The 121,896-nt window shown below is 32.7% G+C and overlaps 4 protein-coding genes and 1 long non-coding RNA gene across 7 annotated transcripts; 4 read left to right on the top strand and 1 right to left on the bottom strand.

Moving 5' to 3' along the window:
* Positions 1-3,692: 3,692 nt before the first annotated feature.
* LOC127716728 (ribonucleoside-diphosphate reductase large subunit-like) lies at positions 3,693-42,848 on the top strand. Of its 2 annotated transcripts, none has more exons than XM_052222975.1 (18): positions 3,693-3,815; positions 8,043-8,131; positions 16,337-16,514; positions 17,933-18,033; positions 24,243-24,342; positions 25,440-25,516; positions 26,464-26,549; positions 27,322-27,463; positions 28,789-28,872; positions 30,115-30,356; positions 31,009-31,210; positions 32,701-32,850; positions 33,990-34,211; positions 34,808-34,884; positions 35,405-35,540; positions 37,240-37,335; positions 40,572-40,760; positions 41,696-42,848. In XM_052222975.1, the coding sequence occupies exons 2-18, from the start codon at positions 8,063-8,065 to the stop codon at positions 41,906-41,908; spliced, it is 2,364 nt and encodes a 787-aa protein (XP_052078935.1). In that variant the 5' UTR covers positions 3,693-3,815; positions 8,043-8,062; the 3' UTR covers positions 41,909-42,848. The 2 variants fall into 2 exon arrangements, with proteins under 2 accessions (XP_052078935.1, XP_052078934.1); XM_052222974.1 differs by lacking the exon at positions 3,693-3,815 and adding an exon at positions 6,074-6,222.
* On the top strand, positions 19,504-21,133 carry LOC127716729 (uncharacterized). Its single transcript, XR_007989101.1, has 2 exons — positions 19,504-19,677; positions 20,648-21,133. It is a non-coding gene; the product is annotated as an uncharacterized LOC127716729 (long non-coding RNA).
* Positions 42,849-46,742: 3,894 nt separating the features above from the next.
* Positions 46,743-61,972, bottom strand: LOC127714297 (actin, clone 302-like). The gene is made up of 8 exons (XM_052220358.1): positions 61,852-61,972; positions 59,094-59,235; positions 57,922-58,149; positions 56,568-56,710; positions 55,575-55,681; positions 54,129-54,317; positions 51,646-51,765; positions 46,743-46,963 (listed from the first exon to the last, which is right to left on the bottom strand). The coding sequence occupies exons 2-8, from the start codon at positions 59,232-59,234 to the stop codon at positions 46,758-46,760; spliced, it is 1,134 nt and encodes a 377-aa protein (XP_052076318.1). The 5' UTR covers position 59,235; positions 61,852-61,972; the 3' UTR covers positions 46,743-46,757.
* Positions 61,973-78,504: 16,532 nt separating this feature from the next.
* LOC127714617 (actin-3-like) lies at positions 78,505-95,068 on the top strand. 2 transcript variants are annotated; one of them, XM_052220688.1, is made up of 7 exons: positions 78,505-78,566; positions 80,868-81,046; positions 85,734-86,106; positions 87,070-87,177; positions 87,671-87,844; positions 88,937-89,056; positions 94,633-95,068. In XM_052220688.1, exons 2-7 carry the CDS (start codon positions 80,912-80,914, stop codon positions 94,833-94,835), a joined length of 1,113 nt encoding a protein of 370 aa, XP_052076648.1. In that variant the 5' UTR covers positions 78,505-78,566; positions 80,868-80,911; the 3' UTR covers positions 94,836-95,068. The 2 variants fall into 2 exon arrangements, with proteins under 2 accessions (XP_052076648.1, XP_052076647.1); XM_052220687.1 differs by having other exon boundaries at positions 78,511-78,591.
* An 8,411-nt stretch (positions 95,069-103,479) lies between these two features.
* Positions 103,480-116,091, top strand: LOC127714616 (uncharacterized). Its single transcript, XM_052220686.1, has 8 exons — positions 103,480-103,584; positions 106,191-106,332; positions 107,108-107,335; positions 107,892-108,030; positions 109,384-109,491; positions 111,611-111,799; positions 114,739-114,858; positions 115,882-116,091. Exons 2-8 carry the CDS (start codon positions 106,192-106,194, stop codon positions 116,085-116,087), a joined length of 1,131 nt encoding a protein of 376 aa, XP_052076646.1. The 5' UTR covers positions 103,480-103,584; position 106,191; the 3' UTR covers positions 116,088-116,091.
* Positions 116,092-121,896: the final 5,805 nt, after the last annotated feature.

Here is a 121,896-nt window from a genome sequence, read left to right as displayed (position 1 = left end):
TTATGAATTAATGACAAGCTGTCATATCGTTTGATGGGCTCTAAATTATACAGGTTGAAAAAACTCTCAATGGTTCACATATATCTTTTTCGTCAAAATTTAACTCTCTCTCTCTCTCTCTCTCTCTCTCTCTCTCTCTCTCTCTCTCTCTCTCTCTCTCTCTCTCTCTCTCTCTCTGAATGAAGACCTAATTGTTTCCAAAATATCAAAAAGATCATACTAAAATAGTTTTCGATGTTTTAACATTAAAACAGCTTATTATAATATCAATTAAATGTAAAACAAAATCAATATATTACAGGTCTTGTAAATTTGTGTTGCTAAGTCCTTAATTCAGGTGCATGTTTCTATCACATAAATCATTTCTCAGTATTTCGCTTGATTTTTATCTCTGTTAAAATGATGAATTAACAGAGACACATATATCCATTCTATAATGGAGAACTGTATTTATTATCTCGATCAAATGAAATCTGAACGCAAATGATAAGGAATATCGTATGAAATTGTTCATAAGAAACTCATATTGTATTTCGTTCCATGTGCATATACGATTACAAAGTAACACAAACGATATATAGGGAACACGTCATGTGTTCTATACTTTTAACAACTTCAAGGGAAAAGCAGGCGATACAAATACAAAACGTTTTATACGATAAAAATTCAGAAAATACGGAAATTTATTAGGTGCACCGCATTCGATAATTGATTGATTGATTGCGAATTGATTGAAAATAATTTGTTCATGTTATTGATAGTAAAAGGAAGATATTCTAAAAATACCTAGAGAAAAAAGACTATGCCCATTCTGTAATACATTGGAGGATGAAGCTCATTTTATTTTATACTGTAAAAAAATCTAAACTAAGCGATAACTTTTAAGGAAATGTAGTTAAACATATGCCAGATTTTATGTCCTGACAAGAAAATGAGAAAATTAAATAACTTCTTTGCCCACCAACCTCAAAAGAAGTAGAAGGCTTAGGGTCCTTTTTTAAACAGGCATTAGAACTGAGGACAGGGGACTATTGATTTATTTATATAATGATAATTTTCGCCGAGTGGAGCGAGGCAAAAAATGTTTTGAGGTAAAACTATCGAAATATTCGTTATTAAGCTGAGGAAAACCCATGTTTTGCAAATTTTAGGGGGGGCGCACACCCGCCACGCCCTAGCCTGAATCCGCCCCTGCTTGTCTCATTGACAATCATACTACATCTCCTTATTCTTATATTGATGGAGACATCTATAAATACATACTTGAATTTGTCAACTTTTACTGTATAGGTTATTTGTCTCATCTACGTGATTCTTGTTTTTTTCTTTCTCTAATTAAATAATTTAATTTTGGATGTAACGCGTCTTCTGATTGGCTGACGTTGTTTTGTTTATCAGCTCATAGACATAATTCTGTCATGTGACCTTGACGTCATCAACGTTTTTTCATGGTTTACTCTGGTTTAAACATGTTAAAATGAAATTTAGAATTAAATTATAAGAAATTACTGTAATATTTTTTCTGTCTATTCGAAATAACATAAAAAATGTGGTGCACACTTTTAAATAACCCGCTACGCTTGATGTTATTTCTTCATAGACAGAAAAAATATTACAATCATTCCTTAAATAAAAGACGATGTACTCATGTATACTAGTCAACAAAAAATAACGATACACAAGTTTGAACTCCAATTTATCATACAATATAATAAATAGGAAAACATGTTTAATTATCCAATAAATAACATTCATTTGCCTTTGCAAATGAATATGATTAAAAGAATCTGACCAAATTGGAAAGTGAGAAAATACCGTGTTATTGAGCACAAGGGTCAAATTTATTTTGCAGAAAATGATGACAAAAGTCGGCATTTAATTTCGAAGATGAGAATTAAGTATTCAAATATCTGCAAAGGCATTCAAAATTTTAAGCAGACCATGTTTAAGTTTAATGTTTTAAGTTCTAATATCGACTTTTGAATTTTTGGGTGAAAATACGATTTTTGAAATGACAGAAATTGCAAAAACAAAAAAAAAATCGCGTATTTGCCTTAAATCAATGGTTTTGATAAGAAAATTACACTCTGTAAATATTAGACCAATTGGGCAATTATTTACCTTGGTACAGTGTATCCAATTTCATTATATATGGAACATATATTGCCTTGTATCGTTTCTTTTGTCGACTAGTATATATATATATTTGGTGTACTAATTTTTGCACCTTTTGTTTGCGGTATACCATCTTTTTCGCAAGTTTATTGTTTTCTGTTTGGTATTAGATTAATAGTTATGATCCATTTTGTTACATCTGGTGATCCGTTTATTTGGCAATCGCCAATGGCAGTCAGCAGCGTTTAAGAACATCCGTTGTTCGGACCTGCTAGTCAAAATATACTTTTTCACTTTTTTGGTCTTTTGGAAAATGTTGTTTGTGCTTTATTTAGACCCCTATATATATATATATATATATATATATATATATATATATATATATATATATATATATATATATATAAATAGCTATTCAAAACTTGAATGAACATTTTTGGTTGCTATACAACAAGAGAAAATGATGTAATCATTGAAATACTTTTAGTTATCTGTTTTAACATTTCTCCATGTATAAACAAAACACTGGGCGTGTATATACACCAATAGGACAGCAAACCAACGACGTAATAGAATACAGAGATTGATACAGTGTCTATACCATTTAAACAGTTCTTTTTTATTGTTTCGAATCTGAAAAAAAAAACAAAATTCATGTGTTACTCGTCCAAGGCCTAGACTGTACGTATGCTATGCCACCATAGACCTAGGACATAGTATATTGATAGTATACTTAGTATTATTAGTATAATAGTCCCAGCATAGACCAATACCTTCATCATTTATTTCATAAAGGTGCGCATTTAACAAAGATTACAAGAGAGGTTTGTGACTTTTGACGCAGGTACGTTATATTCACGTGTTATTTGGGTACACCCCTCGTCCATCCCCACATTTATAACTTGTTAAGAAGGAAACGACGAAGATATGAACTAATATTTTGGTCTTTTAAATTAACAATTTTGTCATGTTGGGGATTTTTCTAGCTGAGCTACACCGTAAGGGTTTTTTATGTTTTGCTCATCGTTGAAGGTCCTGCGGCGACATAAAGTTGCTTACATTCATGTGGATAGTACAAGGTTAAAAGGAAGTAATTAAAGATGACTGGCGCCACCTAGATTTCACACCCAAGATAATAGGCAGAAGTAAATTTATTTTCTGCTGCCCTGGTAATTAGAAATAAAAATTGAAATAGTGAGAAATGAGTGTTGGCCATTGGTGTAGAAATAGCGAGAAATTTGGAGGCAACTCTCTGTGACGAGCAAAATTTTCTGTGCCAAATTAAGCAAGGGGTGTTCTTGATTTATACTATTTCGAAAATTCCGGAACTGTTGAGTACCCTTAAAAAATGCCATTTTTCTATCAAAAAAGCTGCGGTACCATATGTGTTTTGCAGTTTGATTTACACCCATGCAAAGGTGTTGATAATTCAGAATTTGACATTGTTATCAACGGATCTTTTATAGTGAAAACGCAGGACCCAAAAAGGCTACCATTGTCGCCTATGTAAATAATTACTTCATTGTAACCACAAACATACCACATTTCCTTCTTGGCGATCAACAATATTAAGAAAGAAACGTAAACCAGACTACATCGATCTATATGTAAATATTTATAACGTTTGAGCCAAAACGGATACACCGTATCAGACAGAAAATGTAAGCCAAGGAAATATATATAAGTATATCAGGAAGTATGTAAGTATAATTTATATGTGTGACACTTTTTAACACATTATATATTGTTAAATATGGCTGATTTAAAGATTACCGGTTTAAGTACAGGGACGTCCGTTCGGGATGGGGAATATGAAATATAATTATTCGATTAAAGAGAATGTCACTCATTGACAGCAAATTAACAAAAAGTTTTCATCAACAATTGGAAGTGTTCGTAAATAAACTGATGCAGAATAACATTTACTGAGCCAGTTCTCAGATACAGACAGATCTCATGATTGACCTCGAGCTCCAATATTGCTTTAGCGTTTCAAAACCTTTACTAACTTTTTTATTGTATATTTGGTTTTTGTTCTGTTTTGCCAATGACGTTACAGGATGAGATAAAGATTATCGTGTTTGAAAACATGTAAACCGGGCCTTTCTGCCTTGAAGTTCAATGTAAACCAAAATGCTTCATTATGAAACTTCCACTTAGTGTATATAAGAAAAAAGGAGATTAGGTATATAAGATTTGCAATTAACGAGCTATTGCGCACTGTAGTTGGAAATCTTGAATTATTGATTCAGCTCAACAAAGCATACATAGGAAGATGTGATATAATTGCTAATGAGACAAATCTCCCCCAGAGCCCAAATGACATATAGAAGTTAACAACTATAGGTCACCGTACGGCCTTCAACAATAAGCAAAACCCATACCGCATAGTCAGCTATAAAAGGCTCCGAAATGACAAATGTAAAACAATTCAAACGAGAAAACTAACGGCGTGATTTATGTATAAACAATGAACGAAATACAAATACATAAAATACATCTAAAATTGAAAAAGGGTTATATGCTCAATTCGATAGTGACACATTTGCTTTATCCATTTCTTTTTGTAATTCGTTTTTTTTTATTCTTTTAAGAATAACACCTTTTCTATTAATAGGTTTATCACCTAGATTACCCTTTAAATCAATCTATAGGTTCCATTATATGACTTTTGACTACAAGTATAGCGGGAGGGTTGAGATCTCACAAAACAGGTTTAACTCCGTCGCATTTTTGCGTCTGTCCCAAGTCAGGAACATCTAGTCTTTGTTATTCTTCTTTTTTTAAATTTTTGTTCATTTTTATGATTAGTGTGGTGTCCATTTCGCTGAACTAGTATACATTATTGTTTAAGGAACAACTGAAGCCCGACTCCGGGTGCGGGAATTTCTCGCTGTGTTGAAGACCCATTGGTGGCCTTGGTCTGTCTTCTGCTCATTTGTCGGGTTGTTGTTTCTCTTTGACACATTCACCTTTTCCATTCTCTATTCTATGTGACCTTGCTCCTTACCTGTGGTTAAATCTTTAATATATAGATTCATATTAATATATTGTATGTGTACTAATATAGATATAGATAGATTGATCATATATCAAAACAGGTGTTTTATGTTATTTTTGTTGTTGCTTAAACTAATTAGAAGACAGGTAACATAAACTTCTGTTTCCATGGTAACATCCTAACTGTCATTTGTTATTTTTCTCCTTTTAATCCCTGGTATTAATCAAATCATAGTCAACGAAAGATATTATACGGTATATATATGGAAAAGGCAGATACATCACTTTTCGGGCGTAACGTGACTCCGATTTAGACATAGACAATAGTTTTTATATTTGGTTTATATTCCATACATCTATAAAAGTGGAATTTTCAGAAATAATATTTTGCCTCAAGCAGTCAATTTGGTTCAATTTTTTGTCAAAGTAAGCTAAAAAGCATATAGCTGATGTATCATTGGGTTGCAAATAAAAAAAATGAATCTGTTTTCACGCAACTTCCAATTTAGATGGGCCACGCATGTGCTCAGCATCAGGACCACCACTTTTCGAGAAGACTGTTTTTGTTATGATTTGTTACATAGTATATAGATATGTTTATTTGTGATGCGCTTTTTATATAGTTTTATCTTATGTTGTACTGTGACACCACTGTCCCGTTGAAGGGGGAAGGGGTGAGATGTTGAACGCTCACAATAATGTTTTTTCAGAAGAAATAATATAATGATGACCAGCTGAGATTTTCTCCAAGGACCACCAGGGAAAAATATTTTAAGAACTATGATAAGAAGTTGCTATTATGGTTTGCATAATTCCTATCAGAACTTAGAATTACATTACTAATAGTAATGGAATTCTGACTGTTTCTACTGAATATCGTCTTCGTTGTACACTATACTCTTGAATCGTATTCGGTTTGTAGTAAGATTACTAGAGGGCGTTTTTGTCAACAGGAAGTTTTAATCAAACGCGGGAAGTTTAATTTGGCGCCAGATCATACAGTGAAAGAAGACAAAGAAACTTCCAACTAAAAAACTACAAATTCTTGAATTTAATTTGATTTACCTGAAAATTAGATAGACACAAAAATGTTTGTCAACAAAAGAGGTAAGAATGGATAGCAACATTAAACGATTTAAAAATATTACATTAAAAAAGTTGAAGAAAACAGCACAAAAAAACTGGACGTATCGTCTTAAGGTTCATCATAACAAATGGACAAATATGGCCGTATTTTCACCTCAAAAACTACTCTGTGTACAGACTTACCTGTGCAGTTTGGAAAGTTTTAAGGCCTGGCATCCACTAGATATATAAAAGTTAAATCTATTTTGCATAACAGAAAGATAAAATCTTTTTTTGAATATGATGGGCATTTTTTTTCCTTCCTGCAGAAGGTGTAAAAATAAACTAACACCTGAATTGCATTTGATACTGTCCACTCAGTTACTACCTTTAACTCACCTATAGATGTGTAGATATCTATTGTCCATGCCAATCAAGGACAATCAATACAATACAAATCAGTTGTTACCTGAGATGGAGCATCTCAAAGTTATATCCCAACTTAGTTTATTTTTACACCTTCAGCAGGAACGGAAAAGAATGCCCATCATAATCCAAAAAAGATTTTATATTTCTGATACGCAAAATAAATTTAACTTTTATACATCTAGTGGATGCCAGGCCTTAAAACTTTCCAAACTGCACAGGTAAGCCTGTACACAGAGTAGTTTTTGAGGTGAAAATACGGCCATATTTGTCCATTTGTTATGATGAACCTTAATTTTAATTTTTATGAAATAAGATTATGACAGTATCACTGATCAACGATGTTGATAGAGTCAGGTGATAACTGATGAGCTTTTCAAAGTTATTTTGTTTGACTGCTATACTTATCTAAAAGCTACATTTTGTAATCCCAAATAACGTAATTTGGATCATGGGACAGGACAAAGTTGGATTATAGGTAGTAGGGACCAGCAAATAAATGCTTACAATAAATTAAATCATAGGTATAATTTGGGGACCGGACAAATTATTTTTATGTCCTCCCCCTTTTTCTAAAAATCCTTATTTTTGAAATTTCTTTTTATTTTTACAGAAATTTTTTTTGTGTTTTTCTGTGTTGCACTTGCTAACATATATATATATTTTTACTAAGATTAACATTTATTCACGATCTTCTTAAACTTGACGTTTTTGCAAAATGTTGTCATTATTGAAACTCGGAAAAATGTACACTAGGGTCATCAAAGACATTATACAAATTATGACATTTAAAGATGGGCTGTAAAATAAACAGACATGTTACAAATTTAATTATTGAAATTTAAATTCCACAAAATGGGATCTTCAAAACTTATTTTTCAGAAATTTAAAAAAAAATTCTAGGATTGGGTGGTTTAAACTAGGGTCGGTCAGGTAACTGGAACCATACACATTTTTATTTGACCTAAGTAACAATTATTAGACGCAACAGTCTTAAGTCTTGCAACTTGCATGTACCTTTTTTTCTTGAAATGTTGCATATAATGATCTAAACAAATGTACTTTCAGATACATGTACCTTCCCTCTATTTAAAAAAAATGACATTTTGCTTTGTGAATTTATAACCCACTTGGGTAACTGGATCCCTTAAAGAACACACTTGTTTTGAGCTCCCATGGACAGAAGTTGGCACTTATGCAGCATCATAGGGAGTCCATACTGGCATTGATTCAAATAGTGCACATGCTGCAACAACAGTATGTCAGCACCTTCCATGTTGAATGTATAGGTAGTTAATATATGTATCTTTATTTCCCCCAATAATGAAGAGCATTAGTTAGAAATTAATAATTAAAATTAGGTAAACCTTTGGTAAGTAACTGAGTGAAGAAGTTGGCAAAAGTAAAGTTTTACAAATATTTATGCATTATTTCAGATGGGCGACAAGAGAAGGTTATGTTTGACAAGATCACTTCAAGAATACAAAAGCTTTGCTATGGACTGCATTCTGATTTTGTAGACCCTGTAAGTACTTTTTTCCAGTGTTCCAGAAAACCAGCTTTCATGTCTATCCTAACCAACAAAAAAATCAGACGGGTTCGTCAATATTGATTGTAGTGGTGGTTCTGATGTCTAACTAAAAGTTTGTGGTGGTTTTATTCTATTTTTTAATTTTAAGGCTTTCTGGTATTAAGTGTAGCTCCTGATACAATGTATATCAATATTCAGTAATTACCTGGCCTGCCAAAGGTAAGTGTTTTTCATTGGGACAACCAGTTTTGTAGTGAAGGACCAGGTTAAAGTAAGATTTCAAGAACTTTGCCACATTGTATACAAGAAACAGTATTAATACCTTGATACATTGATTGTTAACAGAGCAGAATTGTACTTTTAAGCAATTCAATCATAAGTAGCCATTTTAAACCATGCAATTTTTAAAGGCAGTGCTTTAATGCCTTTCTAGTTGATGTGTTAATCTTTCTTTCCGCGATATCCAACTTATCTACGTGGGGGTCATTAGGCTCCAAGTAGATCCGGAAAATGTTGATTCTCTCCTCTTCTTATTGTGATATAAAATGTTTTTTGTTTCATTTCATTTACATTGGGAAATAGAGAAACGATCATTGTGTTTTGTTAGTTTTAAAAACTTTTGATATATTTGTATTTTACATTATAAGCAGTCAACCGATTGACAAACTAGAATTATTTGAATTCCGTGTGTAAAGAGGTCGGGTTAATTTCGAGTGTTATCTGCAATCTAGATGTTTATAAATCATTTCAGTCGTTGATATAATAATTAAAGGTCGACTGAACATGAATTATATTATACAATTTAAGGCGCATTTCTGTTGATGCACGTGAACCCATCTAACGTTATTGATTGTTATTTCGCAGTTATATAAAGTAGCAAATTGTCGTTCCTGAATAGGTGGCGCTGTGGTAGCCGATCCTGTTCTTAAACTTCCGGTTTCTGCACTGTGCAACTATACAGTTGCATTTTTAATTAACGATGCCAAGTACTTGTTGTTGTGTACCTGGATGTCATTTAAGAGGAGGACATGCATTTCCAAATGACTTAAAAAGAAGGAAAAGTTGGATCAACGCCATGGCCCATACGCAGATTGGACGAGAACAAGATGAAATCGTGGAGTCCATCTCAATCAGCTGTTGTTTGTAAGGCACATTTTACTGAAAAAGACTACGTGCAGGAAACTATTCATGGTAAAACTCTATTTTCTTTTTAAAATATATAGTTATATATGTAATCGCCATGCGAATAAACCAAAGTCTGTTTACAACCGCAATTATCGTTTTAGAATAAAAGGGGGTGGTTAATTCTCAAGACGTCATAATTTTTTTGATTACGATTCAATGTGATCTGTTTGAGATTTTTTGGTGCTTGCTACAATTATAATGAGGTATATCATACTGAGAATTATTTTAGCAGTAATTATGCTTATGTAGTAATGACAGGAATGCATAAGCTATGCCTCATAGACTTTCCTGAAAAATATCAATGACAATGTTAACAGGAACAAAACAATGACATGCTCTCATCTATATTATAGTTATTAAGGTACAAACAATGTATGTTTGTTGCATACGTCTCTCATTGTTTGTCCTTTGGATTTACATAAAATACATTTTGATGTTCATTGAATCAGGCTAACATAGTTTTATCCAGATTGTAATGAATAAATCTAGTTAATATTTTGCCAGGTAGTACAAAGTATGCATTGCTAATGGAAGTTCATTTAATTATCAAAAAACTAATGTTTTATAACCTTTTTCAGAGCGCAAACCCTCCATACAGAGACTTGAGTCTACTGCCATTCCCAGCCTATTTTCCTGGATCAAGCAAGAGACTGAATCGTCCGCAAAAAGAAAAATCAGGGCAGTTACCTGGGAAAACAAAAGAACTAAACTTGATGAATATTGTAGTAGAAATCTAGAGGAAAGTTTTGATTGTAAAGTTGGTTTTCCTGAAGAAATCATTCATACTGCAGCCAGGATTTATGACTGTCCACCACCAACTGCCGAGCTAATGTTGAGCTTCACAGATGGAATTACGCAAACACCATCAATGCCTATATTTTCAACAGAGAATTTTGAAATGAAGACATGTGACACAGCCATGCATTTTTATACCAGTTTAGAGTTGTATACTAAATTTTTATTTGCTTTGACCACACTTGGTCCAGCAGCACATTGTTTGAGATACATATATTTTCAAATTGATAGGGTGTCTTTGACTTTGATGAAATTGAGGCATTATACAACCAACTTTGAACTGTCTAGATCAGAGTTCGCGAAAACTTATTTTGACCCGTCGGTCATGGGACCGACAAAGCATGATTATTTGTCAGTCCTACAAAATTTTAGCCAGTCCTACAAAACCTGTCAATTTTATCCTGAAATAAAATTAATAACATATTTTATCGAAAAATAACTTTATTAATATTAGTTTTATTCTTCGCACCCACAGGCAAGTTAACAATGAAGGACCAGTTCAGGTCTTCTGATTGTTCTTATTCAAAGTCATCTTCACTATCCATTTCATCATCTGAATCACTTTCTCGGCTGTTACAGTATTTGTTTGCTCCATTGTAGGGTTCAATCGCCGATTGTTTGCCAGGGATGGCTCTATGAACAAATTTAGTAGGCCACGTGTAGATCGCCGCTTTGGTTTGTTTATAATAAATCCGTAAACCAGTACCGGAAATTGGCAGCAGGTACATCTGATAACCGATGTAAACACTTATTGGAAACAGTTGCGGTACATCTAATAACCGATGTAAAAAAGTGCCGAAATATGCACTACAACGGCCGTTTTTACATCGGTCATCGGGACCGGCACTAGCCTTCAAAATACTGGTCCGAGCCTCATTTTGACCGACAGGACCGACCATTTTCGCGAACTCTGTCTAGATTCTAGATTGAAACTAGTGTTAAGAATATTGTGTAAACATGGATTTTTTTTTATGTCTAAACAGTGGCGTGAGGCTAACACTTGGCCATTTAGTGGTTTAGTCAGGTATTTTTTGCCATCCAACTTCAAATTAAAGTTTCCTACAACTTGGATTATTATTGACAGCACAGAATATCCCATGATAAAACATAAAGCTCCTAGAGCTCAGGCAACCTTTTCATCATATAAAAACAGAAACACTGAAAATACTTGTATGTTCGACACCTGGTGGTTTAGTCAACTACAAAAATGTATGTCTCTAATGCATATGTTGGTTGTACCAGTGACTGTGAAATAGTTGAAAGATGTAGAATACATGTGTAGTTCAATTATGTGATCCAGGTGATAGTGTGATGGCAGACAAAGGTTTAAATGTGCAAGATTTGTTTGCTCACTTTTTTCAAAAAAAGACACAGAATTAGTTCCAAAACTCTTATACGGGATAGAAAAGTCTCCAATTAACACATGCACATAGAGCTAATTATTGGACTTGGCAAAACATACAAAATTCTAATAAATCCTATGAATGGAACTGAAACAAAACTTTCATCTGAAATAACATTTAGTTGTTTTATGTTGTGTAATTTTAGGACTTGTATTGTGCCAGAGGATGCATAAATAAAAGTGATGCAATGAAGTTTGTTCTGATATATATATATATAAATATTATTTACAATTACATGCACATGTAAATTGTAATGCATAAAAAAATAAGGAGATGTGGTATGATATTCAGTGAGTTTATCGAACCAAAGTGCATAAGAAATGGGTTAAGCAGTTATAGGTGTTACTGTCACCGTACAATCTCCAACAATTAGAAAAACTTGTACCGTGTAAAAAATTTCAGAGATCTTACAACTAAGTTTGACTTTGGTGAATTGTTTATATCTGTTGATGTAAATATAAAAAAGAAGATGTGGTATGATTGCCAATGAGACAACTCTCCACAAGAGACCAAATGACACAGAAATTAACAGCTATAGGTCACAGTACGTCCTTCAACAATGAGCAAAGCACATAATGCACAGTGAGCTATAAAAGGCCCCAAAATGACAATGTAAAACAATTCAAACAAGAAAACTAACGGCCTAATTTATGTACAAAAAATGAACGAATAACAAATATGCAACACATAAACAAACGACAACCACTGAATTACAGGCTCCTGACTTGGGACAGGCACATGTACATACAGAATGTAGCGGGGTTAAACATGTTAGCGGGATCCCAACCCACCCCCTAACCTGGGACAGTGGTGTAACAGTACAATATAAGAACGAACTATAAAAATCAGTTGAAAGAGGCTTAACTCATCAGATGGATAAATACAAATACAAGTGGACGTGGCCGGGTAGTTGTACATCCAAACAACTAAAAGACACTAAGTACAGATCTGAAAGTACTCGCATTTACTGACAGCTAGTTCAAAGCCACTAACAACTGATAAAAAAATCTTGCATCTAAGACTAAATTATCAAACCTAAGCTCCCTTTAGAATTTTATAAATTTTAGATTTTACATTTCTGAGTTGTGGGGTTTTATTCATTAAAAAAGGGGGGATTTTCCAGTTTTTGGACAATAACTCAAAAATGCTTTAAGCAGTTCGCATGAAACTTTGGTGAATTATTTATAGCTATTGATGTAATCTCCCTATTGATTTTCATAAATTTCAAATATGACATTGAGAAGAAATTGAACTTTATTTGTTTATAGTCTGGCAACAGATTTATTAAGTATTGCGCAACAGCACAGTGTATTGCACAACAGCAAGAAATCTTTAATTGAATATAAATTCAATTCATATAACCGATTTCAAGTTCTTTGACTACATTTATTCAGAAACTATAGTATGTCAAATATTTAATTACAATCCAAATTCAGACCTGTATCAAGCTTGAATATTGTGTCCATTTTTGCCCCAACTGTTCAGGGTTGGACCTCTGCAGGTGTATCCAGCAGCGCTCAGTGAATCAGTTTATTTCTTAATTAAGAACTCCTTTTTGTCGAGCCTGCGACAAAAGTCGCAGAAAGCTCGACATAGGGATAGTGATCCGGTGGCGGCGTTAGCTAACTTCTTAAAAGCTTTATATTTTAGAAGGTGGAAGGTCTGGATGCTTCATGCTTTGTATATGGATGCCTCATGTTACGAAGTTTCCGTCAGTCACATGTCCAATGTCCTTGACCTCATTTTCATGGTTCAGTGACTACTTGAAAAAAAAGTTAAAGTTTTTTGTAATGTTAAATTCTCTCTTATTATAAGTAATAGGATAACTATATTTGGTATGTGCGTACCTTGCAAGGTCCTCATGCCCGTCAGACAGTCTTCACTTGACCTCGACCTCATTTCATGGATCAGTGAACAAGTTTAAGTTTTGGTGGTCAAGTCCATATCTCAGATACTATAAGCAATAGGTCTAGTATATTCGGTGTATGGAAGGACTGTCCATCTGGCAGGTGTTATCTGACCTTGACCTCATTTTCATGGTTCAGTGGTTAAAGTTAAGTTTTTGTGTTTTGGTCTGTTTTTCTTATACTGTATGCAATAGGTCTACTATATTTGGTGTATGGAATGATTGTAAGGTGTACATGTCTAGCTGGCAGGTGTCATCTGACCTTGACCTCATTTTCATGGTTCAGTGGTCAAAGTTAAGTTTTTGAGTTTTGGTCTTTTTTTCTAATACTATATGCAATAGTTCAACTATATTTGGTGTATGGAAATATTTTATGATCTATTTGTCAGTCACGCAGGTTTTTTTTTTACCTTGACCTCATTTTCAAGGTTCATTGCTCAGTTTTAAGTTTTTGTGTTTTGGTCTGTTTTTCTTAAACTATAAGCAATAGGTCAACTATATTTGTTGTATGGAAGAATTGTTAGCTGTACATGCCTGCCTAGCATGGTTCATCTGACCTTGACCTCATTTTCTTGGTTCATTGGTCAATGTTTAGTTTACCTGTTTAATGTTAAGTTTATGTGACAGTTGTAATAAAGCTTTATATTTAGGACTATCAACATAATATCAATGATTAGCAAAGAAGGCGAGACATTTCAGCGTGTGCACTCTTGTTTCATTCATAAATTACTTTATACTTGGAAATATAATTTTGCTTGGAGTTATAGTTTCTAAAAAAAGTATTGTCATTGAAAGAGTTGACATGTTGCAATGTACATTTATTCTACATAGTTTTATGGTACCAAATCAAAAGTTTATATAAAAGAAAGAAGTCAAAGTTTTCCCATCATAGTTTAGTTACATACATTTTTTTTGTACCTGAGGTCGTTGAATATAGATCATTATATAAATGAGGAGATGTGTCATGATTGCCAATGAAAGAACTATCACCCATACATTGTACTTACCAGTAACAAACCACATTTGCAAAGTCGAATAAAATACAATTGATAACATTTACTTATTACTAAAAAGAAAATGCCAAACTATTTTTAACAGTATTTGACTATATATGAACATAGATAAAAAAGGTACAAACTGGACATAATGCACTAGTTCATAAACAAATGAGAACAATCGCCTTCATATAGTGCTCAGAATATGACATTCATAAAACTTGTTCAATATCATTAGAGAACTCTAAATCTTAAATACTGAAAGCCACCTCTGATAAGTACAATGTACTATGCAAGATAATGATATAACTGGACTAAAAATACACACAACCTGTAATTAACTGCCTTTACAGCGCTTTCACACTTTGATTCTATTTCTATTGTGTGATTTAGTTGTACAGCATATGGTCATGAGGGGCAAAGGAGGGGGTTTGTGTGCAGACTTAAAACTGGTTTAACTCGACCACATTTTGAGTAGGTACCAAGTCTGGCAATCTGGACCATTTGTTTTTTTTATTGCTCAGTGATCTGGAAGGATTTTTTCTCTATGGGCCCAGGGCCCCCCAAAAATAAATTCAATGAGCCATTTTTAGAATTAATGGGCAATGTTGTCAAATGAGTGGGCCATTCATTTACAATAAAAAAAAAAATAAAAAAAGTGTATATTTCACTGTACTTACAAGTATGATTCTAATTAATATCATGGATATTGTTCCTGTGATTTTGTAATTTCAGTTTCAATGAATATACAATAACTTCTTCCAAACCGTGCAATATTTACGATAACCTTTATTTACAATGTTAAAACTTGTACTGTTCCCTTGTTCATGTTCATGTTTTTTTTTACATTAAATTTGGGTCTTCGTCGATACCATACTTATTCCAGACGTTCCGTATTAGAGGACGTTTCTGACATTTCCTCTGCACTTGTATTATTATTACTTCATCACGATGACAAGAGTAACAGTAGAGATCAACGTTAATTGATAAGACACAACAACAATTTGCTGAAGGCATGTTTACAAAATGTCAAAACGAGCCAAAGACCAAAAAAATTGACAAGGACAGTTAAGCCTCTTTTATGGAGACAAATACTATGCTATTCATAAAAAGGCTTTTGGATTTTTCAATCGAAATAATAGTAGCTTACTTAAAAGATTATAATTAGGTACTAGCCAATTTTCACAAATTTGAAGTTGTTTATAAAAAAAATTATATCATGAATGATGGTTAATTACGTTTTTTGGGTTATCAGTCATACTGCATGTTGCTATTATTACCATAGGAAAACACCCGAGACGTCCCAAAAATATATAGGTGCTCCTATCATTGGAGTAAACACTACACAGTTGTGTACTCACACATGGCGGCACGAAATACGATCGGAAATCCATTTGACGATATCTCAACGTTTCAAAACGAAGTGAAAAATATCATGCGCCACGCGGGCGCTTACATTTGTCACTCTATGCGCCATTTCTGGTCGATAAGCGCAAGGCGCACTTCCTTCCCGATCACTGTTGCTGTTTTCTTTTTTTATTTCTTCTTGCTGAGATATGAATAAAAAGAAATGTGGGGCAAATATCATTGAAACAACATCCCATCAACAAAAATAACCAAGCAACACCCTACAGCTTGACAGGAAGAGGTAGTTTTCAACAGAAGACCGCTGGTTGTCTATACAAAATATATGGCAAGCTCAAATAGTTCTGGTGTAAAAAGTGGTGAACAAATTAAACAGAAACAAACATAGAGACTACGAAAAATCTGCCCAGTAATTGTCTGACAAGTGTTGTATGATGTCCATGAAGGAAAACTGACTTACAAAATGTATTATTAAAGGTACATTTTGATTTTCAGATATTTAAAGTACAAATAGTTTTGTAGAGTATATTTTCTTATGTTTCATTTTTAGGCTGCAATTACGTTGAAGGTCATAAATGGATTATATCCAGGTGTCACCACTGTGGAACTGGACAATTTGGCTGCTGAAACAGCTGCTACCATGACAACCAAACATCCAGATTATGCCCAACTGGCTGCCAGAATTGCTATTTCAAACTTACACAAGGAAACAAAGAAAGTCTTTAGTGGTATGTAAAAAAAACAAGTTCTGTGATATACAGGGCAAAAATAAATGTAATTTGCAGTAGATTTCTGATTGACCTTTCAAACCAGACCATAGTTTCACAAAATATCGTACAATTTATGTCCAGAAATATTTCATATAGTTTGTGAAAGGTTATTTCTTGTTGTAATGGCCAATATTTCGTGAATGGTAGGCCAGATCTGTATTTTTTAACTTCATGACAAAATAACAAAGCCAAATGTTGTGTTTATCAGACTACACGAAATTCGTCGGACAAATCCGGTGAATAATGGATCGGTCTGGTAAAATTTTGTTGAATTCCGGTCCGAATGTCCGGTGTTGTTTTTTTCATGGATTTTTCTAAAAACCCTACATTTTTCCCAATTTTGGGAGTAAAATACCCAAACGATCTCGAAATTCATTTTCATCTTTATTATTCATGACAACGATGTTTATTTTGTTCAACCGCTAGCTTTATGCCGAAAATCGCCAACAAGTAATGTGTAAATCCGAGTAAAAACATATCTGACTGACAAAAACAACAATGGCTGCCATCAACCGGAAATGTAGACAATACCGGATCAGATTCCGGGAACGGATAAGGCCAATTCCGGGTTTTGCCGATCAAATACAATAAATAAAAAAATAAAAAATCCAAGCAGGTTCACAAAATACAGCTATGAAATATAAACACTAGAATTGAAAACCAAAAGATATAAAAAAAAAAAAGAAAGAAGATACAGGAAATATTTTATACAGAAACTCTAAATTATTTTTAGTTCACAAATAATTTTCATGTCAAAATCCAATAAAATGTGACATTACTTTTCTTTATCACTGAAATGCATTTAAGCAATTGTGCACAACTTTCATCGAAATATACACTCTTGTCACATGACTTTGTTTTTGTGCATTTTGGAGAGGAGTAGGGCACAACAAGTCATAAGTTTGTTGTATTTTGTCGGATAATATACAATTATATGTAAAAAAATTGGTCTGGTAAAATTTCATTCGGTCTGGTAAAGCTGGGTTGTTTACCAGACCGAATGTCCTGTAAAAATAAAATTCATTCGTGTAGTCTGGTTTATTTATTTTCTGTGCATTATACTTAAATTATAGGGTTGAAAAAATAACATAATGTACGAATATATGTCATAAAAAACTAAACATTTAGAAGGATAAACTTTAATGTTGATTTTATTCAATATTTAACACAAATATGATGCTTCATATCAAAAAGATTATCATTACAAAAAAATCTTCTTAAAAACTTTCTTGAATTCATCACCATATGTATTTTACATTAACATGGAAAAAAAATTTAGGAGAGGATTTCTCTAAAAAGTAATCACCACCCATCAAATCATGATACATATCAATAGGGTAAAAAATGTACATTTCTACAAATATTTACATTTTCAGAGGTCAGTGATGATTTATATAAATGGATAAATCCAAAAACGGGAAAGCATTCGCCAATGATCTCCAAAGAAACCCATGAGATCATCATGAAAAATGCTGATGTGAGTATTGATAGGATGTGTGAGTGACGGAAAAGGGGGGGGAGGGCATTTATTTCTGTATTCTTTAAAATTTTTAGGCCCTTTTTCTTTTATCTATAAAAATAATGCCTATTCTGTAAAATGCTCGTGGAAATGATTATGCTATTGAATTTTCATATAATTTGGCGATTTCTTTATTCTGTGCATCTTTCATTTCTGTAATCTAAAGTAAATTTATGCATGCGAGATCAATTTCTAAACTAAAATGCATAGCAAGACAGCAATTATATGTTTTTTTTTTATCCACAATGGGTATCCGATTGTGTTGCCAGATCAAATTAAAAATCACATTTTACAACATTTCTAATCTTAGTGCGATGTTTAAGCTCACATAATACATTTTAATCTGCTTTCTATCTTATTTCCAATTTGTTTAATCTGAAATTGTCCATCAGGATTTATTTACGGTAAATTCAGAAATTATTGCGAGGTTTTTATTACAGTAGACTCCACCTAATCGGATATCGGCTTAACGAATATATCGGCTATTGTAATATTATTTCAAAACACCAAACCCTTCCCTGTATGTTTAATGTTAATTTTATCGTGTAATCGAATATCGGATATAAGAATATATCCGCAAATCGGATAAGAATATTCAGGTTATTTTATTAAAAACCATGCACAATCGGATATTTTCAATGTTTTTCTGACAGGAAATGGGCCCAGAAGTTACGAATTTACAATCATGCAGACAAGAAGATTTCGTTTTTTAAATAAAAGAAACTATTTCTTAATAAATTGTTGTCTTTAGTCATTGTCTTCCTTTTTCATGTGAATTAGATGCCCTTTAACTTCAAATGGTTTGAATTTATTTCTAAAATATACAAGACTCAGTTGACAAGAGCAGTACGTTACTGTTTGGAGAATTTTGATTAAACTCTAAATGCTCACAGAATCAGAAATATAATCTAAACTGAATGTACCTCCTTCTGAATAATTTATTGCAATATAAATATAAATCCATTTTGACAAGAGAAATCTGACTTTTGTCAGAAATAATTTTTTCACATGTGCAACAGTAACCACATGTCATGGACGCCATTTTGCTTGTTTACAAATTTGTGAGGAAGCCTCTAGAACTATGACCTAAACATAAAAAGTCTTCAGAAAATGTAAACTTTATGCAATAATATTTTATCAATCATGATTATTTTCATAAATTTAAATTTGATTATTTAAAGAAATAAAAATTATAACAAATACAGTTTTAGTTTGGAGATTCTACAGACATGCTTTGATCTATATATAGCCAAATTAGTTTACCTGTGTGATAATGTAAATACTAAATAATGGATATTAATTTGTTTACAGAACAAATAAAGACAAACTATGGATGGTAGATAATAATTCACATAAATATTTCAGGACATTTGATTTATTTTAATAAATAAAGGATTTAAAAACTGCAAACAAATTTAATCATTACATAAATCAGAGACATATATACACAGAGATTGGCAACTGTAACAGTGGTCAGCGAAATCCAATTAAAAACACGCATCACACGAGACTTTAACGAGATCGCCATTTTGCATCTGATCATGACAAGTTCACCACCGCTTCGATTTTTATTTTACATCAAGCTTTTCAAAACAGCATAATGTAAGTATATATTTCAATTTCTTAAATTATTTACCTTGTTTTATTCAGTTTGTAGTAATTGTTAGTTAAAATATTGTGACGATTAACGTTTTATTGTGGTCAATAATAAGGGGAAAGCTTGGCCGACATGGACGTTATGAAAATTTTTTACACGGACGTATTTTTTATTAAAACCTTTTCATTCGAAAAGGAATAAAACCATTTATGAGATGAATCACTTTTCCCAAGACATACTGGTTTTGTGTAAATATGTTGAATTTTTCATTAAATCACCCACTTTGATGCAATTTACAATTAAAATTCAGTATACTCGCTGTCGGCCACGTTCAATTTTTAAAATATAAAGACAGGCCCCTGTCCATGTCTACAGTCAATAAACTTTTCCATCTTTAGAGAATAATTATTCCCAGCACATGAATTACTTTCTTATGACATACTGGATTTGTGTATAACAGTTGTTTTTTACATATTTTCACCAGCTTTGATGCAATTTACATTTAAAAATGACCATTCAAGCTGTCGGCCATTTTCATTCTCTTCAATAAAAAGACAGGCCCCTGTCCATGTCTACAGTCAATAAACTTTTCCATCTTTAGAGAATAATTATTCCCAGCACATGAATTACTTTCTTATGACATACTGGATTTGTGTATAACAGTTGTTTTTTCCATATTTTCACCAGCTTTGATGCAATTTACAATTAAAAATGACCATTCAAGCTGTCGGCCATTTTCATTCTCTTCAATATAAAGACAGGCACCTGTCCATGGCTACAGTTTATAAAATTGTCCATCTTTAAAGAACAAATGTACCCATCACCATTGATCACAGGAATTACTTTCCCAAGACATACCGGTTTTATGTATATAAATTGTTTTTTTTTCATTATTTCCACCACTTTGATGACATTTACAAGTTTATATACATGTATATTTACATTCAGTATCTGACAGCATTTTTTTTTTAACAGGATCCTGCATGTTATAAAAGAACAAAGATGTTGATCAAATTTACCTAACAGTGCATCATACAAGAGATGTAATATCATACATGTGCTGAATGTAGGACTCCCTAGCCTTTCTGATTGAAAAAAAGATTCCCTGGCAGACAGGAACAACTATTAGTGATGACTTTTTTCAAATGATACTGCACAGTCATGTAGTGGACTGATTACATGTACTACTATCAATGTGATACTAAAAAATGGTTTTGTAAGAGATAAAATGACATGTGCTTATCCTGACTGTGAAAACACCACATTATTGTAGTTCAAATATCATAGTTCATATGCCAAACTTGATGTACATGTGTATGCGATTTTTGTGCAAGTGATGGTGACATCATTGAACTAAGAATAAATAGAAGACTCCGCATTCAATCTATTGAATTTGAAACAGAAGTGGCAGTTGTGCAGAGACTATACGGATAAAAATGCAAATAAATATCTTGTGTTCAACTTCATTTGTCTTCTTTACGTTTACAAAGTATACATGTACATAATTTTTACATACATGTATAACAATATGATGATGTAGTATGATTGCCAATGAGACAATGATTTACATGTATGACTATCATTGGAAGGCCACTCTATAATATCTTTGTATATCATGAGAATGGAAATGCTACCTTTGTAGCATAAAGGTAGCATAATGTAAAAAAAGGGAAAATGTTCATTTATTCAACAACACTCCTGTGAATATATAACTTGACAGTACTAAAAGCAAAATATTTCGTTTCACAAATTCCTTCCTCTCCTCGGAAAATAACATATTTAATTGTTTACATGAAATGACAAAATGTGTAGAATAAGAAGCAAGAAATGTTCACTCTACTTGTACACTACTAGTGGCTCATATTAGTCATCATCTATGTTTGTTTCAGTCCTTTAGCAATGGTGCTTGTTTATCTGTTGTGTTGTGTTGTTTCAGTTTTACATGTCCTCATTCTGTGATCACTGTTTCACCTCGCCTATTTTGAAAAATGTTAATGCAAATATTTTCTGCAATAAATTGAAAAGGCACAGCTGCTATGACTATTCAGAAATGTGAGGTATATGTCAATGAGACAACAACCCAACGACAAAAATATTCTTTGCACATCTATGAATGTTTAAGAATTCTTGTGGAGGTCAAAAGCACATAATGTGTACTTATATATTGGTGACCTGGTACATGTATGTACCTATTGATGCATTCCGTCCTAAACATAAATTGTGTGAAGAGACCAAGCAGTTTATATGCTTATAAAAAAACTGATATTAAAATGAATTCCTGTATAACAAATTCCGGGAATGAGACACTATTTTATTTAAACCAGATGAGATATTAGTGGTAAAGGTTTAAACAGAAGCAGGAGATGTCAAGGGGCAATACAAAAAGTACAAGGTCATGAAACACAGATAAAAAAATGACTAATGAAAAGAAAATAACAGCCCACATAGCACTGCACCGAAACATAAACCCACAAAAGATCAGATAAAACTTGTCTTCAATTTTAAATCTTTCTAATTTCAAACTCGAGTTTCACTACCCGATAGGAAAGAGTAAAGATAAGGATGTTGCAGTACTTCTGTGGTCTATGAAACAGAACATTAAAATTCTACAGTTCAGCAGAGCATTTTACTGTACTTATGATACACGTTGTTTTTAATCAGGGTCTGTGATATTAAGTCTATAAAAAACTACAAATAATGACAGATTCATATTCAATATTTCATGACAGCAAAAATAGTGATTTCGACAACACTGTACATAATGTACGTTCATTTAGGAAATTCATGCAAAGGTTCCACAAATAATGTAATTGTAGGTCAATCAAAAATTAATCATTTAAATCCGTTTTCCACGAGACAAAATTCTACTGGCTACATATTTTTTTTATATAAAAAAGTTGCTTTCTGATTTCTTTTTTTGACATGTTAAATGACTATTTTTGTTCCTGATTGAATACTACAGTAGAATGTAGGACAAAAAGTCACGGACAAAAAGTCACGGACGAAAAGTCACAATTCAGTTTTGAGATTATTTTTCTCTGAACAAGAAAACACTAATTTTAAAAATAATTTTTTGATTTTTTATTGAACTATAATATATGAAGCAACTTTGTAATTAAAATTTATTCAATAAATATCAATGATGATCAAATAATTGTTATGATAACAAAATGTCAAAGTGGTTTGGCACTTAAATGGCTTCATGGTGCCAAGAAATATATTATTTGCATGATTAAAATTTAATAATTTTTCATTTATCAAGGCTTATGAACAATTTCCTGAACTTAAAAATGAATAAATGTAAAAAAAGATATTATTTGAAGATCTTTCTCTTATATATTCAAACAATTGTCAATAAATTATTTGTGACTTTTTGTCCTATCCAATTTGTGACTTTATGTCCTGTGACTTTTTGTACTGTGACTTTCTGTCCGTTTACCCTATTCATAGTATAGCCCAGTGTTTCTGTTAAAATAAAGTTCTGGTCATGGTTAAAATAATGTCAGAATTTGTTTAGTTGTAAAAACAATTACCAAGTAATAATCCACATAGAACTTCACCTCCGGCAAAATTCAGGTGATCGGAGGCCAATAAATTGCGTAATCGCACACCTGTGAATCCACAGTCACAACTCTAAGGAAATAATGACCGGAAAATCGGACACACATAATTTCACTGTGTAATTTAGAAGCAAACTTTAGCAAAGAAATGTTTCTTGTAATATCATGATCATTACCAGATTTTACTTTTTAAATTAAAAGAAATGCCGAAAAAAAGAAAAAAATATTTTCTCAATCAAATACATAAAAAAAAATACAACTATTTCAAGTAGTTTTTTAGAAAAAGAATTTATTTGATCTGAAATAAGTTTTCCTATTACTTTTCTTGATTAGCTATCGAGGTTATTCATCCCTGACTTGTCTACATGTTGTAGAATAATTATCGACGAGAATCTCATTCCGGGCCGCGTTTTTTAACGGGATTTCACGGAGTTTGCCAATCTCTGTGTATATATGTCTCTGCATAAATCAGCTGATGATTTTTTACACAAACATCGTTGTGATGTAATTGACAAAAATCACTTCATCAATCCTCCAGCCCTTTTGAATATTTAGCAATTGTCAGGGTTAGTAACATCTCAGGATTAGATCTACTCATTATTGTAGATTATTCAATGAATATACATTCATCGTCTAATTGAATATATCGGGTAATCTGATATTTTTAGATGACATTTTGGGTATCCGATTTGCCGGAGTCTACTGTAAATTGTAATGCCACTTGGTGAGATTCACAATAATAAGAACTTGCATTCTGATATCAGATACATTTATCTGTATGCCATGTTTCCTTGAATCTCAATAATTAATCTCACATATTTGTCCACTCTTCCAAAATTGCAATAATAAATGCATGCAATAATTTATGAATTTACAGTTTTATAGATAGTAAATTGGCTTCCAGTTTGGCCATTTTTATTTTCAATGAGAAAAAACAATGTTAAATGCACAAAATATTATAAAAAAAAAGTTACTACACCTCTTTTTATATTTTTTTCTTAACTTTACAGAAGCTGAATTCAGCAATGATTTATGACAGAGATTTCAGCTACAACTATTTTGGGTTCAAGACGCTGGAAAGGTCATATCTGTTGAAAATTGACAACAAAGGTAAGACATTCCAAAGTTCATACTTGTTGAAACAGAAAAGTGCCATTTTGTTTGGCAACATACTTGATAAAAAAAGAAAACTCTATTTTTCACTGACATATATATTGGTCATTCAGGTCAGATGAATAGACGTATTTTCACCTCTCAATGAAATTTATTAATGGTTTTTGTCTTGCCTTGACAGAGTTAAAAAAGTGAGACTTGGGTATGCTTTTTCTGATGTAGACAGTGTCGGTGGTGGCATTAACAATGTATTAGTTTGTGATTAGGTCTGTTTATGGGGATCCATTAATGGTAGGTCAATGATATTTTGTATGCAGTTGTATTAGCATTTGCACATCTCATTTCCATTGAGATTATTTGGCGCCGCCCCCTCAATCATGGTCTTTTGACTTTAAATGCTTTGCATAGTTTACATGTTAGAAAGTTTGTGATCCAATCAATTCAAGAGGAACCATCAATGTTAAGTTAATGATATTTGGTATGCAGTTGCATTAACATTTGCAAGTCTCTTTTCCATGGAGATTATATGGACCCATCCACTCATTATGGTTCATTGACTTTGAAGTTTTTACATTGTTTACAAGTTAAAGTTTTTGTTTTGGTTAGTGTTAAGGGCACCACTTATGATAAAAAGTAAAATAACAAAAATACAGAACTCCAAGGAAAATTCAAAACGGAAAGTCCTTTATCAAATGGCAATGGTCAACAGTATTTGGTATGTAGTTTTATAAACAATGGCATTTCTCATTTTCGTGGAGGTTATTTGTTCCTGCACATTAAGCCATGGTTCATTGACTTTGAATGTTTTGCATTATACTACCAAAATTACAAAAAGGCAAGACATATCTCTGTGTAACAGTTTATGATTATTTTAGATAAGTATTAAAATAGATAATGAACCCATATGACCAATAAATGTTATTTTCTACATAGCAAAAACTCTGAATGAAACTTTGTAAACAAAAAACAATTTGAATTAACATTTACAACAAATGTACCATGTTGCAGTCTTGAAAAAAAAATTTCATGAAAAATTGTTTAGTAATATAATTATACATGTCTAGACTCAAAATGACTTGTGTTATTTTTTATAGTTGCTGAACGTCCCCAACACATGTTGATGAGAGTTGCTGTAGGAATACACGAAAATGATATAGAGGCTGCTATTGAGGTAGAAATACAGAATTTGATTAAGTACATTGTCCCATCTGACTAAGATACAGATCCTGTATCCAAGATTTGCTTACAAGGGTCTGATAAAGCTCCTTTTTACTTTGTTTGAAAGACCTTTTTGGATCATCTTGTTTTGTCGCATTATTGAATACTATCATAAATTTGAAGGCTGAAATTTCATTTGCCTTGGATCCTGGCTCACTGCTTGACAGTAGAGCCAGGTGGAATAACACATGTATTCATTTATTTGATGTTAGAATGATGCATCATTGGATAGCATCATAAATTGACACATAGCAAGAAATATTTATATTGCCATGAATTTATTGAAAATCATTTTTAAATTGATACAAAATACAAATTCCAGAAAACTATAGCAACAATAATCCTTAACATTATTAAGTAACATCGTGAATCACTAGTTAATGATCTGTTCGCTATATTTGTTTATATAAAAGGCATATGCACAATAATTCAGTCCTAGTCAGCGCTGATAAGTGGTCACGTGGATTGTATTACGCCTGGCCATACCAACGCAAAGAGGAGGTTTGGCCAGGATGCCAGACTAAAATGCCAGTGTTGTGAGATCCTTGTAAGCAAAGCTTGAACACAGGACCTGTGTTTTAATCAGATTGGTACATAGTATGAAAAACTACGAGGTATGGTATGGTTACTATTGGGTGTCAACTTTAAAACATCCAGACCTCAGTGGGAAATATCACACTTAAGAAAACTGCAGAATATGCAAGTTGTACTTGTTGCTGGACTAGAGCTGCAATTTAAGGGATGATTGTTTTAGCATTGACAGTATCTGATGGTCAAAAATATAATATGCATCAGCATACAATATACAACTTTCAAGTAATCAAATTTATTAGATTTACAATTGGATTTGGAAGCAAGCATGTTTGCTTATATTGATTCGATTGTTTTGTTTTCCTTCAGACATACAATTTGTTGTCAGAAAAATGGTTCACACATGCCTCACCAACATTGTTCAATGCAGGAACATGTCGACCCCAGTTGTCAAGGTAAATATTAAATTTTGTGATTAGAGAAAAAAGTAGAGAAAATTCAAAACTTGTTCATTATGGAAGAGATAGTCGCATGTAATTTTATTATTGTTACTGAAACGATTTTTAAGTAGGCAACAAAAACTTACGGCCAAATATACAACAATTATGCTTTTGGTAGCAAACTCTTGAACCTTGTCATTTTATGGCTTGGTAGAAATTAACATCTTTACTCAAGAATGCATTAAAACTGTATTTTCCTTGGGCTATTCCATTTAAATGGTTATGAGATGTTTGGAATTGATTTTTGAAGTTTGTTTTTTTTCCTGCAGTCTCACATCCATTTTAGTGGTATAGATCTTACTAACACATTTATTTTTGTGGATTTAGTTATAATTGTATTTTTGTGGTGTTGACTATTTCTGCATTCTTGTTTATAGTAAAATTAAATTTCACTTAAATTGGTGGTTCTATATCCAGGATATCAATGATAATAAGTTCTCCACAATTGAAATAAGAATCCACAGTAACAAACTTTAGATGACCACTTGTCAATGTATATATTTGCTCCGTCTATAATTGTAGGGAGATAGGTTTCTGGTCTGTGTGTCAATTATATAAATTGAATGCAAAATAACTATAATCCATCTATGCAATAATCCTATAGACACAGATCCTTGATTTCATTTGAAACCAAACATTTTGACTTTAAAATGACCTCATAATTCAAATTAGATGTTAAATGATTGAAATTAACTGGATTCTTGTAATGTATTGTGTTGTGTTTCAGCTGTTTCTTGTTGACCATGCATTCTGACAGTATCGAGGGCATCTACGACACGTTAAAACAATGTGCCCTAATATCAAAGTCAGCTGGTGGGATTGGTTTGAATGTACACAATATTCGAGCTACAGGAAGCTACATTGCTGGGGTAAGGTTATATTTGGAATAGTCCATGTTTCATGTGCAGAAAAACAGTTTCTTTTATAAACTATATGAAATAAAAGATGTCATGGTATATTGCTTATTTGAGGTATGGGCTTTTTTAGGAAAAAAGTTTATGGAAAGGTTAGACACTACAGGATATTTTTATGCCCTGGTCGTAGGCAATGGGGGCATTAATTGTTATCCTTGACTGTCTGTCCATCGATCCCATTATCGTTTCCACGCTCTAACTTAAGTTTTCCTCGTCCAAGTTTTATGAAACTCATACACTATGCTAAGAACCAAAACTAGCAGGCAGAGTTTAAATTTTGGCAGTGAGTCAAGTACCGTTCTAGAGTTGTGCCCCTTTTTAACTTTATATAATTGCAAAGCTTGAGCCGGGGCATTCGTGTCCTCAAACACATTCTTTTTTTATTTGTGTGGGTAATGTGGTTGAAAGCAATAATATTGTTACATATGGAAATAAAAATTATGAGTGGTGGTGTATACAAACAAGAGTTGCCCAGTTACTAATTTTTTCCTTGTATTAAGTTACTAGTGTGAGAAAATACATTGTACACCTTAATCTGTTGTTTAAAATTTATTATACCCCCACTTTAAAAAAGTGGGGGTATACTGTTTTACCTCTGTCTGTCCATCCGTCCTTCCATCCATCCATCAGTCCATCCTTCTGTCCCATGAATATTTTTCGTCGCATCTCTCTCAGGAACTACATTACAAGGATTTCTGAAATTTAGTTTCAGGGTTTATATACATGATATAAGTCAGCTATACCCTGTGATGCGTTTTCAGATTCATCACTCAACATCTTCCTGTTTACCGAACACTTGTATCATTTTACACGTGATAGCCAAGTTGAAAATTTTTGTCACATTTTCTCAGGAACTACAATACAAGGATTTCTGAAATTTGGTTTCAAAGTTTATATGAGTCAGCTATACCGTGTGATGTGTTTTCAGATTCATCACTCAACAACTTCCTGTTTACCTTATACTTTTAGCGGGGCTGGGGTATCATTAGTGAGCAGTAGCTCACAGATTCACTTGTTACTTCTTTATTGAGTAAAAGTTAGTTTCGTTTAACACCCTGCATTTGGAGGCAACTAAAATACGAAATATGCTGTGGATTTCTCAGATCAACAACAGAAAAAATTATCTGGAATGAAATGATTTAGGTTCTATAAGAACTTGCCAAATGAAAATTAACATGTAAAAAAGGGATCAGAGTACACATATTTGAAGATATTTTTTTTAACTATATGAATCAAGTTATTTCATATGTAAATATAACTTTGTTTCTTTTATATTATAGACAAATGGTATTTCAAACGGACTGTTACCGATGTTGAGAGTTTACAACAATACAGCCAGATATGTTGACCAAGGTGGCAATAAGGTAGTAAAATACCGTGGCCTCACTTTTCTTCTATAGTTTTAAGAATTCTTGTCAAGGGCTATTCCATTAAAATGTATGTGGGAGGGTGGGTGGGGACTTTCAAAATATCCCTACAACCAAGAGCCATTTTTTAGATAATTTTGCATAATGGTAATAAACACATACTGAAAAAAGACCCATGACCTTCCTACCCTCCCACATACATTTTAATGGAATAGCCCTAAAAATGAAAGATTGGTATTATCTTGCACAATATTAATTATTACTTGCAAAGCATACCGAATTACTTATTCTCACAACTTTCAGATTAGTAATACATGTATATGTTTATTTACCTATTGGGAAATATTTGCAAAGAACTAGCTTCATAGAAGAATATTGGGTCTGGATTTGATGTGCCAAAGATGTAAAAGATCTCTAGCATTCACGTTGAAAACGTTTTATAAAAAAAACAAGACAAAAATAAAAAAGAAATGAAAATATAAGTGTGATTATGATTATGTTTGCTTATCCTCAGTGGCAAATATTTGATGCATATTAAGGATGAGAGCAAATTTACAATAAATGGAATAGATGTGGGTGTTTATGCTATATTAGATATTAACCTCAACAGAAAAAAAAACCAAACAACCTCTAGAAGACCTTGCAAAAAACAAAAATGAAAATTTAAGAACCTTCCTTTTTTAAAAAAAATAACTTCTGTGTCAATCAAAATTACATACAGGTGAGACATATCTCTGTATCAACATTTTATTGTACATTGTTCCAACAATCACATAAAATAATGCATTAAGGATGTTCGCTCCTCTTGTTTTTAAAATTATGCCAGATATTCGGAATTCTCTGGTTTTATCCATGTAGTGCCATTAAAAAATTTTGCCCACTAACGCTTACTTTTCTGTCCATAATTTTATTACATATAGTTTAAAATGTCAGCTTTAGAAATCTTATAAAATCCTTGTTAATTTTTCATCGTTTTTGAAAGAAAAAAGATGCCAATGTTAAAGGTATGAAAAATCTAGAGAGAATTATTTCCCGCCAAATTTTCAGTGTCTTATATCTCAAAAACAAGCACATGGACCCTTAATTTTTTCTGCTTTTTTAGTTTATTTATATATATGTACTATCAATTTATAACAGTCTTGTAAAAAGCTTGTTATTTTGAAACAGAGGAGCGAACATCCTTAAAACATTTCTGAATTTACAGTATATGATTGGTATGAACTTTTTGTCTTAATTCAGAGACCAGGTGCCTTTGCTATGTACCTTGAACCATGGCATGCAGATATATTTGATTTCTTGGACTGTAAGAAGAACACGGGAAAGGAAGAGCAAAGGGCAAGAGACTTGTTTTATGCCATGTGGATACCAGATTTGTTTATGAAGCGAGTGGAATCCAATGGGGATTGGACCCTGATGTGTCCTCATGAATGTAGGGGATTGGCTGACTGCTGGGGAGAAGAATTTGAAAAGTTATATGAAGGGTAAATAGGCCTATTGAGTTGAAAAAAAAATGGGAAGAAATGCAAAACAGGGCAGGGAAAACATATTTCATCTAGGCACCCAACCTGCCACAATATGTAAGATTGACATGAGTACTATGGACATTTACAGCTAAAACTTGAAGGCCCAGCCCATAAATTAGTAGCATTGGCTACAGGCAAGCACAAATTTGTATATCAGTATTAAGTGTTATCATAGTAGCCTCTTTGCAGCCTCTTTGTGTATTTAAATGTAGGTCCAAATTATGAATATTTCTCAAGTATTCTATTCTTTAACTTTAAGAAATTATATTAACAAACACCCGTGTGCATGCAGACTGATCATGGTTTATTTGTCAATGTCAAGTTTTGGTGGCTACTAATAGCAATAGGTCCACTTAATTGTTTGAAGGTGTACATGTCTGTCTGGCAGGGATCATCTGACCTTGACCAATTTTCATTGATAATTTTCAGTTGATGTGACCTGTTCAATCATAAGAAAAGCAAGGGAGTCATTTCAGCATTTGCTCTCTTGTTCTTTTGAAAAACAATTTGCTTAGAATTTCCATACTTGCATCAATTTATTTTGGGGTTGACATTGCTACTTTTATAATCAAAAGGACATGATCTTATCCAATGTTAATGTTTTTTACAGGTATGAAAAGGAAGGACGTGGCCGTAAAACCATCAAAGCCCAACAGTTGTGGTATGCCATCATAGAATCTCAAACAGAAACTGGTACCCCATACATGTTATACAAGGATCACTGTAATAGAAAGTCAAATCAACAAAATCTAGGAACCATTAAATGTAGTAACTTGTGTACAGAAATTGTGGAATACAGCAGTCCTGATGAGGTTAATATTTAAAAATATTTGGAATCCTCGTGGTTTGTTCGCACTTGAAACTTGTGGGGGGACGACTGGGAGAGGAAGAACCATTAAATGTAGTAAATTGTATTCAGAAATTGTGGAATACAGCAGTCCTGATGAGGTTATTATTTAATTTTTGAAATTACCAGTTGTTCTGACCTGAAATTTGAGTGGTTGGGTTATTAGGGGAGGTATGTTAGATGTAGCTCCAGGGATAAAGTACACTTTAACAGTGTGAAATCTCCGCTCGCCAACTCGCCAAATGCGAGTAAGAATTTTTGCATCTGGTATAATGTTTTTGACCCGTTTGTCAGTCCGTCCGTCCGTCAGTCCTGTTCTTGTCATCGCAACTCCTCTGAAACCACGCAACAGAATTTCATGAAACTTTATAGATATTAAGGACATACTATGTAGATGTGCATAACGACAGGAAATTATGATTTAATTTTTTTTCTAGGAGTTGTGCCCCTTTGCACTTATTGGCCTCAATATGCTACTGCAAGTGTTTGTCATCGCAATTCCTCTGAAACTACACAACAGAATTTCATGAAACTTTGTTGATAATAAGGACATACTATGTAGATGTGCATATCGACAGGAAATTATGTTTAAATTTTTTTTCTAGGAGCTACGCCCCTTTGCACTTATTGGCCTCGATATACTACTGCAACAGTTGGTCATCGCAACTCCTCTGAAACTACACCACAGAATTTCATGAAACTTTGTAGATAATAAGGACATGCTATGTAGACGTTCATATCAACAGGAAATGATGGTTCAATTTTTTTTCCTAGGAGTTATGCCCCTTTGAACTTAATGGCCTCAATATGCTACAGTCCATCAGTCCTGTTCTTGTCATTGCAACTCATCTGAAACTACACAACAGAATTTCATGAAACTTTGTAGATAATAAGGACATACTATGTAGACGTGCATATCGACAGGAAATTATGGGGGTATACTGTTTTACTTCTGTCTGTCCATCCATCCGTCCGTCCCATGAATATTTTCGTCGCATCTTTCTCGGGAACTACATTACAAGGATTTCTGAAATTTTGTTTCAGGGTTTATATAAGTCAGCTTTAACATGTGATGCATTTTCATATTCATCACTCAACAACTTCCTGTTTACCGAACACTTGCATCATTTTACACATGACATCCAAGTTGAAAATTTTCGTCACACTTTTCTCAGGAACTACAATACAAGGATTTCTGAAATTTGGTTTCAGGGTTTATATAAGTCAGCTTTACTGTGTGATGCGTTTTCAGATTCATCACTCAACAACTTCCTGTTTACCGTCAAGTATTTGGGCGGGGGTATCATCAGTGAGCAGTATCTTGCAGTTTCGCTTGTTGTTTTCTACTTAATCAAACAATCAGTGCTTTCATAAAAGCTATCAGAATAACTCTTTAACATATATTCAATATTAAAGCAAAACTAGATTATAATTTGAATTCATTTCCTTTTTCAGGTTGCAGTGTGTAATTTAGCATCCATAGCATTGAATATGTATGTAAAACCAGATAAAACTTTTGACTTTGAGAAACTTAAGATGGTGACAAAAGTCATAGTACGGAATCTAAATAAGATTATTGAAGTCAACTATTACCCTGTTCCTGAGGTAAGACAGCAATAGATAGTTAAGTACTTTGACCAAAATAAAAATGTTACAGCACAGTGACGAGTGTGTAGGTAAAGGTTCATCTTTGGTAAGCTTGCTTGCTAGCTGAACGATGAAATCATTATTAGTTAAGGTACTACCTTCCTTTGGGCGGAGTCAATTATTATAGTTAAGCAAAGAACCAATCAAAAGTAAGGACTGCATAAACATTGTGAAACCAGTACAGAAATATGTTTTTCAATCTACATTTAAAATATAGTCAACTACAAGCATGTCGTAGGTGTGTTTGATTTGTCAAATTCATTTTGATCAAAACAATACAGTAGCATAGTGAGAGGAACATCTCAAATATTTGACCCGACTAGATTTATTTTTACACCTTCTGTAGCACTCCCCTAAAAAAATACACATCAAATTCAAAGATTATGCTATTCTTATTATAAATATACATGAATATAAATATTGAAAGGATATGAAAAGTTTTTTTATCAAATTGATTAAATCATAATGTTCTATAGAATTACACATGTAAACAATCTAGTTATATAAATAAACAGGTAATTGATCGAAATGAAATTGACAAATCAAACACACCTACAACATGAAAACATACTTTTGAACTAACTTGTAAAACTGGTTTCACAATATTTGTATACTGTTCCTACTTTTGATTGGTTCCCTGCTTAACTATTGACTTCACCAAAAGAAGGTTGTACCTTAGCTAATAATGATTTCATGGTTGAGCTAGCAAGCAAGCTAACCAAAGATACTACCCATACCTACACACTCAAGCCAATGTGCTGTAAGTGTTTCCCTACCTTTTTATGTGTAAAAATGAGAACCTAATTTTAATGACATTTATGGTAGTGAATTGTCAAAAATTGCAGGCCTCCCCATAGATTGAAGGTAAATAAAGATGGTCAAATTGCCAAATAAATCCAATCTACGTATACAATTTTTCTTTAACATATATACTCAATGTTTTGCTTTGGAAAAGAACTGATGCAAGATTTCAACTTGATTTTTTCTTAAAAAAAAAAATGCACAAACAGCACATTACTTTCTTCAGTTTACAACTTTGTTCGCAATTTCCTAGTTGTAATTTTCTCAGTAGTATGTATCGTATTTATAAATTTTAGGCCAAAAGGTCCAACTTCAGACACAGACCTATTGGTATTGGAGTCCAGGGACTAGCAGATGCTTTCATCTTGATGAGGTTCCCGTTTGAAAGTGAAGAGGCCCAGAAACTGAACAGGGAAATCTTCGACACAATCTACTATGCAGCTTTGGACGCCAGTTGTGATTTAGCTAAGAAGTTAGGCACATATGAAACATATAAAGGCTCACCTGTCAGCAAAGGGGTATGTACAATGGAGTAGTGTTATCTGGTTTTACCAACAGCAAATTAATTCCCAATTTGATGAGAATATGGCTTACTTGTTCATGTATATATAGAAAATACTGTAAATTTAGAAATTGATCATGTGTGCATTTATTATTGTCAATCTTGACCTCTGCATACTCAGCATCAACTGAAAAGTGAACAAAAAGCCAATAATTAAAATTCATTGTTTAAGATGATAATCAGATACCTTCCGCTCCTATTAGTTTAGAAGTGTTCACTTTGCTTTGCCTCTGAGCAATTTAATTCTGTTCAACCTGATATGAAATTATTTAAAGAATATTGAACTGTTTGCAAGTAGACTGAACAGTTTTTGATTGACTGCAATTAAAATATCTGAACAGCATTTCTTGATTGTCGTCTGCAAGTGAAATTTCTTAACACTCCTGAATTTACTGCAAGGAAATTATCTGTCCAACAACTTCAAATCTTGTCAAGACCTTTTTAAAATTTTATGACATTTTAGATGCATGTAACTTAAAAGATAAAATGTGATTTGGAGTATTGTGTATTACAGTGAAACTTGTGTAGTATTTCCCCCTTTTTTTATTTTAGATTATGCAACATGATATGTGGAATGTTAAAGACACTGGAATAAATGACTGGGATGCATTAAGAAAGAAGATAGCAAAGTAAATTTGTTTCTATTTAAGCTATATTAAGAGGGGGGAGATTGTGCTTTGAGGGTTTCTGACCAAACCAAAATTTTAGCTCTATCAAAATTTTTCACAATTTTCCTTCTGACAGCATATCAGTTCTTCCTACATATCAAAATACACAACAGGACTGGTTAAAAATTATTTTATTCATTAACAGACTACAAATTGCAAACTACCAGTAAAACAATATGTATAATATTAGAACTATAATAGGTAAATAGAAACAAGAAGATGTAGTATATGTGCCAATGAGACAACTCTCAATCCAAGTCACAGTGCGTAAAAAGTAAACAATTATAGGTCAAAGTATGGCCTTCAACATGGAGCCTTGGCTCACACCAAACAGCAAGCTATAAAGGGCCCAAAATGACCCATAAAGCACAGATATTTTTGGATCGATGACATTAAATACTTCAGACAATGTGCACTTGTTTGATTTATTTTCAGATCAGTTTGAATATTAGTCCAATACTATTTGATTTTCTTTTCCTAGACATGGAATAAGGAACAGTTTATTGTTAGCTCCAATGCCTACAGCTTCTACAGCACAAATCCTGGGTAACAATGAGTCTATAGAAGCTTACACCAGTAACATCTACAGCAGAAGGGTATTGTCAGGAGAATTCCAGGTACGTTGTAAAAAGTATATGATTCAGTCCTTATAGAATTAAACGTCAACTAACTACTGTGATTTCATCTACTTTCGTGGGTTCCTATTATCACGGATTGGGGAATGATTGTATTTTTGTGGTTTTGCCAAAGTCTGCATACAATCCTATGGAAAATTTGTTGAACTATAAAACATGTGGTTCCATGTTATCCACAAAAACCATAAAAATTGGTATCCCAGAAATATAAAAATGAATCCACAATATTTCAAGGAGGTGAACAGCGGTAGTGTAAACATTGAGTGATATTTGTGTACATTCATTATTCAGGTTTTTGAAAAATGAACAAAAATGCAAGATTGATAATTGCGATTTCAGCAAATGGTGCATACAAATAATGGTAAAAATTTGAAATGCAAGGATTTTTTGCAAAACTTTTTCCATTGCAATTTGCATATTAATAAAATAGAAATATTGCAACTTTGGTATACAGTATTTTCCAACTGGCCTTATGTCATTAGATGTGTTTTAGGTTGTGCCAGACTACACGAATGAATTTTATTTTTACAGGACGAATGAATTTTATTTTTACAGGACATTCGGTTTGGTAAACAATCTATCTTTACCAGACCGAATGAAATTTTACCAGACCAATTTTTTTTACAATCTAATTGTATATTATCCAACAAAATACAACAAACTTGTGACTTGTTGTGCCATACTCCTCTCCAAAATGCACAAAAACAAAATCATGCGACAAGAGTGTATATCTTGATGACAGTTGTGCACAATTGCTTGAATGCATTTCAGTGTTAAAGAAAAGTAATGTCACATTTTATTGGATTTTGACATGAAAATTATTTGTGAACTAAAAATAATTTAGAGTTTCTGTATAAAATATTTCCTGTTTCTTTTTCATATATCTTTTGGTTTTCAATTCTAGTGTTTATATTTCATAGCTGTATTTTGTGACCTGCTTGGATTTTTATTTATTTATTTATTGTATTTGATCGGCAAAGGGAATTAGTCTTATCCATTCCAGGAATCTGATCCAAGTATTGTCTACATTTCCGGTTGATGGCAGCCATTGTTGTTTATGTCAGTCAGATATGTTTTTACTTTGATTTACACATTACTTGTTGGCAATTTTCGGCATAAAGCTAGTGGTTGAACAAAATAAACACCGCTGTCATGAATAATAAAGATGAAAATGAATTTTGAGATGGTTTGGGAATTTTGCTGGGAAAAATGTAGGTTTTTTGTCATTGGGAATAATGCTAGAAAAATCCATGAAAAAAAAACAACACCGGACGTTCGGACCGGAATTCAACAAAATTTTACCAGACCGATCCATTATTCACCAGATTTGTCAGACGGTCCGACGAATTTCGTGTAGTCTATTGTGCTTTTATTGCTTTTAGAAAAGCTCTTGTACAGATATAAAATTTAGCAAATAATGTATCTTGGAGTTCGGCATTTTTTGTTATTTTACTTTTTAACCTATTTGAAAAAAATAAAAAAATAAATCAAGCTTTCTGTAAAAGAATTATTTCTTCAGCTTGTAACTTTAAAGTAGAAAACTTTGTTCCTGTTAAAAATCACATTGACTCATTCCTTTCCATCTTAAATTTTACATTTTTTAAATGAGGTACATGGTGAATCAGGAAAATTAAGGGTATATCCATAATTGTTGATTTTATAGAAAGGTTTTAATTTTTAGATTGTGAATCACCATTTGTTGAAAGATCTGACAGAATTGGGATTGTGGAATGAAGATATGAAGAACAAGATTATTGCTCATGGTGGATCAATTCAAGTAAGTGACTTATAGTCGAAACAAAAATAAAAAAAATACTGATTCCTTAGAGCTATTCCATCAAAATGTTTATGGGAGGGTAGGAAGGGACATTCAAAATATCCCCACAAACAAGAACTTTTTTTTTAGATAATTTTTCATAATGGTAATAGACGCATGACGCATACTGAAAAAAGATCCATGACCCACATTCAATAATTAAACTCCCCTTCCTACCCTCCCACATACATTTTGAATATGCAAAGCGGCCAACCATTGATTGTTATTTTTTTGCCAGTCCTCGTGCATATAGTATTTAGTATTTGTCCGAGTCTAATATTTGATTGTAAGCTAGCACCTTTAAAATATGACTTGGCATACCGTAGAAAGGCTTGTATAGTTCGCACTGGTACATAGTCCGCACCCCCTTCTCCCTACGAAATTTTAGGTAAAAAAACTTTTTGTAACTGTTAGAAAAGGTCTAATGAAACTCCGGTAATTTCAAATCGTGTGCGGTCGTTTGCGGTATTTTCTTGGAAAAACCTGTTTTCCATCATCAAACAGAAGCTGAAACTGCTTGTAAATGATTCTAGAACGCTTCATGATTGTTAAAATAAGTTTAATTCACTTAAATGACAATTTAGAAACTTGTGTATGTTTAAACAGGAAGTTTAAAAAGCACGTGTAAAAGAAGAAATTAACCGGTGAGAGTCGAAATCCGTACATAACAGATATCACTATAATACGACTTTGAAAGTAAAACAGTTCCATCCTTTTGTAAAACAGTCTTTAATATATCAATCACATTAATGTTTGAAGGGTCTTAAGTTAATACAAACCATATTAGTCAGTATGAAACACCAAAACGGAAGGAACAATAACCGATTACATTTTGTAGTTTACAAATTCTAAGCTGGTTTACGGTTGTCTTTTTCACTATGTTTGTATCGTTTCAATCAAGCAGATACCAGTTTATTTCAACCAATGCATTGAAAAGAAACGAGAAATTTGTAATGAAAGGTTTAGTTTTTGTCGAGCCTGCGACTTTTGTCGCAGAAAGCTCGACATAGGGATAGCGATCCGGCGGCGGCAGCGGCTACGGCGGCGGCGGCGTTAGCTAACTTCTTAAAAGCTTTATATTTTAGAGGATGGAAGACCTGGATGCTTCATACTTTGTATATGGATGCCTCATGTTACGAAGTTTCCGTCAGTCACATGTCCAATGTCCTTGACCTCATTTTCATGGTTCAGTGACTACTTGAAAAAAAAGTTCAGATTTTTTGTAATGTTAAATTCTCTCTTATTATAAGTAATAGGATAACTATATTTGGTATGTGCGTACCTTGCAAGGTCCTCATGCCCGTCAGACAGTTTTCACTTGACCTCGACCTCATTTCATGGATCAGTGAACAAGGTTAAGTTTTCGTGGTCAAGTCCATATCTCAGATACTATAAGCAATAGGTCTAGTATATTCGGTGTATGGAAGGACTGTAAGGTGTACATGTCCAACTGGCAGGTGTCATCTGACCTTGACCTCATTTTCATGGTTCAGTGGTTATAGTTAAGTTTTTGTGTTTTGGTCTGTTTTTCTTATACTGTATGCAATAGGTCTACTATATTTGGTGTATGGAATGATTGTAAGGTGTACATGTCTAGCTGGCAGGTGTCATCTGACCTTGACCTCATTTTCATGGTTCAGTGGTCAAAGTTAAGTTTTTGAGTTTTGGTCTTTTTTTCTAATACTGCATGCAATAGGTCAGCTATATTTGGTGTATGGAATGATTGTAAGGTGTACATGTCTAGCTGGCAGGTGTCATCTTACCTTGACCTCATTTTCATGGTTCAGTGGTCAAAGTTAAGTTTTTGAGTTTTGGTCTTTTTTTCTAATACTATATGCAATAGTTCAACTATATTTGGTGTATGGAAATATTTTATGATCTATATGTCAGTCACGCAGGTTTTATTTGACCTTGACCTCATTTTCAAGGTTCATTGCTCAGTGTTAAGTTTTTGTGTTTTCGTCTGTTTTTCTTAAACTATAAGCAATAGGTCAACTATATTTGTTGTATGGAAGAATTGTTAGCTGTACATGCCTGCCTAGCATGGTTCATCTGACCTTGACCTCATTTTCATGGTTCATTGGTCAATGTTTAGTTTACTTGGTTAATGTTAAGTTTATGTGACAGTTGTAATAAAGCTTTATATTTAGGACTATCAACATAATATCAATGATTAGTAAAGAAGGCGAGACATTTCAGCGTGTGCACTCTTGTTATATTTATCAGTATTAATTTGATATTGAATAGAAATAACTTATTAATATGGATGAGTTAAAATTATTAGTTTGAAAAATGATAAGAGCGCCCTCTACAACATAAATAACAAAGATGGCGGAATGTAAACAAACCACCTCGCCCGCGAAATTGAAATTTTTCTCTTATTTCTTGCTTATTGTACTCTATAGTCCGCACCCTGTCTGGAAGGTCCAATTTTGGAGAATAAAACCGCGGACTATACAAGCCTTTCTACGGTATTGATTAAGTACAAAACAGGACATATTCTCATGATAAAGCATGTCATTGTTCATAGAACGGGTTTCATATCTGTTGATAGATGTATAGTGAATTAATAATCACACCATCATTGTTTGACATACTAGAATGAACAGTTGAGAAGTTATTTATACACAATATTTCTAGCTATAAAATGACCCAAACTTGAGAAAAGATGTAAATAAATTTTAAAAATGCCATCAAAGAACTGTTACCAGAAATAATGTCCAAGGGACATAAGTAATGTTTATATGCCCCCAAAATGTGTGTTTTAACTGTCTCTTACAAATCTAAATTTTTTTCAGTGATAAAAGGTCAAATTACATTTTCAACAGCCTGAGCCAAGGCTCAGTGTTGAAGACCGTACTGTGGCCTATAATGGTTTACTTTTATAAATTTTTACTTGGATACTTTTGAGTATTGTGTTCAACAAGTAAAACATATCCAACTGAAACAAAAATAACTAATGATCAGAAATTTAAGTTCATGTAATATGGGTCTCCATTCCTGAACTGGAGAAGGCTTTTTCAGAGCTTGCCAATCGAATAAAAACGGGAGGGTAAAACACATTTTTGCACCAAATAAAAGCTATTTTTTGTTTTTTCAAGAGCATAGTAACTTCTTGGTGTATTAATTGCTTTAATTAAGTCATTTCTGTTCATATTATAAATTTCATTCTCTAATTTAAAATATTGAAATTATAGAATGTTGATGAAATCCCAGAAAAATTGAAGAAGCTGTACAAAACTGTATGGGAAATATCACAGAAGACGGTCATCAAAATGTCTGCCGACAGAGGTGCTTTTATTGACCAGAGCCAATCTCTCAACATCCATATAGCTGAACCTAACTATGGAAAGTTGACCAGCATGCACTTCTATGCATGGAAATTGGTAAGGATATTTTGCGAATCACTTAAGTGCCAATCTGCCTAAGAATCAGGCAGTGGTGAAAACATGACAAACAAAAACCCACTCAAGTTGACATTAATTTTTGTTCAAAACGTATAATGGTACATGAATAAAACATTTGTTTCCTTGTCCTGTTCTGGTAATTCATGATATAATTTGGTTGAAATGCACTAGAAATTGAAAATTAAGGGGAGCTAACTCCGTAATTTGCTATCATTCTAACCAAAATTTATCTAGAGATTTCTCGAATTACCAGACACGCAGAAAAGAAAGACCTACCAATTCTAACTTGGGATGAGGGTAACTTCAAAATAGGATGGTTAGGTCGGTGGGTTTTTTCGGCCATGTTTTGATTTTTTTCAAAATTGCCTGATTCTTACAAAGACTGGCACTTAAAAAAAAACCATGAAACTTTTTGAATAAGTCTCCTGTCATCTGTGATGTTTAAAAAAAAATCTAAATAAAAAAATGTTGGAATGCAATTATTTAATTTTTGAGAGAGAAAAAAAACCACAAAAAAAACTGATGAATGCATAAAAAGATTATTTTACTGCATAAAAATTTTCCATATAACAGAAAAATCTTTTTCTTTTCATCTTTTCATATTAGGTATAAAATGTGTTGTATTGTTTGTCACATCAACTTGATACTTAAAACACATATAGAAATGAGATTTGATAATTGCCAATGAAACAAAATGATGTTGAAGTTAGCAACTATAGTTTGCTGACAGCTTCCAACAATGAGCAAAACTCATGCATAGCAAGCTAAAAAAGGCAAAAATTACAAATGTCAAACAATGTTTATTTTTGGTTTGGAAATATGTACCAAATTATGTTTTGACTCAGATTTCATGATTCACTGAACATGGAGTAGAGCATGGTGTTATATGATGCATAAATATTTTTATTTTACAGGGTTGTAAAACAGGAATGTATTATCTAAGAACCAAGGCAGCAGCCCAAGCAATTCAATTCACAGTAGATAAGAAAAAGCTGCAGCAGTCTTCCACAACTAAATCTGCCGACAATTCAGAGTCGAAGACCGATGGAGAAACACAAGACAACAACATGGCAGCTATGGCTTGCTCACTGAAGAACAAAGATGACTGTCTTATGTGTGGATCATAGTGTTATTCGTGTCAACTTTTGTCTGTCTGTCTCTCGTGCTCATATTGTTGTCATTGTGTTCGTTAACTCATTAGTGCAGAGAATAGTTTAGGTGACCTGCAATGTTAAAATTATATTGAATCTCGTAGATATTGTTTCCAATCTACATTGTAGTTGAAGATCATGTAATGCCATACTATTCTCACTATATTAGTGCTTGATTTTAATCTAATTTGACTAAAGGTTGTATTTGAAAATTAAAGGGTCAAAAATGAAATATTGTTATTTCCGATATTTGGCTTTCCTTACATGCCAAAATAGGGAACTCATGTTTTCTTCCATGACTGTTCCATTCTTCTGATGAGTGATCAGAGGTCAATTAAGGTGGTACAAAACACCTCGACTAAAATTTATTTGGCTCGTTTAATTTTCATAGAATTTTGACAAAATATTTACTTTTTTACGTAACAAGATCATTACTACACAAATAATTTTCTTGACAAATTGAGGAAGAAATTCATATTTTACATTTCTTTTTCTTGAATGTTCACTGCGCAGGTACATCTTGATTAGAAGAATCCTTACAATGTCAGGAATGTGTCAAGGTGGTACATAACACTACAGGGAGGGGGGGGGGGGGAAACTTATTTTATTTTAGGAGCTGGCCTAACCTAATGAAAATTTAAATACAAAATATTTACTTCTGATTTTTATGAAGGGGTCTCTCTTTAAATCATGTATGGTGTTTTCAAGTAATTATTCATTAAATGAAATAAATTTGATATTAAATATTTTTAAATAAAAAAAAAGTGGATGTAATGTATATTGTTATGTTTCGTATAATTATGGAGTTTCTTGGGAATTACTGAAGTAATATGTTGTGTTAATATCCAGTTGCCATATACATGTCCTTTAATTATAGTAATATTTATAGCTATTTATTAAATCATCTCAAACCACAGTTATTATTTAGTATTTATATGTGCCACTTTAGAATATATTTTGTTCCTCATTCGGCACGGTGCCAGGGACATAGAAATACTGGGCATCTGTCAGTTCTTGATAGTTTGAAATCAGTTCGGATAAAGTATTTTTGGAAATATTAATTATATGGGAACTAGCATTGCATTTGGTTTCTGACAGGCCTTTATTTATTTCACTTTAATAGATGAAATATGTGCAGTTCCATGGAGATTTTATAACCCTGCTCTTGGTCATGGTCTATTGACTATAAATGTTTTGCAGAGTTTTTCATATTTTATTGAAATATGTACATTTGTCAGTTTAAAACATCGAATACCTTATCCCCGCCTTGTAAACATTAATAACGTTATTTATATATACAAGAGTTGTTGTTATTTATATTCATAACATATAAAATACCAGTACAAAAAAATATGCAAGAAATAAAAAGTTTGAGTCATAAATGTCTAATGAAACAACAGATTTTCCAAAATATCTTCAGATTTTATGGAATCAAACAGAAATTATCAATCCAGAGTAATTTCTTTTTTCTTTTTCTCTCTTCCCTCCCTCATCATTTTTTCCTTTGGCAGCAACAATTTTTTTAATGATTTAAATGGTTGTCATGTTGACTTTTCATATAATATGGTAAATATTATTATTATATAGCAATGTTCTACTTCCGGTAGAACGTAACGAAAAATTAGCATTCAGTATTCTGTAATATTGCACTAGTCCAAATATAGCTTCAAATTATCGACTTGATCTCTTTTCCAATTACATTTTAACAGTTTGTTAAGCCTGTTTATTGCATAAATATTGGTGAATATTATTCCTCTAAATTATGTATTGCTCTCGTAAGTGCATGTAAAGTAAATTCTAGCAATAAACCTAGCCAAAATATTCAACAAGTCGAGATGTACAAGTGAGTCAACATAACTGAAATCGTCAGTTGACTCCTTATTGAAGTAATTGCCCCAGGCCTTTGACGATTTTTCCCAATTTTTTGTCGAGCCTGTGACTTCTGTCGCAGTATAAAGCGAGACAGGGATAGTGATTCGTCTGCCATGTCGGTGTTAACAAACTTCTTGAAAGCTTATATTCAGAAGGTAGAAAACCTGGATCCTTCATACTTTGTATATAAATGCATTATGTTCTGAAGATTCCGTCTGTCATATGTCCATTGTCCTTGACCTCATTTTTCGTGGTTCAGGGACTGCTTGAAAAAAGATTTTTAGAATTCTTAATATCTCTCTTATTATGAGTAATAGGATACTAGTACCTTTATTTGGTATGTACGTACTTTGCAAGGTCCCTATGCCTATCTGACAGTTTTCACTTGACCTCGACCTCAGTTCATGGATCGGTGAACAAGGTTAAGTTTTCGTGGTCGTCCATATCTCGGATACATTTGGGCTTGTGCACTCTTGTTTTAATATTTGCCTATTCTTTCGAAGATGGAAATTTAATATAGCATTAATGATCAGCAAGACTAGATCTACAGATAAGCCATCATGGCTGAAATCTTTAGTCGACTCATTATTGAAGTTTTTGCTTATTACCTTGAAAAAGATACAAATGTGGATAAAACTTTTGAAAGCAAAAATGATCAACAGAACTAGATCTACAAATATGTCAACATGACTGAAATTGTCAGTTAACTTTTTAGAGAGTTATTGCCCTTTCACTATGATTTTACCAAAAAAATGATATTTTTAAGCGACCTGATCTAGATTCGCATTTCAACACTAAATATCTCTTTAAAGTCTGGGAAGGAATCAGAGCTTCGCCTGAGGGAGATATATTACTAAAATAAAAATTTCCTAAATTTTGTAACGGAAAATTTTAATAACACAAAATCCGTATTTTCATGCCATTACTGAAGTACTAGCTACTGGGCCGGTGATACCATCCAGGGACTAACAGTAAACAAGAGCGGTATCAATGCAGTGTTAGTAACAACATTAATGGTACCCATTTTTCTGCACAAAACGTCTCTTCAGGTATCCTCGAGGCCAAAATTTTGAATATCCAATTTTTAATTTAAAAAAGAAAAGCTTATAAACCAAAGTAGGACAAAAAGAACTGCCAAGACCGGGCAAGAAATTAGAGATTTACATATGACACATTTATGATAATTTTATTTATTAGTTCTTTCAGAAACTGATTTTCAAGCAATATTTTATTCTGTCAAAAGGCCGCAAACTTCAAAAACAGCAAAATATAAAACAAAAAAATCTGCACCGACTATGTGGTGTTTTGTGTACTGTTATTTGTGTCTGTCTCCACCTTTTAAGCCATGACGTTGTCATTTTATTTTGCGACTTGTGAGTTTGAATGTCCCTTTGTTATCCTTCGCCTCTCTTCTAATGACACTCCATTATATCTAATATCAAATCAATTGATTCAGGTGTTCAAGAAATAACTGGCTAGTCTGAAAACAGATATAGTCTTCATCTTAGATTTACTACTGCAACTTTAGAATCAGGATCTGCTTACCCTTCCGGAGCACCATTTTTTGGTCGGCTTGCTGTTGCTCATGTTCTAGTTTTCTATATTCGACACTATAACTTTTACTGGTTTGTTTTTTCGTTGTTTTTCCTTTTTAATTCACTGGGGATTTTGTCATTTTCTATTCGACTTGTGAGTTTTGAAAGTCTAAACAGTCGAAAAATGTCTTAAATTGAAAGAATCTCATAAATAGTTGTGGAGTTTACTTCGACTACTTTAATGATTGATTCACACATATTGATAACAAAAACAAGTGTAGAAAGCTACATTTTTTTAATTTACATTTGTGGTCTTCGGCTTCCCGATATAAAAGGTAAATCCATTAAATTTATGAAGTGATATTTTCATTTTTTATAAGTTGAGTTAATTTTCCGTTTCTAAGACCCCAACTCCCTAAATATCAAATAAACTTTTAACACACATGTGTTATCTAATGTGATTTGAATGTATACCAACTGATTCGAGTATTAAAGAACAAAATGCTGGACGAATAGTATATATTTATATGTCCATGGAAACAGAACTTGCACAAAAAATATTTCAACTGGAAACGAAACGCAACCTTAAACATTAACTTTTAGAACAACATAAACGATACCAATTTTTCTGCACCAAAATATTTTGAAAATCCAAAGCTTATTTAAAAGATGGAGCTATAATCCAAAAAGGATAAAAAAGGATAGCCAAAGCCTGGTAAGGAATCAGAGCTTTGCATGCGGGAGAAATATTACCTTAATGTGAGATAATTTCTGTAACTTTTGTAACAGCAAATTTTTATAACAAAAAGTCCGTATTTTCATACCATGCAGTACCGGAATACTGGCTGCTGGTCTGGTGATATCCTGGGAGGACTAACAGTCCACCAACAGAGGCATCGACACAGTGGTAGAAGTAACATTGACGGTACCAATTTTTCTGTACTAGATGCGCATGTCGCCAATAAATGTCCTTTCAGTGATGCTTGAGGCAAAAATATTTAAAAATCCAATGCTAATTACTAATAGTCTATATAGAATGCAGAAGCGTTGTCTGATTGTTTCAATGTTGAAATATCGACTCTGCATTAAACAATGCTACATATATTACGTTGAAATACATGTACCAAGATTGGAAAAAAACAAACCATTGGTCATTAACGCATCAGCAAAATGACCTGTTTTAGGTTTAACAAGGAGAAAGTGTTCTTTCTTAAAACTAGTAATGTGTGGGAGTCTAAAGCAATTCTGGAAAATTATTGCCAACATTGGCGGTATCTTTCGATCCATTGATTCTGTCAGGCTTGTTTTTTTCAAAGTTGACCAGTTTGATTTAAAACTGCCCTTCTAAGCTATTGCCCAAAAACGTATAAAAACAGAACTAGGGCCCAAAATAAAATCGTATATTATATTATGATGATTTAATAACATTTTCTATTGACAATATCGGGTCCATATTCCTGGTACTCCGCATCTGTGATCCACCAGGATTGAAATGTGGATAATGAAGCAAGAATGGATCCACCAATCCACACTGAATACTTTCTTTCTGGAGGGGCAACTACTTTTGTTAGCATGCGTTCTGGAATCAAAGTGGCAAATTCGGTCTGCAAACGCTTTGCAAATCCTACAATACATTTGAATTCTACATATTGGTGATGACCAAAAAGCAAACAATTTCATTTCTATGATTTTTTTTTTAACATCTATGTAACATATGTCTAAGTAGGAATTGGCTTTGGAATATATACCAATTTTTGGCGCCATTTTTCGGGTATTATTAATTAAGATTAAATTCACAATGTATACTGCAAAATAAATATTAGACTCATATTACAAATTTTTTCGAACCCAAGTCCGATATTTAAGTGAGTTCATACTCAGATCTCAATCACAACTAAAAGTGACTTATATATAAAATGCAGTGTTCACATTTTAGATGAAACATATTTATTATGAGACAAACAGATGACATAAAGGCGTTTTTTTTTTGGACTCCACAAATAAAATAAATTTGTAGCGAATCCAAGTCCGATATTTAAGTGAGTTCATACTCAAATCTCAATCACAATTGAAAGTGACTTGTATATAAAATGCAGTGTTCACATTTTGGATGAAACATTTATTCTGAGACAAAAAGAGGACATAAAGGCGTATTATTTTTGACTCCACAAATAAAATAAATTTGTAGCGAACCAAAGTCCGATATTTAAGTGAATTCATACTCATATCCAATCACAATTGAAAGTGACTTGTATATAAAATGCAGTGTTCACATTTTGGATGACACATTTATTCTGAGACAAACAGAGGACATGTATATGTAAGAGAATGATAATCCCTTTCTTCATGATTAAGTACGAGCGTTAGCGAGTACTTATCATGAAGAAAGGGATTATCATTCTCTTACAAACTTAGAATATTGTAAAGTGCTCAAGGCTCAAATAATCTCTTGATTGGTTGTATTCAAGAATTAGTGTCATTGTCAGTGCAATGTTTATAATTGATGCATGACTTCCTTTTTCGGCATTTCATTTATGGGTTAGTTTTAGTGATGTAAGGACATTCTTATAATTTGGGAAATATTAAAAAAAAATGCGTTATAGACATTAGGTGACACAACAGTACAAAGAAAATGTAGGAATTGTATATGTTTCCTGATTGTGAGTATGAATGTATATCATGTAATATTTTAGTGAGGAATTATCCTTTTTTTATATACAGTTTAAATAAATAACTATATTTGAGTTACAACTAATTTTATTTCAAAGCCAATATTTTGGTCCAGCTTTTGAAATCAAATACTATTGCATTATGTCAGAGGAATGATCAAATAAAATGCCTTTAAAAGTTTTAAATATATTCAAAATTAAATTAAATTCCTATTTTTATTTTTTTATTTTAACGTAATATTGGAAATAACTATTCTTCCCAACCGCTAGTCCAGTTATCAGAGTTTTGGAAAGCTAAAGATTTGGGTTGTTTTTTATTTAAAACTTTTTTTTCTTTTATTGCATTGCTTTGATATTGTTTAATTTTTTAGTAATTTGAAGTTATTAATATTTTCATAATAACATTAAAGGTACCAGTTTTACTGCACCAGTAGACTCCAACTTATTTTGATTTTTTTTTGTTTCACAATTCAACTTTTAGTCAGTTTCAATCACTGTGTGATAAATCTTTTCAATCTAATAATGTGCTTCGGGGCAGTTGTAACTCATTTATAGAAACTCTTTGTTTTGAACTTTGAACACCCAAATAATAGGATAATCCCATGCTAAGAACATGATTTACATTCATTCTTCACAATTAAGAGACATCAAATTCTACAATTTCATTGGTCGAGAGCACTTTGCTATATTCTAAAAAGGCGTATTATTTTGGACTCCACAAATAAAATAAATTTGTAGCGAACCAAAGTCCGATATTTAAGTGAATTCATACTCATATCCAATCACAATTGAAGTGACTTGTATATAAAATAAAGTGTTCACATTTTGGATGAAACATTTATTCTGAGACAAACAGGAAATAAAGGCGTATTATTTTGGACTCTACAAATAAAATGCACAATGTATGAAAAGTGGAGACGTCTTATAGAAAAAAAAAACATCAAACGCAGGTATCAAAACAGACGATGCGAGCGAAACCATTAACTGAAAATAATGAACAGAACCGGTATTTATTCAAATCTACAGTAGTCAATATTGAGAGTCAAATATGAGCTGTATCGTATAGAAATCGACCTTGTGTAACTGACGATCATTACATCTGAAGACCTATTTGATTTGTAGCATACTTTTGTGTGAGTTTTGTAGGTTACTATGCAATGTATATTGATACATCTGTGGCATGAACTCTGGTTAATATTTCCTGATTTATCTTTTTAATCAAACGTAAATTTATTTGAAAAATAGAGATGCATGTTAAATGTAAATGAGATTGCAATCAAAGAAAACGAGCAAACATTGAAATGGTTAATATAAACGTTCTTTAATTGAGGACAAAAGTCTAACGATATGTCAATTTCTAACCCATTTGAGTTCAGACTGGTTATAATGTAAATATGCGGTGCTTTGCTTTTGCGCCAATTGGCATTTCATTTGCGCAGAAATTTGCTTTCATTTACGCCGAAAACCATATTTCATTTGCGCCAAAATAAAACATTGCATTTGCACCAATAATACAGGTTAATAGTATAAAAATAGTTCAATTCAGAGAGACTTTGAATAATAACTTTAAAACACAGAAATGTTTTGATTGCGTAAGAAAATATGTGACTCCGAAATCAGTCATCGTTCCCATAAGGGATACACTCTTAATATTATAGATTCATTTATTTTTGCGGGTACCAATTTTCGAGGATTCAGGAAAGCTCGCACTTTCGTGGATATTACGTTTTGTGGTTTAGACAAACATGTCGAAGTCAGCATACAAGCCAATGGAAAATTTGTTATTCGTTGAACATTTAAATTCGTGGTTTACCTGTACCAACGAAATTCACGAAAATTGGTATCCAACGAATAATAATGAATCTACAGTAATAACAGTTCTGTTATAAATCAACGAGATAAAACATAAAAGAAAGCACTGTACACTGTATTAAACGAGTGGTCAAAACACTTACAAACATAATTTCCTCTATATACAAATAAGGAGATGTGGTATGATTGCCGATGAGACAACTATCCACCAAGGTTCAAATGAAGTGAATGAAAGCCATAATAGGTAACCGTCAGGCCTTCAAAAACCCATTTCTTATAGTCGGCTTTAAACAGCTTTAACACGAAAAATATGAAACAATCTAATTCTGAGAAAAGCTAACGGCCTGTTTGTCTCAGAATTGACTATGTCCATTTTGACACCTCAAACATGTGAACACTATATAATTTGAAACCTACGTGACTCTCAGTATTCTATCTTGAAATGAGTATGAACTCCGTTATATGTTACCTGTTAATTGCGTAAATGTAGTAACTGTTTTTATACACACGTTTACGGGACGTATTATGGTATACCGTTGTCCGTCCGTCGCCAACATGTCGGACATTAACACAAAAACGCTTTAACCAAATTGAGGGGCCTCGGTGGCCGAGTGGTCTAAGTAGTTACTACTGTAATCACTAGCCAGTCGACACTGAGGTTGTGAGTTCGAACCCAGCTCGTGCGGGTGCACTCGACTCCAATCTTAATTGACTAGGATTGTCAGTTTTCCTATCGAAGGTCGGTGGTTTTCTCCGGGCACTCCGGCTTCCTCCATCAATAAAAACTGGCCGCCACGAAATAGCCCAATAAAAACTGGCCGCCACGAAATAGCCCAATAAAAACTGGCCGCCACGAAATAGCCCAAAGGCGGTGCTTAAAAGTGTCGTTAAAACACCAAAAATCAAAAAATCAATCTTTAACCAAATTGAATTAAACTTTGGTGAATTGTTTATATCTATTGACGTGAGCACCCTTTCGTTTTTTTTTATAAATTTTATATTTTACTTTTCCTAGTTTTGGGGTTTTTTTCATTACAAAAATTTTTTTTTTTCCAGTTTTCGGACAATAACTCAAAAACACTTTCACAAATTTGCATCAAACTTTGGTAAATTGTTTATACATATTGACATGAGCTCTCTTTCGATTTTTATTAATCTAAGATTTTACGTTTTCGAGTTGTGGGTTTTTATTCATTACAAAAAGGGGGATTTTCCAGTTTTCGGACAATAACTCAAAAATGCTTTGATCAGTTTTCCCGAAACTTTGGTGAATTGTTTATATCTATTGACGTAAGCTCCCTTTCAATTTTTATAAATTTCAGATTTTACCTTTTACTTATTATCGGGTTTTATTCATTAAAAAAAGGAGGATTTTTCAGTTTTCCGACAATTACTCAGAAATACTTTCAGCAGTTTTCTTGAAACTTTGGTAAATTGTTTATATCTATTGTTGTAAGCTCCCATTTGATTTTTATAAATTTTAGATTTTTACGTTTTTTTTTCATAAAAAAGGGGTGATTTTCAAGTTTTCGGACGATATCCTTAAAGTGCTTTGAGCAGTTTTCATTAAACTTTGGTGACTGATTTATATCTATTAAGATAACCTCCCATTATTTTTTTTTATAAATTTCTGATATAACTTTGGGAAGCTATTGCACTTTATTCTTTGAAAACACGACGGGTGTATCATGCGCTCATGGCGCATCTGTTCATTATTTTTTTTGCGTAAATGAAATATAATCTTGTGGCGCAAATGAAAGATTGGATTTTGTGAAAATTGGCGCAAATGCAATCCGCCCGTAAATTTGACCCCATATTTGATTACCTGAGAACATTGTACAACCTCCAGATATAAGTATGTTTGTATAATAATGTTTTCTCCAGTCCATGTCAATTGCCATTATTGAGTCGTACAATAACTTGTGTATACCATCAGAACCTATATCTAAAAAAGAACACAAATTTTAACTGGCAATAAACGTCACATACTACCGAAATATACTCATTACCGAGTATGTACTTACATGTGCAACACGACGGGTGCTACATTAGGAGCAGGATCTGCCTACTCTTTCGGAGCACCTAAAATCGGAGTATTTTTCTGTTTGTTTTAATATCACGGTAAATTGTATTCAAAATAAATTGCAATTTTATCATATTTGTTTTTTACTTAAATAGCCCAAATACTGTTCATGGAAAATTATTTTAAAGGATTGAGAAACATATTACTATTGCCATTGATATTCAAATGGAGAATAAGCTGCACATTTCATAACCACCGAATAAACTCAAACTCTCAAGTTTTATTTCAAGCATACAAATTTATAAACCAGAATTTTAAAAGTTTCATAGGAAAACCATAATCAATGCATGAAATAAGTTTGAGCAGTTTGTGCGCATGTTAGGACTTAACGTACTCTTATTGTCGAGGTGAAGAAAACTCGTTAAATTGACTATCGATGGTTTGGTGACCCGATATAAATATAACATAAATAGACAGACCAACATGTACAATAGTATTATGGTGATTTATTTTATAAGATTGAGAATGAAAATGGGGAATATGTCAAAGAGATAACAACTCGACCAAAGAGCAGATAACAGCCGAAGGCCACCAATGGATCTTCAACGCAGCGAGAAAATCCCGCAAACGGGCATGGCCCCAGGGACTCAGCTGGCCCATAATACAAATGTGTAGCAGTTCAGTGAAAATGGACGTCATACTAAACTCCAAAACAAATACATGAACTTAAATTAAAAAACATACAAGACTATATGCATTATTTCATGGCTTAAATACCAAAAGAGTAAATTATCCATTTACTTTATCAGACATATGATTTGTTGTAGGCCGAATCCGTCAACGAAATGGTTCTTCCTCGTGAATTTATTGATTCTTTTCTCATTTTATTTTACTGAACTTGCTGGGCACATTCGGAACCCATCTACAACCAAAGGATGCAAACATGCGGAACACACTAAGTTTTAATCGTCGTCTTAGTATGTCAGCAATGCTTTTGATGCCCTTATTTTTTAGATCACATTACCAAATAAGATGCTACTACCGAATTAAAAATTTCAATATTCAGCTTTAATTTATGTTTAAAACAAAAATATCATACTTTTATTTTTTTTTTATCAAAATCGTAGACTCACTAAGAAGTAAATCGAGGAGGCAATGGGGTTGAAAATTTCCAAGCTAATGTACTATAGAACATACAGGACTGCTTAAGATTATTAGAATTGTTATATGCCCGTTTAATACTTTCCCAGATAAAGCGAAGTAAAAATTCTGCAGATATATACATTTAGAATACATATAAATATCGAAAAAAAACATAATTGATAATTTGAAGCTTATTGACTAGCTTCTCATATGTTTCCTTGCTTTAAAAACATTTAAACATTCCTGATGAAAGTAGGTCCAGAAATTAAAGTCAATAGCTGTATGGAATTGATAAGTGTTTTTTCCGTTTGATTTAGATTTGCCATTTCCTTAAAAAAATCCAATGAATTTATTGTAAACATTACATATTCTGCCCCTTAATTGTCTTCGTAATTGATATCAACTTTATAGGGTATACTTGAATTAGCTTTACTGAATAATTCATTCTAGTGCATGTGTCATATCTTAAATGTTTTTTTTAATTTGTTAAGATGTGGTGCATTTGCAGTGATGATGTTACACAAATGTGTTTTTCCGGCTTTTAACGCACTTCAGTTTCGTTTATCAAATAAGTTAGGTTACCGCTTTTGACATAAATAAAGGCAACAGTAGTATACGCTGTTTAATAGCCATAAATCGATTAAACGAAAACAAATCTGGGTGACAATCTAAAACCGAGGGAAACACATCAACTCTAAGAGGAAAACAACGGAACAACAGAAACACTGAACTGCAACAAAAACAAACGCCAACATACATGTACATATAAACTGACTTTTTGATAATAACTGCCATATTCATGACTTGGTACCGGACATTTTAAGAACAAATGGTGGGTTGAACCTGGTTTTAGGCTAGCCAAATCTCCCACTTATATGGCAATGTTTCATGTACATTTCATGTGTGGCAATATATTCATGAAATCAAGACTTTGTTAATTTGTTGCGTTCAAAACATTTTTCATGAGAGTCTGGAAAAGTGATGGGGTTTGTGTTATTCCAGATTTTTCTGTGCATTACTTGTTAATATTAGTATAAATTTATATTGGAGGTTTGCCTTTTCAGGACAAGAAGGATAACTCCAGCATATACAAGTGTAAGGTTCATTAACTGTTGAAAAAGAAATCATAAATTTACCGTTACCTTTCGTAGGTCGAAACAAAAGCTCTGGACACTGGAATCTCTCCTTGCCAATGGTAATACAATTTCCATCTGGAAGTTCATACGATTTATCAACATCAGGAAAACATTCAGACAAAGTAATTTCTTTAGAGTAATCTTCGGCAACATAACACAACTTTTCTTTCATATCTCTTACAATTTCAAAATCACCTGCAATGAATAATTTTGTGACATATTAAAACGCAACGCAATCGAACCGTTGTTAATTATTCAGAAATGAATGGTACCATATGTGATGGGAACTAAAAATAACATGTTATTAATCTGGTGCGTTCAAAGCTCTTTTCTTGCTTGGTCTTCATTAGCAACGATTCAAGCCAACATACTTAAAACAAATGAAATATAAATAATTGAATACTTGGGGAGCTAAATGTATAACGTAATGCAATTCGAAAAATCTTCGTGATTGGCTATATGAAGGAAAAGATGTTCTATTCAGTGAAAGAACACCATAAGATCAGGTTTCTTTAAGTTTTAATGAAACGTTCCCATATGTACTCAGTCTCATAAGAACAAAGGAATAAGCCAGTAAGCAGAAAAGCATAGTTGCTTCCAATAGGCATTGTAATTCTCTGTTGAGAAACTTGTCCAAAAACGTAACAAAATCAAATTTTCTTTTTTCAAAAGCATGAATATCCCAAAACAAGATTGAAGTGAGAGGAAAGTCAAGGCTTTTTCTACTGTTGCACAAGGAGACGTGACTTAGATTGCAAGTGTTTTAACAGTTCTTTTGATTCTTTTAGTTGAAAGAAAAAATGTAGCAACAATGTGTAAATACGAAGAGTTGATAATGAAAATTTTTTTTTAAAAAGACGACGAATATACCAAGAGGACGCTATGAAAAGCAAAATTAAGCAAAACAGACTCCACCAAAAACCAAGGACAACCTCCGAAAGGGCATGTAGTTCCTGCTCCACTAATGACTCCTGTCATGTAAATCATTGCACGTGTATATTTCGTGCCAGGTCGATTTCATTGTTATCAAATTCTTGGAAAAGAGGTAGGGATTGTTCGTTGTTGCAACAATAATTGGAACATATTCGTGGTCACTTATTGACGAATATTTCATAGCTGTCAACGAAATCATGATGACTTCCGTATATATTTAAAGGGATTACTTTACCATATGGTTCAATAGCTTTCTTGTTCGGTGTTATTTAACTTTTTTTGACTGATAACCTTTTTTTGGGGGGGGGGGGGGGAGGAGGGGGGAGAAATACACTGCATATTCAAATGATGAAACTGAGAGTTCATAATGGAATGAAAATCATCTCTTTTGTCGTAAAGTAAGTTCACAACGGACCCTCATTATTAATATTAAATGTATGTCGATATGAATTATTTTGAAAATTCATAATTGAAAAATTATAAATTCTCCAAAATAAGTGAGTTCTGCTGATATATTACCAGTGGTTACGAAATCTTGTCCCTTTTCATGCAACAGAGTCTGTAAATAAGATGTAAGGTCTCTGCCTCCTATATCGAGTCTCTTTATGGCAGGTTGTATGCAAATCCTGTGAACGAATTGAGTATTCTAAATATGTACAACGTCAACAACGTCAAGATGCCCTGACCTTGTGTTTCAGCAACGATTTGAATATTTTAGATATACATGTACAATGTAAAAAATGCCCTGACCTTGTGTTTCGGCAACGAGTTGAATATTTAAGATATGCACAATGTCAAGATGCCCTTGCTTGGTGTTTCAGTAACAAATTGACTATCGTATATACGAACAAATGTTGAGATGCCCTTGCCTTGTGTTTCAGTAAGGATATATATACAAATGTCGAAATGCATTGGCTAAGTGGTTTAGAAACCAATTGAACATCTTAGATATAAATAAATGTCGAAATGCCGTGGCCTTGTGTTTCAGCAACTACCTGAATGTTTAGCATAACATGTACATGTAATGCCCTATGTTGTCGGCAATACAATTAATTGCCAACGAAGTACTAGTAAATAAAAAAATGTTTCCTTTTTTCCCACATTATGTTGAAGGTCCGGGTTTTTTCATCGTAAATAGTCATTTCTGTGGATGGAATTTGATTAATCAAAATGGCCAACAGTGTTATGTAGCATATTTTATCATATTTCAACATTGCCATAAAGCGCGAGGTTTGGCTAGCCACAAAACCAGGTTCAACCTACCATTCGTTCTTAAAAAGTCATGTACCTCGTCAGGAATATGGGAGTTGCTATCGAATACTTCGTTTCTATGTATGTTGCATTGTCGTTTTTTTTGTTGTTGTTGCACTTCAGTGTTTCTGTTGTTTCGTTGTTTTCCTCTTATAGATGGTGTGTTTTCCTCGGTTTAAGTTTGTAACCTGAATTTGTTTTCTTTCAATCGATTTATGACTTTTGAACAACGGTGTACTACTGTTGCCCTTATTTGTCAACTTACCTTCACATACAGGAACTATATGTGTCACACCATCTCCTATTTCTAGCATGATTGCAGAGCCTCTCCCCGATGCATAACATGACAAAAGACCTTGCATACTCACGTAAAATGCAGGTACTTTATACTTTTCGAAAAATATCTGCATACAAATAATAACAAGTTTTCTTACAACTATTTTTATATGAAAATATATAAATACAACTTCCACATTGAAGAGTAATGTGAAATTAGACAAAAACGACAATTGTAACTTTATTGTTATATGTGAAATTTTGCAACTGTCACAGGTTTAAAACGATTAATTTTGCAATAACATGAAATGCGCAAAATATATTGATATATATTCAACCTGGATAATGTTTTCGATCATCGGAAGTATTTGGGCGTGTATAATCGATTTCAAATCAATGCAAAAAACATTTTTCCATTTCGTTTTCGTATGTTTAAACAAGAAGTTAACCGAAAAACGAAGTATACCTTAAATGTATTTCAAGTTTAAAAAGAAACAAAACAAACAATTAAAAAAAAAACGTTCCTGTTGATATTTTTTCTAGTTGACAGTTTTTCTTTAAATACTATCATATGATACAACAATGCAAAGCAAATTGTAAAGATTGCAAATTAGGGGCAATTACTCCCTTTTACAACCCCAAGAATCTTGTATTAATTAAGAATTTAATGCTTCTTTTTGTAAATTTATTGAGGCGTAAAAGCGTTGACCGAAGTTCATTTTGTATGAAGCGTAGACGCGCCTCATCCTAAAAATGAACGCACGGTCAACGCTTTTACAACACTTGAAAATTACTAACAAAAGCATTCAATACTTATAATTACATTGAAAACACGATTTTTATCACGTTTTTCTTTTATTTATCTGTGCACTTTATTGCGGAAGCTCGTGTCAGCATGAACGTTACAATTCATTTTGAAATGAATGTCGATTTTAGAATTACGCGAGATTCCGGTTATCCAATCATAATAACGTATTATAATTAAATGTTATTATTACTTTATGAGATGAATGATCACACGAAACCTAAAAAAATAGCCAAACCATCTTGAGGTAATTTCCCGAATGGGTTGGCATCTATTTGTCTTAATATTTCCCAATTCATCAACGTAAAAGTTAATTATTGTTTGTTTTAAATCATGTTAGGGGCTAAGCACTGAATACTGAACCCTTAAAGAAATATCGTTGACTGAGGAAGTTGAACCTTTGTTTCTTCAAAATTTCTCAATAGAAATGTATCCCATACGTCATATCAGTGGCGAAGCACTGACTACGGGCGAGGCTCATAAAAATTTGGAGACTAACAGTCTGTATGCTCCCTGAATATTTAATCCACATACCTGTGCCGTTTTCTCCCTATTATATTTTGGATTAAGTGGAGGTTCTGTTAGGAGAAATGGGTGCTCCTCTGGTGCTGTCCGAAGATAAGTATAAAAAATATCATGCCATATTAGTTCCATGTCGTCCCAATTTGTTACAATTCCATGTTCTATTGGATAATCCAATGAGAGCACACCGCGTCTGTTCTGTGCCACATCTCCAACATAGTTATCCCTGAATACCATACTCTGGAGATAAAAAAATCGTTAAAAAATGTATTGGGATCAAACCTGATCCTTATATATTAAAGTGCTATTAGCCACGATTTGACCAACAAATAAATTACGATTTCTTTTGTTTCAAGTATTTACTTAAAAGGAATTTTGCAATGTCATTTCGTTATAAGCAATCATTTTGGCTCAAATTTGTCAAATAATCTCAAAAACATTGCTGATGTATTATTGACTTGTAAGTCAATAATTTAATCTCATTCAATCTGTGTTCATATGACCTCATGTTTAACCCTAAGCAGAAGATAAGTTACGCAGGTACTAGGCCTTACTTATACAGATGAAACGATGATTTTCATATAAATATAACAAGAAGTCAAAAAGACCTAGATAAATCCAACTGCACGCGTTCGCTATTAACTTCTTTTTATAGGTTATACTTATATCGGTTTATATGACCGTCGGCAGTCTTCGGGAAAATCTCGATGGTTCATTAGATGCCGTATAGATTCAAATAATCACGAAATGCTGATTCACATTATCGAGTCCATGCATTGTAAATTGTTTACATATTTGGATATATGTTTTAATATTCTTTAATCAAATGTGAGAAATTGATTCAAATCGACAAATTAGGATTTGACAGCTAATGGTAACATGTGCAGAGGCGGATCCAGAATTTTAATCGTAAAACATTAATAAATGCACTGAAAGAAGGAAGGCAGAAAACCTGTCCACTTATTTATTCAAATTGAAAAATTGTTTTTTAACCTATTACGATTTTTGTGTGCATCAAAATTGATGTTATATATGTATCCTGTTGTATTCATAGTGAACTCCTACTCAAGCTGGTCAACTTTTACAACAACAAAAAACACCTTTAAGTTGTGGCAGAAGAAGAGACCGAATTTGTCTGATTTGTTTTAATTGCATTTACGTTTCATAAGAAACATTATTCTTACTTCACATTTTGTATATGACCTTGATCTGCCCACTACCGTGCTGTACACACATCTTGGGGCATCATCACCAGCAAAACCGCCCTTGGTCACACCCGAACCGTTGTCAATGACAACGGCTTGCATATCGTCGTATACAGACATTCTGAAAACATATTTTAACTTATATGTAGGGTTTTATTCCACAAGTTATCATTTCTATTAATTTAAACTAAAAGACCAATAACAAGGAACATGTAGAGTAAACAATAACAACAGACAAAATGATAGAGCGAAATAAATGTCCAATTTAGAGTCAATCGTCTGTCTTGCAGGCAGAATTCCAACAATATAAACAAACGAGTCTCTGTTTACAAATACAAAGTGTGGAGATGAGACCACTATCGATCGAAGACTAAAAGACAAGGCTGAAAATAACAACCGTACGGCCTTCAATTTGTGTTTTTTTTTATTAAGAGGTAGGAAATTTTTTATGATGGAATAATCATTTTCACCTGAAAGCCTAGTCAGATTTATTCATTTCGCGCCACATAAACGCCAAAATTATTTTTTTGCTTTATTTTTCAAAACTATTTACTGCTTTTTGTGCCCCAGAATATCAAAGTTCATCTTGTCTTTGGCAAGATTTTTAATTATCAGTTTTTACAAGGACACCATGTTAATCCTCTTGTAAAGCATATCTCCCCTTATCGGAATTACAATAATCGTCCATTTAGTAACTCAAGGTAACACAATGAAATTGACCGTATCTGACTGGAATATCATGCACTCTGTCTTCAGTTAACAAACAATGCTCGTTTAGTTGGATTTCCCTTTAACAAGCAATCTTTGGCTATGTGAGCATATGACAAAGTTGCAATTAATGTTCAGGGCCCGTATGCATAACACAACTGAAATTGAGAAATCCAATCGAAGAACTAATTTATCGTTGGACATGTAGAAAAATCCGTCACTTCGGAACAAATTTTAAATCAAGTGGTTTTATGCATACAGGCCCTAATTCATACTCGGTTTCATTATTGGGTAATGCACGTTACACTGAATAGTTCTACGAGATAGGAAAACCAATAACTAAGATATGATTTGTTTCGTTCAATCATTAATGAAAGTGAAATAGTGAAATGATAATTCGCTTTTAGAAGCCAGTTTGGTTTCAATTTTATCAAAATAAGCTAAGAAACATCGCTGATGAATTATTCACTTGCAAGTGAATTGTTCGACCTCATTGAATCCGTATGCATGTGAACTTCAATGTAACACCATAACTAGAGATGGGCTACGCATGATTTAGGCGTAGTCAGTTAATAAAGGGAAAAGAATTTCAACATTGAAAGTGACACAAGGGAAACCCATCTGATTGACTGATTCAATCCAGAAAAACCCATTCTTATACAGGTAAAACGATAATTAACATATATTTTTGAACAGCGGTATAGTACTAATATTGCCTTAATTTAAACATATAGTATGAAATCAAACAGACCTAAACTAATCCAGTTGCACGAGTTCGCTTTCAATTTATATATATATTTATGTTTATATCGAATTATATGACCGTCGGAACTCTTTGGAGGTCACCTCGATGGTTTATCAAATGGCTTCAAGACTAAAATACACACAAAATGTTGTTACATATTATCAACCACCGTGCATTGTAAATTGTTTATTTTAGACTTTAAGAATTTAGATAAACGTTTTAGTTTGTTATAAGTCAAATATGAGAATTTGAGTGAAATCTGTAAACATGAATTTGACATATATATAATGCAGTTTCTAAAAAAAGAAGTGAACTAATAATAAGTATCAATTCTGCATTTAATACCAGCTTTTTAAAAACAGCAAAAACACGTTCAGATGTGACCATTGATAACCTCTACGTGTGTTACTGTTTAGCCATGCGTACATAAACAAATCAAAAGCATCAACGATACCAGGCTTATAATATGGTACGCCAGACACTCATCAGTGGCGCTCGAATCGAAAGAGTTGGAAAACAAATCAAATTGAAAAGTTGAACATTTTTATCAACATTAAATTACCCCCCTCCCCAGAAAAATGAACATTATCAATGAAATTTCATGGCAGCACAAAAGTACTGGGCTGGTGATACACTCAGGGACGAAACGTCTTCCAGCAGTGGGGTCCACCCAGTAGTTGTGATATTATCTTGACCATATATTTATAAATGACTTATGACTTGTTCTTACATTGATCGTATTATAATTTCATTTATAGTAGATGTTGTTGTTGAATATATTATTGTCTGTATCGGGATCACGCCTCAATTGTGCTCTTTCCAATAAAATATTGAATTTAATAAATCTTATATAATAAAACATGGAATATTTCAAAATGGTCTTAGGATTTTATAAATTTAAAAACTGGGGAGTAACGAGACACGTTTTCATTTCCTCATTCCAAAAGTGAACTTATTCTGATAGGATTTATTAATTTATGTCTAGATCTGCTTCTTAAGTATTTGTTCAATAATTTAAGTTTTATAAATTATTTGCTTTGTTGATTACTTATAAAAACATATTTATATGTTTTCATTTTCTCTTTGATTCAGTGAATTGTTTACAAGTTTATATGGAGTAAACATGGTAAATGTAACCTTCCATTCACTAAACCATATCATAATATGAATGAAGTGTTTACCCTAACGTCCTTCCGTATATAGAATAATTTGTTTTGTTTGGAGGGCGTGATTATATTACTATATTTCCCCCAAAATTACAATTTTCAAATTGTACTTACATACTTGTCTTATTGTCAACCCATTGGTTCTTCAGAATTCTTCACAAAAAGTATAAATATCCAACAGAATATATCCTGTTGACTGCATAATATTACATGTAAAGTATGTAAATGCTAAAAATAGATAACAAGTCACACAACCATGAACAAGGGGATTTAATCATCAACTAAATACTTCCCGCGAAAAGGTGTACAAAAGCAAGTATTAAATTTTAAATTAAAAGCAGATGATACGCAAAAACAAATTGTGAAATATAAATTTACTTAATTTTTTTTGTAATTTCTGTTTTTTTTCTTCAAATGTGTATATTATATACTGAATACAATAATCAAACCGTTTTAGATATGTCCAGTATGAGTATATATACATTATAGTTACATATTTGCTTTGAAATTTCGTCTCGTATACCTGTATCTACAAGACACCCCAAGATAAAATTTTAAACTTTAAGAAAAAAGAAAAGAAAATGAGATCTTTCAAAATGATCTAAAGATTTTAGAATTATAAAAACTTTAAACAAAACGAGATATGTACTCATTTATTCACTCTAAAAAAGGAATTGTATTAATAGGATAGATTATAACTAGCATTAATTCATTAAGGAATTCACCTCAACTCTATCAAATAAGCTGCTGTACATATCTCCAATCAAGCAGTCAATATTTCTATATAAAAGCCATTTTCGTCTTAATTTTTTGTAAAAAGTAATTACCTAATATTTTCAAAAATGTATATATGATACATGTAAATACATGTAACTATGTCATTAATTTGTGTATCTATGTAAGCTTTAATCTATAGTTGTGTGCTACAGTATATCTTTTTGCTCTAATATCAATCTAAAAATTACCGCGCCGGCTATAATTTATGTAGAAGCATCTCAAAATATGTCATATGGCGGTAAACGCTGAAGACCAATACTTTTTATTAACCAAAACCATTGTTTAGTGTTCAAATATCTCTCAATCCAAACTATAGCACCCTTCGAGGACATTTTAATAAATATGAATCACAAATAATTAAGACAATGATAATAATGAAAATGAAATACAAACTACACAATGCAAGCCTTAACCATATACATATTGATAAGATTTGATTTAAACTTACTTAAAATATCATAACACGAAAAATACATTCAATAGGAGAGAAAAGAAAGCTATTTGTTTGAAGAGAAATAACTCTAGCTTATTTATCTGAACACCAACAAATGATTTTCGGATAGACTTCGAAAATGACTTTATAATAGGAATGTTCAGTAAGGGTCATTATAATGATACCGTAATAACAAAACAGTAAAATCCCTCATGTTTTTTTTTAAATTGTGCTGTTAGTCCACTGTATCTACCACAACAATGTGATTCTCAATACTCGTACACAGACATGTAAACAATGTAGAATGTCATATATTTCCATTCTGCTAACAGCTTTATAAATAGACTGTGCAACAAAAAATTTGACCTAATAGTTGTAAACAGTGTTTATTTACGAAATATGTATTTATATAAGTTTTATTTTTTGTATCCAAAAGAGTATATTTTGAAAGAAATATATATAGTGTCTTTTATAAAACTGGATATGAAAGTGAAGTACTTCTAGTAACACTTTTAAACACCCTATCTATAATTATTTTCAGTGATACTAATACACTTAATTGAATATATCTGCTTTCAGAAAAGAATGATACTATTTTGAAGAACTCTTTTTTTATATACATATTTTAAGTCCTATGTGTGTGCTTTTTGAGGGCATACTCCTTTAAGACTAATCTTGAAAGATACCATTTGCAGATATTTGTTTGTATTTAAATTATACACGCACGAAACAAAGTATACATTGTACGCAACAAACATTCATTAAGTTAAGTTAATTAAGAAATCAATTTTATAATCGGCAAATGCATCAAACTGTGTGTCATAGTTTCTTTTATCTTCTGAAGCATAAAATCTGAAAAAGAAAACCAAGAATGTTTTTTTTTTTCCTTTTTTGAATCATTATATAGAAATGAATAATTGGGAATGTTAGGCAAATGTCAAATAACAATAAAACATGGATAACACATAATACACAGTCATATTTGTTGATATATGATTTAAAAAAAATATTTTTTATCATTTTTTTTTCTTTTTTAGGGGGGAGGGGGGGGGGGGGGGGGTCAGGACAACACGTTATGATTAGTATGCGAACCTTGAATGTAACGAAAACATATAATTTTATAAACAGCGGTGTCTATCATTCCTTTCCGAAAACCTTATTCTCTGAGATCAACATTTCGATTGGTTTAATTGATTCCGCCAAATCAGATTTTTTATAAAAAATAAATGCTACGCTATGTTATTCATTTATTTATTGTTTCTGTTTTTTTATAGTTTTTTTTGTGTTTGGTTTTTGTTAGGTGTATTTTTAGAATTTAAGCCAGACAGTTTTTTTTCTTTCAAAATTGTACTGATCAATGTTGACTAAAAATCTGAAATGTAGTACGCCGTATCAGTTGAGTGGCTTCTACTGTTGAATCAAAGTGTTCGGTTTGCATTAAAGCTTATTCTTGTTCTCCAATTTTTTTCAGCTTTTTTCAGGTTTTATCTAATCATTCATGAATAACCGCTGATTGTGTGTCCAAATAATTTGTGTGTACAGAATCATGAACATAGATAGCAAAATGAACAAGTAATTCGTAAGGAATTTGTACAAGAGCCGGTTTAGGCATTGCCACTTGCACTTTTCAACGGTATTATCTATATATGACATATAGATATTGTAAATTTCAATTTTCATCAAGATAACATACAGATAATGCACATAGAAGCACTATATCATTGCCAAAATTATTAATTTGCATTAAGGCTCATCGATGCTTTTATAACAGGGGTTTTCGTCGTTCCTGTTATATTTAGAATTCTGGGGGAAAGTCACTGTCTAAAGTCAACAAAACTAAGTTAAGCTTTACGATGGTTTATATATAACTTCTTCAATAGTGCAATACATTAATTACAATAAAAGTTCAACGGTAATATTCCGAAAAGATAAAACAAATGGTTATTCCAATAAATGTTCTATACTAAACATCAATGAATGTCACTGTAAATGTACGGCGTCCGTACAGCTTGACCGCTGGTATCCAACTGCCCATTCGCATAGAAAAGATATAATATGAATTACGTAATCTTACTTAATCATAAGTATAATTTCTCACGTTTCGCTAGTATAGGGAGAAATTATTGTATGTACGGTACTAGCGTATAGTTTTATAAGTTTACGTCACTAGGTATAAGACACGTGACTAATTTTATAGCGGGAAATTTTTTCCCTGAGACTTTTACTTTCTAGCCCGCCGCAGACAGGGCAACATTGAAAATGGACACCGGGATATCTAGTTCACTTAAAGACGCCATATCTTCGGAAGTTAAAAATGCAGTTTCGAACATTCAACAAGATATATTGAATAGCATTTCCTCTATAATGGATTCAAGGTTATCGTCTTTCCAATCTAACATCAGACAATCTCAACAGGACATTTCACAGTCTCAGATGTACAAAATCGAGCAGACCTTTACTGATAATTACTCATTCAAGAGAAAAGGCAACGAGAACCAGTTTAAACACGAGTCTAAGGTACTATCTAAGCTGAAAGAAGCAGACGTTAATTTAGAAGGACCAGAATTGAGTGTTGATTCCGTACAAGCAGCCAAAGCCAAGATAGTAGAAGGTATGGAATTAGTAAAAGAAAGACAGAAACTAATTAAAATGGCAGATTCCTCGGACCTCGGGTGGAAGGTTGTAGGCGAATACGTGACAAATCCTATCGCCGACGATTCGGAAGATGAGAGGAAAATAATCAGGGCACAAAACAGAGCAGAAAGAAAACAGAAAGCAGAGAAATCCAAGAAACAAATTACAAGAAAAACACCATACACGAGAGAAAAGGCAGAGACTACCAATTCTTCTTGGAAACCTGGCAGGTGCTTCAATTGTGGAAGAAGAGGCCACTGGACCGACGATTGTCCGGATAAGAAGAAGATAAGTACTTTTAAAACTTTATATAATTTGCCAATCTTGACTAATAGTATATGTTCAAATTTAAATGATACTGAACAGAGTTCAATAGAAACTGATGGTCACATGACATTTTATTGCAAAGACGAGGTTAATAATAAGGTCAGTTTTAAATCGCCGTTAAATGTTACGGTTGACCAGCCTACAGGTATTCTCTCACCTGTAGGTCAGTTAAAATCTAAGTTACCTGAATGGAGATCAATTACAAGCAATACACATATTTTAGATGTTATTGAAAACGGATATAAGATACCTTTTAAGACAGAACCAAGATCAGAACTGTTGAAGAATAACAGATCTTCACTTGATAATCCAAAATTTGTAAAAGAGGAGATAAGAAAATTAATAGAGAAGAGATGCATTTCAGAAGTAAAAGAAAGGCCTTTTGTTGTAAACCCTCTTACAGTTGCTTACAATAAGAACAAACCGAGACTGGTTTTAGATTGTCGACATTTGAATTCACATCTCTTTAAATTTAGATTTAAGTACGAAGATACAGAAAACGCACGAGACCTTTTTAAAAAGGGTGATTTTCTATTTAGCTACGATTTGAAATCCGCATATCATCATATTGAGATCACAGAAATACACAGATCTTTTCTTGGTTTTGCATTTAATTTTGACGGTGTTATGCGATATTTTGTTTTTAATGTGTTGCCATTTGGCATCGCAACAGCTGGGTATATATTTACCAAAGTGCTAAGAGAAGTTGTCAAACACATGAGAACAGAAGGTAAACGTGTCATCATGTTTTTAGATGACGGTCTCGGAGGAGACAATGATTTAAAAAATAGTATGAATAGTAGTCTTGAAGTTAAAAATACACTCGAAAGATTGGGATTTTTAATAGCCCATGAGAAATGTCATTGGTTACCAAGTCAGAGTATGGATTGGTTGGGTTACACATGGGATACTAGAAAAGGTAGAGTTTTTATCAAGGAGGAGAGAATTGAGAAAGCCGAAAATAGTATTCGCAAATTATGCAAAGAAATTACAAACGGTAGATTGCTATTCAGTGCTAGATTTTTAGCTAGTATTTTAGGCCAAATAATTTCCATGATGATTGTTATCGGTGACAAGGTGAGATTGCACACCAGATACTTGTATGAGTGTATCATGGGACGAGCAAGTTGGGATGCTCCTGTAAAGATGAATCCAGATGCTCTCACAGAAATTTTATTCTGGGATAGCTCGCTCAGAAAATTAAATGAGCATGGTGTTGACATTTGCAGAGTTGATCATGATTTTGTGTCAGATTTTGACATTTTTTGTGACGCCTCGGATGTAGGCTTCGGTGGTTTTTTATCCACCCAGTGTAGCGTTGTTAATTGTGTTGACAACGGTGAAATGTCAGGTAATTGGACAAGTGATGAAAAGTCGCAAAGTTCAACATGGCGCGAATTAGAATGCGCCAGACGGGTATTATGCACTTATGAAAGAAAATTTAGCTTAGATAACAAGTCGGTTAACATCAACTCAGACAACAAAAACGTTCCACATATACTAAAGGTCGGCAGCAAGAAAAACATATTACAAAACATAGCAGTAGATATTCACACTATTTGTTCAGATAAGAACATCACTTTAAATTCTAAATGGCTACCCAGGGCAGACAATCAATACGCAGACAAATTGAGCAAAAACACTGATAACGATGATTGGGGTATTCACGGCGAATTGTTTAAATATTTAAATGGTAAATGGGGACCATATAGTACTGACAGGTTCGCTACGCATTATAATACACAATGCACACGTTTCAACTCAAAACATTGGTGCCCAGGTTCAGAAAGTATAGACGCATTCTCTCAAAATTGGGGTAACGACACAAACTGGTTAGTCCCACCACCGTCTCTTGTTTCTATGGTTTTAAAATAAAATACAGCATGACAAAGCTTCATGTACCTTAGTTATTCCGGAATGGAAATCGGCCCCTTTTTGGCCGCTGATTTACACATCAAAAGGTAGAGCACATTTTATACAAGACATAGAATATCTGTCGGGAAAAAGGGTGATAGTTAAAGAAGCAGGCAAAAACGGAGTGTTCGTAAAATTGCCAATGAAATTTAGAATGCTAGCTTTGAAAATAGATTTTTGATAATACAATTGTTATTTGCAGGAGTGAACCTTAGACGAAACGTTGAAGCTGCTATAGTAGAGAGTGGCGTTTCAGAGAACAGTAAAATGTACAACTTAGCTGGAAAGATGACTACATTCCTTGTTGATTCGAGAAGTGAGAATACCTGTAAAAAGTACTATTCAAGTTTCAATAGATGGAAGAAATTCGCAATCGAAAACTGTTTAAATGAATTGCCTGCCGAGCCTGTTCATATAGCACTTTACATTACAAAATTAATAGATGAACAATGTTCTCCGAGTGTTGTTAATTCAGCTGTATATTCAATCAAATGGGCCCATGATCTTAACGGTTTTAATGATCCGACAGAAAATTCATTTGTAAAATACCTTTTAGAATCCGCTAAAAGACGTAATGGTAGGCCTGTAAACAAAAAAGATCCAGTTAACAATGGCATGTTGATTGATTTATGCTCTATGTACACAGATAGTTCAGATTTACTTATAGTTAGGGATCTCACTATGATTTTGTTGTCTTATTCAGGTTTTCTCAGGCTCGATGAGATAAGTAAATTAAGATGCAAAGATGTTAGCATTTTCGAAGATCATTTAAAACTTTTGATTTCTAATAGCAAAACTGATCAATACAGACAAGGGAATGAAATTCTTATTTCTAAAGGTATCACTATCGCTTGTCCAGTTAACATGTATTTACGATATTTGTCTTTAGCTGGTTTAGACGCACAATCTGAACACTTCATATTCAAACCTGTTTTTAGATCCAAAGGTGTAGCCAAACTTATATATAAGAATAAACCTATTAGCTACACTGCAGCTAAGGAAAACATTGTAAAGAGACTTAAGCTGGTAGCCCCAAGTTTAAATCTTGGTCTTCATTCCTTACGATCGGGTGGTGCAACTGCAGCTGCTAAGTCTAATGTAAATGAAAGATGCATAAAGCGACATGGGAGGTGGAAAACAGATTTTGTTAAAGATGGTTATATCGAAGATACTTTAGAAAAGAGAATTTCAGTTTCACAAAAATTGGGTCTTTGATATCATTTTACTACACTCTAACCCTTTCTTTGGTATTTCTATGCTTGCTGGGCTATCGGCAACACTATATATTGTATTAATTCATGCCTTCATACTAGAATAATAGATATGAGCGTATAAGATATACGTATAATTTCTCACGTTTCGCTAGTATAGGGAGAAATTATTGTATGTACGGTACTAGCGTATAGTTTTATAAGTTTACGTCACTAGGTATAAGACACGTGACTAATTTTATAGCGGGAAATTTTTTCCCTGAGACTTTTACTTTCTAGCCCGCCGCAGACAGGGCAACATTCAAGTTTCATTCATATTATGAATATATTATGATACATGTATTTATATGTTTTTAAAACAATACACGTCCGAGTATGTCTCGTGAGACGATTTGTCGCATTGGGTCGGACCCAGGTTTCCAGTTTATCCCATTATTGGGTTTGTTTGGTTGTTCCTGGCCGGCGAGGTCGTTCATGATCGAGTTATTCATTTATTCAGTTATTCAGTTTATATTCATGTCAACCATATAATAGCTCTTGTTCGTATAAGGTTTACATTATTCTAGCTAAGTTGTACCTAATAGTGTATATCATGGTTTCGTTATTCGGAGTAATTGTGATTATTATTTTTTCATATATTTATATATATTAAGATACATGTATGTGAATGTTTAATAAATTCCGTTGTCCACTATGCTTGCTGGGCTATCGGCAACACTATATATTGTATTAATTCATGCCTTCATACTAGAATAATAGATATGAGCGTATAAGATATACCTACATGTAATAACGAAATTTGTCACGTAATGATTCAAACAAATAATACAATTAAAAAACATATATGATAACAAGAAATGGACAATGCTAGGATTAAAATGGATTAACTTCTCAACATGTAAGCTAACAATTTCGAGAACAATAGTCGCTTGCTTTTAGATAAAGTTTGAATTTCCACGAAATAAAACAAAGAGGAAAATATCGCTGTCACACTTTGCCGTGAAGACCCTTGGTTAAGAGGTACAGAGAACCGCTCTGTCGCTGCAGCACGAACTAAGCTATAGCTCTTTATAGCTTTGGTTTTTTTTTTTAATTATTTTTTTTTAAATTGGTTTTGCAGTATTTTATTTTTGGTCAAACTATGTTCCTTGTAATAAAGTTACAATTATTTACCAAAGATTGTCTATAGTTGTCTTGTTATTTCTTGTTTCCAGGAAATGAAGTGCTAGCTTTAAAAAAAGAAAGATTTGATATTATATTTCACAAGAAGAATTAACCAAAAAACAATCCGCTACGGATGTTACTCTATCTTTTAATCATTGAATTAACAGTATTAAACAGCTCACATAAAAAGTGATTTAAAAAACTGTATAATGTTTATATTACTGTACTATAATTTATCTGTCGAAGATGATTATCATGATAGTAAAACGTTCCAATGGACCAGAATCATTTACCTGGCATTTTTTATAATGTTGAAATTGATTTGATGCAATAATTAAGAGTATTCTCTAAGTTTCATGTTGGTTTAGTATATATATAAATATATAATTCGTCTAAACATCAGCCCAACAATGTTAGATCTATAAATTTGCTTTCGCAAATTTTTGTTCTTCCCTCTCCGGGATTCAAACTCATGCTACTGAGATATCGTGGCACCAAACCGCCTGCACTGTGCCCGACGCGCTAGACCACTCGACCACCTAGGCTCTTAAAAAAAGAGCTTTCGGCGGCCGGGTGTTACCTTTCCTCGTCAGTTTTAATCTAGCGTCGTAACACAGTACATGGTATATAAGGCATGAATGAAGATGGAATTGTTACAGCTGAATTATCTATTGTAAAGGATCATACAAATTAATGTAAGATGCAGTCACAGAAATAATTATATTATAAGTACGTCTGAACCAGTGACGACTCTACAACAGATTTAATCCATCGGATCACTATATATATATATATACATAGCATAAACAATTATGTTCCCTACGTGAATAACATTAATATTTTACCACCGTCTACTAGCTATAGGCATATTACTAGTATATTTATTTCAGACTAACAAATAACAGTGGCGGATAAAAGGGTTTATAACGGGATTGAGGGGAAAATTGGATTCTGGTGGAACGAAATTGGGAAATTGTACTAGAGCCACATAGTTTTAACCATAATCGAAGCTTGGGTCGATCATTCTACTTCGATCTGAACCCGATCAATAATAAGCCAGTTATCATGTCCCCACTTAAAAAGGGAGAATGCTTTCAGGTACATATTTGGAAGAAGAATTACATATGATAAACTTCCACTGTTTCGATGAGGATACCGGATATGAACTCATTTTGTTATATGTAGTTCTTTTTTATGCAGAAAAGTCGAAAACAAAGACAAGATTTTGTGTTTTACTCCAAAATTGTGCACTTGGTATCAGACGTCCAGTTATAGTCTCGATATACAACTGTTTTTCATTCTTTTTCAGACAAAGTTTTAGATTATGACAATATTTAATGAAATTTGCTATCATAAATATGTCTCTTTAAAGAATATAGTGTTTAAAAGTTATTCGTTGTTGCATCTATGCTACTATTGACTTATGTTCATAATCGCGTTCGTATTTCGTATTTCGTTAATAATATTATTGTGACAGATATTTGACATAAATTTTGGATATAGATGACGTTACAATTATTCCTTCGATTTTATGTTTATCACGTTTTATATTATTGTAATAGAAAAATGCAGTTTATTTTATTTCATATAGTTTATTAGTTAATGTATGTAAGTTCTACTCTGTAAACTATTTTATATAAATTTATTGTTTAACTGTTCTATACATTTTCAAAGCGTAGGATTTTTCAAATATGTCAAATAAGTACTTTAACAAACTATTGAACGTATCTGTGCAATAAAACTTCAGCTGTGGCCAAATGGACCTTCGATTATATGTCCAGCAAAGTTTAATAAAACATCTTAAAAGTTCGGACAACGGTCAACCCACGTCAGCAACTTTATTTGTGTTAAGCTATAAAGCACAAACTAGTTCCATAGTTACTTTTAATTAAGATCTAAATTAATATTTATAATGTTATTTTATACTATGTTATATGTATTTACGTTGTAATTGTTTTATATTATAGTTAGGGAAATGTTAATAAATATATTCGAAACATAGGTTGGCAATTTTAGAATAAGAAATTGAAGAGATGAAAGAAAAAACAGTTTTATGTGACGTGTAATTTCGACCGGGTTTAGACCGTAACTATATTTGAGCATTCTAAATTTTTTTGGTAACTCATAAATCATAAATTCTTTTGTTGGTTATAGTCAGTTAAGGGTTACTAGGACATTCAAAACTTAGTATATTAACTGATCAAGCCGCTATAATATTAATAGCGAGTTTCTTGATATTCTAGGTGAGTCTCTTGGTTTTGAAAATAATTTAGATTTAAAATTATTTTTCTTTTAATTTTATTTTGGAAAAAGAATATATAAACTTTATAAGTAACTAATATTTTAATTCAAAGGTTGAATTTAACAGTAATTATTATTGTTATTATTTGATATTTAACTTGTATTGTTTGTAGTATTTTATCATTGTTTTCAACTTATTTTGACTTCAAAATGTGTACTTTGAAATTATATTGTATTTATTTTGATGTTTTCTTTATTAAATTAATAGCGAGTTTCTTGATATTCTAGTTTGGTTTTCTTTCCTGTTGTTGTTCCCGGCCTGCCTCTGCATCGGCAACAACGCCCGGCCTGCCTTTACATCGGCAGCAATGCCATACATCATCAAAGGCATTGTTCTAAGCTAGTTTCCCCCGAACATGTAAAAATCAGAACCAGCTCTCACAGATGTAGTTCGTCTGTTGAGAGTCTGAGGGAAAAGAACAGTAAGCAGACCCATGTTACATTACGCAAATATCAACCAACTTCTTATTACATAAATAGTGGTTCATTCGTTTGATATAATAATATCCAATCAAGTCTAATTACAGCCAAAGTGCACATTTTTTGGACTATATCACACAAACTTGCTGAGTGACTTATTAAAACACTATCTGTATCAGTAAATGTTTCATAAGCGGCAAAAACCTTATCAAAACGGTAAAAATGGTTAAATTAAAGGAATTCTTACATAGTTTACTTTTTACTCCTCTCTCTCAGCTTCATTTGTAACCAGTTTCCGGTGCCTGTGATACACAGCGTATGTACGTGTACACATACGGTCTCCTGATACCCCATTAGTATATTGAGCAAACGGTTATATGGATATCTCTTTTTGTGTGACAGTTTATTTAGGTGTCCTCATGGCGGTCTGCGTTTAAACTATATCTATTTCATAGAAAAATCAGACACAACTATTTGGATTTAAACAACTAAACCTTATAATGCTTTACTGAAATTACTTGATAAAAACAATATATATATGTACATTAGTGGAAATATAAAGTTATTTGTACACTCTACGTCCTGTTTCTGAAGCTCGTACATAAACATTTTATAAAGATATATTGTAAATTTAATTTTTTTCAGCAGTGGCTTACCTGCCATGTATAGTCTTTAAGATGCAAATTAAGTTATTCCTTCAAGCTCAAATCCTAAATGTCTAAATTATTTCATATCATCCAAATGTTTTAACAAAACTTGACTTTGCAAACAAGGTTGTCATCGTTCAAATTCATCGATGTTCATTTAAGATACTATTAGAACACTCATGAATAAAAAGTTTTAAAAAAAGCCAATATAATAGGCATACATGATTTCTTCTTCCAAATAATGGCCACATCCAACATGATGATTTAATTATTTGAAAGGATTTATGTAGGGCGTTAACAATAAGGTCATTAGGAAGGTCAAAAACAACTAATTTGATTGGCCGTTTAAAGAAAGTCAAACCGGATAAGAAGAATTATAATGTTTATGACGTGCTTCTTTCGCTTTTTTATCAACTGCGTAATAAAAATCTCGATATATTTATATTTAGCGCAGATTCTGAGATGTACATATCAATAGCTGTTACTATAGTTACCTCCAAAGTAAATCCAAATGTAATGTAATTTATGTGCAGACACTATGTGGATTTTGTTGTGTTCAAATTGAAGTTGAAAAAGAAACTAAAGAACCATTATTCTAATGCATAACACAACGAATGCATATATGTTCTAAAAAACATGTATGAAATAAAAATAATAAAATCCACGAAATTTAATAAATGATCATGGCGTTCAAAACATACCATCATGCGAATGAATTCTCTCAAGCTGAATATTATTCCGTTACGGGTACGCTCTAAATTCGGATAATATCGCATTACAATGGAGTTTTGAGGTAGATGTTGTTTCATTTTCTATTATATTGCACCATTCGCGCAATCATGGATTTCAGCAAATCAACATGGCGCTTCATTCCTAAGTTACGATATGTCAACTGTGGATTTAACAGTAAATAGTAGCCAATGGAAAAAAAAAAATGTTTGGGTTAAGAATTATAAAGATTGAATATATTTTCAAGTGGATAATATAGAGAAATAATTCATGCAAATGTAAACCTTAGATTTATTTGGAATTTGTTGGGTTTATCTTACAGGGGAAAAACAAGCCATACATACGCCAATCTTAACTTCGCTTCAGTTTTTTCTTCTTCAAATTTTCAACTTTTTGTCATATTAAAATTCAAATAATTCATGCAAGCCATATTTTGTTATCATCCCGGGCCATGTGAAAATTTCCAGCAAATGGGATGACCTCATCTGTTGCTGTTCAAAAGGGATGCAGCTCCTGCGCCGCTAGACACATGCCATGCTGGTAATCGTACGTTTGAACTCGGCGATGTCTAATAATTGATAGACAGCAACATGAGTATGCAAATCTAAATACTAGTTTTTCAAAACTATCCGTCTACTTTTTAAAAGAGAAGCAGACAGTGGTAGTGCTAAAAATACAGAAATAATACAAGCGTTTATGCAAAAAAAAAAATAAAAAAAAAATAAACATCATAATCGATGGATCTGAAAACACACTAAACGGTAAAGTATGGTTAAACGAAGCTTGGTACTTATTTCTAGTAATTTGTAATTCGAAGTTTATAAGAAAAAGAAAAAAATGCTACAAATCTCTATATATATATATATATATATGGCCGACATATTTCAGAATATATAAACAGACAGGAATATTGTAAGAGTGATGAACGTGGAAATGCATCACACGATGTAGTAATGTGTATATGCAGCTTGAAGTCAAATTTCTGGAAACTCATTTGTACGTGGTTTATGAAAAAAGCATCGAATATTTCTTATGACTAAGGGACGTATAAACCCCACTCCTCAACTGCGATGCATTCCTTTTGTGTGTCGTTAAGGAAATGAATTATTATTCATATGATACTCTAAACGAAATGCATGAGCGAACATTCTTATTATATTGAAAGGGGCCTCGGTGGTAGTTCTACTACTGTAATCACTAGCCAGTCAACACTGAGCTTGTGAGTTCGAACCCCGCTCGTGCAGGTGCACTCGACTCCAATCTTAATTGACCAGGATTGTCAGTTTCCTATCGAAGGTTGGTGGTTTTCTCCGGGAACTCCGGCTTTCTCCGCCAATAAAAACTATCCGCCACGAAATAGCCAAAATGAGTTGCTTAAAAGTGGCGTTAAAACACCAACAATCAATCAATCAATATTATATTAATATAAGTTACATGTCCAACACCCCTGAAGAAAAACATACAAATCGGTCATAGGCAGTTAGTTCCATTGACACTTGATGGACACATGTAGAAAGATCAGAGTGAAAATGCACACTTTGCGACAGATCAGGGATAGGAGACGAATATCATTATATTTTAGAATGTCCTGCACTGAAAAACGAAAGGAAATTGTATTTACCCTTATATTTTTCATGTCACTCAAATGTATTAAAATTTGAGAACCTTTCTATTATTCTATTACTTGTATATTAACTATAGGGGAAATTTTACAAAAACTACTGAAAAACTGTCTAAAAAAGGTATTGAAGTTTTATTTTTATTGAGAAAATATATGTTCAATTTTAATTTTGTTCCCACTAATTTGTCATGTAAATTATTTGATACTCTTATAAGACCTATTTTGACATACAACTCTGAAATTTGGTTTATGGATAATTTTCAGTCAGCTTTTAGGGCATCTAATAGAGCTGATGTAAATAATACTTTTTGTGATACTCTTGCATTAGCAGAAAAATATCCTTTTGAGAAGATTCATTCTAAATTTTGTAAAGCAGTATTAGGATTGAAAAAGACAGCCACTAACATAGGTGCTAGATCAGAATTATGTAGATTTTCTTTGGACTCTTATATAAAAACTCAAACACTCATGTATTTTTATAGAATAAACTGTAATGATATTAATCCCCTGGTTAAAGAATCTCTACAAACAAACATAAATTTACATTCCGCAGGAATTTATTCTTGGTACTCATTTGCAGATAAAACTTTTAAAGATATGAAAATAAACCCAGGAAATTACTCTAATATTAATGTACCTTTTAAACAATCAAAAAACGTGTTAAAATGTAATATTAAAAAGTGTGTTTCAGAGGAATATGAAAAAACTACTTTTAATAAACTTTCAAAATTGGATTCCTCATCCAAACTTTGTCTCTATGGGAAATTAAAAACTAATTGTCAGTCTGAGGAATATTTAAATTGTAATAATTTTATACATAGGCAGTTTCTCTCAAAATTTAGACTCAGTGATCATTCCCTAGGCATTGAATTGGGAAGGTACAGAAACATTCAAAGAGCACAAAGATTATGTAAAAAATGTGGAGTCCTAGATGACGAATTTCATTTCTTTTTGTATTGTAACATTAACATATCATTGCGTTCCAATTTTTTTGCTTATCTAAAAGTTTATGTACCATTATTTCAACATCTTGATGCATTTAATAAACTAAAACACATTCTAAACCCCATCCCTGAACTTGTTTGTCATATTGGAGTCTTTATTAAGCAGTCTTTAGAACTGAGGGGGTCAGACCCATGTCAGACAAGCTTATGATTGTGTTTTTTACATGAATTTAAAATTGAACTCTTAAAATATGTTCTATTATATTGTATTGTATTACATTGTATTGCATTGTATTTAAAATGTATAATTGTTTGTATTACTTGACCCTTATGGGTGTAATTTTGCAATAAAGATTATATTACATCATTTTTGCATATCATTTTCTGTACCTTTATTATGAGTAATACTTTTATAAGTAACAGTTTTCGTTTAGCTTCTTATGAATTGGATTGATTTTTTTATGACTCCAAAATTAATAGTTATCCAAATATAACAGACGCCTGTGAATGTACTTTGACACAATCGTGATTTTTTTGCAATATTTATTCAGTCGATTTCAATGTTTTAAATGATAAAAGCACCTGCGACTTGTGTCATTTAAAATTATACACACAAAAATTCTGGGCAGTCATGAACGTTCCAGTATATAAATGTACAGTTACAATAAAAGTTTACGATAAGTTTTGTTGTCAAAAGAGCCTCACGGTTATATAGTGAACTTATAGTTTTGAGATATATCAAATACATTGAATATCCTTTTTTCTCGGTCTTTCTTCGAATTCTCAGTCAATACATATTGTTAAAAGTTCAAAAAAATCTCTTAAAATTATTGGCACAACTGTATTCGTCATTTTGATATTCACAAAACTTTCTTTTTGATTTTAAACGCATTTTAATTCCGGAGATAAAAAATGACTTTTGTGTAGTAATTGTTAACTATGCGATGAAATAAAATCTTTCTAGAAGTAAGTTTAAATGCACTTGTTTTTTTTTCTTTTGTCTTGTAACGTTTTGGCTTCATGAATTCAAAATGTCTGCCTTTCGTGTATCATTGGTCCGCTTTAAAGTAGAAAAGTTCCAATTTTTCCTAAAAGAAACAAAATATTTATAATTTATACCATGCCATGATCTATGCTCCAATGATGTGAATTATATTTGTCAGCATTTTACACCTCGCTTGGTTTAAAAAAACATCACAAATTTAATGACTCTCCATATTAAAATGAGCATAGTAGCGGAAGAATCAGTTAATTAAAAAAGACATCCATTTCCCCGCTCATTCCTCAATGTTAAGTTTTCATCCTCAACGTAATACAAGGTCTGGATGGGGGCCTCTTCATTTCAATAAATCCTTTTATTTTATTTTTTCGTCGTTAAAAATAACGCATATTCAGTTATAAATCGTGAACATTATTTGCCTGTTATATACGTTTCTTAATTTCAGTAATCAGTCGGTATTGTATGATCAACTACTTTTTTTTAAATCTACACAGACATTCGTTAACTCTTTTCTGTTATTTTTAAATGTCATTTTCTATTCATTTTTTGCTTGACCATTATTCCCAATTTTTGTTATCCCTATGCAGACCCTCAAAATATACCTGGATTTTCTTATCTATAAATAACCATAAATAACATTTATTTATAACTTGATGGGATTGTAATGGCGACGGGATTGCCGTCGTACACAAGTTTCCTAAACTGGGAACGGTAATGTTACTGTATTTTGAGACTGGTATATTAGATCATCATAGTCGTTAAACAATATATTTAATTGTATTACATAATTTTTTCTGTTGTATTAGTGAAAATTAAAATGTCTCGTTTCCTTGATAATGCTATTTTTAATATGGAAAGCCAGTTTAACACAACATTTTCGATTAATTTCGTCTCGTGTAAGGCAGCGACATGTCTGATGATCTATATTAGTAAAACTGTATAATAGTCCCCGTGTAAATGTAGTTTATTTGGCCTTTTATTTAGATTCCTGGGCAAGCGGTTTAACTTAATTTTATAATATAAATATACAATATTCGAACAGTGAAGGAATCAGTGGAGCTTTAGAGACAGCTAGAGAAAAGCGAGGCTCGCCGAGCTTTTTTCCTGTTTCGTTGCAAGTACAAATACATTTTATATTCTCCAAATAATTATTTGAAGTTTTGAAAAAAGTTTTTGTATAATTGTTAGATAACAACTAGAGATTTTTTTTTTCATTTGTCAATTATTATACCTATATTGAAGATGGAGTTAGTGTTTTTACAGTTACTTCGACTACTGTCCAGATAATCATGACGGATGCTGAGAAAAAAATTCAATTGTGTGATTTTTTTGTATCCCTCATACACTTATGTACCTGCAGTCTGAAGTTACTTATTTTTTTTAGACATCGATAAATTTGTCAAACCTTCATGGAATATTGGGAAACTTGGAGAGGATTATCGTTCAACGGTTAGGGTTAAAAGAAGTATCGAATAATATGCGTCATACCTTGAAGTGCCGGGATGCCTTTTTGTTACATATTTCCGTCTTTCATATGCCGTTTGTTCTCAATTTCATGGTTCAGTGACTGCTTGAAAAATATTGTATCTCTTTTTATGTGAAATATTCACTTAGTATGAGTTATTGGATAACTTTATTTTGTGTATATGTTGTGTACAAGTTGTAATGTTGTACAAATTATAATTTGTACAGATTTTTTGTTCAAATTATCAGTGTTTTATGAACCGCTGAACACAAATAGATGATGCAAGCTAGCACACAGTCTTTTGTTTCGAATATTTCTGTCATATTTTCAAAACAACATGATACCGTCTAATACTGAGCATTGATACAATAAACGTTATAAGACCACAAAAAGACTTTTTATGTATATGATTTTGTTATAAGGGCAAAAATAAAATTAGAATTTAAACCATTCAGGTATCCTCATTTCCAGTTTGAGGACAAGGAGAATAGCACTAAATTTTAGGTTGAAGTATATAAATTTGATTTTAAAACATTTGACTGATACATTAAGAAGACAAACCTTCATCACCTGGTACAAGAAAGTATGTGTCAGAACACATATAACTTGTACAAACACCCTGTACAAATTATAATTTGTAAAAACTTACATCTTGTACCCCCTTTATGGGATCCTTGCAAGGTCTACATGTCTGCCAGACGGGGTTCATGACCTGACATCGACCTCATTTCACGGATCAGTGATCAAGGTTACGTTTGATGGTCAAGTCCGTATCTCAGGTACTATAAGTAATCATAAGGTCAACTATACATTGTGTATGGAATGATCGTAAGGCCGTGTACCTGTCTGACTTGCAGGCACTTCATTTTCATGGTTCATTGATCAATGTTAAGATTTTATGCTTGTGTATGTTAATCAAATACTATAAGCAATCGACCAACTTTATTTTATGTTTGGAATATTTGTAAGGTATATTTGTCTGTCTAGCAGGGTATAACTGACCTTGACCTCGTTTTCATGATTCCTTATTGAATGCTAAGATTCCATGGTTATATCTGTTTCTCATACGCTAAAGGCATGCCGCAATACGTTCATTTATAATTAGTGTATTGAATGAGTGCATGGTGAACATGTTGTCTGACAGATTTCATCTGAAATTGACCTTATTTATGACTCTTTGGTCAATGTTTAATGTTCGTAATAAGTTTGTTTCGCGGTAATGGCCGTTGGCTTACTATTGCTGGTGCCTGGTGTGGTAGTAATTGTGTTCATGACTGTATGGCAGGGGTCATTCATCTGACCATTATCTCATTTACTCTGTCTGGCAGGGGTCATCTGACCATGACCTTATTTGCATGGATCATCGATAATTTTAAGTCTATGAAATACTTGTACCATTATGGATAAATGTATTATGTTTTGCATCTGGGATAGCCAATAGTTACGATCCATTCCCCTCCTCTGTGTAGTGGAGGAGAGGAGGAGAATGGATCGTAACCCTTGGCTAGCGAAGATGTATGTTATGATAACAATTGAATTTCTTACAGGCAAATGCATACTGTAATGTGAGCTGGTGTACACAAGTTATATCATGGCAGATGATGACGTAGCTGCTGTCGTAATCGACAACGGTTCTTATAAAATCAAGGCGGGGTTTGCCGGAGATGATTGCCATAGATCTGTTTTCTCGACCGTAGTTGGACGACCTGGTCGCCCAGCATATCAGGTTTTTATACGACCGCAAAAATTTTTGCGGTCGTATATTGGTATGACGTTGGCGTCGTCGTCGTCGTCGTCGTCGTCGTCTGGCGTCGTCCGGCGTCGTCCGAAGACACTTTGGTTTTCGCACTCTAACTTTAGTTTAAGTGAATGGATCTCTATGACATTTTACCATAAGGTTCAATACCACAAAAGAAAGGTTGGGATTGATTTTGGGGGTTATGGTACCAACAGTTAAGGAATTAGGGGCCAAAAAGGGGCCAAAAATAAGCATTTTTGTAACTTCCAGACATAACTTGTGTGTTAGTGTATGGATCTCTCTGACATTGTACCACAAGGTTCCATATCACGAAGGGAATGCTGGGATTGATTTTGGGGGTAATTTCCTCAAAATATTAGGAATTAGGGGCAAAAAAAGGGGCAAAAAACAAGCATTTTTCTAGTTTCATGACAATAACTTGTGTGAAAGTGTATGGATCTTTCTGAAATTGTACTACAAGGTTCCATATCACAAAGGGAAAGCTGGAATTGAGTTTGGGGGTAATTGCCCGAAACGTTTAGGAAGAAGGGGCCAAAAAGGGGCCAAAAATAAGCATTTTTCCAGTTTTCAGACAATAACTTGTGTTCAAGTGTATGGATCTCTCTGAAATTGTACCACAAGGTTCCATATCACACAGGGAATGCTGGGATTGATTTTGGGGGTAATTGCCTCAAAATTTTAGGAATTAGGGGCCAAAAAAGGGGCAAAAAAACAAGCATTTTTCTAGTTTCATGACAATAACTTGTGTGTAAGTGTATGGATATTTCTGAAATTGTACTACAAGGTTCCATATCACAAAGGGATAGCTAGAATTGAGTTTGGGGGTAATTGCCCGAAACGTTTAGGAATTGGGGGCCAAAAAGGGGCCAAAAAACACATTTTTCTAGTTTCCAGACAATAACTTGTGTTCAAGTGTATGGATCTCTCTGAAATTGTACTGCAAGGTACCATACCACAAAGGGAAGGCTGAGATTGAGTTTGGGGGTGATGAATCATAAGGGGGTTCAAAAAATTTGGGGGGGGGGGGGTTCCTTTTTTTTCTTTTTTTCCTTTTTTTTTTCTTTTAAAATTTTCTATTTTAAGTTGGTTATTTCTGATTTATATTTAAAAGCAAATAATAATGATCTGGTAGGAGGTACACACCAAACAGGATGTGTAAATTATTATATAATAAGTATTGTGCAATAGCAAGAAATTTTCAATTGCACAGTATTGCGCAATAGCAAGAAATCTTCAATTGCACAGTATTGCGCAATAGCAAGAAATATCCAATAGCACAATATTGCGCAATAGCAAGAAATTGTCAATTGTGCAGTATTGCGCAATAGCAAGAAATATTCAATTGCACAGTATTGTGCAAAAGATGATACTTCGTATAAATTTCTTATTTCTTTACCAATTTCAATGGGGTTTTATTCTTGAATTCTTGGGGTTCTTTAATTTGCTGAATCTAACCGTGTATTAAGTTTTTGGATTTTGGGCCCCGTTCTTAAATTGGTCCACATTGAGGTCCAAAGGGTCCAAAATTCAACTTTGTTTGATTTCATCAAAAATTAAATTATTGGGGTTCTTTGATATGCCGAATCTAACCGTGTATTTAGATTCTTAATTTTTGGTTCCGTTTTCAAATTGGTCTACATTAAGGTCCAAAGGGTCCAAAATTAAACTAAGTTTGATTTTAACAAAAATTGAATTCTTAGGGTTCTTTGATATGCTGAATCTAAACATGTATTTAGATTTTTGATTATGGGCCCAGTTTTCAAGTTGGTCCAAATCGGGGTCCAAAATTAAACTTTGTTTGATTTCAACAAAAATTGAATATATGGGGTTCTTTGATATGCTGAATCTAACCATGTATTTAGATTTTTGATTTTTGGGCCCCGTTATCAACTTTGTCCACATTGAGGTCAAAAGGGTCCAAAATTAAACTTTGTTTGATTTCATCAAAAATTGAATTCTTGGGGTTCTTTGATATGCTGAATTTAACCATGTATTTAGATTTTGGATATTGGACCATTATAGGTGAATGTCCAATTTAAAATTTTTAAGTTCTTAGATCACATTCATTCTGTGTTAGAAACCTATGCTGTGTCAAATATTTAATCACAATCCAAATTCAGAGCTGTATCAAGCTTGAATGTTGTGTCCATACTTGCCCCAACTGTTCAGGGTTCGACCTCTGCGGTCGTATCAAGCTGCGCCCTGCGGAGCATTTTATTCATTTTTAAAATGACTTTACTTAGATTAATGGAAATTTAATCAGCGTTCTTTTAAACGTTAGCCCTGAAAATTCAATATTTATTTTATATATAACTCACGATTATTGATAAAGTGTTGTGTTTTTAAACACAGAAATGCTAGTTTTTTATTTTGCCTTCTTTTTTCAAATTTAAACAATACTTCATATTAATATTATTTTATTTTGTAATTGTATTTAAGAATGTGTTTTCTTCCGTGCATGAGCATTATAATAACCATTTATTACTGGATATATTTTTTTACCACCGCAAAAATTTTTTTGGGATCGTTTAATAGTATGATGTCGTCGTCTGCGTCGTCTGCATCGTCGTCCGAAGATACATTGGTTTCCGGACAATAACTTTAGTTTAAGTGAATGGATATCTATGAAATTTTTTAAGAAGGCTCAATACCACAAAAGGAAAGCTGGGATTGATTTTGGGGATAATGGTCCCAACCGTTTAGGCATTAGGGGCCCAAAACAAGCATTTTTCTAGTTTCAAAATAATAACTTGTGTATAAGTATTTCGATTGCTCTGAAATTGTACCACAATGTTTGATACCACAAGTAGAAGGTTGGGATTCATATAAGGGGTTATGGGTACAACAGTTTAGGAATTAAGGGCCTAAAAGGGACCAAAAACAACAATTGTTGTAGTTTCCGGGCAATAACTTGTGTGTAAGTGTATGGATCTCTCTGACATTGTACCACAAGATTCCATATCACAAAGGGAAGGCTGGGATTGAGTTTGGGATAATTGCCCCTAACATGTAGGAATAAGGGGAAAAAGGGCATTTTTCTAGTTTCCAAACAATTACTTGTTTAAGTGTATTGATCTCTCTGAAATTGTACTCCAAGGTTCCATATTACAAAGGAAAGAATTGGATTGAGTCTTGGGGTAATTGCTGCAAGGGGGGGGGGGGGGGGGGTTCCAAAAGTTTTGGGGGGGATTTTTTCCAATTTTTTAAGGAATTCATATTTTTTTCAAAAATTTTCAAATTTCAAATTTTTGTAAAGTTTCAAGGAAATCTTCAATTGCACAGTATTGCGCAATAGATTTGTAAGTTCTTCAACCACATTTATTTTGTGTCAGAAACCTATATAATGTCAAAAATTTGATCACAATCAAAATTCAGACAGTATCATTCAAGCTTGAATATTGTATCCAAATTTGCCCCATCTATTCAGGGTTCGACCTCTGCTGTCGTATCAAGCTGCACTCAGAGAAGCATTTTATTAAATTGTAATCTACTATCAGCAACACAAGACGGGTGCCAATAGTTGGGTAGGATCCTGAATTGCTTTCCCGTCTTTGAGCACCAGATTCAACTTACATCATGCTCTTTCATAAATTTGTGAAGGTTTTTATGCCCCCGCCGTAGCGGAGGGGGCATTAAGTTTTACCCTTGTCCGTCTATACGTCCGTCCGTCCGTCCGTCCGTACGTCCCAAAATTGGTTTCCGTTCTCTAACTTTAGTTTGCCTCAACCAAATGTTATGAAACTTATACACAATGCTTATTACCACATAACACAGATCAAGTTTGAATTTTGGTGGCGTCACTTATACCGTTCTAGAGTTATGCCCATTTACAAATGCAAAAAATGGCTTAATTTTTCGTTTCCGTTCTTTAACTAAAGTTTGCCTCAATCAAATGTTATGAAACTTATACACAATGCTTATTACCACTAAATACAGATCAAGTCTGAATTTTGGTAGCGTCCCTCTCACTGTTCTAGAGTTATGCCCCTTTATAAATGGAAAAATTGCAAAATGTTTAGTTTCTGTTCTGTTTCTTAAGTTTGCCTCAACCAAATGTTATGAAACTTATACACAATGCTAATTACCACCAAACACAGATCAAGTTTGAATTTTGGTGGCGTCACTCAAACCGTTCTAGAGTTATGCCCCTTTATAATGGAAAAATTGCTAATTTTTAGTTTCCGTTCTCTTACTTAAGATTGCCTCAACCAAATGTTATGAAACTTATACACAATGCTTATTACCACAAAATACAGATCAAGTTTGAATTTTGGTGGCGTCACTCAAACCGTTCTAGAGTAATTCCCCTTTATAAATGGAAAAATTGGAAAATTTTTAGTTTGCGTTCTCTAACTTAAGTTTGCCTCAACCAAATGTTATGAGACTTACATACAATGCTTATTACCACAAAACTCAGATCAAGTTTAAATTTGGGTAGCGTCACTTTTACCGTTCTTCAGTTATGTCCCTTTATAACTATATGATATGCAAGCAGGGGCATCATCTGTGTCCACATGTAAACACAATCCACATTTATTTTATATGTTTTATTGTCATTATGGTCTCCATCTTTCTTCATTTTGTTTTATATCCCTCTTTGTATCTCTTTGAAATCAAAATTTTCAAGAACAAATCTTACAAGTTATACTTGTAGGTATCTGGCAGTGATCATAAGGAGTTTTACGTTGGTGACGAGGCTCAGCACAGACGTTCAGTGCTTAATTTGAATTATCCAATAGAACATGGCATCATCACGAATTGGGACGACATGGAGAAAATTTGGCAGCATTGTTTTGATGACGAACTGAGGGTAGACCCAGCGGAGCATCCTATAATTATGACAGAACCCCCATTAAATCCAAAAACGCAAAAAGAAAGGACTGTTCAAGTGATGTTTGAAAAATTTAATACGGCCGGCTTTTTTCTTGCCTTGTCGTCCAAACTTGCTTTATACGCTTCCGGTCGTGGTTCAGGTATCACTGTGGATGTAGGAGACGGTGTTTCATATGCTATGACGATTTATGAAGGTACGATCAAAGATTTTTTTATTATTTTTAAATATTTTAGCGACAGCTTGATGGTAGTTGTTGGGCTGTCTGAAAAAAACAAATATCTTAATCGGCTTCTAAAAACAATAGTCCAATGAATGCCTTAAATTGTTAAAACTTTGATTGGTTTGGGGAGTAGGATCTAAGGAAAAGACTAGAAAATGTATAGATGTTTTATTTCCATTGAAATGATTCACAGGGAGCATATTGCAACATAATACATTAATAGAACAATAACAAAATAAAACAACAATAGTCTAGTATGCATAGGGGTCTACATACATAGATAGAAACTTCGAAAGAAGAAAAAAAAAACAGTTTGAACATCATTAACTTTACACACATATATAAATATAAGTTCAACTGTATTTCCCTCCTTCTCAGGTACACCTAACATGAAAAAGTACCTAAAATGAATTGGCAATGTATTACATTTACTGCTTCTCCGCTGAGCGAACAGCGTGCATTTAGGAGAAATATGAAACACTGGTCGGCTCACACAATCGGGGTAATTTATTCGGTCAGGGTGGCATAAATTCCCACGACTGTTACATTACAATGCCAATGAGACAACTACATGCAATTAACATCTAAGTGTCAATCTAGTTCAAAGCAAGAATCAGATTATATGACAAAATCATATATTGTAGCGCTCGATAAGTGGGGAATATTTGCCGCTTAACGTTAGACATCTATCCACCCTTTTAACAAGAAAGCTTCGAGATTAACAGCCCTTTTAATTATGTATTAAATGATCGGAATATAGTTTTAACCTTTGTTGATTATCAATAGTTTTAAATAATGTTCATAAAATTCTCTAATAAATCTAATCTAACTAGTTAAAAAACTCTGACGTTGAGGAAAAAGGGGGGATGGGTAGTTAAAGGATAGATTGTGGCAAACTCTGATAACAAATAACTTGAAAGTAATTGTTATATTCAGGGCACTGTATTATGCCGGCTACAAGACGACTTGATTTTGGCGGACGGGATTTGACACTGAATCTGCAAAAATTGCTACACGAGAAAGGATATGATTTTGTAAATAATTGTAAGTAAAATAATGGGGTAAGAGGGAAAATGGGGAATCGTAGACATAACAGAGAGCTAAGATTTAAAGGGCCGTCGGTGAAATAGTTACTTTTATCAGAATTTATTAATAAGGGGAGATAAAAGAAACAAAAGAAGCGAGAGCAAGGCAAAAAGAAAACAACAAAACAAAAACAAACGATTTAGAACAGCGGACAGCACAGCTTTTTTGAAAGATAAATGTTGCTTTGTCAGATTGTGACTATGTGAATGAAACAAATTAATACATGGAAAATTGGCCCTACTTTAAAATGGTACTTCAGACCTATTTAAAAATGCACGAGATAGGGTCAGTATGATTATAGTACGTGTATTATGATAAATAATATACTACTTTACTAAAATGATTATCATAAATGTTCTACTGATACTTCGAAACACGGTTTCGGTGTCAAAACGTTTAATAATAAAAAATATATTTGCAAATTTAATTTTCTTATGTATATTTTTTGCAGCTGAATTGGAGGTTGTTAGAGAAATGAAAGAAAAGCTGTGTTATGTAGCTTTAGATTGTGACCAAGAGGTCGGAAATGTTCCCGATGAGAAATTTGAGCTTCCGGATGGAAACACAATCACAATCGGGAAAGAGAGGTTTATGTGCCCGGAAGCTTTATTTGGACCTATACCGGGTTAGAATAATGTAAATTGATAAGCTAATGCTTAAAGGTTAAAGCCATAGGTCAAACCTTGGACCGTGATCTAAATTTAAAGACACAGAGTGTTGAAAGATATATCTACTATTATATTAAAATAAGTATGATTGCCAATGAGACAACTATGCACGAAAGTTCAAATGAATTGGATATAAGCAATAATGAGAAAAACACATACCAAATAGTCGGCTTATGTACTTGTTCTGACTTCTCCACCAAGCACGCACCATTTAGGTGTGCGAGCAACGGCTGTTGTATGCCTAACATAGTAGGTGCATATTGCTTGTGTGTCCGTCTGCTCGTTAGAATGCAAATCTGTTCATCTTTTTGACTGTCCCGTATGAAATAGAAATGGTTGTTTACTGAAGTTTATCATAAAGATTCTGTCAAATCATTTGGAAGATTAAGACACATAAGCACGTTTCCTTTTCTTCAAATAACTGTTCACATTCAACATGATGAATATTCTTGTAAATTCATTATGATTTGAACTGTTTTAAGAATACTTGCGATCTTTGGATTATGTACATACACATATATTGATTGATTGTTGGCTGCATAACGTCCAGTGGCAAATATTTCATGCATGTTCAGGACGAGAACAAGTTAACAATAAATACAATAGGTAGGTCTGGTAATAGAGGCCAACCAGGATATAGCTCGGGGAAATTTGGACTGCCACTGGAAAATGATGGAATATTGGATAAGGACAGAAATTTACAGGCCACCTACAGACCCCTCAAAGAGTTGTTGCAATGGTTCTTAGCTTTTAAAGAGCGTTGGACCCTCTTTACACGCGGCATCGGATTTAACGTCCCCATTTGGCCGAACGTTGCTTCAAACTTGTACATCCCTCACAGCCAAACGGACGCCCCACTTTGGCAAGCGTTTTACTGCCGATCGGAAGAATACCACGTGACCATATTTCTATTCCCCAGTCACCCTTGGGGGCATATACACATTAATTATGTTTATTTAAAAATGATAGACCGTCAAATATTTTGTTCATTTCATATTTGTATTTAGCCGGTTTATTTAAACTTGCTGTAAACATTTGCATTTTTGTAGGTGTAGGATCTGGAGGTATAGTGGATCTGTTGCAGAGTAATTTGGATGCAACAGACGTAGACTGCAAAAAAGATTTATTATGTAATGTCATTCTGTCAGGAGCAACTACTATGTTCCCTGGTAAGTATATGCAGCAGATTGTATATTCCGGGCAGGGTAAAAATTTACTCCTTGCCATAAAATACCATTGAAAGTTCAAAACAGCGTTACATATGTACTTCTAAAACTTTTTCTCTGTATAGGATAACCGGGATACCATGTCTCAACTCACATTTGGCTGTTTTTCGGGGTTTCAGATCTTTATATGTAAAGAAAAGAGGTCTGATCTTTTAATCTGCAGGTTGTGTACTATTCCTCGTTGAGACATTTTGACTCAGTGTAGATTCACATGGCAGTTGAATAATGCATAGCCGGAGACGTGCACCCTTTTGACGCAGACGATATCGCTCCTGTTTAAGTTCACGTGATTCCCTCAATTCTTTTAAGTTTATATGTATATAGAGATAAAAGATGTTGTATTATTGCGAATGAGACAACTCTCCGCAGGAGACCAAATGACACAGAAATTAACAACTATGGGTCACCGTACGGCTTTTAACAATGAGCAAAGCCCATATCACATAGTCAGCTATTAAAAGCCCCGAAATGACAAATGTAAAACAATTCAAACGAAATAATTTATATATGTATGAAATTTATGGATTTATGGGATTTCAACATGTGTAAACTACTTTTGCTTTATTTTGTATCATCTAGAACTAATAAGATAGTATCTAGCATAGATCATCTGTCAATTAACGATGGTTAATAAAAAAAAACCTCGATAATCTTATAAATCGAAACAGGTCTTCTTTCCTCTATATCTTCCTCCAATAGTTGGAGTACACCAACCTTACTGAATTAAGGTTGGTTAATCCTTATAAAAATTATTAAGTGAATACCTAACTATTTAAAAATAACATTATGTACAGTTAAATCCCTGAAAAGATACTAATAATAACTTCTATGTACATTAAAAATGGGTCACAGTTTAAAAGTAATTAATAAAATTTTTAAAAATAAAAAAGTTTTGAATATTATTTACAGGGCATGCATTATAGTAAAAAATCTTTACATTTACTAAACAATGTTACTTAAAGGTAAAAAATAACGAGTTTTCAGCTTCCTGCCTGCTACATGCTGGAGTTACTACATCTGTCTATGAGCATTACTAGGCGATATAAAATCAATAAAATCATGCATATAAGCTTATATGTCCTAAGCGATTTAATTATGCATAGCCATTATCTATCTGTTATATATATATATATGTGAAGCTACTGGGTATTAAAGCTAACGGTAAACATGTACATTTATTCCAACTATAGGTATAGCGCGGCACAACCACACTGACCAGTTATTCTAAAATTTCATGGATTTTCTCAGCATTTAATTTTACGTAAAGGATTGATAGGTTTAGCGCGGAACACCCACACTGACCTAGTTGCTCTGTCCAAAAACCTTTATGATGACTTTAGATTAAAGATAAACGTTGTTTCAGTTGTTTCATTTTACGGAGTTAAAGAAAGCAATTGAAGGTATAGCGCGGAACAGCCATATTAACCTAAATTAAATGAAGATTTAAACATTTAGATTTTCGTAGCATTTAATTCTGTGTAAAAGATTGATGTTAGGTTTAGCGCGGAACACCCACACTGACCTAGTTGTACTGTCGAAGAAGCATAAATGATTATTCCTTAGATTGGAGAAAAAAGCCTTATTTTATTTTATGAAGTTGAAAGATAGTTGTTTAAGGTATAGCGCGGTACAACCACACTGACCTTATGACAACTAGACATTAAGAGAAGACACTCTTTTTAGATGGAGTCTATAACATAAGTTCCTGCTTAATTCTTCTATTGAATTAAGAAAAAGGTTATCATGAGGGAGAATATTGTTTAGAGCCAGTTGCTGACAATCCAAAATTAGTTGGGCAATACAAGTTCTCTCGTGAAAGTTGGAACTCCAGTTTCCTAGCCCAATTTTGCTGATGGTAATTCTTTTGATAACACTTAGAGATTCTCTGCGTATGCCTTCCAGAACGGGACAGCGAGTGAGGAAATGGATGATATCTTCTTCTTCCAGTTGACAAATTGGGCAAGTTGCATCAAGGTTAATATTTGAGAAACGAGCTTTCTGTGATTGAAATATATATGTCCCTGTGCATAGCCTTGCTTTTATTGTTGCTTTCCTGAGTTCGCCAATATTTGGTGGTAGACTATTCCAGATAGTATGAGGTTTTCCAATGTCTAAATTAGGGATACAGAGAAATTTTAGTGTTGTTTTGCTATTGGCGTCCCTTTGAAGATTCACTTTCCAGTAGTTGTTTATTGCTTCTCTTGCCTTGCATTTCCATGATAACTTTGATGGCAATTGATCTTTCAGATAAGTCCATGGAGGAAGATTATACATGTATAAAAGATCTGCTACTCTGTTAAGGAAAGTTAGTTCATGTGTTTGCAGGACATATTGCCTCTCTAGAGCCTTTTTTAGATTCTCGTTATTAGATGAAAAGATGGAGTGGAACAGGCTAAGAACTCTTTTGTGAATTTCTGCCTCTATGGGGAGCGCACCCAAGAGTAAGTATACTGCTGAAATTGCTGTCCGTGAGGGAAGAGCTTGTATTTGTCTCAAAAAATTCACGTGGAAATCTCTTAGCAACTTAATGTCCCCATTATTTAGTGGCAGAACTTCCAGGCTGTAAAGTAGCCTTGGTAGAACGTATACTCTGTATATCATATAAGAAGTTTTAGGGTTTAATCCGTTTGTACCATGTACTTCAACGTTCATAAGAGAATAGGCTGTCCTTCTGGCTAAGCTAATTCTGTCCTCGATGTTTGTTTTATTTTGGTCTTTAATTGCTCTTATGATACCCAGATGTGTACCTTGATTAGCTGATGGCATGTTTTTATCATCGAGTTTGAATTGAACTTCACTCTTCGTTGTTTTTGAGTTACTATATTTATTAATTATAACGCTTTTGGTTTGATGGATCTTGTATCTATGTTTGTCTGAGTATCTTTTAGATGTATCTAGCATAGATTGCATTTCTTCTTCAGTTGATGACAAAAGTATAATATCATCTGCACAGGTTGGACATCCCGTAAAGATTGTGCCGATGTACTGGCCCATACCATTCTCTTCAAGTTCTGTAAGTAGGTCGTTAATGTACAGTTTGTACAAATGGGTGGATAGAATTCCTCCTTGGCGGACTCCTTGCCGTACAGGGAAGCTGTTACTAAATCCGTTTTTCCATTTAACTTTAGAGGTAAGGTTGTTGTACATATCAAAAATGATTTCCAAAATATCTGGATCAATATTTTGGTCAAATAACTTGTCGAGAAGAATATCATGATGAACAACATCAAATGCCTTTTGTGAGTCCAGAAGTCCAAAAATTAATTTAGATTTTTGATTTTTTGATATAAGTTCCGATTCAGAGACTAGTAGTGCTGCCATTGCTGGTGAGAGGCCACTTGTGAAGCCAAATTGTAATTCTGATTGTTTATCTAATTTCGGAAGTATTCTATTAAGGATAACATGTTCAAAAATTTTTCCAATAATTGACGAGACGGTGATGCCTCTGTAGTTATCAAGTATTTTGTCATCTTTATTTTTCTTGCATACTGCATTAAGAATACCGGTTTTGAATTGGATTGGTACTTTTTTCTCAGCCAAAATTTGGTTAAATAGAGAAACAAGATACGGAACAACAACCTCTTCAGCAGATTTGAAATGTTCAGCAGAAAGCCCATATTCATCGCATGCCTTTCCATTGTTCAGATTTGATATTGCCTCTGAAATTTCGGCGGGGTTGAATTTGTCTGAACTGAAATCAGATAAGCTACAGATTTCTTTTATAATTTCACAGCGGAATTGGCAGTTATTTAGGAAATTTTCATCAAAGTCAGGATCGTCCTTAGGTGTTGCTAAATTTTGAAAATATTTTGCCATTGCCTCCCTTTGTTCTTCTGGATCGGTGAGTTCATGATCATCATATAGTATGGTTGTAGCAAGTTCTTTAGTGCTGTTTGTATTTCTGCGTATTAATCTGTAGAAAGTTTTAGAGTTGGGTTCACTTTCCAGTTTTTTATAAAATTCTTTACATTCAGCTGCTCTCTCTTGCCGTAATCTTTTTCTAACATTTCTTTTTGCTTCCTTCAGTTCCAAAAAACAAGTGTCTTCACCTCTCTTTCTTCCATGTAGGTCCCATATCCTGTGTTTCTGCTTACTAATCGTTAGCAACTTTTTTGCATGTTGCGAAACTTTTAGTCTTGGGCCGCGGAGTTTTTGTCGGAATTGTTTTCCTTGCAGCTTGTTTAATTGCATCTATCAGATTAGTTGTTTGGTCTTCCGTTGTTACTTTTCGATTTTTATTTTGGTCTAAATATTTTTTCATTGCTTCACTGTAAATTGTTGGTACACATTTTTCCCATTCTGTTTTATGCAGTACCTCGTTGCTGAAATTTGATGATTTTTTTAGTTTTTGCTTGTCAGCTTGAAGTGTTAAAAGAGCCTTGACTGGTACATGGGCTGATAAATTTATTGCATCTTGAGAGAGAGTTTGAATAGAGTGGATAAGGTTGCTATTTGATGACAGGATGTAGTCTATTTTAGACGTAGATTTTCCATTATGATGAAAGAAAGAGTGTAGGTGATCATCAGGTAAAGCGAATTACAATCAGACTCGATATGATTTACAGTCTATCATAAGATAATGACCTATCAACAGTATTTTTTATCACTGTGTATTTAAATTTTTTCTATAACTTGGTGGAAAGGATCTTTTGCAATAAAATTATGATTCGAAAAATAAAATAAAACACATTAATAAAAACTATGTAATTTCTTCATTACCATGAAAATGCTTTTTTATCGTCAAATTAAGTTTACCTTTATGGTAGCTTGTATATACAAAAATATAATGGCAAATTATACAGAAAACTTGAATAACCATTAGAATAATGAAAAATCAGCTAATCAACACACACAAAAAAGAGGACTAAAACATATGATCCTTGATAAACAGTCGTAAATACTAATGGCGTGGGACTTGTACATGTTATTATTCATAAATTGTAAGAAGTTGAATTTGTTATTTATAAAAGAAAGTCACGCCATTAATGAAGCTTATAAACTGGAGAACATTCTGCACAAATGTCCATGCAGGTGCAGGTATATATATAGATTCTACCACTGCATCGAGTGTGATACGATATTTATCCACTCGAGACAGTAAAATTTTCATATTTAAAACGCGAGGCTTGCCGAGCGTTTCAAATATTTAAAATTTAACTGTCGAGAGTGGATAAATATCGTATTACACGAGATTTGGTGGTGGAATCTGTTTCTCTAATGATTTTCAAACAATACGCAGGCAAATTTATTCCTTCTTTTCGAATGATCTGCAAAAAGATGTGTTCTTTCTATGTGACGTCATCAGGCATGGTCGCCTTTTTTCATGCCGTCACAATAGGAAATTCAGAGGAAAGCAAAAAAATTCGACGTCATAATCGGACTGAGATCAAACGAACCACACGTTGATTAATTTTTTTTATACAATGGATGCAGAAAGGGATAAATTGGCGAAGAATTAGAGAAATTCATTTAAGTACATAAAATACTTAATAAATGTGTGTTTTTTTTTATCTAATCAGGTTTTCCTGAGAGAATTAGGAAAGGAATAGAATCTTTTGTTCCAAAAACAATGAAAGTGAAAGTGATGGCTAACCCAGAACGTAAATCCTCAGTGTGGATTGGTGGATCTATTTTAGGATCTTTATCCACATTTCAAACATACTGGATAACCAAACAGGAATACGAAGAATATGGACCAACAATCGTGCATAGGGGAGATTGACGAATGGAAACTCAAAATAACCAGAACTGACTGGTTCAGAATATAAAGCATTCTGGGTAATATCTTCAACAATGAACAAAACAATAAACAAATTGACAACAGTCATTTCAAAAACTAAGGCAATTATACCCGTTATTTTCAACTCATAAAACTAGCAAAAAATGTAATGTGATATTGAATCATTGTTTTTGTCTTCTTTTGTCTATAAATTAAATGCCTTATATCAACTTTTATACATGATGTCTTTTTATGTGTTTTTTTATATTTCTGTCTCATAGACAATTTACCCCATGACGTGTTCATAATTATATTCACACATTATTCATAAATTAGATCATAGGTTATTATAAACCTGCCATTAAAACCAAACTATTCACCTTTTTGAGACTTTACCCATTTATTTCAATCATAATTTATTACACAAGACTTTACTGAGGATAGGGATTAGATTAATAGAATAGAGAATTATGGGTAAAATTTGTTAACTTCTATGTCATTTGGTCTCTGGTGGATTGATATTTTATAAGCAACCGTACCACATCTTCTTATTTTTTTATATCAAAGAAAAGATTAGAGAACATGGCTTTGAAAAATGAATACAGTCATGAGGACAGCCTAATCCAGAACCTCATGTTATGGCTGTCCACTACTTATATCTATACTCATGTGACCATAGATTAAGTATAACACTTGAATCACTCTCCATGGACGTAATATCTGTCTTGTAACTTTTGAAATCCGACAGGAGTATCAATATTATTTCCTGTTGTTTATGCAATACACAATGATGTATGCATGCATTGATTAATAGTTGGCTTTTTTGGGTGTAGTAAGCCAGAATTCACAGAGAGGAGCACCTAAACTCGACAGGAAAACTTTCAATCCTTGTCAATTTGAATAAGAGTCAATAACCTAGTACCACGAGCAAGATACAAACTCACAACTTGGCCTATATATATACATAGCCTAATGTCCAGAGCACTGTAGATAACTTATTTAGACAGCTCGGTCAGTGTATGTATAGCAAATATGTGTCTTCAGAAGAGTGTTTAACGCTTAACAAAATAAAAAAAAAGGTTTAAAAAGGGGACTCGAAAACACACAAACAAAACTAACTAAAAAAGCTAGGAATGTGCCTGATCCAAGTCAGGCTATCTGGACAAGTTGACGTGTTGTCTGTATTGAAATGTACTCCTTTCTTTTTGGATAATAATATGCAGAAGATGTATTAAACTTTGCCATGGACGTTAAACAGCCCTCCATCACCTACAAAATGAGAAAATAAATATTATGTACTTTGTCTATAGAGTGTCTTTATGCAATTTTGTTTTTTATGCCCCCCCCCCCCCCCCCCCCCCCCCCCCAATCTAAAAGTTCGTGAGCATATTGTTTAACCCCTGTCCGTCCGTACGTCCTTCCGTCCGTCCTTCCGTCCGTCCCAATATGGGTATATTATGATTCCGCATAACTGCTCCTACAGTTTAAATCCTAGGAAGTTTTCACTTTGCTGGCTGTTAAAACATATATTGAAGATGTGCATGTGGTCAGGGTTTTGATTTTTATTAATATTTGCTCTTTTAGGAGATAGTTGAACTTTGTCATATTTGGAGTTTATACTTGCATAAGAGGTGCATAGCATTTCCACTTTGTCTAGTTTATATTTATGTTACACTCAGAATGTAATCTACTGAAAAGAATAGATTATGCTTAAGCCAATGCAAAGAAGAGAAGGTACATGTATTAGGGATTAGACATCATCTTTTTCTGTTGGTCATTGGAAATTTTGTTCACCACCATTGTGATTTGGATGGATTGATTGTTTGTTGGTTGGTTCTATGATAGAATAGCAAAAAGACCTCAAAATATGATGGTCATATAAACCTTACAAATTTAGATATTTCAATTCTATTTATTTAACAACTACATTTTTTTTTGGAACAGATATTCACAATCAAACAAAATGTGTACCATAGTACTTATTTCATTAGCATTATGTGTACATTATTAATGTACTTGTGGTTGACATATATAAACTCCAAGTTTTAATACTATGCCTTGCTCTTGGTCTCTTTGTCTTTGTTGAAACAGTTATTTGTTTTTATAGTGATCAAGATTATAACACAATTTTAATTGCTGTACAATTGCCCCCCCCCCCCCCCCCCTCCCCATCTGACTAATGTAAAACAATTCAAACGAGACAACTACCGGCTTATTTTATGTACAATAAAATGAACGAAAAACAAATATGTGACATAACAACAAACACCAACCACTGAATAACAGGCTCCTGACTTGGGACAGGCACATACATACAGAATGTGGCGGGGTTAAACATGTTAGCGGGATCACAACCCTCCCTCTAACATGGAAAGTGCTGTAACAGTACAACATAAGAACGAACTATAAAAATTAGTCGAAAAAGGCTTAACTCGTCAGATGGATACACATAGAAATACATATAACAAAAACACAGAGTGGACGTGGCCGGGTACTTGTATATCCCAACAACAAAAAGACACTGTACATATCTGATAAGGTCGATTTATATTCGTCGCAGCTCATATGTTTATTGCTCCGTACCATACGGTTTAGATTTAAGTAAAGTACTGACAATCACCTATAATTATATATATATATATACTAGTATATATGTTGGTTGTCATCAGAGACATATAATACGTCAAAATATGTATTGTAACACTTTATAGTTACCGAAAAGGGTTAACAAATCATTATAAAATAAAGAAGACACTCCCAAACAGCACCAGATCACTTTACATTGCAGCTTATTTAAGGAAACTGAGTAACTCAGATTTGGATAGTTCAATTTCAAGATAAAACATGCTTAAATGTTGCGAATGGAAATAAGACACACAAAAAAAAACCAACAGTTATACGCTGTAGTTAATTGATAAAGAGATCATTACGTGATTATTTCTGTATTGGCATTGTTATTGGTCCGATGCTTGCTGTGTTGGCCTTCGGCTTCGCCTCAGGCCAATACAGAAATAATCACGTTATAATATCATATTATATGTTTCTGTTGTCATCAATGAAATAAACACTTTAAAACTATATTTTTCAAAAAATGTTAAAATGATAGAATTTCAGGATAATCCTTCAATGAAATATTCTCTTAAAATAATGACAATGTACACAGAATGTAACTGTGTATAACCTCCCTGTAACGAGATTTTTTTTTACTATATATGAGGGTAAGGATGGGTTAACAGAATAGGGATTAATAGTTAAAAAGGGGGGATAAAGAATAGAGAAAAATAGGACAAATAAATAAGAATAGAGAATAATGGGGTGCTTAAATATAAAGAATAGAGAATGTAGGCCAAACATATAAAGAATAGAGAAAAATTAACTAAAACATTGGAGATTATAGAAATGAAGGACTTTCGACCCAGACCCTCACAAATCTATTTTTGCATAGATTGGGACAAACTGTTATGATACATAATCATGAAACATTGTTTCGGGGGAAACTATTTTATAGTAAAATATTTTGCTTAACATACTGGTATCGTTTTCCGATCTTTCATTAGCATATTTACTTGTATTGTCATAAAGTGCGTTTAATCAAACCTTGTTATAGCACACATCGATTTCATTCACAAAAACAACTTATTTGCTTACAAGAACATTAACTAGTACTATTATACTTCCTCAAACAAAACAATGCATATTTATATCGATTTTGTTAACCCGGAGTTCTTACATCATAATCATACGAAAATAATTTCTGCTATTATGATTAAGTTTTAAAAGTGTAGTATGTTCGTCACAGGATTTTAGGAAAAGTAGTCTGTCGACTCATTTTGACACTATCACTGCACTGGCAATCGAAATAAATTCTCATGACCGATTTGTATTTTTTTTACTTCAAACGTGTTGGACATGCATGAACCTTGTTTCTATAGAATAACAATGTTTCGAGTAAATATTCAATGTAGATTTAAGCATTAATTTCCTCATATATTGTCTGAAATGGTCGCAGTATAGAGGTAGGGGTGAATTTGTAAGTAATTACCGTGATCTGCTTAATGGTAACAGAATAGTATGAGCATTTCATTATTCTACAATAACAATGGGAAAATCCAATCGTCACTGTCTTCCATCTTTCAAAAAGAAAACGACTGGTTTTAAAACATGTAATTTTCTGCATAAATTTTGCTACTATCAATCAAGTAGACATTACCGTATGAGACTAATCACCGATGTAAACTTACGATTACTAGCATGACGTGTGCCTCTAGTAGGAGAGGAGAAACTTTCCAAAACACCCGAAATCACTCCAAATTCATAGTAATGTTCGTATTGTTAGGTATAAGTTTCTATAAAGTGTTTTTGTTTTTCGACTTCTTTGTCTTTTCGTTGCATTTTGTTGTTTCGTCACTGCGTTGTCAGTTGCATGCACTTTGACTTATGAATTGTGTGAAATGCTTTCTAAAAATTAACATCAGATTATTTGTGTTTTTTTTTTTAAGTTTATATCTCTTTGTTTTCTATCCTTAGTGAATATCAATGACTTTTATTAGACAAATCGTTATTCATCTTTTAACTGTCATCCGCTAAAAATCAAGAAGCCGACGAACAGTACGTTTAGCACAAATAAAGTTTCCGCTTTAAAAAATTTGTAACTTTTAATAATTGAAACATCAGTTAGGAGTTTCAGTTAAAAAGGATAACTTCATATCTTGAAAATTATTTAATGGCAGGTAAGCCACTGTTTAAGAATAATAATTTCGTTAAGTTGAATAGTTTGAAATAAGTTAATGGAATGAGGAGATCAGAATTACTTCGCATTTAGGAATTTAATTATGAATCCCGAAAATAATTATTGTGAAGAAAATGCAACTGCATTATGAATTATGATTTATCATAAAGTAAGTATTTAGTTTGTATTTTTTTCTCTTATGCCGTGACCACACTTCTGGAATGTGGCATACTAATTCAAACTTATCGCCAGGTTTTACTTACACGTGTAACACGACTGGTGCCACATGTGGAGCAGGATTTGCTTACCCCTTCCGGATCACCCGAAATCACACCCCACCCTTAAACCACCCAACCCCATCCCCGTTTTTGTGGGATCGTGTTTACAGCCTTTAAATTGCTATATTGTGGTTTCGGTACTGTTGTTTGTCTTTCCGATGTTTTTCGTTTTTTGCCATGGCATAATGAAAGCTCGGATCGGTTGGTATGCCTTGATCAAACCCAATCGAGCCATTTATCATGTTGAAAACATACATCCTTTCTTAAAAAAAAGGGGGGGGGGGGTACTTTAAGCTACATTTTAAAGGAAAAAACATATAGCGCAACGTGAAGTTAAAGGATAATGCTAGCTGTCGGTCGACTTCTCGCAGAACATACAGAAGACAGAAACTTAAAAAAGTAACCAACGTAGACAAGAACTACAAAAATTAATGTCACAAACGCCAAAATCATCAGTCGTGAATCTTTTAGGAGTAATTAATCGCTTTTGAATGACGGATTTTTTCTCATTTTGTATGTGTGTGTGTGTGTTTTTTTTTTAAACTATAGTGGATAGAGTGTTAGAGTAAATAAAACTAATGATAAAAAAAAAATAAAAAGATCTACGAACAAGTCAAATGACCGAAACTATTAGTCGATTCCTATTAGAAGTTATTGCCCATAAGTGATAAATTCCATACCTTTGTTTTTCAGTTGTTTAATTAGTCCTATTGAGATAAGCTTTCTATTAATGTTTACGAAATTCCCTTATACAGTCTAAACTATTCAATTTAAATTTGGTCGTTTATTTCTCATTCGAAAATAGGTTATATGATATGCTAAATACTGTTAATTTAGTGATTGATTAAAAAATATAGTGACATAACAAGGAACAAATGCTGAGTGTATTGAGGAATTATTATATAAAAATGGTTTCGTATTTTAATTTAGCTTTTATTTCCAGGAAACAATCAGCTTTGCGCACAAGAAAGTAACTTTTTCGCAAGCAGTGAATTAGTACCGTCTGGATTACCGTATAGGGGTCTCAACCATGCGAACTTTATCCCCGTCAACCAATTAACGGTACCTTCTTATGTACATGTACAACCATTAATGGGTAACAATCAAATAAGAATGTATAATGCAACTGAGGATCTGTTTATACCATGTGGAGAATTTTACAGTTATCAGTCAACAGAACCCTATGACAGAAGGAATTGCAAAATCATTCTCCCTCCAATTCATCAAGAGAAAGTAGGAATACAAGAAACAACAAGACGACAATAGACAATCTTTGGTAAAAAAATGTAACTTTTTTTATTTGCAACATAATTTGATAAAAAAAAATAAAATGAATACAAAACTAAAAAAAAAAAGAAATAAATTAAACAAGCGACGAAGGACTATAGCTTAGTTCATGCTGCATCGACATACTGGTTCTCTGTACAAGATCCTAATTAAGGGTCTTCATAGACATGCATCGATGAGTCTTTATATGAATTTATAAACATGACAGTGACTTAGTGCTTCCATGTGTGTTATCCTTATAGATATAAAAAAAAAATAAATTACAATATCTTTCATGACTTGTCATTTATGGACAATGCTGTTGAAGGGTGCACGTGGCAATGCCTTACCCAGCGACCTATACTCACTACTTGTTCATTATGATATGTTATGTTTGATCTTTATTCAAGATTTTGCACATACATGACATACAAACATATTCGAAAATAAAATTTGCAGTTATTCAGCAAAATATAAATCAATGCTCAGATAGAAAAACAATAGAAAAAATCTATTTGAGAACAAGAAGAAGTTTGAATTCAAACCGAACACTTGTTCACCAAATTAGGGAATAAATAAGTTTTAACAGTAGAAACCATTTAAGTTATACAGCGTTCGATTTTTTGTATTTCGTTTTAACGGACTGATCAGTTCAATTCTAAATTAACCATAATTGTCTGACTTAAATGCAAAGAAAAACCCAGCATAAACATAATAAAGCAGATCCGTCTTGGGGATCAGGCCGTTTTCTCGTAAAGTTAGAATATCGAAAAGAAATGATTACATGTTTTGCTGACCACCCCCGCCCCAATAAAAAACAAACCAAAAAATTACAATAATCCGGACTGTGATAAGGTGTTTTGTTGTTCTTGAATATTTTTTGTTAGCATTTCTGCTCATCCAATTGTATATGATGATTGAAAACAGAAAAGACAGTCCTAGTTTTTTTTTCATATTTTTTGCCACAGAAAATAAAGAAAGTGGATGCTAAAATGACAAAATTTTGATGCATATATAGATTATGAAACTGATAACTGAAACATATTGAATACTTGTTTTATACATTCATATTTAATAAAAATAACGTTAAATGTTGGATTGACTTGATAAATAAGTATTTAAGGTAGATGGGGTGTCTAAATTATAATCCATAGAATTTTTTAATAATTTGCCAAAATGTTGTTTATTTCATCCTTTTTTTAAAAAAATAATAAAAAGAATGGGTCACGGGGCTTATTTTTACGCTACAGGTTGTGCAAAATTGACAGATTTTTGTATAGATTATGCATGCAAAACCCAATTTTCTGAAATAAAACAAAAACTACACCATAGAATTTTGAGATAAAATATGAGGAGATAGCTCTAATATTATGCTTTCAGATAAGAAAAAGAAAAAATGGGGTCACGGGACCCGTTTTCTTGCTACATAATAAAAAAGGTAAATTCCTAACACACTCTATTGTAAAAGTAACTTTATCTGAATTATCTGCCTTTAGATTTGAGTTGCCTCCCCTTATGTGACAAAGTTGGAAAAAATTGAATCAAACAAAAGTATTCTGTTTTTTGTAAAATACAACCATAAATATGATAAAACATGTCTTTTTCTATATTAAAATGAAAATTCTTACACATGAATTACCGACTACTCTCAAAATTTGCACATTTTATTAAAGATCTAGACCGATTGTTTTCTGGTATTTCAAAATCCAAGATGGAGGAAGACACCCTATCTACCTTAAGAAGCATTTGAAAAAAAATATTATACATAAAGAATAGAAGGAATCATCAAATATATAATATAGTACTAGGCATATATAATTAAAAAAAAAAACAACACTGCCTCCTAATCAGACGCATATATAAAGACAAGGTCAGATAACGTGTCTTGGTACATGCACAATATTATTCTGGTTTCAAAACATTTATTTTTGCATAACAACCTCTCCATTCCTCTACATTACCATGGCAAACTGTATTCTCTGATGCAATTTATAATTTAATACTATCAGAATGAATCGTCTTTTGGAGTGAATTAATTAATTCATATCTCGTTTAGTTCAGAGTTCATACAATTCGAAAAGCTACCATTTTGAAATATTTCATTTGCTATTTTAAAAACGTTACACTTTCAACACTAGAAATAACTGTTTTTATTTGGGTTTAAATTACGTCTTATTATATAGCTTGATTATCCGGAAAATTTTGACTTTATTTAGTTAATCTAAATTTGAAATAGAAATAGAATTCATTTTGTCTGTGCGTTCATGTATCATGTCTTTTTTTTTCTGAAATAGTAATATTTATCAACATTTCGCGGGAAATTGTCAATGTTTAGGATTAATTCCCTTGTTCACGTTTGTGTAAGTCATCTATTTTTAGCACACACATAACTATGCAGTCAGAAGTGGATATTTGTTGGATACTTATACTTTCCGCAAAGAAGTTTGGTGCAGCAATGGGTTGACAGTACAGAAACTATGTAAGTATTATTATAAACGAATATATAGGGAAAATATAGTTGTCATACCACGCTCTCAACAGAAACTTATTACTTTAGATACATGATATAATTTATCATATATATATGGAAGGACGATAGGATAAACACATCATCACTATTATGATAAGGTCTAGTGAATATATAGAGAAGGTTAGATTTACTTCATGTAATTCAAAAGCTAATTCACTGGAACAGATAGAAAACATTAAAAATAAAAGGATTAGAATAAGTAAATGATTTATAAAAATTAGATTATTGAACAAATACTAAAAAACCATAATATTTAAACGATTGGAGTGCAGAAATGAAAACATATGTCGTTTATTTCCTAATTTTCAAAAATAAAAAAATATTAAAACCATTTTCAAATATTAGATTAAAAAAATTGTTTTAATTTCATTGTGGTCTTGTAACTAGGTTATTAGAATTGAAAATAAAAATTGACACTGTATCTAGGTTGTCAGAATTTAGGAATATGGTATTGTAATAAGAAAAGCGCATCGGACGCATTAAATTTACAACGTGTTGTTTTCATTTTTTTGTGTAAAAATGAAAACTATCTAAGTCACTTGTATTCAAAGTTATAGAATTTTAAAACTGTTTTCAAATATTAAATTTTCCATTAATAAAAAAGATAAAATCTAAACATTCGAAAATTGTTTTAATTGTATTTTGGTCTTGTAATTAAGTTATCAAAAAAACATTTACATAGTGGTATTGTAACTAGGTTGTAAGAATCTGAAAAAAATGAAATTGTAACTAGGTTGTCGGAATTAAAAAAAAAGGTAATGTTATTAAATTGTCGGAATAAAAAAACATGTATTATAACTAGGTTAAATCAATGGAAACAAAATCTCTATAAGTGTAAATATCTAAAGATAAACAAAGAAAAAAGAAAATAAATTTTTGAACATTTCATGAATAAATTGTGTATTTATATACGAATACCGTGATATAAGAAAACTTAATAGACTGCGAAAAATATCATAACTATATCTAATATAGTTACGAATCAGTTTACAGGTAAGGTAAAATATCACCTGCAGATATTTATATTTTTACGATACCTACACAAAAACAAGATTCTTTAAAGTAAATATATGTAATTTACCTCAAATGACCCTGACTAAATTTAACGTTAATGTTGATGGTTTCCTTTTTTTTTTGAAAATCCAATACTATACAGCAATAGCAGTTTTGATTGCATTTTTTTGGTTTAAATATACAGTCATTTTAAAGTTTATTGTTTTATCCTGTGCATACGTTGACTGTAGAAGCGTCTATTATTCAAAATGTAGTTTTCTAACACTATCAAAATCGATGCCTCTGCTGGTAGACATTCAGTCCCTGAGGGTATACCAGCCACAAAGTTAGCCCTTTTCTACCGACATGGAATATCATTGATAATGTTCATTTGTTTTGTATATTCACTGTTGACAAAATGTTAAAAACACTGAGGTTGCTCTCGCCCGATATTTAGTTCTCAGAAACAACTTTTAGAAATATTTTGTTATTGATGATCTTCAACATTAAATTTGTCTTACCAACACTTCCGATTCGATGATTGTCTGGCCTACCAAATTACAAGCCTTGTATCGTTGAAGCTTTTTGATTGGTTAACGTACTTATGTTTAAACAAGAACATTGACATCTGTTAGTGGTTATCAACGATCACATCAACTCGAGTTTTGGCTATTTTTGAAAAAGTTTGTGGTGATTGCAAATTGGATAATCTTAATTTTTTCATTTGTTTCCTAGACTATGATCCTGCTAGGAAGATTGTTCACACAATTATTCTAATTGTTCATGAAGAGCTCAATTTAGCCGTAAGGTGTCAGTTTTTTGTTTGTTTTCTACTTCAAATATTCAAAGCGCCATATTTAATACTTGTAACGATATTGTCTTCATGAACTGATAATTTCAGGATTATTATATTTTTCAAAAATAAAGGAAATCTTTGTTCGAAAATATATAAAGGATGATACATCCCTATTTATTGAGAAGATACCAGACACTATTACCACATTTCACAGTTTGAGATATATACGCAGTAGACATAGACCATCCAAAGTTCAATTTCCGATTACGAAATCGAGTATGAACGCGAATTACAATTTTATTTTCTAAATATGTTCATATTACAAGTGATTGAATGACAAAGAGTTAGTAAACTTTATGGGGATTGATGTGATCGTACCACCGAATGAATTTCTCCGTCCCTTTTTGAATTACTATGGTGATGAATATTTGATTTCAAGAAAAGGGGTGTGCATTTAAAAATTCATATGCGGTGTTAGTTAAAATCGGAGGTCTATAATCTGGCAAATTTTGTCTGTTTGCAATTATACCATTTCTCTTTTTTTTTTTTAGATAGAAACCGTTTCAATCTAAATCGATGGAGCTCTAGTTGCTTCTCTGATGACCTTCATTTAGACATTTATGCTATATTGAATTTTGTCTGTTTATGTTACTGGTATTCGATCGTGAATGTACCATGTTACTGGTATTTTCGTTTTAATAAATTTTTATTGTTGATGATAACTTGTGGAATACTACACTACATATAAGTTTAAATTTCCTTTCAGAATGTCTGATTATGACGATATTTCAGCCGTTGTCTTTGACAACGGTTCGGGTGTGACCAGAGCCGGTTTTTCTGGGGATGAAGCCCCAATGTGTGCATACAGCACAGTAATAGGAAGACCAAGGGCAGATGCAAAATGCAAAGTAAGAATAATGTTTCGTTTGAAAAGGAAGTACAATAAAAAACAATAGACAAACTTGATCTTTTCTTCTCACCCAAGGTGAAGAGGTGATGGTTTTTCGTTTTTTTGTTAAAAATTGTTCTCCGTGAGTAGGAATTCCATTGAATACAACAGAACAGTCTATAATTTCTGTCTACACAGAAGGCGGGACTCAGACTCAGATAGAAAGGAGGTTTTGAGGGGATTAGAACCTTAGTTTCTTTCTGAAATTATCAACCGCGAATTCAATAGATATAAGAAGATGTGGTATATATGAGTGCCAGTGAGACAACTCTCATCCAAGTCACAATTTGTAAAAGTAAACCATTATAGGTCAAAGTATGGTATCATGACAGTGCCGACGCATTAACTACTACTCCTAAGGGGACTAAATGTCAACCAGAAGAGGTAAAAAACCGGTGCTAGTATAATGAAAATTTAATTTTACAAAGTGATGTTTACAAAGCGCCTTACTATGTATACCAGATTTACTTTCATCAGGAACGTTCAAAATTTGAAAGTCAGATGGATTATACCGAACAAGTCTAAGTCGGATCTACACTAACTCATTAAGGTTGTAGAGTTAAGCTAGTCTCAAATTCCAAAACCTCTTGTGCACATATCGTAAAGAATCTTTGTGGAAAGGCAAGTTTAGTACGTATTTCCATGCTTTTTATCTATACAGAGTAAGGAAAATTTCCCCTATTGTTCATCTCTCTATAGTAAGGTAGTTTTTCTATGTTTATATCGCTCTTCAGGGTATGGATTCTAAAGATTACTATGTTGGAGATGAGGCACAGAAAAGACGCGGTTTGCTTTCCCTGGATTATCCAATAGAACATGGAATTGTAACAAATTGGGACGACATGGAACTAATATGGCATGATATTTACAAGAGTTATCTAGAGGTACCACCAGAGGAGCACCCATGTCTCCAAACAGAACCTCCACTAAATCCAAAATATAACAGGGAGAAAATGGCACAGGTATGCGTCTTAAACATACATGATTTACAAACTGTAAGTCCTCAAAGGAATCCTCAGCTTAGAAGTCAGTGATATGCGACTGCCATGACTTATGATGTTAAATAACAAAATTTCCAAACTCCAAGGAAAATTTTAAAGAAAAATCCTTTATCAAATGGTAAACCCAAAAGCTTAAACATATCAGTAGATATAATAAACGAATAGAAAACAACATTCATGACTTTGTACAGGCATTTGTTTTATGTAGGAAATGGTGGATTAAACCAGGTTTTCGTTTTCGTGTTCGTTTTTATCTTTACTTTTCGTAAAAATGTTTAGAAAAAAATTAACACCATATCATATCACTTAAATTTATCTCAAATTAATTTTACATCTCCAATGATTTTGACGTGGGATTCTTTTTCGAGAATCTATCGTTTTTGTATTGAAAATCACAGTCATGAAATTTAACACACATTGGATGTTTCAAATCATCGGTATTGTTTAAAAACTATAGTATTTTTTAATGTGAAGCTGTTTATGTATATCATATACAAATATTTTTTTTTTTAAATAGATATTTTTCGAAAAGTTTAAAGTACCTGCATTTTACGTGAGCATGCAAGGTGTTTTGTCAAGTTATTGGTCAGGGAGAGGCTCTGCAATCATGCTAGAAATAGGAGATGGTGTGACACATATAGTTCCTGTTTGTGAAGGTAAGATAACAACATATAATTTTTTACACTGTCGGACATTTCGGTTAGCTAAACTTTACAGACATGAAAACTCATGGTGACAAAACAATACACTGAATTACCGGCAAAATAGGACTTCTATATATCTTATATTTTATTTATTCAGTTGGTGGCTACATTATAACATGAAGAGGACAATTTTTAAATGCGATGACCCTGCAGATAGGATGGACTTCCTGAAGAAGAAGAAGAAAAAGAAGACTCCTCACATTTGTTCACATTTTGCGTTTCTGAAACATTAGGACAAACCATGACGACATTTATACATATATAAGATATATAGTTCATTGCCGAAACAAAATGCTATGGCATCTCGACATCTCGTGTATATATCACGACCAAGATATTCCGTTCATTGCTGTAGTACAAGGCCGACATATCTTGTTATCCGATAAAATATTTGATCACTACGAATTATAAAGATTCTCAGTAAATAAATAACAAATCTGAAAAAAGTATATCTGAGTTAAACAAAAGATTAAATGATAATATGTTACCTTTAATGATTACATGTATCTGGTAAGGTTATCGTTGTGTTCAAGGTACCGCACTTATGATTGGATGAAGATGGAAAATTAAATAGTGATAGCTTTTTGCAAATTTTAAGACGAAAAGGTCAGATGGTTTTTGTTTGAGCATCTTCGCTAGCCAAGGGTTAGGATCCACTTCCCTCCTCTCCGACCTTTGCGGATTGAGATAGAATTTCGGAGACACAAGGTAATGATTTTCATTGGTTGCAGTCGAAACTCACTGCATCCAATCAAAAAGCGCCTATAACATGATCACGTGTAAATGTAGAAAGTGTATGTAAACAATTGCAACGTGCTTATTGTGCAACAAGTCTTTACATCCCTAAACATACGACTATATTTAGTGACAATTTGAATGTTTTTAATCAACTAATAGAAGTTTCTGTGTATGTTTCTTGCACAAATGCATTAATGTCAACGTATATTTTCGTTTCCTGCTTTACCAAGTGTGTAGAATCTAGACGCTACCGTGTTTTTACCTCCAAATTGAAGAGTTCAAGTGCTACCATTGGTCAAGAATAATGTATTAGGAATGAGCGTGACTTTAATATACCCATAGATTGCGCAACATTGTTATCACAAATGTTGGCTTAATCTGCCAAGGGTGGAGAGGAGGGAAGTGGATCGTAACCCTTGGCTAGCGAAGATGTTGTTTGAGAGGCAAGTTAGAATCATTGCGTTCATGAGTAAAACAATTATATTCTTAAAAGTTGAGGAAACTTATCAGGGAATCAAAGATTTCCTCGGTCTTTTTTACTAATATTAGTATTATTTTCTTTTACAGGATATTGTATACAGCCTGCCGTTAAGAAATTAGATTTAGGAGGCAGAGACCTTACCTCCTATTTGCAGACTCTGCTGCATGAAAAAGGACACGGTTTTGTAACAACTGGTAACATATCAGCATAACATACCATTTTCATTTATCTTACCTTCTATACATTTCTAGGAATATGATTGGTTAAAAACGTCCGCGTGGAGACCGTGTATATTCCATATTAGGTTAGTAGGGAGGCGGCGCTTATTTCATACACGGTTAGTAGTGGTGTTACGTCCCTTTATAAAAACAAAACGATACTGAGAAAAAATCTTAAAGGTTTCAACAGACGAAGAAATTGATGATGAAGATTGAAATAAATTCATAAAACACATTTAAACCTAACAACTTGTTATTGTTGGCATCTGTTTTTGTAGGATCAATGGAAGTAGTTTCTTAATGCTAACGGTATTGAAGACTTGCTCATTTTGATAGGTCACTAGTCTAAATTCCACACGTTAAGATAGTCGGTAAGATAAATTCGTTACATAGTGTGCTAGTGACGTAATACGGTATATATGGGGGAAGTAAATTCCATATATACCGTATTAGGTCACTAGCACACTTTGTAACTAATAATATTTATCAATTCTCTTTTTACAGATATAGCGAAAAATGCTTCAAATGGATCTATATCTTAAATTGATTATAAGTGTATGTTCAAAAATTACATTTAGACATAAACAGATGATTTAAATTCTTACATTCTGAACCCTTCATTTCTGGTAATCAACTGAATATGTAGTGTGTTTCTCTGTCGTAAATACAAAATTTAATCCTTGTATCTATGATGAGTTTTTTTTGCCATAAAAGCGGGAGGTTTGGCATGCCACAAAACCCACCATTTTTTTCTTACAATGTCCTGTACCAAGTCAGGAAAATGGCCATTGTTATATTATAGTTCGTTTCTGTGTGTGTTACATTTTAATGTTGTGTTTTTGTTGTGTCGTTGTTCTCCTCTTATATTTGATGCGTTTCCCTCAGTTTTAGTTTGTAACCCGGATTTGTTTTTATCTCTATCGATTTATGAGTTTCGAACAGCGGTATACTACTGTTGCCTTTTTATTTTACAACCACTGGGTCGATACCACTGCTGGTGGAGTTTTAATTACCTGAGGGTATCACCAGCCCAGAAGTCAGCACTTCTGTGCTGACATGAATTATCATTGATATAATCATATTTATAAATTAACTGTTTACAAAACTTTTGAATTTTTGAAATACTAAGGCAATTCTACCTCAAGAATAGATTATCTTAGCTGTATTTGGCAAAACTTTTAGGAATGTTGGTCCTCAATGCTCTTCAGCTTCGTACTTTATTTGGCTTTTTTAACTGTTTTGGATTCGATAGTCACTGATGAGTCATTTGTAGACGAAACGCTCGTCTTGCGCAAATACAAAATTTAATCCTGGTATCTATGATGAGTTTATCAAACAGATATAAAGATGAACCCACGCTTTTTTCATCTTACTGCAACCAAGGAAGCAATTGGACCAAGAGATTCATCTTGTTAAGTCACTACTTGACACATACGGACGGACGAATGATTGTGTTGACCGTTATGCAATATATGTATATATATAAATGAATACAAACATGTTTCACTTATCATTACATCAATGTATAATGATGTCCTTTTTTTCCTCGTGTATTACACCAACGAATGCGCTGGCTCATGATATACACTTTTAATGATAAACAGAACATAAGCCACTAGTGGAACATGAACGACTAGCCCTTTCGAAGATTACCTCTGGTTTTATTGTCTTGATATTTTCGTATTTTAAAAATGTTTCCTATTATCAATTCTTTGTATTAACACGTTGAATATATAGTTTCTTTAAATTGTGAAAGAAAAAACCAAAAGAACTGTTAGAAGACTTACATTCTAAGTCACTTCGTCTTTTGCATCACTGATGAATCTTATGTAGACGAAACGCGCGTCTGGCGTCTTAAATTATAATCCTGGTACTTTTGATAACTATTGCAACTACAGAAAAAAAATTGACTTCTCATTTCATTTCTATTTTGTTTTGGAAAATCATACATTATTAAACTGGATCAATGATTTGAATGAAAAGTTCTCGGAAACTAACACAACAGAAAACTGTCTGTTTAATTTACAACATGTGTGTTACGGACGTTTTTGTTTTTTTCTGTGCTTAAAATGTCTCACAAAAATATTTATTGCAGGTGATTTTGAAATTGTTAGAGAAATGAAGGAAAAAATGTGTTATGTTGCGGAAGATTATTCAAAAGAAATTACTTTGTCGGAATGTTTTCCTGATGTTGATAAGTCATATGAACTTCCAGATGGAAACTTGATTACTATTGGTAAGGAGAGGTTCCAGTGTCCAGAGATTTTGTTTCGACCTTCGAAAGGTAAGGTAAATATATGAAAATAAGGATATCAACAGTTCACGAACTGAAGACTCATATAAGTTATCCTTCTTGTCCCGAAAAGATAAACCAGCCCCGAAAAGATAAACCAGCCCCGAAAAGATAAACCAGCCCTGAACAGATAAACCACAATATCAAATTTATACTAGCATTACCGGAAAAATTTGTTATAACTGACACGAACCTAACCAAAAAGCAGTAATAAAATCGTGATATTCGTCGTGTTTTCAATTCAAGTAAAACTACGATAATTAATCGCTTTCAATAATGTCAGATTCGATGAAAATAAGACGGAATGGTAATCGTTGTCAAGAAAAGTGGAACATTTCCGTGGATACCGATCCTCCATTGCGTTCACCTACTAACACTCAGGTTGTGAGTTCAAATCCCGAACGTTGCAGGTGCCCTCGATTTTAATCTAAATTGACTAGGATTATCATTTTTCTGATTGATTAACGAATGTCGGTTGCCCTCCGGCTTCTTCATTAATTAAGACTGACCGACAATTTTTGGGACGTATACCTACGTTGAAGAAACAATAAGAGTTAACCAATCTATATTTTCGATATAAAAATTCATTCTATATATATGTATTCGGTATGAATCTGCAGGATCTTTACCTTGCTTTATATGGTGAAAGTATTAAAGTCACATATAACAATTTTAATATGTTGAAGCATTCCTTTGTTATCAAGTATATTGTTTATTTTCAACCCCATTTTCACCTTGCATAACTTTAGTTCTGATTCCTTAAATACACTTGAACAACTTTTTGACAATTTTTTAACATGAATTAAAGCTGAATATTGAAACTTTAATTCGGTAGTAGCAGCATATGTGGTAAATTGATGTAAAAGACCCTCAGGATAATTCCAGATATACTATAATACTCAAATACAACGATTCAATCTAAAGTTGGTCAGTATGTATGCATCGTTTGGGTGTACATTGATTCCGAATGTGCTCGGAAAAAGCTATAAAAAGAATAAGAACCATTTCTTTAACAGATTCGGCAAATAACAAAACATATGTATTTAGTACCTTTTTTTTCTCTATGTCGTGCAATAAAGCAGACATAAAACATTACGATAATACAATTTCACGCGCTGGTCTGTCTATTTATATTCGATCTATTAAACCATCAAAAATTGACTATGGTCTTTACCCCAATAAACCAAGTAACGTTTAATCCTGAAATGTGCACGAACTGTTCAAATCTTTTATTCTGCTTTTATATATATGCATTGGTGATTGTTTTCCTATTGAGCTTTTAGAATTTTTTCAAATGAAATAGTTTGAGTTAATTCAGTAGCTATGCATTTGGCAGCTTATACCCCTTTTAATATCAACAGAAAGAATATAAGATATTGTAATGCCGACCTTCCCCCTTTTTATAGTATGTCTGTATAGTTTCTTGAAATTATTGAGGATAAACGATAGATGCTAGTGAGATGTCCAATGTTGAAAATAATATAAGACTTGTAATTTGTTATTTTGGCTGTTGTTTCAAGGATACGACATATTTGTGTATGTTAGTATGTTAGGAAGTTTTATTTCACGTACTGATTCCATATTTTCGCGGTAGTTACCTTATTAGACTATAAACCCAAATAAAACTCTTCTTATGATCTACTAATAAATTTTAAGTCAAAACCCATCTTTATTGATGAAGATCAATCCATGTTTACAAATAATATCAACATTACGGGAATTTCCCTTGTGTGATCCATGGTTGCCGATTGGTAAACAATATGTAACAAGCTCTGCCATTGGTCAGTCGGAAGTATAAAAGCAAAAGCAACAACAGAACCGACGGAGTGTTGGGTTGACAAAGAATTGGAAGTGACAAAATTTAATAGAAGCTGGAATATGTCTGGGAAATACAGACAAGCGTGGAAAGTTAACTTTGTTTTAGTTTAAGTACGGGTGCAGGTGACGGTGCCAAGTACGGGTGACGGTGACGATGCTAAATACGGTTGCCGGTGATCGTTCTAAATACGGTTGCCGGTGCTATATAAGTGTTATTGAAGGTGCACATTAAGTGTTCTGTTGGCGGTTCCGACATGATTAATATGTCATTTAATTTGTTATACTACGTTGTTGTCGTCTATAATGTAGTAGGGTTGTAATATCCTTAAATTGAGATTATAGAAAGATTCTAAATAAGAGACAACCTTGTTACTTGACTGTTGAATTATAGACTAGTTTTGTTTGTATATGTAAGACCAACCATTACCGGGGACCTGGCCAGACCAGTAAGAGAGCTCCGTCGTGGATTATTTTTGATATTAATAAAATATTAAACTTTATTTTATTCAGATATTTTATTTCACAACTGAGAATATACATATATATATATATAAACACAAGTATACGATTTCCCTTTCTGTAACGTGTTTTGGTCCGACAGTAAACAGTGGACGTCGAACCTTACACTTTATAGATCATTTTACTCTCTTTTTCTTTGTGACCCTGTGTTCTCTGGTGGCCGACTCTAGCACCAGGGAGGCAGCGTTTCAATATATCAATCCTTTTCAGAAAATTAAAGTGAAAAATATGTGAGACAAAAACAATATGATATCATGACAGTATATTTTCAGCTTAAATTACAGCAAATTCTTATCAAAAGTAAGTGTATTATAAAGATGAAATCGAGAGTTGCGTAAACAAACGGGACATTCAAACTCCTTAACCGAAAAAAAAAACATGCAAAAAAAAAAAGAAAAAAAAACAGTATACAAAACACAATACAAAAAAACTAAAGACTGAGCAACACGAACCCCACCAAACAACAAAGTCAGGTGCTCTGGAAAGGTAAGCAAATTCGTCTCCTTATGTGACAACCGTCATGTTCCACATGTAAGACAAAACTCGGTAGTATGTGGCGTTTATTATAAGGTTCACATTTTGTTCTGTTTTAGATATAGGATCTGATGGTATTCACAAGTTATTGTACGACTCAATAATGGCAGTTGACATGGACTGGAGAAAACATTATTTTACAAATATAGTTATATCTGGTGGTTGTACAATGTTCTCAGGTAATGATAAGTCAGTTACATACTTCTTTTGTATATATTTACAGCATTACCAGTCCTAACTCAAAAAGCTTGACATATTGTTAGGTATATGTCCATAATTGAAGGACATTGTTATTAACAATTTCAATGTTTTGCTCGTTTTGTTTGTTCGACATCTCGTTAATATTTAAAATGCATCTCTATTTAATCATACGAAATCAAAGTTAATTAAAGAGATAAATCAGGAAATTTTAATCAGATTACATGCAATAAATATATCAATAATATTATTAATTGTTATTCCAATATTTGCCACTGGACGTTTAGCAACCAAGAATCAACCAATTAATTGTTATTTCTTTAGTCTCAATATTTACAATTGTAGACTTTAAAACTCAAACGTTTTGTTCATTCATTATCTAGTAATAGTTTTGCTCCGACCTTCCTTCTGTTTAAATTCCTTATTTGGATGTTTTTTTTTCGAAATATTCTAAAGACGTCTCCTTTCTATAATATATTGTGTAATTTGTTTGTGGAGTATTTATTTTCTCTGTTTGACTCATGATTACTAGTCCTTCTTATACAAAATAGCCATCAACATGTAATACTATACAATTATATGTACAAGTTACTATCAAATGTGATTGATATTTGAGAATGAACTCACTGAAATAATCAAAAGAAGAGGGATAACTATACAAATTTGTGATACAAGCTTTATATTTACGAAACCATTTAAAGCTGACTATACGGTGTGGGGTTTTTCTCATTTTTTAGGGCCGTACTTGAGGGCTTATTATTGCTCATAATCATTTCAGTTAATTTTGATCGATAGTTGACAATCATTTCCCCCCCTTTTTTTTTTAGAGTATACAAACATGACAAAACAGTAAACATTGCAAATCTTAACCGTCATCAATGCTACCTGAAAATGTTATATGCCAAAACCAATTCTTACATACCAATATTAAAAGCAGGGTTAAAAAAAATAAAGTTGTTCCTTAATCGGTTATCACAAATTCATAGAAATTCAATGTATTGTAGGATTTGCAAAGCGTCTGCAGAACGAATTTGCAGCTTTGATTCCAGAACGCATGCTAACAAACGTAGTTGCTCCCCCAGAAAGAAAAGATTCCTCGTGGATTGGTGGATCAATTCTTGCTTCGTTATCAACATTTCAATCCATGTGGATCACAAATGCAGAGTACGAGGAATATGGACCCGATATTGTTAACAGAAATTGTTATTAAATCATCTTAAGTAAGTCTATTATCTGGTTTTTGATTTTGCTTTTATTTTATGAGTTTCAATTCGAAAGAGTCTGAGTCAGATCCGTAGACCTTGCCCAGAATTCTAGTATTAGAAACGCAATATCAGTATAACCTATCAAACTTTAAGAAAAAAGAATTGATAGAATAATCCTTATTATACATTGGCTACAGGTATAGGGGAGGGCTGAGCTCTCACAAAACATGTTTAACACCGCCGCATTTTTGCGCTTATCCCAAGTCAGGAGCATCTGGCCTTTGTTAGTCTTGCATGCTTTTTTTAAATTTTAGTTCATTTATATGTTTTGGAGTTAAGTGTGACGTCCATTTTCACTGAACTAGTACACAATTTTATTTAGGGGCCAGCTGAGGACCACCTCCGAGTGCGGGATTTTCTCGCTGCGTTGAAGACCCATTGGTGGCCTTCGGCTGTTCTTTAGTCGGGTTGTTGTCTCTTTGACATATTCCCCATTTCCATTCTCAATTTTAATGTTGACCATAATATTGCAGACTAACTACAGTCATCTACACGTTACTAGGTTTTAGATAGGACTCCTTGAATATGTTATACCTTACATCAAGCCATCTGCTATTCTGTCGATACGTTAATGACAACAGATTTCATATTTTCTAATCTTTGTATTTCAATGTATTTAATGTAGCATTGTTATTCGAATTTTGAAACCAAAACAAGAAGAAAATTCGTCTGTTTACTCTGTAGAATTGTGTGCAAAGTGTATAAAATACGTTGCAATTGTTAATTGGAACATATTTGTTGTTACTGTGGTGCTATGACATCTACACAATATATACAAAAAATTCCGAGCATATTTTTCTGTTATCAGTTTGGTATACAGTTATATTATTTGTCTGTCTTTTTCTATTTTAGCCATGGCGTTGTCAGTTTATTTTCGATCTATGAGTTTGACTGTCCCGTTGGTATCGTTCGCCCCTCTTTTATACCTTATCAGGTTACAAATGTACGCAGAAGCTATTAAACCAAGATTATTGTGTTCGTTGATTATCCTTTAAGAAAAAAAATCCGATTTAACCAAAAAGTACACTCTGTATAAATTGAGCGTAAATTAAATAAGACATTTAAATATTTAGTATGAAATAAGGTATTTACTATGATATTTATAACCGCAGACTTTATATTGGTAAACAAAAGCTCTAAATGATTATGTAGGTCAAAATTGTATTATACATTAGAATATGCTGCTAAACAAGAATACATAAATGTGTATGAAAGTTGAAAACACAAGAATAACCCTAGTCTACAAAATAGCAGTAAAACATGATTACGCCTCCGGTTTTTGATTTGCTTCGAGATTGTTAGTTTTTGGTTTCCTTTGTTCTGTTTTGTCATTGTCGTTTTAGCTTTAGCCCTTGTTTTTTTGAGCTTGGAATTGTCAGTTGTTATTAAAATTATTATTATTTTTAGTATATTTTTATAATTGCTATAGTGAATTTGAAGTTTACAAAAATGCGTACTATGAAATGCCTTATAAATTAAGTCGCTTCATTCATAGGCAATTGATTTCATCAGTATTAGAAACATATAGTCATTTCATATTTTGGTTTTTAAGTAAGGATAAGAGGTTGATCAAAGTAAAAACTGTTTATCAACAGCGTATGTTCGAATCTCGGAAACTTGAAAAAAAAGTTTCAAGTAAATATGTTCTGACATGGACGATTTTTCTTCAAGACCAAAAGTAACAATATATAATGAAATGAAACGTATAACGGGTTTTTTGTCTTACCAAATAAGAAAGACTATCGATGAGTTGTGGCAATAACTGGAATAAGTCAACACATATGGTCATCAATCGACATATATATATATATTCCGGTTGTATATATTTAACATCAAGTTGAAATAAATTGGACTGTTTCTTAATTTCTGAAAGCAAGGCGCTTTCTACTGTAGCACAGTGCGTTGTAATTCTTGAAACATTGCCTTCATCGTAAGTGGTACTATAAATCAATACCATAAGTAAAAAATATGTCATATTATATAAAAAGCGAATCATATGTTTGTCTAAACAACTTTTGTTCAACAAGTGGATACACATCCAAAGTTAAATATGAAACTTGTACTGAATAGTTACTGTATTTTACACATTATGCCAAAGGTTACTTTGGAGCTGGTATACCCCTTTTCTATAAATAAGCAAAGGAATCTATAAAATCAGTTAATTATCACATTCTGTTTGATGGTTTAAATACATCCTTTCAATCTTCCTTTACAAATCTAAAACAGACAGATTTATAATTCTGGCACTAGAAATCTAGAATCTGGTTAGACTGTTTGTTTATATATTTATGACCATCACAAAAGAGATTTTGCGACTGCCTTTTTTTTGGCTGTATCAGAGTGCATGATGTACTGTACCATAGAGATGAAATACAAAGCAGACCAGCCTTTAAGTACGACAAAACCTGCGCTGTTTCATCTACATCATTATTATGTGACTTTCTGCATCCGAATATGTAAAAACGTACTTAAATAGGATACATTAATATTCAAAGTTGCATATTTGAGTACAATGCTTAATGAACAAGAGAACGATTATGTATGTAGTACTAAATTTATTAGTATATGGTGCATCACATGCACAGGCTGTTATGATCATATCTATCCAGAAACCACTACACTATACGAAAACATGATCATTGTGTATTAGTCTCCAGCCTTAAATCTTTTTAAAAAAATTAATTTATTTGATTATAAATGTTCGTACAAAAAAAAGATTGATTAAGAAGGAATGTGAGACATTGGTGTATCTGTATTGAATATAAGTATAAAATAAAAATACATATTAAACAAGAGAAAAATATTGCCCTTTATGTTATTGTAAAGTTTTTAATTCTATAATTACAGTGTGTAGGTGTAAAGGTTTCATTTCAAAACAGTGTTTACCAAGTTTACACTGAAATAACAATGTCTATCAGAAAACAAGAATACTGAAGTGAAAGTAGTAAGCTGTAATTTGCATTTACGTACTCATTCGAAAAAAGAAAATTAAATCAATTCCGATCGCTGAAATATTTACATTTTATCAATCTTTCTGTCTAATATTTATCTTGTGTGTCGACGGCTATCTATGACCCTGCAATCAACAATGGTGTGACGTTCAGTCATTCGAATGGTCAAATGTGCGAAGGTTTTCTGTCGTCATATGTCCAGTTGTTATGACTTTTGAAAAGATATGTGCTACTATCATTTACTATCATAACTACTCACCTGTAACCGGGTGTATACCGTGGGAAATATTATCCCCGTTCATAAAATTATATTCAACACAATTATCAGTTTATTACAATCATTGTCAATTTTAGAATGCAAGCTTCCTTATACATGTTATAGCTTTACCATACATGCATTTCTTCAATTAATTGTCTAAACTAATTAAAAAAAACAATATACAGTTGCCGATAAAATATAGTGAGTATCTTTTGACTTATCTTTAAACATTACATTGTGATAAACACCTCGTAAGTGATTTATAAAAAATGTGGATCAATAATACTATTTGTCTATCATGTCTATGACGTGATTCAAACAAATTTTTTTTTTTTTTAATAATAATGACAGGCTAATTGTGTCACAAATTGTCTTGTGATACATGCGATTTATAGATAGTTTAAATCAACTAATCTCAACATGTTAACTGTACTCATGTCATGCACTTTCACTACGCCTTTACATAATATCATTATTCATATCAATTAAAATTACCATCAATTTATAATAGGATTCGTTTTGCTGACACTTTTTCTTTCTATCACGTGTTTTGTCTTTTTCGTGTTTTCTTTTTGGTATAAAGCAAAAGAAAAACTAAATATATGTTAGTCCTACCTGAATGGAAAGGACAATTTATTTGTTGAATTTTCAAGACGAAAAAGGAGTGACATTTGAATAATCAGTTCAACCCTACAGTATAATTTATTTTTCATCTAAAAAATCGGTATTGACCTTTTCTTTGCTGTAATGAAAAATTACTCAACCTACAGTAGTTGACCGAGTGTCTCTGTGAATAAGTCACCGAATAACCAGGTAAATTATCAAGTGAATTCAAATTCATAAGAAGTTAGTTAGTTTTACAATTCATATTCAATACAAACATTTTTGGAAAATATATAGTCACATGATTACGGAAAATGTACAGTGTTGATCGGTTTTGTTTCTAAGTATTAGAACTTTATGATCATTGAACTTAATCTTTTGTAAAGAACCGTTAATCAGTGGTCCTAATGAATTCGTACGTCTTATTGATTGTTCTTGCAACCAGCTCAAACTTGAATTAAATATTGGTCAGTCTTGAAGTCGTCATAAGTAGTAAATTTCAACATTCTGATTGAGCTGTCGTACGATAAATTATACAAATATGAGGTTTGAGCCGACTAATGTACTTTCGTTTGCATTAAGCATGCTGTTTCAATTTTATAACCACGTGTTCAACCACGTGTTTAGATCTATGTAATGCATACATGATGATATTTAACAAAATGTTCGTGTATCTAAAAATAGAAGGTAATTAGCTATTCATGATCATTTGTATCTTTTTATATCTTTTTATATTATTTACAAGTTTGGTGTTTTTAGTTCTAATCAATTTGTTAATTTCGTATGTGTTCAAAAATTCATTTCTGAAAACTGCAAAAGCTTCTATACCTTTTTGTTGATAATTTGATATATGAGTACTTTTATCAATTGAATAGATCATGATAGTTTAGAAAAGATTTGTATCATAATACAGAGGATCACCTTTATAGCCCAATACTTAAGTTTTTATTTTAGATATATGTGACCCAATTTGGTTTTGCTTACAAGCACATAAACTTTGTTAACAAATTCAGGAAAGTATTGACATTTAAGAATGAAATGTTCGTAGTCTTCAGTCAATTAACACAGGACACATATACTTGTATTTTGTATGTTCTACTTTTGTAGTAATTGTTCACATGGGAGAATCTACATTTTTGATATTTAAATGGTTGTATATTTCTTTAGATAACATATTTCAATTTGTTTAGTTTAGTTTTTCTGTTAACAGTCAGGACAGGTTTAAAATTCTATTTTACAGACGTTTTCAAGGATTTGTCTGATTTTTATGTATTTAGCAATAGTTTTGGAATTGAACTTTTCAGTTGTGAAAGTTCTGAGATCCAATTAAGTTTTGGGGTTAATTTCTCCAATGTAACCTTTTGCAAGATATGCCCTTCAAGATCAATGTCGAAATCATTGATATTAATAATACCTTATTTATCCAATTAAGATATGTTATTTATATCATTAATTGATTACCTGATGGAAACAATATGAATGCGGACAACGATTATGTTTGTCAATTTTCTAAATTGGTTACAGCTACGGACAAAAATGATCCGGATACGAATGATTAAGTTTACTAATGTTTTTATTTCAGTACAAGTAATACCCTTACAAAAGAGTATGCAACCATTTTAATAAATGAGTTTACTTCTTGAATTTTGAATTTCCAATATAAATTAAATGTATAATTAAATGTTGAAGTCTTAAGACAGATTTTTTTCCACCAAAGATTGTAAACTGTATTTAATATGCACTACTATGTATCAGGATATACCCATACACGTAAATGCATAAACATTCGATGTTAGGATTTTACAACACAGGTAAAATTGTATGAATTTATTGTTAGTGAAAAGCATAAGTAATCATGTATTATTTTAAAGATAAATTCTTGTATATAACGGATACATATTTATGTAGGTAAATGTATTATAAATCATGTCAGGGAAGCCA

This window comes from Mytilus californianus, unplaced genomic scaffold (assembly GCF_021869535.1).
Source record: "Mytilus californianus isolate M0D057914Y unplaced genomic scaffold, xbMytCali1.0.p SCAF_9, whole genome shotgun sequence".
Classification (NCBI taxonomy): domain Eukaryota; kingdom Metazoa; phylum Mollusca; class Bivalvia; order Mytilida; family Mytilidae; genus Mytilus; species Mytilus californianus.
This window is presented reverse-complemented; position numbering and strand designations above follow the sequence as displayed.

Coding starts and splice junctions, on each gene's coding strand:
- LOC127716728 (XM_052222974.1), top strand. Junction 30,357..31,008: donor TTTGAAAAGTTATATGAAGG/GTAAATAGGCCT, acceptor TGTTTTTTACAG/GTATGAAAAGGAAGGACGTG. Junction 40,761..41,695: donor ACTTCTATGCATGGAAATTG/GTAAGGATATTT, acceptor TTTATTTTACAG/GGTTGTAAAACAGGAATGTA.
- LOC127714297 (XM_052220358.1), bottom strand. CDS start 59,234: ATGTCTGTATACGACGATATGCAAGCCGTTGTCATTGACAACGGTTCG. Junction 58,150..59,093: donor GGTCATATACAAAATGTGAA/GTAAGAATAATG, acceptor TTTTATCTCCAG/AGTATGGTATTCAGGGATAA. Junction 46,964..51,645: donor AGGTTGTACAATGTTCTCAG/GTAATCAAATAT, acceptor AATGTATTGTAG/GATTTGCAAAGCGTTTGCAG.
- LOC127714617 (XM_052220688.1), top strand. CDS start 80,912: ATGGCAGATGATGACGTAGCTGCTGTCGTAATCGACAACGGTTCTTAT. Junction 81,047..85,733: donor CTGGTCGCCCAGCATATCAG/GTTTTTATACGA, acceptor TTATACTTGTAG/GTATCTGGCAGTGATCATAA. Junction 87,178..87,670: donor ATATGATTTTGTAAATAATT/GTAAGTAAAATA, acceptor TATTTTTTGCAG/CTGAATTGGAGGTTGTTAGA.
- LOC127714616 (XM_052220686.1), top strand. CDS start 106,192: ATGTCTGATTATGACGATATTTCAGCCGTTGTCTTTGACAACGGTTCG. Junction 106,333..107,107: donor GGGCAGATGCAAAATGCAAA/GTAAGAATAATG, acceptor ATCGCTCTTCAG/GGTATGGATTCTAAAGATTA. Junction 111,800..114,738: donor TTTGTTTCGACCTTCGAAAG/GTAAGGTAAATA, acceptor GTTCTGTTTTAG/ATATAGGATCTGATGGTATT.